Here is a 115,572-nt window from a genome sequence, read left to right on the forward strand (position 1 = left end):
CACATATAACCACACACACTCACACCATAAAAAAGGACACACGGTAACAGATGGAAGGGATGAAGCACAGCACTTCTAAATGGAGGAAACACACCAGTCATTTAAAAGCATGTTTCTGACTCCAGCACTCTTTTCACATGTATGAGAGTAACACACTTCAATATAGGGGGTCACATAGACACTAGTTCATACAATGTATGGACAAAAGTTTGTGGACACCTGACCATAAGATTCATATGTGCTTTTGAACATTCCATTCTACATTTAGTCCCCATTTGCTGTTAGAATAACCTACACTCTTCTGGGGAGATGTTCCACTAGATTTTGGAGTGTGTTCGTGGAGATTTGTGCTCATTCAGCCACAAGGGCATTAGGAAGGTCAGATACTGATGTAGGGTGAGGAGGCCTGAGGTGCAGTCAACATTCGAATTCATCCCAAAGGTGTTCGGTAGGTTTGATTTCAGAGCTCTAATTCAGGCCATTCAAGATCTTCCACTCCAGCTTATTAAACCATATCTTTATAGATATCATTGTTATTTTATTTAGTGTATTTATATTCTAAGCAGTGTTGTAAAAGCTCAATGATACCAGTTCCTTGGTATGAACTAATAGTATTCGAAATGTGCATGCTAAAATGACTTATTTTATTTCATCTCTTTACATTTAATTATCAAACTAATTATCTTTAAACAGATGTGAGAGTAATACAATTTGGTTTGCATCAGCGTTTTACTAACAATTACAATGTACAGAATTCATAAGCATTTTTTATGAAGTATTACAGAAATTAACAAAACATACAATAATATGGATAATTTGAGAGCACTAAATAAGCACTAATACACTGCTAACATTTTTAAATTATAGATCAAGTTTGCAATATTTGGTATAACAAATTAAAGAATATTTTTTACAAAATGTGTTTTATATGATTATTTATTTACCAAGAGTAACAGAAATCTATTAGTTTAATTCTAGTTCTTATATTATATATATATATATATATATATATATATATATATATATATATATATATATATATATATATATATATATATAAATATATATTTTTTTCATTACACAATTGTAGGAAACATGGTATCATTATTTTTTAATAATGATACCATTATTAAAAAATTAAAATAAAATAAATAAATATGTTTAAAAAATGAATTTGTATGCTTCCTTTCTGTTCTGCTATATAAAAATATCTATTTTTTAAGTTATCACAATACAGATATAGTAGAAAAAAAATGAAGGGAACATATAACAATTTCAATAATATATTGCTGTGACATTAGGTGACATGATAAGGGTTCTTTTTTCTTTTTCTTCATTTTCCCCATGCAACATTTAAGCTCCTCCCAGTTATACATGCATTGAATATATTTTAAACCGACTAACATTTCTACCTAAATTTACATTTATGAAATAAGTTAATCAATAACAGTTTAAAGTTTTGGAATCACATTCCTATCAATGCTCAGTTTGGATTGTATGTAACAAACTGTGCTGTGACCCAGAGTAAAAACTACATGGATAATCATAATTTATGTGAACTTAACTGTGCGTCTAGGTTTTTTTTTTTTTTTATTAGACATGGGTAAGAGCAGAGTGAGGACTTGGCAAGCGCAATGCATGATTTCTCAACTTTCACGTGTGGTTTCTTCAGACGATGAGAACACTGGACAGGAATCTGCAGTTCTCATCTCGACAGAGTTCTGTCTGTTGTCCAGCTGTTGTCTTAAGAATTTTTTTTCTGCAATCAAATTGCTTTATAGCAATGCAGGGGGTACTTGTTTCCCAGCAGAAAACAATGGACAAACACTATTAATATTGACGTTCTCCTTGGTGATCACCGGGATGGCAGGGTGACGTCAGCCTCTCTGGTATGAGAACTGGCACAGGGTTACTCAAGACATCTGTGGTGAAGTACGACAACAGGAAGACGCTGTTCTCATCAATACTTGCGGATGAACTGTTTGGGCCAGTTTGTAGAAGAATACTGATGGAACTGATTTTATAGATCAATAAAGCAGAGTTGCCAACATTGCTAACAAGAGAACAAACAAAATGTTACCACAAAACCCTAGTATATGTCAGTATTACGCTAGCTATTTTTCTTTTTTTTTTACTCCAGATGTGTGAAACAGCAGCCAGTAGTCAAATGTGACCGTAATTAAAAATTAGCAGGTAATTATAACTACAATCCCGTCTACATGGTTTCTATTAGCTTACAAGGCTGAGACTCATTTATTAGTGCAAACTAAGCAAATCACTTTTATTCATAATAATGACATTTGGCTGATGCCCTAATCCAAAGCCACTTACATTTATCTTTTCCCCTTCAGCGTTTTTACAAATGTGATCAAATCAATGATTATCTTAAAAAATGTTAAGTACCGTAATTTCCGGACTATTAAGCGCACCCATATATAAGCCTCACCCACTGAATTTTACAAATATTTTTATTTTGAACATAAATAAGCCGCACCTGTCTATAAGCCTACAATGTCTATAATGTCTACACTGAAACTAATGAACTTTACACAGGCTTTAACGAAAGACACGTTACACACGGTGTAACGGGTGAAATATGTTGCGCTTCCTTTAGAAGCATAGCAGTATTTTGGGTAAAGCCTGCCACAGCATTTTTCCAGTATTACTGCGTGTGTGCAAGACGAGGATGATGTCCTTATTATTTTCTGATGCTGATTTCTAAGTTTGGGAAAAAAGTAGCGGCTTATAGTCCGAAAAATACGGTATCTCGCCTATGCATTTAAATAATTATTCCTCGAAACCAACAAACTTGTAAGAAATATATAGTAAATACAAAATATTTTGAGACATTAATATGCAGAGGACTTTAATGAAAATTGCATTAACAAACCTTCACATTGTGGAAGTATTGATACAGTAACATAATAAAGCCATCATTTTTGTTGTTCTCAAAAAAATGAAATAAAATAAAATAAAAAATACAATTAGACATGAATTGTGACCGTTCTTTCAAAGGACCCTAAACCCCCGATGAAGGCGACGTGTGCTGTTTCATGTTAATTTCACCTCTGCAGGGAAGAACAGTAGAGCAGACATGAGGCTGACAATACACAAGGCATTTGGGATGCATTGTGAGTTCAGGCATGTCTAGAGACACTACAGAAAGTACTGTGCCTAGGAAGCAGAGGGCCAAGTTCAAGTGATATCACTGTAAATAAACCAAGCAATGCAACAGAAACAACTAACACAACAGTTCTCACGCCTTTCGTGATGTGCCTTTAGAGGCCAAACCATTCGGTCACCCCCCCTCTCCTAGGGTCTGGTTTCTGCCTCTGTCGCTCATCTTCCATGAATTTCTCCTGCATCGCCTCAACAGAGCCCTCCTCGTGCTGTTTTTCCTTCTCAGGGAAGATGTCTGGAAACTGAAACGTCTGCTGCTGACTCTGTGTGGAAAGCAAAAAATTATTTTAGGTTTAAGTAGAGATAACATGCAATGGGTCTTCAGTTTGGCATCTAAGCGTAAGCTTCTCTGGCCAAACCTACCGACTTTTACTGTAACAGTCCAGTTTTATTTCCAAATCAAATCCAGCAGGCAATCGAGACTGTGAGTCTGTTGAGAAGTATCCCTAGGAAAATGTAGTCAGTCTCTACTGCATAATAAAAGATGGTGACTAGAATGTGATGATGGAGCAATAGGCTCATCAGGGAAACTCTTCTTAATATAGCCAAAGTCAGACTGCTTGTCTACATGGAAATACAAAGCAAGTGAGTGAGCTTTCACTAAAACATGTTAAAATATCGACAGTCTTCTGTTTCTCTCAGATTTTACAACTAGCTGAAGACATGCTTGGTCTTTATTTATTTTGAGAATAAAGAACATCCATAATTTAGTCCATAGCACACCAATGGTTCAGTATAATACAATGGAGTTAGGAAACCGCTGTAGCTATTCCATATAGGTTGTTGTCCATTTTCTTTATCTCGCTCTCTTTTTTGGCTAAATAAATATTCGCCTTTTCACTGTTCATACTTCACACTACAACACCTAATGACCTGTAAGCCATTATCACCTCTTTTTTGGAGAAAAGCTTCATAAAAGCACAAGTATTATGTCACAGAAAATCAAAAGTTATTTTTCCTTCAAAAAAAGATTCACTAATAAACGATTGGACACGAAGTATAATACGTTTAAAAACAGGAAGCCAAAATGATAATGAAAACGAGCAAACACACTCATGGGCTTACTCAGTGCAATGGAATGACTTGAGGAGGAAGCAGAGTGGGTGAGTCTATGAATCTATTAATTAACAAGGGACAAGTAACAATAAATATCGCATACGTTCAGGTTTTCTAAGAAACTTTTGGTGGGGGGGAAAAAAAAAAAAGAAAAAAAAAAAAGGAACATTATGACCGCCATCGGGAATGTTGGTTTTTGTCTAAGCCCCCAAAAATGCATAGACCACTACATTTCAATGGCCTGTCCCACCAGGAGGACAATGAGAAGTTCTTTACTTTGAAATGGGGGGAAAAAATTGCTGGCTTGGTCCATCCAAACACAGTGGCTGCATGCTGGTGGTGCTGCTTTCCCTCTGTGGATTAGGGTTCACCAATGTTGTTCCAGAGATAAAACAAAGTTGGGCAGCAACAAGAGGAAACAGGGGGATTGCTGCAAGCCATGTTTAATGAGAAGCAGTGCTGTTCTGGACAAATACATTTTGAGTTCCAGCATTTCTAACGGGCCGAGCTCTTATTTGGGCCGCAGTGAAGGAGCGTGGGACTGGTGGGGGTACCTAATATCAACACACTGGCCTCCAAAGCTCGGTAGTGGTGTTCGAACTTAACCATGTAGGAATGCGAAACCCCACACTATAAACACAGAGGACGAGCCAAGTCAAAGTACGAGAAACAAACCTATTAAAGAGGTCCTTGGTAACGAAGTATCAAATCGGATGCCAAATATGCTCAGTCCTTTCACCTGTAGTAAACTCTGCTGAAGAAAAACACATTTAAGCCAAGACCGGCAGAGGGACCCTGTTTGCATGACAATCCAGCATGGGGCTCAAAAGTTTGGACACCTTGTATAAACACTAGAAGAACTCTCATGCGGACAAATTGCTGTCTGATTAAAGAACACAGAATTCAGATCAGCAAAACATTCACATATATTAAACAAGTCTCTTGTTGCTGACAGCAGCTGATGCTCTGAATGTATAGGATGTGTACAAACGTTCTGTCTTGGAACTTGGGTGCATTTATATTCAGAATAAAACATTACTATTAAACATACACTGCACTCCCCTCTGAGTCAACTAGTGGATTGCACAACTCAGAGTAAGCAGGTCCAGGACAGCGCTTAAACCCAACCAGGTGTTAGACACATACGTACTTGTCACATTCCATGAAGAAACAAGGTTTTCTTTTTGTTTCAATAAGAAACTGCGAAGAAAACAGCAAACAACTATATCATGGAACCTAAATAATGTTGGGCTCAGCCTAGATAACCTACATTTTATTGTTGTTTTAAATAAACTGCACCCAAATAGAGGCAGTTTAAAAAATAAAAAAAAAAGGGTATTACAAATACTGAAAAAAGAGCCAATACAACATCAGGAGAAGAAATATTTGAGTGTCCTACAGTCTGGGTAAAGTACATGAAATAAAACAAAATCCTGTGGCACGGATTCCTTTCAATTACTTCTTAGTGTGGGTTAGAAGAGACTTACGACTAATGTGTATAAAAAAATAAATAAAGTAATTAACAATCAAATGTGCTGATTAAAACCTTAAACTAGGACTGAAACAGTTTAGTCAAAGTGCATGTAAGTGTCATTTTCCCGTGTTGAGTTGTAGTGGAGGTTTCACAATCATACACACATCAGTTAAACAGAAACAGCTGGCAGGGCCTGGGCTGGTCTTGAAAAGATCAACGGTAATAGGCAGAGCAACACCCTGCCAACCTCACTCACCTTTTTGTCTCTGATGTGTGCTCTATAGTGCAGATAGCAAACTCTCTCCTATCAAAAGTCAAGTACAGTAATAGCAAAGAGCTTCACTTCACTGATATCCTTCAAAACTTTTAATCGTCATCACTCAAACATTATTTCCATAAACAACCTGCTTAAGCTTACATTAACATACACTTAGTTTAGATAAGTGTAAATGTGACAAGGATTATTGGAGTAAAGTATCAGAAAATGCAGGAAGATGCTTGTAAATAGCTTCTTCAACCAGGCTTACTGGGTGGGCCACACGGTTACTTCCTTTGGGTTCAAAGTCTGGGCTATCAACTGATATACACAAACCTCAGCTATTTATCGGCACTTAAGATGCCTCATATCTCAGGGTCTTGACACACATACCACACCAGAAACTGGCTGTAATCAAGGTAGGAGAGAAGTGCTGGGGACAGGAAGAACAGTCAGGTTGTAAAGTCAGTCGTAAATCATGTGTTGAGAGAAGGTTATAGCTAACAATATGCAGAATTTCTGTTGCACCACAAATACTTCAAAATAAGACATTACAGGTCAAAAAGCCTATTTTTTTTTTTTAAATAAATCATTATGATTACTTCAACTTCCTTCATAAATTCCACTATTTAACCACTGTGCATTTAGGTTTTTGTTAGCCTTTATTAATAAATAAATAAATAAATAAATAAATAAATAAATAAATAAATGATTTGTATCAGCACACAGTATCTTCTTCAATATAAAAAAAATGCAAAAATGCGCTTTTTTTTTGTTTGTTTACTTTATTCTTTATTCAAATATTGATTAACTGCAGTGTTAACCGAGTGTTTTAAGTTAATAATGTTCCCATACAAAAGATCTGTAAATGAACATTACCAATTAAATTGTGAGATCATATGTTTGAAAAAAATAAATGAGCCGAGCACGCGTAGTGTCTTGTCTTAATGTGCATTATAATTGGCAGTGTATAAACTGAGTCATGTAACATCAGCACTCAATCAGTAACAAAAAAAGGAAGATGCTCAAATTTCTCGTGTTTTAGCGAACACTTTGCCAATAGCGCTCCTTCTGGGTTATGTATCATTTTATCAATATTGGAACCCATTTGCGGTTTAAGGAGAATTTTGGCATTGTTTATGTAAACACAGTTCACAAAGATGTGTTGTCAAAGAAGAAAATTATGTCCATCACAAGCAGCGAGTGCCCAGGTTAAAAACAAAGCATAAAATGAAAAACTTGATCACAAGTAAAGAGCAAACTGTTCTTACCCAGCACATGACCTCTCTCGAAACTAAACTTGGACCGCTATTTATCCACAGTTACACTCCTGTGGGCTGAAATAATTGATTTATGAGCATATTTGTGTTTAGAATGGGGCATAAAACATAAAGGAACATTCTGGCAGAGCCTCCACTGAAAATCTCAAGCCTATAGGAATGGGCATAATCTATAATCAGACCTAATGAAAGTCATATGAAAAAATATTCAGGAGGCTCTATTTCACTTGAAGAGAGGTGTGTTTGTTTAATTTTTACTGCAATCTCAAGCTCTTGGCTACAGCACAGAGCACTTTGATTGGCCAAAAACCAAAACAATTGGCAAAAAAAACAACTATTATGACTTGCAAATATGACCAATTGTGGTGTCAAGTCTGCTCATCTCCTAGTGAAAACAGCTTGGACCCAAAAGCATATTACTGTGCTCTGAAAAGATCAGGGATCTGGCCTGATTTGGGTCCATCTGGGCCTGGGCCAAGCTGCCTGTCCGCCTGCCGACCCCACCGCCTTCCTCGTCCAGCAGCAGAGGGCCATCGTTTGAGCAAAACACACTTCCTCTAAACATGAGTAGAGTGACCCAGCTGTCAAAACCAACTGCCCACAGCAGTTGAGAACATGATTCATGCTTGGCATTCCCTATGCCAAGACAAAGCTGCCTCACGAGAACCAAGCAGGAGAGAAAAGCTTTAGTGTCTTTGTTCCCGTAACCACTCTAATGAAACTTCAATGCCAAGGAAAAATAGCGCTAGGGAAAAATGAAACAAAATGTATTATGTTTCCGAACTGAGACAAGCCATAAGCCAGACATTTCACCCATTACTGCAAAACAGAAGCGTGTTTTCAATGCGATTGCGAGCCTGTTTTTCCTGCTGAGTTGTTCTAGACAAGCATCTGGCACAGAGTCCAGCTTGTTAAATAAATACAGTCAAGCCAAGGAGCCAGCATAAGGGAGGGGTGGGAGTGGTGGTACTTTCAGCCCTGTATCAGAAATCAGTCATGTCATTTATTAAGCCACTGAGTCACTCATTCCACAGTGTCCTGCCTGACAACTGCGAGACCTGCCTACTTGTTCAGGCTTGTCGGAGTCCTGGCTATTTTTTGGGCCACCAGGATATTGGACCCTGTCAACAGCACCTAAAGATTAACCCAATGCTGTTGAAATTCCACCAATAAACATGACGTCTAGACCCCTTCCTTTATTTCCAACATTAGAAATACAATTAAGTATGGTTAAAAAAAATGGGGAGTTGGCAGCATAACAGGAAGACCAGTGCCAGTATCTGAGAAACGTATTCTGAAAATGGGGCCAAAATAAAGCTGGGTGGTGCTTCTATGTTGAGAGACTGATTAGATTTGCGATAGAGCATGAAAAGGTCAAGCGCAATCAAAGGTTTTTTTTTTTATTACTGAAAGTGTTTACAGTAAAATCTAAATTAATGCGACCTGCAGGAAATGATAGAACAGGGAAGCACAAAGCATTTAAATAAGGGTGGGGGGGTGGGGTATGGGGGGCAGTGGTTTAAGTATGATCTTCCTTTTGTATGTGCATGCTGACTCTTACAGAAGCTGCCGTGCAGTGGCTCCCTGTATGCGAGTTGACTTCAAACGGGATGCCAGAGACATCTACTTTCCCTTTTCATTATTTATGCTGCACTCTTTCTTCCCATCTTTCACCTCTTATAAAACTCCGTTGTCATCAAATTGCAAAACCCTGTTGGAAATTGTGCACCTTTGCATATTTTAAAATCGACATCCAAAATTCATTTTTCTGATGTTCGCTGAACTTTTCAAAATAAATGGGACTATTTGGGGGTAGAAAATAAATAAATACATTTTAAAAAGTCACCATCCAGTAACAACTCCCCCCCCCCTCAAACAAAGAAATAGCAAGTCGAGCAATTCAGTCTTCTTGTTAATAAGGAAACAAAAAACAGAAACTATGAATTGTGTGATAAGAAGAAAGGCACAGATTAATTATTTCTGAATGGTTTAGTTAAATGCAATTTCTCTAAGTTGAGATGAGCTTCAGAATTCAACAGGAAGCCAGCTGTGAAATGGTGGGGGATTTTTCTTCCTGCCATTTGTCTTGAACATGGGAGAAAAGCCCCTCACCCTTCCCTTTTTGCTGCTGAAAGCTCAAGCTTACTGTACCCTTAACCAAAGAATCCAAATTATTGAGGTCTAGGGGTCCACTGATATGTCAAAATTAGCAAAGCCAAATGTTGCCACCTAGTGTTGTAGGATCAAGATATAGTTTTTAACACCAAACATTCTTTTTTATTCAGTGAACACTCAAAGGGTGCTAATTTGCTTTGGGCCAAGGGGGACACGCTAAGAAGGAGGAAACTAATCGAATAGGAAAATAACAGTGTGCCTGATCCAGATTGAGTTTCACACTGTTTTGTTCCCTGACAATTGAGCAGAGTTTACTCCAAACCCAGGTAGAACATCGTGATCTGATCCGAAAGGTAGCCTGGTTACCAGCTGGGCCAGACTGAAACACTTCCCCAGTAAAAACTCTGGGTTCTGGAGAGGAGGCAATGAGATCTCTCACAAACAACCGACAATTAGCAGCAACAACAGCTGATAGGTACTGCCAAATACTAGGAGGCACAATAAGACCCCTGCAGAACAAAAATATGGAGGACAGGACTGTTTGTGTATAGCTACACCATGGCTCCTAAATCATTTTACTCATATGATGAACAAGATCATTTCTGACTGTTTTTATGTTTAATAAAAAAAAATAAAACTTGTGTGGATATTTTAGCCTTTAGCACTTGGGGATAATTAGACCAAAGGAAAGGTTCCCCAATATAATTTGCCCTACATTCACAAGTTTACTCTAGACTAAGTTTTTATGTACAAACAATACTACTAGCATACTTTGTCGTTATACAATAAATGACGGCAGGAGAGGAACCATTTCCAATGGTTACCGAAACTTCCACATGAATACGCTTAATTTCAGAATGCCTTTAACCCTCTTCTCTACGCTTAATTTCAGAATGCCTTTAACCCTCTTCTCAGCACGTTGTTTTGGGCAGGTTAGCTAATCGATAGCTAACTCAGTGTGATAAAACCAAGCGGGTGGGATAGTTTGATGTAGCTGTTCACGTGTTCTCTTTCAGTGCGCGGTTAGCATGCGCTTGCGCTAATTAACATCTGGGACAACAATGAAATTCAAGCACAATTAAATGAAGGAAATTAATGGAAAATAAATGTTAGGCTAGACACGGCATTCTTAAGCTTGGTTTTTACTGTAAATGATGAACATTTGACTCCCGGTATTCCGCCATTCACATGTAAACTGCTTTGAAAGAACCTTTTTACTGCTGGACATTTTATGGTGAAGTTTATTCACCTCCTTAATTCATAATCATTAAAAAAATTTAATTATTGCTTAATTAAATGTTATTAAACCGGCAGATCAATGTGATTTGTTTTATTTTACAGTTTTCCACTAAACAAGTATGTTTAACAACCAGAAAAAATCTGCTCCACTACAAATATCAGAAAAGGAGCAATCTGTTTTTTTTACTAGGTGGATTATTTACAAAATTAGAAACATGTAGGTACGTGGAACACTGACTAAATAGAGTAACATAAAATGACCAAAAAAAACCTGCCTATTAATTGATAAAATTGTTATTTATATAGCAACTTTAAAAATAGACATTCTCACAATGCAGATACAGATACCCATTCTGCATTTAGATATATTTTCCTAATGTCCAAGCCACAGCTTACGGTGGCAAGTAAAAACTCCCCGAGCAAACAGGAGGAAGAAACCTTGATGGAAACCGGACTCTTCTAAGTGACACCTGATTCGATTATAAATAATTTTCTCATCCAGTAGAATATAAAGAGACTGCTGTTATATAATCTTTCTTTCTATAAGTATCAATCACCATGGAGTTTTACATAATCAGGAGAAAATAAAACACAAACACAGAAATTGCACCGCATAGCCAAATTACGCAAACAGAAAATAACCTACTACATTATAAACTTTGTTTAAAAAAAATATTATATTTGTTTATAAATTAAAAAAACACAGCAAATCTGAACTTTTCGTATCTAGCTAATGAATCCATCATTTGTCCAACCGCACATCAATTTTTCGAACACTGTTCTAGCAGAAATGAAGAACGAATTGAGAACAACTGATTAATAATGCATGGGTGAAAAGCTCGTAATACCCACTAATCATATGTACTTAAGCAATCTGTAACTCAGACCTTTTAACTTCGATTTCTACAAAATCTTTTTCAAGCAAAAATTGGGCATTCTGTTTAGGATCTTTTGCGAAAACACTGAATCGTATGAGGACTTTTCTCACTACTCAACTTTCTTTGAACAGCTTTTCGACTTTTCTCTGAACAGTTACTGCAGATCCTAGATATTCTCTCTCTTTTTCACTAAAGACCTCCCTGCCCCGTCTCTGGACCTCCCTGTTCTGGCACAGCAACACTATGCGCTTAGTTGTCTCCCCGGTTTCACCAGTCAACCCTGTTCACCACCCTCTTTCTCCTTTGCCTCCAACAGCTCTACACCCACAGCCCCGTCTCATGTCTGTTAGCTCGAACCCTGTGCCTCACTCCAACCCTGGAGTTTGTAAAACAGAGGGATAGAAAGGGAAATAGAGCTGGAATATTAGCTCATGGAGCGTGTATGAGGAGGAGTTGGACGGGGGGAACCACTGTGGGTATCAGACCACAAAACACTCCCCCACATGTGGTGTCAATTAGGAACAATCTTGTTGTTTTTTTTTTAACCACCACTGAAAGGAAAGGAGGGGTTTTTTTTTCTTTTTCGTGTGCAGTGTTTTTTTTCTCTGCAAACCTACCAGACAAAAAATGTATATATATATATATATATATATATATATATATATATATATATATATATATATATATATCTGAAATATAATTCATATCTATTTCATATCTAAGTGGAACTCTAGCTTTTTAGGTTTTAGATTCAACCTATATAAGGATGCCAAACAATAATGTGTGTGTCAATGTGGATATCTACATGTATTACAGTTAAAAACTACGGGTAGTAATGCAGGCAGTTAGAAGCTGGATTTGAAAAAAGATTAAATTGACTGCACAAAGGCAGCAAAGGAAGTGATTCAGCTTTTCATTAAAAGAAATTCGGCTTTAAAATATCGATATATGCTAATCCCATTACAGAAGGCTGCGTTTTAACAACTTAAATTATTTATTCATCTTCAGATTGAGGCTTAAAAGGGAGGATAAACTATCCGATACCTCTCGAACACACTTTAAGACTTCCGAAAACAAAGAACCTTTTCTAGAGAGATCAGAGGAGATCTTTTCCTCCCTTTCAAAGCGGCACACTTAAAACGGCAGGCTCCAACAATGGCCCTGGATTCACCCCAAGCGCAGGTGTGAACCCTGCAGCTGGCGCTGCCTCTGGACCAAAACCAACGTTAACATTCTGGTGCCCACAGAAACAAAACTCTGAGCTGCCTGCGATAATAACCATACTTTGCCTGGAACTTTATACTATACTTCCTGCAACAGGCCTTGCACGTAACCAAAGATGACCTCTTGCCCCTTTTAGCTCAAGTGAGAATCTGGCTTCTCTCTCAGGAGAGCACGGCCAAATGTGTGAGAAAGACACACAGCAAACAAGCGGCACAGCGATGCTCAGAGTAGACCACAATAAGAGGAGGATTTTACATTAAAGGCCACCTTTGCCTCAGGGTTCTGTAAAGAAACATTAGCTACAACAAGCCCTAAAAAAGGAGACAAAAGCTCATAATGCCAACTAAATAAAACACTCTCATGAACAGATGATTAGGACTCGGTTGGAGGTTGTTTTACAATAGACTCCCTCTGGTTTAAACCGTGTAACATTCATGTTTCTGAACATCGAGGTGGTCAGCAAGGTCAAGAACTCCCGATACAAGCTGTTTTCCAGTCTCCTATGGGCTTTTTATTCTCCCCCACGAGATCACACTCACCAGCTGAACATATGCCACTTTGTAATCTGGTCTTTTCACTCGCTGGTTTAAGTGGTTCCTTTTCTTGTTTGAACCTGAAATGGAGAAAGAGATCATTAATGTGTTAGTCACCAGGTTTTAACAATGGTATGGCTAATAAGTATCCACTTCCTCATCATCGCCATCCTACGGGCCTCTTTAAAAACTGTATGATGAAAATATTGTGTTTCCAAATGCATCCAAACAACTAGGAAATGTTACTTCGCAATAAAGAAAAACGTTTAACCTAAACAACTTACCTCTTAACGTTTATAACTAGCATGTGATCTTTTTTGGTGTATAACAATCGTTTTACTATGAAATTCTGAGCTGACTTTCAGCATGTTGTTAGTTTTCTGCATTACACACAATGCCATTTGACTATTTGGCAATAGTGGCTCCAATTGGAATTAAACTTTGCTTCATCTCCACCTAAAGAAAAGCATTGCAGCAGCACTTTAATGCTTTGGCCTCTTCATCGGGCTCACATATCTTCTTCGGCTCAATCAGCTTCCCAACTCTCTGGAACATTCTTAAATTTTTGTCGCTATTTTTCTGTTTGTCTCTTTGGATTTCTCATCAATATGACACTGAATGTTATTTAATTTATTTATTTTTTCAGCTAAGAGTGAAAGCTGATTGTTATCATTTATGTTTAAGAACTAAATTATTTTCTCCTACTGAACTCCACTGTAACTGTGCTGGCAATGTCTTCCTGTGACATCAGAGCACCAAACAACCACAAAGTTCTCATGGGAATATCAGAAATACAGAAGCAATCAAACTAACCATGTTTTGGTATCTGATTTGGCAGTCAATTTTGTGCATTTGCGCACACACACACACACACACACACACACACACACACACACACACACACACACACACACACACACAAAACTGCTATTATTCTGCTTTCTTCAAACCAATACATGTCTTTAGAGACAGAAATAGGTTGGGATTATGGCTGAGAAATAGGTGGGTTTTGCCTTTAAGAAAGCGTAGGTCCATGATTGCGAACAACATGTTAACCTTTTACCAGATGAGTATGATGTCATTTTAAAAAGCCTGGACAATTTACCTAAAAAAAGAACGCAAAAAAAAAAAAAAGGTTTCCAATTTCTTAACCACTGGCACATTTTTTAAAAAAGACTGATGACATCATTTGGAACCAAAAACCAAGAAAATAAAAAGAACTTGGTTGTGCAGCGAGTGTATTATGACGTGATCAGAATAGGGTTTTTTAAACAGCCTCAGTGAGATAAAGAGTGATATTTAAATAGATGTCAAAAAAATAAAGATAGCATGAAGGTCCAGAGCTCAATTTAAGGTCAGGTGGTTCAGTCTTGTAAACTACATAACAATCTTTTGTTAATGTGAACCAACATGCTGTGCTCTACTCAATCAGAAGCCCACCCTGCACTCTATACCCCTTTAAAAAAAAAAAAAAAAAAAAAAAAAAAAAAAAACATTCTCCTTGTTTTAGGATTGTGGTTTGGCTACTACAACATTACAAATCTCACGACAGAAGGGTAGCCATGGCAACTGCTTCCAAAATACCCCACCACACTCAGGGAGGGAAGAATGGATCCCTTGAGCACTGGGGCACAGACTGAACCCTTCGGCCCACTCACACATCTTTTACGCCGCCAATGGAGTGGAACCCATGACGCAGAACGGGATACCTGCTCTGACGCACAAATGGATCACTTCTTTGTTGTTGTGGGTAATTTTTGTTTCTCTTCTTTTCCAATTTAATTAGTGTTCCACAATTTTTTTTGTGTTTTATGTGGCACTCATAAAAAAAAAAAAATAATAATAATAATAAAAAAAAAAAAAAAAAAAAAAAGGCAGCAGCCTGCTTGTCGGCTCCCCACAACATTAGCGCGAAAAGAATTTCTCGCAGGAAAATGGGACTCCCGGTGGCTAAAACCCAACAGGGCACTCATTAAAGTGATTCCCTCTTGTATTCAGCAAATTGGTCTTGTTGCAATTTTCTGGGATGATAAACCTTGTAATAAGCATCATTTGCTCGTCCATAAAATCTTTTACTTACAGAAAAGCCTTTCGCTTTCACCTCTTCCATCCAAACACTGCCATAAAATTTTTTTTTTTAAAAAGCTGTGTAACTCCTTGGCCACTGTGTTTAACAGGGCATCCCAGGACAGCTGATGGCCAGAATGCTGGAGTAGCAGATTTAAAGATAAGTGGCTGTGAGGGGGGGGGGAAACATCACATTTTGCAACCTAGGGCTTGATGTTATGCTCTCTTATTGTTGTCCCTCACACCTAAGCTGCTGTTAAGAGAGAACATGATTTCTTTGTAATATGAGGACTCAAGGACTATTTAATATGTTCTGCTTGGTGGCTTAGGCAAATCTTTGGTGTAAAAAAGATCAAAAGACACCAGGATTGAGACAATGCATTATAGTGGAGTAAACTGCCAATGGAATTTTGGGAATAAATTTCTTTCTATAAATCAATTCATACCACTAACTTAGTGAGAGGAAAAACGCTAATCTGGTCTTGAATGCCTCAACTCATGATGAAAAGGTGCTCAGTTCATAAGTGCAGAGGCTCCACCAGTGAAAACAATGCAGTTTGACTTCTGAATATATGAGTGTCCTGACTGGTGCAACAGTAAAGCTGGTGTCTGCTGTGAAAAACCAACAGATGTCACTGCAACTGAATTCTGGTACAAATCAGGGGGGAAAAAGAAAATTACCGTATTTTTCGGACTATAAGCCGCTACTTTTTTCCCACGTTTTGAACCCCGCGGCTTAAACAACTAAGCGGCTAATTTATGGATTTTTCCTGGGTTTTTCCCGGTTTCACAAACTTCAAGCCGAAAAACTGAACCCCATAACATTAGACCACTGAAATTTCCAAACGGAAACGAAAAAAAACACCTCACCTGTGTTCTGAGCTGCACAGCATCGGGAGAAAAAACTTCCACCGGTGGTGATTTTTAAACGCAGGACGATGCCAAAAGAAAAACTCTCGAGAGAAATAGTTGTGAAAGGAAGAAGGAAGACAGTGAACAATGACTTTCTTGGTAGGCTACTGTTTAGATACAAGCCGTTGTAACGCGTTGAGTCTGGGTGAAGGGAGAGCTCACTAACTCCAGTTGCAACAGAAATCATATAAGCACAGACAGGTTTCCAAAACTCGTGCTTTTTTATTTTTCTTGGCAACAGCGTTACGGGTTAGTCAAAGAAACTTAGAAATGAGCATCAGAAAATAATAGGGACATATTCCTCGGTCTTGCACACATGCAGTAATACCGGAAAAAAATGCGGCGACAGGCTATTCCCAAAATGCCGCTCTGCTCTTAAAGGAGCCACAACATATTTCATCCGTTACACCGTGTAACAGACACTGTCTTTCGTTACAGCCTGTGTAAAGTTCATTAATTTTAGTGTAAAAAAAAAATATTTGTCAAATTAAGTGTATATACAGGCTTATATATATATGGGTGCGCTTAATAGGAAATGACGGTATTTGCTTTGCACACAACTACAAATCAATATAAACTATTCAGTTTTAATTTCTTGATGCATTTTACTAAATACTAATACGTCCAATTTTTGCTCTGTTGAAATGATTGTTTAAATAATTACTAGCTCTTATGGTTTGAGTTAAAGGTGCCATGTTCCAGGTAGTTTAACATACATAAATATCAGAGAATTCATTCTGAGATTCTGATCTACTGTCTCATGTTTGCCTATTAATCTCAAACCCGAATACCAGCACAGTAAAATCAGCATCGGTTCACACACTTTCAGAGGGAGCTTGGTCAAACTTAGTTTTCAGAATTTAAGCACTTCTCCCAGTTTGCCACACAAACATCATTCAAGGCAGTACAGGGAACTCACTTTTACGTGTTATACAGTCCTCTTTTAATAATCACTACTAAAAAGTGGGAATGGAACTAAAATAGCCTGGTAGCTGTGCTGACAAAAATATTTACCCTGTTAAACAGTATGTTTTATACAGAAACCCATAAAATGAACAAAACAGTTCTGGCAATAAGAGTTTCCCATTTTGTTATGGGAAATTCATGTGGGGTTCACCAACACAGTATCATTCAGGTTAATGAATTTCAGCCAACGTTAAGAAAGCAAGTAATCTACTCACAATACTGAATCCTTGTGCGAACTGCTGCAACAGGAACATTGTAAATCTTCTCCAGGTAGTTCTTCACGTCACATTTAGTCATTCTATGAAATAGCGAACAAATAGTACAAAGAAAATGATGTTCAGAACAAAGGAAAAAAATAATTCATTACAAAAAAAAAAAAAGTTTACTTGTGCCAAGAACACAGATTGGTCTGGTCTTGGTATCAAGATAAATGATTGTGTTTTTGGGAGATGTCAAACATTAGTGGTGAACTGATTTGAAAAAATCTACTCCTTTATCAAACGACACTTTAAGCATCTAAGCTTGTAATAAAATCATTTTAATTAATTTATTACTGAAAATCAAAACTTCAGAGAAAAAGATTCCTCTCCTTTAAAAAAAAGACAAATAGGCAGGCACAGTTCCCTGGGCATGAATCATCAAAGCCCAACATTTCTAAGATTACCCGGCTTAGTCAGTCTGACTCAGCTTTTCAGACTCCGAGTTACTTTAGAGCATAGCACAAAAACAGACCTAACTATTGTCCTATAGAGCAAAAGAACAAAGATTAACACAAATTCAACGTAAAACAAGCCGTCTCGAGTCGCATGTGGAACCTGCATGAATGTAACATTAAACCGCACAGAAGTTTCGATACGCACATATTTGTTTGCTAGAGCCATGTGATGTGTCATGTTGAGGAATAAAAGAAGACAGAACGATAATCTGAAGAAAAAAAAAATAATAATTAACTTATCTAACTTCACATCCTGGTATGTTAACCAGTACTCAAAGTTTCACGGTATCATGTTTAGGGTATAAGGAGCAGAGCACAATGCAATAAGTTGGATCCTGCAATTTATGCGAGACAGAAAAGGATTGTGTGTGTGTGTGTGTGTGTGTGTGTGTGTGTGCGTGCGTGCGTGCGAGAGAGAGAGAGAGAGAGAGAGAGAGAGAGAGAGAGATTGTGATTGAGTGAGCGAGCGAGAGATGATTCCTAGAAAGCAAAATACTCAGCAGGCAGAGAGTGGAATGGTAATCAGGACAAAATGCTTTCCGAGTCATTTGAGTGGAAAAACTGTGCCTGATTACAGAGCAGGAATACACTTTAGATCCTGATCCATAACTATCTCTAAAACTCCACCACAAAGTCTGACCCACAGCCTGCCCACCCATTAGATGTCGTGCGTGTGTGTGTGTGTGTGTGTGTGTGTGTGTGTGTGTTTTCTTAACAGTAGTTCCCATCAGCCTTTAAACAAATTTCCAAAGATTATATGGAGAAACAGATAATGTAAATGTTATATAAAAAAAAATCAATTCTACATATAAAAGCTGCAAAAAACATCTAAATTGCACCTGGTATTACTATAAAAGTCATTGGCAACATATGACACAACAAATAGCAATCTTCCTAAAGTTCCCTGGAACAGTAGTAAACACTGAAATTAAGAAATCGTAAAGTTCACAATTTATTCAATAACGTCTGAAAAGTTCATCAATTTACAACTAAACAGCTTTTGACTGGTGCACAATGCAGGGTTTCATAGATGACTAACAAAGAAAGTAAAAAAATTAATTTCAGTAGCCACTTAAAAAGAGTTACCTGAAAGCAGTTATAAAGAAACTAAGCAACAAATCACCCAAAACTTCTCTGTTCCAACACCCCATGCAAAACATCTCTCCTTAAACAAACAAACAAACAAGCAAAAAAAACATATAGCAATGCACATTTCAAAGCATTTGAACAATTCAGAACACTTTTAAAACATTGTATTCTAGTCTAAAGGCAAAAAAAAGTTTCAAAAAAATGTAGTTCATAATGTTTGGATTATGTTTGTATGTAAGGAGCCAAGAGTACTATACACAGCAGGATCTATTTCTCAGCAAACTGTACTGGGGTGTTATATGTCATCAAAGGAATCATGGATGGAGTGATGTATCGGGAAAGATTAGAAGAGAATTTAAATTCGTCAGCCAAGAAAATGAACTTCGGAGGTACATGTTTTTTCCAAGACAAAAATCCCAAACAGACTAACTAAGAAAAAAGGAGCATGCTTGGCTTAGACATGCAAGACTTGACCTTAGAGAAGATTTTGAATCCATCTGATAGATTTTGAGTGTCTATCAGAGGGATCCTTGTAACATTGGGGTGTTGAAGATGATTTGTCAAGAGGAATGGCCTAAAACTGACTGTCAGCAACAGTCAGTTGTTGTGACTGGGCATTGGTGGCCTGATGGTTAAGGGTCTGGGTTACTGATTAGAAGGTCAGGGGTTCAAGACCCAACACCACTGTTAGCCCTCTCTGCTCCAGGGGTGCCATATCATGGCTGACCCTGCTCTCTGACCCCAACTTCCTAACAAGTGATGAAGAAAATTTCACAGTGCTGTGTGTGGGACAAATAATTGTTTCTTTAAAAAAATAAATAAATAAAAATGCTTCACCAACCAATACTAATATGAGTAATCTTAAGTTTTCTGACTGGTTGAATCTACTTTTGAACTCGAGGGATGTAGCTGAGGCTGAGGAATGGTCACAGTTCACAGACCATGCTGACGCTGCTGGAATTTCTACCTCTGTTTTTTCCGGTGGTTCAGATGGACATAGTAGTAAGGATTATATTCAAGCAGTTTCCAGTTCAAGCCAAATTGTACAGACAGTCATTACACTGGTTACACCCATACAACATACAACAGCATCTCGGTAGGCAACAAAATTGTAGCCATTACACGGGACAGAACTGTCCAACTCTCTCATTGTTTCATGTACACAGTAGCCCTGATCCCTGTTGTTCCATCTTCGCTCATGTTCTGAGTTTCAAAAAGACCCCACCCTTCACACATAAAAGGTATTCAAAACAACACAGCTCGTCCCTCGCTCTTTCACATGCACCCACGCGCACACATCCTGCTTCTCTTAAGTCTTTCAAGCAGGCAATTCAACAAAGAGGTGAAAAAACAGGGCACAGAATAATGGACCTTTCCAGAATCTAATGAAAAGCATGAAATTACTACAGATGTTCAATGCATTTGAACAAACTAGACAAAAAAAAAAAAAACATTGAGTGCCGCTAGAGAACAAAACATTGAAAAAGTCATTGACATCGGGACTGTTGCAACAGCCTATAGTTTCAGAGACAGATAAAGCCTGAATGATAAAATGGCAAGGAAGTCTGTGGTTAAACAGAGATAAGAGAGGGGGTTACACTACTTTCAAAACCTTGTTTTTACTTAACTCGAACATTAGTGATTCAAGTCCACCTTTGAGAACTCGAAAAGAGTTAGAGAACAGTTGAGCACTTCTGCATGGCATTCACTCTCAACCCAGAGTCGACAGAGAGCACTGGCACTGTGCTACAGGTGAAGAGGATGCTCGGTGTACAGTAATATACCCAAACACAACAAAAGACTGGAAGCAAAAGTCTGAAATCCTTGCAGCTGAAGAAAAATTTAATCTCCCAACCACTTGAGCGAGCGCTAACACATACGATGATTATGAACTTGTGCACTTTGGAACGCTTACCAACAGGATTAGTAAGATGTACGCCCTCAGGTTTAACTGAAAACAAAGCAGACTTTGTCCTCTTTGCATGTGAGCTCCACTATTAGAGCCCTCATTTACTGTTTGACTGCCTGTTTCATATTACAACGCTGCAACGAAATAACAAATGCTTGGACACGACTGACGATGAACACACGTCATCGGCGGACTCTGCTTTGTTGTATTAGAGGGTTGGCAAGATGTAAACAAGCCTGAATGAAGTAATGTCATTGATCAGGAACCTTTTCAAGCTACATCTCACCAAGGGCTCTGGATAAAATGAAAGGCTAGCCTGAGACACAAAACACACACACACACACACACACACATCTGTACAACATGTTTATCTTTAACTCGTTTCTGCTGTGTTTCGTCTCTTTAGTTTTCTGATCAAGACTTGAAACCTTCAAGACTTCAGAATAAAATATACGATATTGTAATCCCCGTGATCACGCAGCATGGGCATGTAGTCTAATTCAAACCAGGGATTTTTTTTCTTAACATCAAATCAAACAAGTGAAGACTGAGCTTTTTGTTCAATAATCATTCAGGTGCACATGTGCAACATTTATTTTGTTCTATATCCCACTGAAACATGAATAAACAAAAACTGGGACTAATCCAGCTCGAGCACGCAAAGCCATGCCTTTACTGAGGCTTGACTGCCACCTGGCGGTCACAATACATTTGCCCTCACATGAACTTAACCTACGTACATGGATGCACTTTGTGGATCTATAATGACTTACTGTAGCCTGTCTGTTGCTGTGAACAATTTGTTACCATTCTCTACCCTGTCTGTATCAGCAGATAAAGATCTCCACTGAGCATTTCAGTGTCATTGCTGTGCTGTAATCAATCCACCAACCGAAATAATAATCAAGACTGACATCAAGAATAATATGAGGCTTCTGAGAATTAGGTCTTAGACATGAACTGATGACCAAAACACTACTTAAAAGAGACGAAAAAAAGTTTGGACCTCTGGGCGACTCTCAGTGATAAGTACCCGTTAATGCTGAAATGAAATCGCAACTTACGCGAAGCAGAACAGTTGAACACAAATAATACAAATAAAGTCACATTTAATAATAATTATATAAAATTAAAAAAAAAGAACAAAAATTAAAGAGCCTTGATGTAAGAATCTAAAGTCGTATTGTATATCACTGCACACAAATACTTAAGTCAGTGAATGGACTTTTTTTGTTGTTTGTTTAATCAATTCAGTATATTTATAAATATATATTTTTAAATGTAACTTTCTTTCCACGATTTACAGATGAAAATGTTTCAGCATTCTTAGCTCTTTCTTATTGTTCTTTTTAAATAATAAATGTGAACTGAGATATGAAGATGTGGACATCAAACGAGCATTTGACATATTCTGACAAAACCTGAAAAAAATGTGGCCACATTAAAAAAATTAAGTAAATTAAAATTTATTTGTTTTGGATTCAATAGAAAATATGAGCTTATAGAACAGTGATTATTTGGGTCTAACCTGACTATGAAGATAAGAGAACGGTCCACTATGAAATTGTAGACGTGATTACAGTCATGTCCTTTGATCTTCTGAGCACATGACTATGATTAGATGCCATCAATTAAAATACTGGGTAGATAATAAAAAAATATCACCTGTGAAATAATCAATAATTTGTATATTGCTAAAGATTATGCCACATGGCATACACACGAGTTAACATCGTGTGGAAAACACTTCATAAACAAAATTCGTTCGTTCACATTAACACAAAGTACTGTGGCAGCTTAACAAACACAGTGTTTGGTTTCAATCAGCTATTATTAGTGTTTTTGACAGTTACAACCATAAAAGCTCAGACGTGCTTTACACATACTGTACTGCTGCTGGTCCATTTGCACTGATAGACGTTCCAGTGAGAGCTTTCAAAAACTCCTAATGGTGTGTGTTTACATGGAAAAAGGGCCAGTGAGAGAGTTTTCAGCATTGCTGCACTGAATAAACAATAAAGAAACAAAGAGTGAGAACAATACTTACTCCATGGATACACGAAACTGCACAGTGTCTTGGGGCTGAGGTTTCCCTGGTCTGACCAGTGTCATGCTGAAGGTGGGCCGAAATATCCTCAGCTGAGGATTACCCAACTGATAAAGAGGATAACTACGCAAGAAAAAGTGATAATCATTAATACTTACATCATTCATACTGCATATGAAATACTCTGAGAAACATTTACTTCTTAATGAAACAAAACAGAAAAACAGAAAAATCCACCCTGAAAAATATTTATTTATTATGTGTGTGTATATATATATATAAATTAAATATAAATATTTTTTTAATTTCCTGTATCAACTTGTTTGTCTATAATATTTAGGTAGTAAAGGGTTTCTGGATTATTTCACCTGTACCTAAACACAGTGATAAAGCAGCGTTTATATCCTTAAGTCTGTTTCACCTCCTCGTCTGCGAACTCGGGGACAAAGAGCTCGGCTTCCAAAACTTCCTGCTCTAAAAACCTACGAGCAGCTGCAAGACCAACGTTTGCAGTTACTTCTACTTTTCATCTTTCATCAACCTGAAACCACTAGAAAGTAACGAGTGAATTTGTTTTTAGGTGCTAACATCAAAATCTTTCAATTTAGGAAAACCACATACTCGTCCCAGAAATAATTAAAATAATTATGTATATTTAGATCAGAGATGCCCAAACCTTTTGCCTATGAAGGGCCGAAAATAAATGTTGCATTAAGCCAGAATATTATATAAAAATGTGAAGTTACCCTTGTTCATGATTTCATAATATTTAAAAATAAATAAATAAAAAACATGACTCTGTATTCTGCTGGACTACTGCAATTATATTTTAACGTTAGTAACGCCAGTTCAGTGAAGCTTATAGTACAAGGAGAAACAGTCTAATGTATTGTACAATAGAGTTCAAAGTCAAATGCAGCTATTTAGTGACCTTAAATGAGAGACATGAAGCTGCTCCTTTTGCAAATGTTTTTCCAAATGAAATGTTGTTCTTTTTTTTTTCTCTCATATATAGCAGACCCTAGTTTGGCATCTGTGGTTTAGATCCATAAAGAGCAAGCCAGTGGAGAGAATGGCAGGGAAAAATGCCATGAGGAAGAGCTCTTATAAGGGATCACATTACAAAAAAGAAATCCATCCTGTTCTCTTGTCTGCAGACCATGTGATCATTAAAGTATACAGGTGTACAGAGAAAAGGAAAACTTCCTGAACGAAAATGATGTTCAGGCTGAGGATATAGTGAACATTTCCTATATTTATATGTATATGTTAGACTTACACTGATCAGTCATAACATTATGACCACCTGCCTAATAATGTGTTGGTCCCCCTTTTTGCTGCCAAAACAGTCCGGACCTATTGAGCATAAACACCATTAACTGCAGATCAGGAACCACAAGAGCTGCAGTTTAGTAGACGCTCTGACCCCGTCGTCTAGACATCACAATTTTGTCAGACTCACTCAAATCCTTACGCTTGCCCGTTTTTCCTGCTTCTGACACATCAACTTTGAGGGACAAAATGTATGTAATATATCCCACCCACCAACAGGTGCAACCTCAGTTAAAATATATACTAAATTACTCTTTATAATTAAAGATGTAATTCACATTTTGTGCCTATTTTAAATTTCCAAATTGATTTAAGGATCACGCAGCCACACCGATTCAGCAAATGCACTCATATGCATCTCAGGTCGCTATGCTAGCAAGCTAAACCCAAACAGCATGCAACATAGAGTTTCTGTAATAATATTTCAAAACAATCACATCAGATCTCCATCAGTCCTTACATTAATCGTCTCGCCATGGCTGCAATTTCTCCCTGAGGCTACATGCGTTCTCTTGAGCTTTTATTATTCAGATTGTGACAACAAATGTGCTCAAGGTCTTCTTTCGCGTCCACTCTGACGCCCGGAAGTGACGCCGAAATCAAATTCAAAATACAAGTCCGCGTTTGCTGACTAAGGAACAGGCTTAGAGGCAAACTTTTTGACACTGGGTTTTACAATTTGCCAGACCAGCAGGCAATATATATGTACTGTATATATATATATATATATATATATATATATATATATATATATATATATATATATATATATATATATATATATATATATATATATATATATATATTTATTTATTTATTTATTTATTTATACAGTACAGACCAAAAGTTTGGACACACCTTCTCATTCAAAGAGTTTTCTTTATTTTCATGACTATGAAAATTGTAGAGTCACACTAAAGACCATTAAGGAGCGTGATGGGGTGCTGCGCCAGATGACCACATTCACTGGACCTGAACCCAATCGAGATGGTTTGGGGTGAGCTGGACCGCAGAGTGAAGGCAAAAGGGCCAACAAGTGCCAAGCATCTCTCGGGGAACTCCTTCAAGACTGTTGGAAGACCATTAAAGGTGACTACCTCTTGAAGCTCATCAAGAGAATGCCAAGAGTGTGCAAAGCAGTAATCAAAGCAAAAGGTGGCTACTTTGAAGAACCTACAATATGAAATTTTTCAGTTGTTTCATACTTTTTTGTTATGTATATAATTCCATATATAATTCCACATGTGTTAATTCATAGTTTTGATGCCTTCAGTGTGAATCTACAATTTTCATAGTCATGAAAATAAAGAAAACTCTTCGAATGAGAAGGTGTGTCCAAACTTTTGGAATGTACTCTATATATATATATATAATCAGAGATTAGCTGCATTTAAGACTCTGCAAAATATTTGGTGACCAGCAACACTGTTCTCACTAAAACTGAGTAAAAGATTTCTTTCCTTTTTTTTTAAGTGTATATATATATATATGTTCTTCTTTTAAGCAAAAAATAATAATAATAATACTGTGAAGGGTTGGGGTAGGTGTAGACTTTAATAAAATAAAAAATAGGTCGATTTATTAATTATTTTTTTTACCGGAATAACTTTTACCCAGCGTGCACCAATCATGATTTAAAAAACCTGGAAATGCGAAATTGGCCTATCAGAGCAAAGTTGGGCAAAAGGCGCAGTTATAATTTCCAATGCTTCATGGGATTGTAGTTTTATTTACCCAGCTTGCCGTGACACACACATAGACTCGCATTGCCTTTATGACAAATTTTCAAATATTTGTATTTCAGATCGAATATTTTACATGTTGTAATTCAAGTTTTAGCTGGTTGTTATGATTCAAGGCTTATAACGCTTTAAGCAACAAATCTCCAACGAGGAAAAGTGAATGAAAATACTCCAGGAAGTGTATGTTGAAAAAGGTGGGCGGACGCGGTGTTGCTCGGAAACAGCCGCTCGCGCTGAACCCGGGAAAATCAGCAGAGTTGGTAAGTGAGAACATACATATATATCAATAAACAAATATTATATTCTTTTTAAATTTAGCCACAGTCACATGTGGACTTAATGATCAATCGATGCATTCACGTGCTCTCGGTGTCCTTTGATGCAAACGGGGGGTGAAATAAAAAAAAATACACCTGTACGTGTCTGAATAAACGGACGACGGCAAAAAAAAAAAAAATGAAACCAGCATGCACTTAAACGAGTGCTTCTCTTTACTTCTCTTTTTCTGGTATTTCATTTTCATTATAGTCTATTAAAACTTTTTAATAATCTGTATTTTTTTTTTTTTTAGGAGGAAGAACAAAAGGCTTCAGTAAAGACACGATATGGAAAAGGTTTCAAGTACAATAATAGGAGCAATTCCAGAAGGAGCAGAAACATGGACGTTTTAGCGTCATATTCCAAAAAAATCTTGTTCCTGACCAGAAACATGGACGTTCAAGTGTTATACATAGTGTGAAACTTGTTAATGACCAGAAACATGGACGTTCAAGTGTTAAAGGTACAGTAAATCTTGTTCCTGACCAGAAACAGGGATGATCAAGTGTTACATTTAACTTCATGAACAAAAACATAGTGGAGAACTTCTACTTGTTTTATTTTTGCTTTTATTTTAATTGCAGAACTGACGGGGTGGTATTTTATAGAGTTGTTTGTACAAGTGTATATGTCAGGTTTCAATGTTTTGATGTTAAATATATTAAAATATTTGCTCAGAATACTGTCGTTTTTGTGACTATTCATTTGGGAGGGGTGTGGATCAAGTGGCCTGGTTATGGTTTTGTTAAGGCTGACATGTGGAACCTATCTGGTCCAGTGTATAGGACCACAATAGTGCCAGCTATGGTCATACAGGTGGGGGAGCAATGGCTCTGTCATGGCCCATTTATGGCCCATATTTTGGCTGCCAGGTTTAGTTAACCTATGGATTATGCTCAGGTGTGGCTAAGTTTCGGACTTTCTGCTGTTGATATGGTTTACTTATGGTTGTATTTTGGTTCCAATGTCATATTTTGACCTGGCCCAATTCAGGACCAGTTATGGGTATTTAACTTGTGGCCCTTGTCTGGAATCCAGACCTGGTCCACACTAGTACCTTAATTCATTGTGTTATGTGGGCCACGCAAAAGCTGGTTTTGTGGGCCGGAGCTGGGCCAGAGAAAAATTGCTATGTGGGTAGTTCCTAGAATAGTAAAGTCCACTAAAGGTGGTACAGCATTCTCATATTTAGCTGCTAAACTTTGGAATAGTTTTCCTGACAGTGTTCGTGGCTCAGACAACCTCTCAGAGTTTAAGTGCAGATGAAAAACGTATCTTTTTAGCAAAGCCTACACATAACACACATCACATATCATAACCTTGTGCTCCAGAACATCTGATCACATGCACATTATCAACTTGTGCTTGTTAATATAATGAACAGCTGCTACGCTAATTCCTCTTCACTGCTGCTCTTTCTCTACCCATCCCGAGGCATCCTGAGGTTGCCCCAGCTCCAGTCGTGTCCCACCTCATAAAGATTATGGACCTTTAAAGAAGCAGATGCTGACCCCTCAAACATCCCGAACCATCTAGAGACGAACCAGCACCATTTGGATTTTACTTCATGTAAGACTGATTTGAGTGTTTAAAGGCTCTGGCATGGAAAAGCTGGTGTTAGATCTCAAATGTTGAGCTATTTTATGAATTGCTCAGTAGCTCCTGGTTCCATAACCTTAAATGACTGTATAAGACTGTAGAAAGGACATTACTCATAATCTTACACTCCAGTGCTCTCCGGTGTTTTGTATTGTTTTAAAGACTATAATCACACTCTTGATGTCACCCAAATGAGGATGGTTCGTTTTTGAGTCTGGTTCCTCTAAAGGTTTCTTCCTCATAACATCTAAGGGAGTTTTTCCTTGCCACAGTCGCCATGGCAATGCTCATCAGGGATAAATACACATTGTTCACCTTAACTATTACATTCTGTAAAGAATGTTCGTTGTAAAAAGCACTATAGAAATAAACTTGACTTGACTTGACTTTTCCTATTCATTGTTCTGAATCCTATTTCCTGCTTTTTCTACAGCTTATAAAAAGCATAGAATTGTGCTAAAAATGTATAACTAGGTACTTTAACATGTTTGAACATTTTTCCATTAGAAACTTTTTTTACATATCAACTCTGATGAGCGATTATGGTAAATGTGTGGGTATCACCCACAACTAGTTGCTTGGTTGAATATACACTGAATTTCAAAGTTTTTACACTTACAATAAAAAATGTTTTTTGTGATTAATAAATAAATTTAGTCAGAGTCACTAATGGCAACAGTGAATGAGTTACAGGAATACTATCTGTGCAATATCTGAATGTCTGTGCAAGTACTGATCACATGTCTGGGCTCCAAAGTTGTTTTTTTTGCTCCATAAAAAACAAGAACACCCATGGTGACACATGGGTAGTGACAACATCCTGCCACTGACAATGGACTGTTGACTGGGGCTCCAATCAACGTGGACATAATTATTGATAGCTTCAAAATACTAAACTATTTCGTCAAACCCTGTGGGCCTTTGTTATAAAAGAATATGAAAAAATATTTTACTCCAGCTCAATCTAAAAGAAGAAACTGCTTCAAAACGAGACAGAGTCAGTCTGAGCCCTGATCTAAATCTTATCAAAAACATTTGGAGTAACATAAAGCAGTTGGTAAAAAGGACATCATACAATAGCTAATGTCCTATATGATTAAATTACATAACAGCACATGGAACTTAGTTCCTCTTTAACTATTTAAAGCAACTGTCTTTCACTAAGTCTTCTTATAAAACCCTTTTTAACAGTAGAGGGAAACCTTGATCCTTCCGCTTCCACATACCACATACTGGGAGCTGATCCACATATCTGACCGAACATTTAATCCGATGTTGCAGTGGGTGTAAAAATGACTAACTGTCTCATGAAAGGAACACTTGTCAGGGCTTCAAACCAATCCAGGCCTCAGTAGGCAGGACTGCTTTTTCAGCCTGTGATAAGTCATGTGCACAAACTGCACAGGGAAAAATATCTGCCCCTATCCTGACGTTTATAAATGATTCTCATCTATCTAACTAACATGCCTAGTCTTATTTGATCAGTAATTAACCTGTAGCTAAGACAAGTGAGGTCAGACAAGAATATTGGGCAATTCAGAAGAGGTAAATATTATTAAACTTGAAGAAATGCAAATTAATCATATATATCGAAAAGGATCTTCTGATATCATTTTGTATTTTAAACCATGATAAGACTGTGATCACAAGAGATTGAATTGGGAATGAGAATGTGACACAGTAAGAAATCACACACATTGGCAGCCATAGATTCATTACAGTGCTGCATCAAATCTTATTTCAGACACTGTGTATTTTACATTTCTGAGATGTGAAAAATTATTTACATTTACAGATTAATGTCTCCTGCACTTTAAAGGTTGCTTCAAATTTATGATTATAAGCCTATGAAAGAACCAAAAAGTATGAATCTTAATACTGTTCCAATACAAAGAGAAACTTATTAACACATATCCCAAGACTGTGAATTTTCCTTTCAGTCACTGTTCACACTGAAATCTTTATTCAGGATACTACATGTAGCTAACATGTTATCTGGTGTTAGCCATAACATGCACATTCGGTTCATCTGAAAATGTTCTGAATTACAGTAGACCTGTACAACTGTACCTGTACAACTAGGATAAATGGAGTTTATAATTGCAGATAAACAAATTCTGTAACTTGTATTTGAAATATTACAGCATTTTTGCAGAAAAACAACACAAGAGAATAAAGGATTTACTAGTGATGTAGTTAATGTGGGTAATAAGTGTGTCTTTCACAGGCAATTAAATGGGGAAATCAAAATTGTACCTATAATTTATATATTAGACAAATTCATTAACTGAACATGGCATTTTTGAGAGGTTTTGGAGATTTAAATTTTTTACATGAAAAATACAAAGTTTTTTCTAGAGGTTTTGAAGTGTAGTGCTCATTCACAGCTGCACACTGACACCTAAGTAAAGAAGTTCTTTAAGATACACCACAGCGTGTGGTGAAAGTCTCCACACAAAGGGCAAATAAATACTTTTGAGCTAGATATCTTCCAACTTTTTTCATCATATATTAGTTTATATAAAAGTTTTAGGCACTTGTGAAAAAATGCTGTAAAGTAAGAATGCTTTAAAAAAAAGATAACAATTATGTCCCATACTCTGGTGAGACCTGCGATGTTGTATGGTTAAGAGACAGTGGCATTTAGATTAAAATATATTAGATTAGATTAGATTAGATTAGATTCAACTTTATTGTCATTACACATGTACAAGTACAAGGCAACGAAATGCAGTTTGGGTCTATCCAGAGTGCGATAGCAACACGTGCAGGATATACAGTGTTTACGAGTTAAATAAATAAAATAAAATGGTATTATAGAACTATAAACAGTAATTTACAGATGAATATATATGTACTATGAACATAATATACAGATGAATATATATGTACTATGAACATTTCTAACATTTAGTAAAAGACAGGAGGTGGAGCTGGAGGTAGCAGAGCTGAAGATGTTGAGGTTTTCGTTGTATGTGACGAGGATGGACAGGATTAGAATTTAGTTTATCAGAGGGACAGCACATGTAGGACATTATGGAGACAAGATGAGGGAGGCGAGATTGAGATGGTTTGGACATGTGCAGAGGAGGGACATGGGGTATATCAGTAGGAGAATGCTGAGGATGGAGCCACCAGAAAGGAGGAAAAAAGGAAGACCAAGGACAAGGTTTATGGATGTGGTGAGGGAAGACATGCAGATAGTTGGTTTGAAAGGGGCAGATGTAGAGGACAGGGGGGTATGGAGACGGATGATCCGCTGTGGCGAACCCTAATGGGAGAAGCCAAAAGAAGAAGATGACTCTGTTCTGTTCTACTCTGAAGATAGTTCTTAATGACAGTGGTCCTTTGGGGTCAATCAGACACCCACCTAATGGATAATCATCTGCCTGCATTTCTCAGCATTGAGGACCCCATTTATCCTGACCAAATCTCCAACTACATTTGCAGAAATGTAGACAAAAATGTAGCCAGGAAATTTCCACTATGGTTCACTGTTACAGTACCTGCAGACACTTGTTACTGTACCACTCTCCAGCCCTTTGGCAAACAACTTATTTTTTGCTACAGCTTAATATGTCAATATTTTGACTCATCATTTCAGATCACCTGCTGCCTTTTTCCACACTCCAGTTTCTATTTTTTAAGTGAATAGTTAAGCTTTTAAGCCTTGTTTCCTTGTCTGAGGTTTAGCTTTTTAACTGTATTTCTTCTATGGAGACCACTACTGTCCAGACTTCTCCAGGTACCTGGGTCCCACTGGTTTCCAACAGTTCTTTGCTGACAGCACTGCTGGACATCTGCCAGTGTTAAAGGAAAGTAAGTATGATGAGCCTTTATACACTGCAATAAGTTTCCTTGCAGTGTTAAAGGAAAGTAAGTATGATGAGCCTTTATACACTGCAATAAGTTTATTTGGTCAATCACTGTGTCTACAGTCCTCAAAATTGCATGCTTACTTGTGCTTCTTCAATATAGCTTGAAAAGCACATCTTAAAACCCCAGTCTGCTTTGAAATCTTTGTCTGGAAGAGACCATCCTGATGCAGTATACACAGTATTTTCCGGACTATAAGCTGCTACTTTTTCCCCACTCTTTGAACCCCGCGGCTTAGACGACGAAGCAGCTAATTTATGGATTTTTCCTGGTTTTTTCCCGCTTTCACAAATTTCAAGCCAAAAAAACTGAGCCCCATAACATTAGACCAATGAAATTGCCGAACGGGTTCAGGTGAACCAATGAAACTCTTTATATTAAATCAGATGCGCTCCCACTGAATCGGGCCGCACCACATCATAAATATGGATGATGACCGGGCATAAAAAAACGCACTTCACCTGTGTTCTGAGCTGCACAGCATCGGGAGAAAAGCTTCACCGATGGTAATTTTTAAACGCACGACGATGCCAAAAGATAAACTCCAGAGAGAAATAGTTGTGAAAGGAAGGAGGAAGACAGTGAACAATGACTTTCTTGGTAGGCTACTGTTTAGATACAAGCCATGTAACAGACACTGTCTTTCGTTAAACCTGTCTAAAGTTCATTAGTTGCAATGTAGAAACCTGCGGCTTATAGACAGGTGCGGCGTATTTATGTTCAAAATAAAAATCTTTGTAAAATTCAGTGGGTGCGGCTTATATTTGGACATGCTTAATAGTCTGGAAAATACGGTGTGTGTGTGTGTGTGTGTGTGTGTGTGTGTGTGTATGTATGTATGTGTATATATATATATATATATATATATATATATATATATATATATATATATATATATATATATATATATATATATATATATATATACATACCTTCAACAGTGCCTTTGGCAAAATAAATAAATTATATATATATATACAATATATACAATATATACAATTCAAATTCTTTTTACTTGAAGTGGTTAATTGTTGCAAAGCACATTCCACACCACACTGTTGTCAAACCTATTAATAAATTCTATAAGGGCAAAACTGGTAAAGGGTAAAACTGAGCATGTTGAGAATCTCCACTTATGAAGGCACAATTAATAGAATGCTTGCATATTTAAATCCCCACATGTATAGAGACTTTGTAGACAACCTGTATTTTCACATTCCACTGTAAAGGATGATTGCTAAAGATGTAACCTTGGATAAATGTACTATAAATGTACTATTCATATTTATTCATCATTTTCCCAAACCTTCAGCAAAGGGTTTTTCCTATTCTGCATTGACAGTCTGTGCCCTTTTCTGTATACAATGGAATTGCATATTGCATTTGGTAACATGACCTGATTTCTGAAACAATGTTTGGCTGCTGGATTTTAATTTGGAAATAGAATTAGTGATGATAGTTGGTACTGAGGATACTAAAAACATTTCAGTCAACAGAAAGTCCTACCAATGATTTATAGCCATGCAGATAGTTTGTCACTCAAATGAATATGCCTTTGTAAACAAAATTAACTCTAAAGGGTGTTATTCTTATTAAACTGACACTTTACTGATATTCATGCCAGGTATATGAATGTGTATTCATTGAAAATAATTAAACAAAACATGGTGGCTTACTGTTGTGTCTCTTTCTACTGTATTGAAGGACAATGTCTGTTGTTTCTTTTGTCTCACACTCAGCTCTTGTTTCCTAAACAATGGCTTGGCTAAATGTTTGACAGTCAGAGAGCACCAGTGATCTCAAATGCCATGCGGTTGTTGGATCGTGTCAGTGCAGTAGATTCATTGCCTGAGTCTCCTGACAATGTGCCAATGTTTTGCAAAGGGTGTGCAAAGAGAAGATGTCCGCATGCAACTCGACCCCACTCAACCTTCATCCAAAGGTCTGGTCTCACACTGTTCTCCCACTCTTCCATTTATAGATTTGACCAAGCCCATTTATTTGTTTGTGACCGAAGCTGTCCCCTAATGCAATAACACGATTCTTCAAACTTTCAGCACACCACTTGTTAAGGCTTCAACAATAATTATGAATTTTTTTGTCCTTGTTCTTAAATGCTCTATTTGTTCATGTTTTGTTTTTAATATTTGCCACTAATTCACACTAAATACTGAAATTTGATATTAAGCTGCTGTTATTATATTATTTCAGCTTGTTGGTTTATGTAAAATATATAGACCTACAATGCTTATTTTATCAAGTACAGTTCCTTTATTCACACTGAATATCATTCTGGGTGTGCTTTCTCCAGACTTGCTGTGTAAACAGTGTCTCGGTTATAACTTATAAAAAATGACTCAGATTGTATAATTATTCTGACATTTAAATAATGCTATTGTCTGTAAAGCACATAATAATTTAAAAGGATAAAAATAGATTGTAAAAAGACAAAAAAAAAAAAACTGCTCTTACTTTGGTTTGACCTGTGACTAAGACTCCAGTTTCAAAAGCAAAGAAAAGGCTATGGAAACTTTTCTGACTAGGCGCATATTAAATGTCGAAAAGGAAGGGGAAATTGTAAATTGAAGATCCAGACGGGAAGATGGAAAACCTCTTTAGCTGAAACGAATATTTTTGCTTGTAAAAGGTCTGCAGTTTTATTACTTTTGTCAAACACCGTTTTACAATCCCTCATGGTAAGTCTAAGCAATTTCCATTTTCCCACAATGCACTGATTGGGAGATCAGTTTACGTGAATTCACATGAAAAAAGATCTGTAGCCATGGTCGGTGGTCCACAACATTCCGTGTGGATTTTGCATACATGATATGATGGTACCAAAAGTAGCTATTAAACAGATGACTAGTTCTCATTATATACTAATGAAGCAATTATCCTTCTGTTTCATTTAAAACAAAGCATGGATTATGCTTATAATTACACAATATGAATTAAACAAGCATTTTGACTCAAGATAATCCCTTTTTCTAACACTCTCCTTAGGTTATGGAAAGTGGGACATTGCAGCAATCACTTAAGCTTTTATATATAGTAGTCTTCTGCTCAATGGAGTCATATAGTTGACACCTGTAAATTGATTCCTTGTCAGTGGACATGACCCCAGAGCAACTTTAAAACCGGACCATCACTGTGTTTGTGAAGTGGACTTTGACGTGAACTTGACTTTAGCCACACATGCTGACCTCTGTGCATGCATTTACACAACCGCTTACCCACACAAGCATACATATATAAGTCTAATCTGTGAAAATGTACTTTAATAAAGTGATTAGGAAATCTGCAATGCATATTGACTCTGAGTTCTTCCAACTTTTAAGCTTTCATGTGTTTTACAACCTTATGATGTCAAACAGCTGATGATGTCTGAGTTCTGCTATGGCATACTAATAATTTTCCCTTTCGATTTTGCACTGTCACTAGTGTGCCAGTTTTTTGTTCAAAATGTTTGTCATCTAATGATTCTAATGTTTGTGCAAAATGGTCAACAATTTCTGAAATAACCAAACCAGTCTGTCCTGCTGCACTCAAAATGACTAAGATACCTTTTTTCACATTCTGATGTGTGTGAACATGAACTGTAGCTCTTGTTCGAAGCTTTGCTTGACAGTAAGCGTTGAGTTGCTGTTGTATGATTGCTGCGTGAACGTGCTTGTGTATTCCAAATAAAGTGGACGGTGCATGTGTGCGTTTGATATCAATCCAATAGTCCTGAATTAGAATTGTTATAAATAGCAGTAGTATCCTCAGTAGCAGAGAAGCTTTTCTCTGGGTGTGTTTAATAGAAATGTATGGTCTTACAACTTCAGGGCATTACCATAAATAAAAATAGGCCCACTCGGAAACTATTGCATGACTTTTGTAAACTTTAAGCCATAGCTGAATCTGTTGTGAACTGGTTTTAGCACGCTTTATTGAGACAATTTGCCTCTAAACTTATCCAAAATATCCACCGGCTTTAATAAATATCAAACTAAGACGTGAAAGTAGCTGGAAAATGCTACTGTGTGTAGGGTTACAAACAAGTCCACGTTCAAAGTGGCAAGGTTAAAACAGTCGACGGCAGAAAACGCATCTGGAGGATCCATCAGTGAACTCACTAGCATGCCTGCAGTCACTTTGAGTCCAGAGTGACAAGCTTTCTAATATTAGAAAGTAGTTTCAATTAATACACGTGTAAAAAAGACGAGTGGGAATGCAGCCACGCGCGCATTCGCCAATTGCGTTTTTGGAGACGAGGCGCATCGCAGGATTAATGCTTGGGAAGACTCATTTCTGTTCCCCAAAAGCGGTCAAATGGAATTACGAGGCTTCCAATTCTCTTGACACCCTCATCCTCCCCTCTCTTCTCCACCTTTCTGAATCTGAAGAAGCCTCTAGCCGTTACGTCAGACCCCGGAGCGAAAAGTGCAGGGCAAGCAAATAACGCGGCGAAGGAGTCGCTCAGAGACTCTGCGCCCCGAAGCCCAGCCTGCTCACTCCTTTGTGATCAGTCATATCACTAAAGCTAGTGCTGAGAGTAGCTCTGAAAGTCAGGGAGGGTTTCTGTCCCATTCTCTCCTGCTTTTCTCATGCGCGCTTTGGAAACCGATTTTCTGTGCCGTGACAAATACGCAACCAAGGACACTGTTAGCCAGAACGCAGTGAGCCAGAACGCACGCTTGCGTCTTTTTTCCCCTGCGCAATGACGCGTGTGAGGATTTCTCCACGACTCCACGACTGATAAGATTCGTTGATCCGCCTGAGAGCGACCGACATGCCACACGCCCGAACCAGGAACCCGAGCCCCATCCCGGAGGTAACGTGGGACACAGGGCACAAAGAGATGAACGAGACGTGGAAGGGGGCTGTGGCGTGTCTCGGTGTGGCCGTGTTCTTCGTAATGACCATCGGCATTATCTACTGGCAAGTGGTGGACCAGCCCAACAAGAACTGGATTCTGAAAGGCAGCTTCAGCGGGCTGGTATGGGAGCGCAGGGCGCACTCCATTGTGGTGCAGACGCTCACCGAGGACAAGACATTCGTGCAGATCGACCTGGGACACGCGAGCGGCGCTGACGCCGATGTAACGTTCGTACGCAACCTTTGCTGGCTTAACAAGACCGAGTTCTGCTACACGTGGGACTCGGTGGCCGACCTGAGGATTTCTCTTGACGCCGGCGACGGGACCGGGACAGAGTGTTACACAGTGACCTGGACCCCGGTGCACTGCAATGTCGAGCTCAAGGTAGAAACAGCACTCGTGTTGCACATTATTATAACATTATTCTAACGCCACACGACGTTTATCCAAAGTCACAGAACTGATTATCTGTTAAAGATTTTATTTCAAACCCGAGTCTGTACAAATCCACATTCCAATTTAATTAATAAAAAAAAAAGTGAACAAGTGAACATTGTGAAATGGAAATTCATCACAATGTAAGTGTCATGTCATAAATAATTATACATAATACTTAAAAAAAAAAAACATGCTTGATTAAACAGGTCAAGAACACAAGCTTTAGTTCACAATAAATCTCTTGTGTCTGAGGATATGGATCTCTTTGTCTTGCAATAATCAAATCCTAAAGCAGTTCAAAAGTATCCAGAGCTTAATCTTGTCAGTTTGTACATTCCCTACCAGTAGAAGATCCTATCACATGCCCAGGCTTGCAATCCACCAAAGAACAGTTAACAGATAAGAACAGTTCTGGAGAATTCTCCCTCTAATTATTAATGTCACCTATTATTGTGAACCAATTAAACAAATTAATGCTGTTTATATTTTACTTTGTTTTTCACTCTGTATTTGTGTTTCCCTCTCCCAGGACTGTTTCTCCATGGATAATATATCATGGTATGGTGGGGCCAGTGTCCAAGCACTGCGGTGGCCAATAAATGATGTGGATATTTCAATGCAGCCCTTCACTGTCAGTGACCTGAGGGACAACCCCTCTGGCTTTGGCTCAGTCCTAGAGCGCTACTTCCTGGGATCATCAGGTGAGAAAGAATAAAGAGAGGAGGGGTGTTCCACATTCACGTAAAGGCTGTTCATATTACAAATACATGTCACACTCCATTTCTATTCCTCAAGCGAGTCCTGTAGTGAAAGAACAAACCATGCTCCACACAATGGCTTACAACTCAAGCTCCAATTCGGATTATTAGGTAGAAAATATCACCAAGGATCAGTTCTGTCTAAATTCCTTCACAGTTGTTTGATGGCCAGAATCACAGTGATTATAATACCTTGTGTGTTTATTTTCGGGTGTGAACTCGATCGGGTGGACAGATGCCATGCAGATAGATGCAATTGGTTAATTCATTGAATGGCTATTGCAGATACCCATGGGACTCTGGACTACTAGGCAGACTATGAAAGGCATGTATGTCAGAGCAGCTGAAGTCCAAATGTAATGCACACAAACACTTTATTTCTGCTTATGGCAGACACCACATATCGTTTTCTGCGTTTGGTTTGTTTCTATCTGTTTTTTTGTGCCTGTGTGTGTCCAAGAGAGTGAAACATCAGCAGCTAAAAGGTTGAACGTGTTAATTTGTGTTCCGAACAGCTGAAGAGAATTGGATTACAACAAAGGACACAACACTAACTAAAGGACATAATTAATATCATGTGATACTACCAACTACTTATAATGACTAGGGGCTACGACTTTATGTAACCGTGTTCCAAACTGAAAAGGGTTGTCTGATTTTAATCCCAACATGCTACCAGATTAGTGTGCTGCCTAAAAGCCTCTTTAAATCTTTAAATCAGAAAAATGTTAAACTGTTGGCCAGGGCAATCGCCTTAAAAACCCAAACAAAGCCTGCAGACTGACAATGGGTATGTGTGTGTAATTCAGTCTATTATGTTATTATGGCTTTGTACTCCAGCATGTTGGATTTGAAATGAAGATAACTATCAGGTTAAAGTGGAAATTGTCAGCTTTAATTTGATGTAATGTCTGTCTATCTCTGACTTAAATTACTGTCAGAAATTACTGTCATTGCAGAGGACCAGACGAAAGTGAACAATTGTTTAGTATTATGTCAGCCGCAGTCAGTAAATGTGTGACTGCCCGTGTGTGACTGGACCCAGAGTGCCCTACCTGGTGTTGTTTCCAGAAGCCGTATTCACGTTATTATCATGGGCTTTTATTTTACTATTTTGTCCTGTCTTGCCTGATGTGTGCCTGATTTACACAGTCAAGAATAAAATATATTTATTTAATATTTCTGGCTCTAGAGAAAACTCTGCAGAAGTGCCTCTGTGTCTCATGTTGGTGTTCAGTCAGTGGTTTTAACGTGGTGGATTTATAGTGAGTTCCCCTGGCAAGCATGCATGCCTACGCAGCCACGCAGCAAGTGATTATACTGGAGTAGGTTGAGAGGCTTTATCACATTTTCATATGAGAAAATGTTTTAAATAAGATCATCAACTAATTCTTGATTTATATTAATGCACAAAGTGGTTGATTTTGGCACACTAAGTGTTTATCGTTGTCTTATCTTTGATGAATTGATTCTCACTTTTCATCCTCATGGCAGGACAGTTCACTTGCACTGACATCTCTTTTACCTCTAACGGATTTATACTTTTGTCTGCATTCCTGTGGTTAATTATTAAACTCTGTTTATTTAAATTATTTATACAGAGATCTACAGTTATTATCTGCTTCATCCAATATGGACCTATAGATTTATGTTTACTTATGAATTAAATGCTGACCCTTTAAATTCATATCCAATGTTTAATTTCATGTTGAGTAACAAAAATTAAACTAATGTTAGCTGAATTGGGTGTGGATGTGACTTTGTAAACCAGCTTCTGCTTAAAACAACTTTTATATTAGTGATGATTGTATTTTCCTTTGGAGTAGATGATAAACATGTTCACACTTTCTTTACCGATACAGTAATAGTAAATTTGGTAAACTATACACAAATTTAACCTAATGCAAAATATGAATATCTAGTTTAGTTTATTTAAGTTGGTATTTATCTTTTCATGAGCTTGTTCAGAGTGTTTCAGTGATGTTAGGGAAAGTCTGAAGAAGAATTTGGCAGTTTTTATTAAAATATGACCCTCTTATACCACCTTAAACTGCCATAATCTTAGCATAAGTGTGTCCAAATGTTTAGTGTTTTAACCCAGGTTGCACTCTCATTTAATCTCATCTTTCATAACAGTGATTTATTTATTTTTTTATCTGTTTTTATCTGTTTATATTGAAGTTTGGTAACCACAGTAACTTTTCTCCATCAAACATTAGTACCCCATTATTTTCCATTTTCCGTTAATAAAAGATATGCGTGGCTCTCAAAGAAGCCTTTCTTAAATAGGATGAATTCTTTGGCATACTTTGAACTTTCCTCAATTTATCACAGCAGATTAGACTTGGATGAGATAGCTGAAGTTTGTTATTATTGCTAGTGTGTATGAATAAGGGTGTGCAGAGTCCACTAAGTAGTGCACCTGCCACTAAACCAGCCAGGCTGCTTAAAAAAAAACTGTTTTGCTGTCTGTGCCTAAAATGTGCTTTCTTGAGCCTAAGAATGGGATTTTAGATAAAGTAATCCACACAATAGTCAAAAGTACATAAAGGATCGGTTCTGTAACAATGACCTCTTCTTGCTAATACTGTAAACTTAGTAGAAGCTTTTTATAAAACTTTAAAGAAGACTTATGAAAAATAAAACCTATATAAATTGAAGGCAATTGATGTCCATGTTAAGACTTTCAATGGGATTGATAAAAGGATTGATGGATGACATATTACAAATAAAATCAACTTCTAGCTACCATTAACCAACAGAACAACATTAGATTCTGCTCTGGAAGTCTCTCAAACTACACTGGGGAAATAATTAAGATCATTAAAAATAGCGATGGAGTGTGCAATCCAACGAATCACTCCAAAATCATCATAGGTGTTCTGCTTGGTTGAGATCTGGTGACTATGAAGGTCCCACCATATAATTATTCTCACAATTCTGTTTAGTGAGCACTCATGCCCTGTGGATGGGGGTGGAATCAACCTAGAGGGGAGATCAATGCCATCAGGATAGAAATGTTTCATTTAATCAGAAAACAAGTAAATATTCATAGGAACTTTGTATTGATTTGGAGTAACAATGGCCCAATGGGCAAGTGGACCTGAATTATGCCGGTAAAATGCCTCAGACAGCTTGCCAAAGCTGATGTTTTTTCGATTTTTGCTAAATGCCAATATAATGGCTAAATATTTTATTATACGCAAAGAAAAAACATGATTTATTTTCACACTCCTCCGTTGTTGTCCTTTAACCGATATGATTTCATTTAATGCCCAGGACTCAATTGCCAAAAAATAATCATTATCTGAAAATGATGTAAAGTACAGAACAAACATTTTTGCCATTTTAAATGCCTGTCAGTATCCATCCTCACTAATGCTGCAACAGCTGCCTTACTTTTAGCAATAATTTGAAGTCAAGCTACCCTCAGAAAATATCAGAATGTTAATATACTTATTGCTTTCCATTTATTTCACTTTTACTCTTTTTCCTAGAACATTTACACTTTTTGAATCACAGACAGTTAATATGATGAATTTTACAAGTGAATATCATTTTTACAGTTCATTGAACACTCACAAAGCTTCCCAGCATATTTAGCCTCCACAAATCACATCTTTAGCACTCCCGTGCCTGCACATGAGTCGTAAATAAGTGCGTAAATATGGCAGGTGTGGAGGCTCAACCCATGTGGCAGACAGCAGGATGTCTGCCCACATCGTTTCCTTTAATTTACCGTCTCATCTTCACAGCTTTTACTGGATCTACAGGGATGTAATTCTGACCTCACACAGAGCGCGGCTGGAAGACAAATTGTTTCAAAATTCTTTAAGTCTTTGTGGTCTCAGTTTGTTTGAAGTGCTTAACTAATCACATAAAGCATTTTGTTAATGAATCACTTCAATAATTGTAACATATTACTTTTGGACTTTTTGAAAGTCTTTGGAAGTCTTTTAGAGAAAAGAGGAAGGACAACACCATTAAGCATTCATCTTTCCCATAAAGCCCTAGTGGAAAATATTTCAGGAAAGCTGGTAGTATTTACTGTAGAGAATTGTTCTAAAAATAAGAAGCTGCTCACTTAAGAACCAACTTTGGTCATAACTCAGACTAAAAGTCTCTTAAATTTCCCCAAATGACAGTTATTGATTCCCTCCTGTGAGAATTCCTGTATGATACATGCACCTCAAGAAAGCGCCTCAGTGCTTTTCAAGGCGAATAGAGACTAAGGGTGAAATTGATACCAAAAATAGAACCACACACAGATCGACACTACTTCACACATGTACATTCTGCAGCTCTAAGTTTTCCACTTGATCTCTGTCCCATTTTTTTCTTTTCTTTTCTGAACTACAGTGGGTACGGAAAGTATTCAGACCCCCTTAAATTTTTCACTTTTTGTTATATTGCAGCCATTTGCTAAAATCATTTAAGTTCATTCTTCTTCCTCATGAATGTACACACAGCTCCCCATATTGACAGAAAAACACAGAATTGTTGACATTGTTGCAGATTTATTAAAAAAGAAAAACTAAAATATCACATGGTCCTAAGTATTCAGATCCTTTGCTGTGACACTCATATATTTAACTCAGGTCCTCTCCATTTCTTCTGATCATCCTTGAGATGGTTCTACACCTTCATTTGAGTCCAGAAATGTTTGATTATACTGATTGGACTTGATTAGGAAAGCCACACACCTGTTTATATAAGACCTTACAGATCACAATGCATGTCAGAGCAAATGAGAATCATTAAGGTCAAAGGAACTGCCTGAAGAGCTCAGAGACAGAATTGTGGCAAGGCACAGATCTGGCCAAGGTTCCAAAAAATTTTTTGCTGCACTTAAGGTTTCTAAGAGCACAGTGGCCTCCATAATCCTCAAATGGAAGACGTTTGGGACGACCAGAACCATTCCTAGAGCTGGCCGACCGGCCAAACTGAGCTATCGGGGGAGAAGAGCCTTGGTGAGAGAGGTAAAGAAGAACCCAAAGATCACTGTGGCTGAGCTCCAGAGATGCAGTCGGGAGATGGGAGAAAGTTGTAGAAAGTCAACCATCACTGCAGCCCTTCACCAGTGGGGCTTTATAGCAGAGTGGCCCGACGGAAGCCTCTCCTCAGTGCAGGACACATGAAAACCCGCATGGAGTTCTCCAAGATGGTGAGAAATAAGATTCTCTGGTCTGATGAGACCAAGATAGAACTTTTTGGCCTTAATTCTAAGCGGTATGTGTGGAGAAAACCAGGCACTGCTCATCACCTGTCCAGTACAGTCTCAACAATGAAGCATGGTGGTGGCAGCATCATGCTGTGGGGGTGTTTTTCAGCTGCAGGGACAGGACGACTGATTGCACTCAAGGGAAAGATGAATGTGGCCAAGCACAGGGATATCCTGGACGAAAACCTTCTCCAGAGTGCTTTGGACCTCAGACTGGGCTGAAGGTTTACCTTCCAACAAGACAATGACCCTAAGCACACAGTTAAAATAACGATGTAGTGGCTTCACAACAACTCTGTGACTGTTCTGGAATGGCCCAGCCAGAGCAATGACTTAAACCCAATTGAGCATCTCTGGAGAGACCTAAAAATAGCTGTCCACCAACGTTTACCGTCCAACCTGACAGAACTGGAGAGGATCTGCAAGGAGGAATGGCAGAGGATCCCTGAATCCAGGTGTGAAAAACTTGTTGCATCTTTCCCAAAAAGACTCCTGTCTGTATTAGATCAAAAGGGGGCTTCTACTAAATACTGAGCAAAGGGTCTGAATACTTAGGACCATGTGATATTTCAGTTTTTCTTTTTTAATAAATCTGCAACAGTGTCAAATATTCTGTGTTTTTCTGTCAATATAGGGTGCTATGTGTACATTCATGAGGAAAAGAAATGAACTTAAATGATTTTAGCAAATGGCTGCAAAATAAAAAAGAGTGAAAAATTTAAGGGGGTCTGAATACTTTCCGTACCCACTGTATATGAAGTAAAGATTTTTTTTAAAGGATCTGGCAAACTCAACGGGTATTTAAAGGATTTCAGACTTTCTCTAATAGCATGTATTTATAGTTTCCAACCTATAAATGTAATTTGTTTTCACTTTTAAGTAAAAAAAAAATTCTAATCAAGCCAGAAAGCCAGAGACTAGAGTAAAAGTAAGCCGTCTGTTAGTCTACTTAATCATATTATATTAAGTGCTTGATCTTGCTGTTGGCCACAGCATTGACTTTCTACCTGAGGAAAATTATCCAGCCAAGCATAGTCACTCAAGAACAAAGCATTCATCATTTTAGGGACCATTTGTCAATTTTGCTTGGCAGATTTAATTATGTACAGCAGGGGTTCTTCAACTTTTTCTAGCCCAGGAACCTTTTAAGTTTAAAAAAAAATTCCAGATCCCCCTCAATATAGATATACTATAAAATAATTATTTAAAATCTGTAGAATAATATTATGCCATTATAATAATTACTGTATATATTTATTAAAGCATATGTTAAAATGACAGAACCCAGGCCAGTGTGTTTTTTGAGTTACTGGGATTGTTAAAGTAAAACCCATTTAAATCATAAGAACTCACTAATACATTTTAAAAATGTTGATTATTATTTTATTGCAACTCAATTAAAAGGTTAAGCTTTATGGACTTTAACATGTTTCTCGGGATCCTGAAGAGATCACTAAAAGCATCTGATTATGCAGAATTAAACAGAAGATTTTTGGCTTATATTTGTGTTTATGATTGTGTTTATGATTGTGTGTGTGTGTGTGTGTGTGTGTGTGTGTGTGTGTGTGTGTGTGTGTGTGTGTGTGTGTGTGTGTGTGTGTGTGTGGTGTGTTTGCATGAGGGGGTACTCTGACATGGTCAAGAAATCTGAGAGGCAGCGGGAATTTATGGGAGGGCATCCACATCTGCGGACACAATTATCTGGTTCACATCATCTCATCATTTCAAATGGGTGCAGAGCTGCACCACTCAAAACGTCCAAGCTAGACTTCAGTTTGTTTTTCTGCTCTCTTTTTCAAAAAAAAAATTAGTTTGTTTATTATATGTGTAAAGTGTGTAAAAATGAACATTTATGCCTAGTGTAAGAATTCTTTTATTCTTATTTTCAAATAGAAATTAGTTGTTTTGAATTCATGCTAAACGTGGCCTAATATTAGATGAGTAATTGGTCCTAAACAGCATGTCTGCTATGAAACTTAATATGTTTGAATTAATGTTCATATTATTTATATTCAAAACAGATATTTGCGATTAGGTTCAGCTAATTTTGTTTTGAGAGACACAAGATAAAATCTAAGTTAAAACGAGTGGACTAAGCAGTAAAAAAGATAGCACTAAAGGAAATCTTTGAATATCTGATGGTTCCAAGATGTGTTTATTTGTATTTATATTGGGTTACTCATTCCTAATAGCGATAGGACAAAATGTGATTTAAATGTTTATTGCTGATATGTCAATATAAATGACATGAGCTAAAATAATCGACCACTGGTCAAATTCAGAACTCCTTAAAGGTTTTTCTATGTTGTTTCTGGAACATAAGAAAACTCTAAATATGGACCCTTGAATATATAATAAACAGAAAATCAGGTTAAGCAAAACAGTTTTATGTTCTAACTAATTTCAAATCTAGATGATTTTTATGTTTAACATGTGTATTGGATATATTTTCGGCTCAATTCCTTGTCCTGTGCCTTTTTCATGCTTGTGTGAGTTTGCAGTGTGTCAGTTCTCGTCCAAATGAATGCAATACATGTGGCTTTTCTGATTTTTGAAAATTAAGGTTTGCTAATAATGTACACTGATTATCCCATCCAGGCAATATCCTCAATCACCTCTAATTTCACTTGCAAAAACTGAGTTCTAATGTTTTCTGTTAAGTTCCCATTTTAACATCTAGGGCAAAGGGTTACAACGTGTTGTATTTCTAATAGTATCTGAAGGGAAAGTACATAAATGAGGGTTTTCACGAAACTCACATTATAAAACAAATTACTAGAATCGTGAACAGGACTATAAAAGTAAAAATGAAAAAAGAAAATAACACAATCAGCAACTAGGATTGATAAAATACAAACAGTACAGCAGTGTATAGTGAAGGGGGACTCTATGACAGTGTCAAATTAAAGAAAGGTTTATAATAACTTGCCCACCTATATGCTGGCCTGTCCAAAATACAGTGGGTAGCACTCGCCTCTAAACTGGAGTGTTTATACAGAGTAACTCAACGTGAAGTAATGTAGAAGTGCGCCTAAACTACCTGTCCACACAGCACGTTTGGGAACAGTATGAACAGCAGGCTAATGTTAGTGGTATACAGTGGCAAAGGGACTAAACAAAACACACACCCCTGCTACATTGTTCTTCTAGTGACAACATAGCCTGTTTAATTCTGGTCATTAAAATAGACACTGGGAAATGACAATTAAAAAACAAATGACATAGAGCAACATAGAGAGACGGCTGGTGCCATCTATAACCTGCAGTAATGTGCTGATCTGGTTTCAGAGAGCCTGTCCTAACATCATTGACCTGGAACTGCTCTTTTTCATCATGTTTCCCAGACACAAAAATCTCAGATGAGCAGAACAGTCAAACTTTGTATTTATAAAGATTAACAGGGAGTACAGTTACAGTACAATACTATTATAGGAGTACAGTTTGTATTGAATGTAAGGATCTCAAATGCTTTAACATAATGTCAATAAATGAGTCAACAAATAGTTAAATAATAATGATAGTCTTTTAAATAATTTATGCCTATTTAAAAAAGACAACTTGTGACTCTTCAATGTGTTGTGTCAAAAAACACAACACATTGAAGAGTCACAAGTTGTCTTTTTTAAATAGTCATAAATTATAAAAGAAACTTGTGATTTGAGGCAAACCTTGGACTGACTTTTCCTGCTGCTATATTTAAACTTTATTTAAATTATGTTATTATTGGCTACTTACCAAGTATGGCGTTTCATAGCAATTATTTCAATTGTTAAAGAAAAGTGCAGTACAGTACAGAAATTGAAGATAATATATTTTATGTATAATTATTTATTAATAATTCTTGGCATAAAATATTTATTACTCTTAATTGCTATCAGCTATTTTTTAATAGCAAAACATTTTGTTGTTTTTTGGTATTTTTGTGATCACCAGGCTGCCAACTGGTAAAGAATAAAACATTTTGTTTTTAGTGCCCTTTATGGTGTTATGGTTTTCATGGTTGTTTTAATACATTTCTGATTAATGTAGCATTTGTCTTGTAAAAAACAAACAAAACAAAATAAACCCACCATGAATCAAGGGTTAGTTGGCTTAAAAATAGTGAACATCCTTGAAACCTGGTTGTAATCAACTGAACAGGATTATTTAAAACCAGTCAGGATTTAACATTATTTTAGACTGAATTGGGTTTTATAGGATTTGAGTGTCATACCAAATGTTGCACTACTCCTTCCATATCAGTATATCAGTATAGTACATTCATTTCTGTCCATGACAACTGACAGCTATAGAGAGGTACCACAGGTGTTTGTGCCACCTTTAACTTGCAGGAGATGTGCTGATGCAGATTCAGGATATTTAGCCCAACATCACTGACCTGGAATTTCATACCGAGTGAGCTGACAGGATTATTTACGGTGGTAGTATTTTAAATTCAAAAGATATGTGGTGGCTTGCATATTTAATATATGCATCATAAGGATGCAACCAAATACGAATATGTGATTCTGAATCAGCAGATTATGTGTTCTAAATGAATATAAATACAGATTGAAATACGAGGGACTTTATTTGTTGGTGTTTTTTTAAGAATGATTGCCAGAAAGCCCCTCAGTGGTTAAGACCATAGGTGGGCACTACAGCTATGATCCTGTGGGACACAAGTGATTTGGGGATTGGAAGCTTTTTACTTTCATGTAGGTGCAGTAAGAAATAAATAAATAAATCAAAAACTTTGTGGTTTGAACCACACCCACTTTATTTAAATACAGACGCTGATACATTATTTACACATATTATAATCGCTTTACTCCTGAATGCATTATTTGGGACAAAATCATTAAAAATTAATGCTACTTTAAGACTTCCCCTGTAGGACACAAGCAATACTACAACATTGCACATTTACAAAGAATTTGATGATTTTGGTTTTCTACAGGTGTGGCAGTATTGGTGGCTCCACACGTCCCGCTGCATGTAGGGGTAAAAAGCAGGCAGCAGTTTTGTCTTCAGACAACACCCAGTATTGCACGACTGCCCCTGCAGTACACTGTCTGTGTGGGAGAGAATATCAAAACTGTTTACCAAGAGTCAATACAGCAGCTCTCCCAGCTTTATCGAGAATTGCCCAGCATGAATGTCTTAAGGTACGGAATTATCAATCAAGTTATTTGAACAATTATAGTATCAGTAGAATTGAGTTTGAATAGTGGTTTCTCCTTTCCATCAAATAACAGCAGCCCCTTAACACTCTCCTTTTTCCTTATAAAGGTTGCCTTTCTGGAAACTTACAGCAAGTGTGGAATCAAGGTCAAAGATTGAGAAGGAGCTGAGAACCTTCTCTAACAGGCTGAAGAGGCATCAACTAGGAGAAGGGGTCATCAGCCTGGATGAACATTCCACATCTCTCCTCTCTACGGAAGAACTATTCAATGTAAATATGTAAATTTGTTTAAACTTCTGAAGATTTTATACTTTAATTAGAAATTGTGTTTCTAATTGTACCGCTGTGGAATGGATGTTGCACGCTTGTTTTATAGGATTTTTACATTTTAAGAGGAGTTTTCAGAACATAAATCTTTGTTTGGTCTGTGAGAAATGTTAAGCTTGCACTTGGTCAGTCTGGCAGATTTATATGAGAAAACAGGAATGTGTGAAAGCAGTCTTAACATTCCGTGTGGTCAGTTATAAAGTTTATGAAGTTTTGATCTTAATAAATGCCACAGGCTAAAGCCTGATGAGAGCCATTGTGCTTTCACAGCAGGAGGAAAAGGCCAGGACTTGAGAGCTTGATGTGTTAGAGTATAAGTCTCTGACATGAAAAAATTACCAGCTTTTTTGTTAAATTCAGCCAGACAGAAAAAAATGTTGGTCCTAGTTAGTGTGCACAAACTTAAAAGGTGTTATTTTTCTAAGCGGACCTGTAGCAACCGAGCAAAGGTCAGTGAGGGGCAGGACTTGGATCTCTTGAGATGAAGAGACAGTTCTCAGGTTCACCGAAATGTCAGCAGGGGGGGAAATGGTTTCCACCGAGATTGCTATGCTGAGGAGGGCTGTGAATATGTGTGCCATTTTAAATGTGCAAGAAATGTATCTTTTTCAACACCAATATTGATCATATTCTATTTATATATAAAGTTATAAATGGTAAATACACTTATGCTTTATGGATTTAATGTCAGAGGGCAGAGTGTAGGGGGTAAAAATAATTTTTGCTTCTGCAAATATCGACTAATCAACTAGCCCTGTTTGCATCTTTTTGACCATTGTAATTAAATAAATAAATATATCTAGTGATGGGGGGGAGTGGTGGCTCCAGCGGTTAAGGCGTTGGGTTACCGATCGGAAGGTCGGGGGTTCAAGCCCCGGTATCGCCAAGCTGCCACTTTTGGGCCCTTGAGCAGGCCCTTAACCCTCTATGCTCCAGGGGAAACTTACGAGAAAAATAAACCAAGGACCGTGACGTCAGAGCGACGTGGGGCCGCCTTCCCGTGGGCTCACCACCTGCAGGAGGGACCGTAAGGGACCGGTGCTGAGAGGATTGGGCAGCAGTCGAAGGCGGGGGCCTTGACAGCCCGATCCCTGGACACGGAGAAGTGTCTGGGGAATCTGCTTAGACTGCTGCCCCGCGACCCGCGACCCGAATGAAATGAAATATCTAGTGATGAATAATGAATCAGATGTATTCAAATTAACTGACTGAATGGCATTGATACAATACCACCTTCAGTGGATCAATGTGTTATTAAAGTATTCAAACAGTTAGTTGTTCATGTACAAGTAGACAAATCTGAAGGTTGCTGGCTGTAGTTCCATAAACGCATGCCTCTCACATCACTTGGGTTGGATTTCATTTCAAGCTTCTGAATAAAAAAGAAATGTTAAAGTGGTAAATGGAAAGTAAAAAAAAGGGAAAAGAGCTGAGAACTTTTTATTCCTCAGGAAGAGAATGTTCTCTATGTCAGATATGTCAGATATGTCAGATATACTCCATGTAAAAAAAAAACAAAAAAAACTTCAGAGGCTTGTCAGGTAATTTATAGGCCTTCTAGGTAAGAAAATTCTCTTAGCTAATCCCAAATTTTTTTTTTTTTTTTTTTTTTCACATTGCAGAATTTGATTGTATAAAGAGCCTTCATTAGACTGATTAGACTGAATTACTGGTTTATGCTTAGTAAAACATAGAGCTCCAAAAGTTCAAACTGGCAGTTATATATAGAATTGAAATACTTGGGAATTACTTTATTTTCAGCAACCCATGTGTGAATGCACACCTTCCAGTAAGGAGAAGCAAATAGCAAGCTTTTCATTGTGTGATAGCTTTATGAGTTTTCAAGCTAAGATATAATACTATATTTGATTTGTCTTTTGTAGGCTCCAATAAGCTTAAAATAACATTAAACACAACTAACAGCTTGGAATGAATGCGCTTATAAACTTTCTTGCCAGTATTCCTTTTCTTATTGTTTTATAGCACACCATTGATAATAGCATAGAAAAATGATTTCTAAGCTTACTTTTATTCTAGTGTCTATATTTACAAACACTATTCTGCAGATATACTGTAGAATGGTTATGCTACTATGCTACCGATGTAGAATCATGGTGAATCCATTAATTTGCCCTATTATGTAGATATTACCGTCAAAGTAATAAAAAATTATATTGTCTAAGAAGTTTGGTCCTTTGTGGAAGAAATAGAGACATAAGTTTAACCAATGTAAGACGGAAGTCTATTTTACCAAAGAGGTATCAGAACAGAGGAACATACATTGATCTTTGAGAAGGACATATCAGTCAGTCCTAAGGTTAAATACCTGAGCCAGAATACATGTATATTTTTTTCACCAGAGTTTGAAAATAGTATGGTACAGAGGACAGCAATTCTTGGTATACAGTACCAGGCCAAGAGTTTTGATTATTTCTGTGACAGGAAGCAGTGTGTTTAGCCTCATTAGAGGAGTCACCTGAGAGAGATAAGTGTACCTGGTTAAATGCTGTAAGGAGAAAATATATTAAATAGATTCACACAAGTCAGTTTGAGAAGTCTATTCTGCAGTTTTGAGTATGAGGGCCAACAAATACTTCCAGCAAGCATATCAGTTCTGTTGTAGTAGTGTTGAGTTTCAGATTATGGGTGTTCATCCAGAAAGAGATGTCAGAAGGGCAGTCTTATACAGTATCTTCTAGAGACATGGTGGGTGGATGAAAGAAATGAAGTAGAAAAGATCTAGTCACTAAGTCCAGATATTTAGTATAAAAAAAGAACAAGACTGAACTCTGGGGAACTTCAAAATTACTTGCGGAGATAAATCTAAATCTATACAAGTAGTTATATGTGTAATAAAAACCAGTCGAGAGTGTAGTGTGCCCATTGCCCATTTATGCAAGAGTGAAGATCTCTTTATAAGATCGGGTCTACAAGGTTGGGGGTTCAAGCCCCAGCACTGCCAAGATGCCACTGTTGGGCATTTAAGCAAGACCTTGTCTGCCACAGAGTTGCTGTTTCATGACTGACCCTGCTCCCTGACCCCAGCTACCTAACAAGGTGGGATATACAAAAACAGAATTACACTGTGCTGTAATATATATGTGACAAAAAAAGATTGCTTCTATTATCTTCTTCTAGTCTGAAGATAGCAGGGTCAGAACGGTATGTTCCAGATTCTTCCAGGAGAGAAACAAGTCTGTAGTTGGTGACATTAGTTGGGTAAAATTAGGGCTTCTTAAACAGAGTACAACTCTAGAAGACTTAAAGATAGAAAGAACCAGACAGTTTGGTAGTGATTCATTAATCATAGCAGTCAGTGATGGGATATAGTATCAGTTCAGGTGGCAAAGCTATTAGTTTAACCAAGACTCACTAACAGATAAATTGTAGCAATTATACTTTTATAAGTAGCTGGCAAATACATTAGAATTAGCAAGTCAACTTGATTACTGATACATATTTCCACTTTCATAACAACCATTATATATATTATTAACTACTTACATTTTGTATTTCTTGTAGGTCGTATTTACATTTATGGCATTTGGCAGACACACAGAGTTATCCAGATTTACTTTTAATTATCTTATTTATGCACCTGAGCAGATGATATTTAGGGGCCTTGCTCAAGGGCCCAGCAGTGGCAGCTTGGTGTTGCTGGAATCAGATCACGATCAGACTTCCAACAAAGTTCACTTTCAGGTTTATTCTAACAGACAATTTTTGAAAGGGCAGTAGATGGAACTAAGAGTCTCAGAGTAAGTCATGTAACCGTTTATATATATTTTTAAATTGTGAAGGTTATAACATGTCTCAATGCCTTTATTGCATACAAAACGGTGACATCACTAGAACCTAGACCAGCAGTATAACAATATTGTTATACAGAAACTTTTAACAATGTAAAAAAGAATAACACTGGTCATGGTATTAGGTCGAACGTTTATAACAAACCTGTATTCTATAGATGATCAAATGATAAGACATTGTTTGTTTATGTTATGACATTGAAGTTAACATCTGTTGAGGAGCTACAATACATAGGTAGGAAATGTGGAGATCATTCTGCTAGTTATAAATAATTCCAAAGAATAGTTAAAGATAGTTAAGGCTAAAGCTAGTTAATAGCTAAAGATAGTTTAGCATTACATCACGCTAGCCCAGGTATTCTAAATCACTGACTTTTGACCGTAGGTATAATTCAGATTTAAACTGAAATCCATATATGGAAGCAAGGCTGTAGTTCTAAGCATAGTATCACATGCCACTATAAAACTAACATAGCAACCCGTGATCCTTTATAGGCTTACACAGAAACCTATACCTTTACCTATAGATTTAAGTTTGGATGGAAACCAGAGCATCGCACAAGATACTTGAATGAAACAAAATAGTGATTTTAGCAGTTATTTGCAAACACTTGTGCCGTTTTATATTGCTTACATGGATAGTTCTATACCATAATCAAAGTACACTATAATTCATTAAGGTTTTTACTTTGGTAATTAATATTTGTATTATTATTGGTGTTCATGCTTTTTATGGTAACTTGGTAAATTTAAAAAAAAAATGACATTACTACAGTTTTATTCTGGTATTATATGGTAACAATGTGTGTTATATTCTTAGCTATAACATCATCCTTATTTTACTTTCGTGATAATGTTGACTATAAATAAAACTTCATCAAACCATGAGGCTAAGTAACATGATTCATCTCTTTGAAGACAGATAATTATTATTGTATTAGTTAATTCTGTGATTGTTAACCAGTAGAATAAAGTCAAATAATGAGAATAGTGTGTTTCAAAGAGTAGAGTGGTCCAGGAAGACTTAGCGTATGTCAGTGTGACTGAATTCTGGCAGATATATTTGGGCAAAATAGATTTTTTTGGCAACAAGAGTTTTTGCTGTGAATTTTTTTAGAGACATAAAATATATCTTACGAAAATGATATGAAAATGTTTTTATTTATTTATTTACTTTTTTTTTTTTTTATTTAATCTATTGTTTGGTTCTGATAATTGCTGTCAAATGTTCTCCCTTATGAATTAATTAAACTTTTAAAAATTCTTAACTTACTTTAAATACTACAAGAGAACAATTCAAGCAAAGGATGTATCTATTATCAATCAAAACTATTAGTTTTATACTTAACATTCATACAATTTTTACAAATTGTCTTTTTTTTTTAATCCTTGTTCTTTTTTGTTACCAGCCTTTTGAATTCCACATTGGTAGGAGAAGGACATCTAAGAGACAGAGCAGGGACCTCCCTTTTGTGAAGCTTCTGAATATTTCTGTAACACTGTCCCCATACATAAACGTGGATTCACTGCAGTTTCAGACCTTCATACAAGACAGAATGCAAGATTATTTCCTCAGCCTGCCCACTGGCCCACAGGCTCAACTGGTAAATGTTTATATATTCTGCATATTCTAACAAACTCATTCAGCCATCTGGAAGTAATTTATTCATTGTCTGTCTGTCATTGTTTGTCTCTTAATAGGTCCCATTTTTAACTCAGTGGAGAGGACAATATTGTGTCAAGTTGAACATCACAAATTCAGCAGTCAGCAACTGGTTCATGGAGAGAGTAAACAGCCTTCACAGCCGCATAGGCATGGAGTATGTGATGCTAGAGGGTGGAGAAGGAAACCTGCTTGAAGAGAAGATTATGCGACATTTTTCTGTTCTCAAAGGAGATGAATACATCGGGCTCCTGGCAAACCTTGCTGAAAGTATAGGGAACAACACGATTTTAAGTGCAGGGACAAGGTTAGTTAAGTGTAATTCTTTAACTACAATGCTAAATGTAGTTAAATTCTGATTCTCTTCATTTGAAACAGATCATTACTCATTACACATTGTTGTTGCTAATGTTATGTATTTTTGCTTGGTTTTCTTGGTTTAGGTCCAGCCATAAGCCTTTGTTCATCCGTATGAGTGCACTGCAGTCTGACTGGAGCTATGCTGGCCTCAAGGGTATCATTCCAGCCCTGCTGCATTACAGCTTGCTGGGCTATAATTTCTTCATTCCCGATGCAGTAGGTAATAGACTTCTTCACATCTTTAATATCGCTTTCAACTTCTTTACTCTCATTTATTTTTATATATTTTTTTATCCTGCTATTGAGTTAATACAGAGTGTTTTAAAAAAAAGAAAACACATTCATTGATTACCCAATAAAATATACTTTTTGTCTCTCTGAGCTACAGGAGGCTCTTTATCCACTGAGCCAGTCACAGATGATGAACTCTACATTCGCTGGCTGGAGATTGTTGCGTTTTTTCCTGTGCTCAGTTTTCAGACACCTCCATGGGCAACTGAGATAGACAAGGTGACTGACTGTCCCTCATTTGCATGATATAAAACTTGTTTACCAACAAGACATGAAAGCTACTTGTCCCAAATGCTGCTGATTTATCAAACTATGTCCTATATACATCCTCACTAAAGAACATAAGGCAATGTAAGTTGTACTCCATGAAGGTAGTGCTCATATTCAAGCCTGGTTTAACAGCTTGCTTCTTCCTCCATACATTGAGCTGGAATATAATATCCACTCTCTCTGTGTGGGACTATGAGAATCACATCTCAAGCATGGTTAGAAAAATATCTGCACCTCCCTTTTCAACATTTTGACTTGCAGGTATTGGTATGTTTGAGCCTGTGGAGAACAGTTCAAATTTCAGACAAGTGTAGAGGATCCGGCAGGCGACTATTTTTCTTGCATTTGGCGGAATAATTGCTTGGCCTTTTCCCATCGTTACCTGTGGTTAAGGGTCCATCTGGTTCACATTAAATTTCTTTTCAAATTTGTGGCCCTCACCCTTGACCATAATGACCATCACTGCAACACTCAGGAATGACAATGATTCGAAAGATGCCAAGAGTATGCAGAGACTACTAACAGTTTTTATTTTGATTGTTAAAAGAGAAACAAGTCTGTTTTTTTCTGTGGAAATATAAAACATAGGTGGACTATACTTTTATGGCCTGTGTTGTTTAGTTACATATTCAACTGAGCTCTCTTCATAGTTGTTAAAGTTATATTGAACATTTTGTTTCCTGTGCACATGCATATGAATCTAAACATCTAGCACCAATTAGAGACTGTTAAAGCAATGGCCATATTGAGCCTGAATAGAAATAATCTCAAAAAGCTAACCACAAGTCTGTTTTCTCAATTTAAAATTCGGTTAAACCCAGGCAGCGATTCAAAATTCATTGCACGAAACCTTTTCACTTCCTCACAATGCGTCTTTAATAAATGTGGTTTTACTTTGTTTCTGTCACGGGTGGGATGTTAGTTTAAGGATGTGACCCTTCTAGGAATGTACATCATAAAGACATGTGGATAGTGTCAAACCACTATAGGAAAAGATTCCCATCTATTTTCCATTTTGAATGGAAAAGTGCATAAATCCTGATAATGTAGGGTGTATTATAGCGTGTATTAGTATGGGAGTTGCATCAATAAGAATAATTTATGTGACAGTTTACCAATTTAATGCATGAATTCTGATGAATACCCCATGAATACGAGCAATGTTCCTTAGAATTTAGCAAAAAAAATAAATCTTTTTCATTTGTAGATAATGGATACTATATACCACTTTTAACAGAATAATAATACCCTTGCATTCAAGTAACAAATCGGATCAAACATGCATGCATAATTAATCCTTGGCTTTTCTGTAAAATCTTTTTTCTGTTTTTCCCAGAAAGCATGTAAAAACTATTTAGAATGATATATAAGTGTATCTATTTCTCAAATCTATTAACTTCAATACAATATATTATTTAAATATAATATATTATATTATAATTTCGATATATATTTTACAACTCCTCCATAAATTAGTGTGTTGTTTAGTTAAAGCAGAGTAAATATGACAAGCAAATAAATAAAAAGTATGTATAAATAAGAAGGTAGTGGACATTTGTCTCCACATAGCTAAAGCTTTTCATTTAATGCACTTGTTTGGATGTCATACAATATTTTATTGAAGATTTAATAGTCAAATTGTTTGTATATTATAAGTGGAATATGTGCACTTTTTTCATATGCATAAAGTAAATCAATCATCAGAATCATAATACTTTATTGATCCCATAGGGAAATTGTTGAGTGAAATGAAGCTTGTTGAGTGGGCTTGTTATATAAATTAAATGTATATGAAGGTAAATGTTTTATGCTATATTCATCTGCTCAGTTAAGTTCAGCATCCACACAGCTAAAGGTAAATACAATTTATTCTACAACTTATTGCCCTTTTTTTTTTGGATGCTTATTGTTTGGTTTCCTCCAATTTCTACAGGCTGTTAACCTAACCAGAAGCTACATCAACATGCATCATGAGTTTGTAGTACCTATAATAGAGAAATATGCGCAGGAGTGGCAAACTACTGGAAATCCCATCTACCGCCCGTTGTGGTGGATCAGTCCTAATGATCCAGTCACATTCACTATTGATGATGAATTTCTCATTGGTGATGAGGTGAGTTTCCAACACAAAATTAATGCACTGACTAGGTGGATCATTCTTCAAAGGTCTTTTAGGTTTTATTGAGGTTCTAAATCCATAAAGTTTTGTTAAAACCTGTGGCTGGAAAAGCTAGAAAAATGGAACATGCTAATATATTAATTATTTAAGAAATATTTTAATTATTTATTAATGAAGCAACAATAGACCTAATGCAGAGAAAACAAAGTTTAAAATGCCATCTGCCTTTCAGGTACTTGTTGCACCAGTGACAGAAAAAGGAGCCTTGCAAAGAGACATTTATCTGCCAGAGAGCAACTTTCAATGGCAAGACACCAACAATGCTAAAGTGTTTGATGGCGGGACGCTCCTACAAAGTTACAACGTTGGGCTTGAGGAGGTGCCTGTATTCATCCTGAGGCCAACTGTCTGACTATCACAAGGCTGATTTTCTATTTTTGACTTTTTATTTTTTAGTTGTGCTGATCTCAAGTTGCACTTTCCACAAAGACAATTTTCTTTCTAAGGCACAGTCTTGAGATGAGATCATTTTCTATTTGCACTTTACAAATGAAAGTTATTTATATCATCTATAATATTTTGAAATCATCTGGTTTCAGCTAGAATTTTTTGTGGTAATTCAATTTTTTTCTACTTACAAGAAGAAGAACTGTGGTTTACATTTGATAAACACTCACAGCCTTAAAAGTTGATCTGCTTCCACCTGCCATAACATGGAGTAGAGCATCGAGCGCTTAATTCACTTAAAACAATCTTTTTTTCTAAAGAAGACCAAACATTCAATGAAAAGAAACTTCTTGCCGAGAAATAAACTGTAAGGAAGGAACCTCGTGCTGACACCCGAGCGGACATGTCACTGTATGTCTCTTAATTTCACTGAGCAGGCTTTTCACTCAGATGTTGCAGATTGTTTTGCTATTCTACCTGTACCTCAAGTTCATTGTTATCTCTGTTAAATGTGAAAGAAAAATTAACCAGCAAAACACAGGGGTTGATTCACAGAGCAATGTTCTGAAGCGCAATTGCAATGACTTGACCCACTGTGTTCAAAGTGCTAAAAAATAGTGATCACCTTCTATGCAACAAAATGGTCCACCATCATTATATGTTTAAGCTCCAAGTCTTATCATACATTACTGATGAAATAGTTTTTTATTTTATTGTTTTAGCATACTTTTACTTTTACTTTTTAGTGTCCAATCAATGCCTTTTTTTTTTTACTGATTTATATATACATATATGTTAGTATAAAATGACTGGAGAATATCATGCTGATAAAAACAGCATTCATAGAATTTCTCAAATTATGGAGATATCAAATAAGCTTTTGTCCTTAGACACACACACACACACACACACACACACACACACACACACACACACACACACACACACACACACACACACACACACACACACACACACACACACACGCCAGTAATACAAGCAAATCGAGTACAAGAATCCGTATAGTCTGAAACAACAGTGCATTAGGGTGCTGTGTCTCCTCGGTACAATTTAATTACTATTCAGCGCAAGTGAGTCAACAGCACGTGAATTTATGAGTTTATGAAACCTGAATCACTGTCAAATGATGTCCCAGTACAGAGAGAACTTGATCAGCATGGCATATAGCCTTCTGCTATCTTAATTAAACCTGATAGAGTAGTCAATGTTTACTGTAACTGCAGGGCCCTCAGGTCAGAGATATCAAATTCGATAAAAAAACTATTTCTTATTGAGGCCCTGTGTTGAAATGTCTTAATCTTTTTCTTTCTTATATAAACACATAGTTTTCAAAGAAGACAAATTGTGATTTTTATTTTTTATTTTTAATTCAAACCTGTATTCAAGGAACCTATATTCAGTTTTTTAGCATATACAGTAGATTTTCAGTAGGTTTTGCTAATGTCAGTCTAAATGCTTTAGATTATGTCTGCTAAATATGTTTTGACTCATTTTGAGCCCATCTGAGGGCCAGAAGTGCCTCAAACAAAACAAATCAGCAGTGTAGTGGATATCTGACTGTGCCATTCAATGCTTTTTTTGATCTGTGAATTAGAAAATTGGAAATGAAAATATACAATAAAGTATACACTTTCATGTGGTAGAAATAGACATCGTTTATGTGTCCTACTTAATGTGTAAGAAACGGTCATTTATACTGAGTTGTTACAGATACAATTAATGCTGTACACCAGATTGGTACACCAGTGCTAAATTAAGTTTGAAGAATATGCATTAATCGTATTGATATGTATATATGTACGTATGAATGTGCATGTACCTGTGTGAGAGACCATTACCATGCATGTCATCACAGTATATCAGTACAACAAATATCTCCATTAATTCCACTTAAACCCAATAAAAGGTATTTATAGCTAGTGTGCATGCAGAATGAATCGTATGGAAAACCCATTGATGGTGACTCTCTCACCTTAAGCTGGCCCTATTCTGTTACAAACTGTGCTTACCATGCCACTTCTCACCTCTGTAACCAAAGATTATCCACTCCTGTATTGTAAATACTGTATCTCTTGGCCACATTTAACCTAAGACTAGATAATGTAGTATTTGTTCTTTTAAAAGCAACTTTTTGTTTTATATTAATAAAGACTACTACACTTCATAATGTGGTGCAAATATAGTAGAACACGAGTAAAGCTATCACAAATGAAGTAGAAAGTGTTTTTTTTTTCTGTCTGCTTGGCTGGTGGAGCAGGGGCTACTTCTCTGAAAGATGAATTTAACTGGTGACATGTTTTGGGACGAGCCACTGCTCGCTAGGCTACTTTTAGAAAGTGCAAGTCAAGGTGTAATATTTCACTGCATGGCAGAGTGAATAGATTTCCCAGCTTGCCAGTCAGAAAAACAACTAAAAGACCCTTATAGTTGTTATGTAGAAGGTGGCAAAAGTAGTACTCGTAAACAGAGCAAATGATATTAAGTGTAGCATTTCACAAAGCACTTACACTGTGCATGTAGTGAATGAAACTGATGGGTAAAATCAAGTAGAGTAAAAGTGATTAATTTATTTTTTTTGGCAGTGATAATACTGAGAGAGTTATTAAGCATAACCACCCATTTAAAGGATTTGTGGTTCTGAGTGCCATTAGAAGGCTTGGGCTGGCTAGGAATGCTGCTTTGAAATCAAAGCTGGCCAGCGGAAACACTGCTGGGTAATTTGGGTGTACCATTGTGGTCAGAGTCATATAGCAACTTCCTGTTGCTCCCTCCTGAGAAATCTGTCACCCTGTCATAGCTTTAAGCATCTCCTTATCATCTCTAGGGCTCTCAGCAGTATTTCTTTAACTCACAAGTAGAGTATATTTAGGTTACCGTAAAACCTTTTTAGAAAGATTTGGTAGGTAACGGATAACGTTTTTGTTGACTAAAAATGACTATAAAAGACATACCAAATGCAATCTGTGTGTAGTCACTGTGTAAGAGGCACTTACTGTAAAACTGGCAAATATTAGTGTACTGTATATTTTACTGGTGCTGTCAGTAAAAACCGCCTGTTAACCAAATCCCAACAATACAATTATTTAGTCATCAGTTAGACAGAAATTTTACATTTATAAGGTATGCATCAAAGTGTTGGCATGTAAAATTACTTTGCATTTTTTAATAAAATCATCACATCTGGTATATAAATAGAAATATAAACATTGGATCATAATATTTGTTAACAGATAATGCACTTGTGTCCCTACAGATCAACATCTTTCTTCCACACCTCTCAGAGACCGCTGAATGTGTTCTTTTCAAAAAGCTATTTTCATGTCTTCTTAATGCCAACAAGTCTAGATATTCAAATTAACAGTTCCCTTGCATTCGCTGAAGATCTACAGAAAGCCAAAGAATAAAGCCAGCATCTGATTTCAATCACCAGATGTTTGGAAGTTAAGCCCTGACGGGGATCTTAATAATGCCTTTAATAAGCCACCCTGTTGAATAGAGAAATTCCGTTTCCAGTCTCAGTCCTGAAGTTCCCCAAAGGTCAGGATTTGTTCTGTAGTTTTCTTTACATCCTAAAAGTCTGAGCTCAGCAATCAGATCTCATTGACTTCTCCTATCAATGATACAAGGACTGAACACACAAATTGTCCATGCCACCTTTTATTACTCCATTTCCTCCTTTCTGGCACCTGGTCTTCAATAAAGACCTGATAAAGATCATCTAAAAATAAACCTCTCCTGATATACTTCTATTAGCTAACAATTCTCTGTAAAGAACAATTTAATATCTCTTTATGCAACAAACGCCTACAATGTCCATGATTTTACATGCTTTGGGTTAGGTTTTTTGTTTTAGTTTTTGTTTTACAAGCTGTAAGAGACACACAAGTGAAGCTTCAAGGTTGTTGAGAGAGGGCTATCCAGTTTCTTAGTAACATTACAAGGTACATTCTACTTCTTATTACCTTAAGAAGTGAAGAAAAGAAAGAAAGAAAGATTATAGCTGTTATAATGTAAAAGGGTATACAGAGATTAACTTACTAACATATTATTCTACAACATAAATATAAGTAGTTTAAATAAACAATATTTAAAAAAAAAACAATACTTAACCCCATAATGTCACTTTGTGACATGCTGACTTTAAGTCAAGTTACTTTTAGGTTGGCAATATTGTTAATTGATAATTTTCTTACAACAGTATACTACACAAAGTATTCTACATGGCACCATAAATGAAACATTAATTTTATAATACATTTATAAGAAAATTTGAATTTAATGTAATTGACATTGACTTTTATTGATTATATCCATGTCGTTCTTCCAGTTCGCCATTACATTAGTAACCAATATCTTGCATATGTCAGTAAGCATAAATGTGTTTTTCTGAAACGTTAATTAATTAATTAATGTACAGCAGAGTATTTTTGTAACATTTAAATATTTTATTGTTTGATGGTGTGACAGCTGCTTTACCATGGATAATGTCATATAAATACATTGGTTGCCATACAGGTGCATCTCAATTAATTAGAATATTGTAAAATATAGTATTAAAAATATAGTATTGTAAAATATTAGAATATGGTAAAATATTTTGTTAAATGTGAGCAACAATCATCACAATTAAAAGAACCAAAGACTTAAACTGCTTCAGTCTGTGTGCATTGAATTTATTTAATATACGAGTTTTACAATTTGAGTTGAATTACTGAAATAAATAACCTCTTCCACGATATTGTAATTTATTGAGATGCACCTGTATATACCCCAATTTAGTTACACATACCATTACTATTGACCAAGAAAATTTATATATATATATATATATATATATATATATATATATATATATATATATATATATATATATATATATATATATATACGTTTGCAGAATTAACAAAGTTATTTTATTTCTTTTTGTAGATTTGGTACAAAAGAGCTACAGTAACCTGTAGCCCACACTCCCAATGCAGCAATGTCTTTCCCTGTATGCATGATGCTCTTCAATGTAAATTTAAGCCACTTTTTAAAATAATTACAAACAGTTTATGAAGAATAATGTACAGTTTAATTTATATTTACTTGTAATGTAGTTTGCCATTTAAAGTTAATGCAAAAAATGTGTCAAGTACGTGTATAAGAAATCTCATGCCAGTGATATGTATAATGTTTCTTAAAGTAAAAGCTCACAGCATAAGTTCTCCAAGTACTCCACCTAGTGGCTGTCTGGCACCACAGCCACTATCATGTGTCCTTCATGTTCAGCAGAGTAAGTAATACTTCCTAAAAACATTGCATTGAAATTGCTTTGCATTGATAAAGCACAAAAAAACAGTGGGGGGCTTTTCGGCCAAACTGTTATCTAGGTTTTTCTTCAGCACATTAACTAAAAAAACAAAAACAAAAGAAGGCCTGGGCCAATCCATTATTAAAAAAGTTCCAAATGTATAGTTACTTCAAATAAACACATTTAAAACCTAAACATAACATGAATATAATCTTCTATTCCATACAATATTTGTCGTATTCATCAATCCCAACTATTGTTTTATCAATCATAAATTACAAAATCAACAATAAATTTAGAGTTGATCACACAGAGGATTTCACTGAAATGAAACCCCTTTTATGTATGGAGAGAGAAGAGCAGTTCAGTCCAACTTCTTGTCCAAATTGAAGAGCTCAAGTATATCGAGCATGGCCTTTTTAATATGGCTGCCAAAGCGGTGGGAGTCCTATGAAGACAGTCAGTCAGTGAACACTGCAAATTTAACATATAGTAAAAGTAAATTAAAAAAATGTAAACAAGTGAGATACTTACAGTCTCTGGACTGGAACGCTTGCTGGATATGTGGAAGTTAATTAGGTCTTCTCCAAGAATGATATAGGACACGCCATAACCATCATCTGCAACCTACCATGAGAAAATTATTTAAATCTATAATGTAGTCAACATATTTTTCTACAGGAGCCTCTTCTCTCAGTTTTAATACTGAACAACTTATGAAAACCATAGCATGAAAATTCAACATTTATTGTCACCAATTATTACCTAATTAAACCTATTATCATAACATAAATATGAATTGGCATCACTGTCATGTAAACTGTATTCAGATTTGTTTAATACAAAATAAAAAACTCTAAAAAATTAAAAAATAAATCTTTATTAGAAGTAGAATATTAATCATCTAAATATGACCCTCCATATATCAATTGTGTGTAAGTATTTCTTCATGAACTTTTTTCAACTCTCATTTACATATTTAATTGATTTCATAATAACATCAGTTACTTATGGCCATGATGTCCATGTTGTACCAGTTGGAAATCATATTTCCAAGTTGCCGAATATTACAAATTATGTATTCAGTTGTACTCTACTACTTTTTGCACTTACTGGTCCAAAGCCACCACCACTGGTGACATGCTCTGGGTGCTTCTTCAAATCAAAGAGCTCCACCTGCTGTAGAGGAGTCTGACTAGTGGACAGTCTCCATGGCTCAGACAACACCTACACACACACACACACACACACACACACACACACACACACACACACACACACACACACACACACACACAAAATTTCAGTCCATGTACGTATGTAGAGACTGTTTGCAATCTTTCATCATTATGTCTTGCAAACTATAAAATCAGCCGTCTAAACTTCCTGTTTATGGAAAGTTCATGTCCATGGGATCTTACCTCTTTGAGGAAGGCTGAGTCATCTCCCAGGTACTTAGACACCACATAAAGGCAGAAAAGATGGCGATCGATGCCTTTGCCAGTCATGGCCATTCTATAAAGGTTCTGGTGCTTTTCTGCTGCTATTTTCAGAAGTTGCATCCTCTCATCTCTCTAAATAAAGAGTTAGAAAAGAATGTCTTTGTTTTTATATTGACAGAATATCAACCACTGTATAATTTACATTAACTGTCATTGGCCATGAATGGTCAGACTCTAAGATTTTTAAAGCTGATAGGAACATTACAACTCAATAAAACACTCTTTACAATCATGATAGGCAGAAAAACACCCAGGAATCCACAAAGCATATAACCTTCAGGTGAATAGCAAGCTGTAGACTGGCAACAATTTAAAACATGTAAAATCTTTTGCTGTGGGCAGGAGAAGACTCTTAATAGATTATTTTAGATCAATTTAAAATAAGAATTCTACAGTTTTTCTAAAGAAACAAATGCCTCTTTAGATTATTTACAGAGTAATACGTTTGTTAATGTGGCTGGTGAGTGTACATTTCCAAAAGAGTGAAATAAATTCATCCTAGCATGATTAACCAAGAAACAGTGAAGAAAAGAGCAGCTGATCTTACCGTCTGTTTTTCATCCATCATGGCACGAACAAACTTGCAGTTCTCCACTGTGCAGGAGCGAACAGTTTCTGTGCGACCTTCACGGAATAGACGCGTCATGGAGGCCTCGTATGTCAAGCAGAACTTGCCCTTATCCTGAGGTAAGAATGAGGTGTTGTCACATAAACACTGATCCAAAGTGGCTGAAGAATAGAATATGAACAGAGATGGTCATGAATAGTGGTTAGTTACTTACTCTGAAGTGAGCGAGCTGGAGTGCGATCTGAATAAAGGCGTCTGGGCTGGTCTTGCATTTCTTGATTAAACCTTTGCCAAAGTTGTTAAAGGGAAAGATGTGCATGTCTACATCATCTGCCAAGGCATTAGCCACCGTCAACGAGCTGTTGATCACAGACTGACACTGGAGAGAGAAAAAACTCAACAATTACCCATTTACTACACAAATCTGTGACTGAAAGAATGCAAATAAGCACATTATTAGTGTCTGTGCTTGATAAGTAAATGAACTTAAACAGGAGAATGCTTAGCATAAAACTGATTATGGTTAAGTGTGTAAATAAAAACAAATCCAAGTGCTGAGAAATAAGGGGCAGTATACCTCCTCTGAAATATCCCACTGTAGACGCTGGGGTCCAGGCAGACTGGGATGTGGTTTGCCCTTGCAGTGGCCATCATCAGAGTAACCGAGCTTTATAGGATCCATAGACAACACATGCTGCAGCATACACACACAAACACAGAGCAGATTGATTCAAACAATTAATCATGAATTCTTTTCATTTGTAAACATTTAGATGATAGTAAAGACTATTCATTTAATTTTAGTGCTGCTAAGGGCATGAAAGGATTATAGCGTATTATTTTTAATCCTACTGCACAACACACATCCAGTTAAGTGATGATTTTTACTAAACAAACTAATAAATCTTCATGGATAAAATGAATAAGCAATAGTCAGGTATGCAGAAGCACTAATCAAACAGGGCAGATACAAGCTTTTCAGCATATTCAGATTGCCCTGCAGGCTACCTAATGACTATGATTATTAACGCTTAGTAATGCATAAAGTCCCTATTTGGGTGCTTTTGAGAGCGTTACCTCCCACAGGTGGCCCACAATGGGGGCATCAGCCCAGGAATGCTCAGCATTCAGGCCCATTGTTCCATTTTTAAACACAATCAGGTTAAAGGACTTGTCAAACCATCTGGAAGAAAAAAAAAAGACATTTCACCTTTAAATGTGACACAGTCTTCAAACGTGGAGCCTCGTAATAAAGAACAAAAACATCGCTGTAATTCCTTTAACTTTTGAAATGAATTGAATTAAGTGATCCTTTATCCCTACCGGTCATAACATTTTCCATGAAGCAAAGATTTCGCATAGCTGTCCAGGGACTGCACAGGGTTATCAGGTTCATAACGTTGCTCTGTGTCATCCAGCGTGACGAAGAAAGCAGCCTTCTCCACTGAATCCAGAGACTTCTTGTTCTTTCCCCTACTGAAAAACTCGGCACGGGCCTTTGCCCAAGGCAGTCTGCAGAGAGAATGAGGGAGATAAAAACAATTAGGAATCTATGCAGTTTAATAAGAAAACAATGCAACTTTAACAGTACTGGCTATTTTTTTTTTTTTTTTTGCCTAATTCACCTACAAGCATGGGGGAAAAACAGGACTGAGAGAAAACCCACATAGACATGGAATTAACATGTGACACCACTTAGGCAGTAATCTGACTCTTACAAACTCCCTATTTACATGGTACTGCCTATTAGGTTACATATGGTGCTGGTTTATTTATGTACTGTCTAAGAATAATTAGATTCAGCATGTCCAATAAAAAGCTTATTTGCTGCTTATTTAAACTGCTTATTTTTTAATAAGACTGGCTGAGTAATAACATATAATTGATTTATATACAAAGCAAAACAATACTGATAACCATTTTAGCTTTCATTTTTCAAGCCCTGTCTCACCTGTCTCCTGCAGTAAGTGCAGCCAATGTTTCCTCCCCAGGCTGAGGCTTGGATGTATCTGCCAGAACCCTCTCCATTTGTTGCTCAATCTCTCTGGGTAACAGCAAGCGGCCGTCGTAAAACATCCATACCTTGAAAAAGCGGCCTTTGTGATAAACCACGATGTGCTTGCTCTCGTTTATGTGCTGCAAGATATCTGCATGTAAAGATAAGAGGAAGTATGAATCCAGATTCAGCCCTGTACTACCTTTAATTACTGAAAATGACCATTTTGAAATACTCAAGAGTTTAAATGTGGTACCCTTTGTACACATGGATGAGGCCTTCGATTTTAAACCGAATAAATTAATGTTAACATCTAATTTATAGCAACATCATACTACAATTCTACAGCACCCAGTGTGTTAATATATGCAACACATGCAAGCATTAGTTTAAGTCTATTTATAATGTTTCAAAGCGTTCATAGAAGTAGTAAAAACCATAAAAGCATTATGTCTGTGTCCTTAAAAAATGTAGGAGTAAACTCGTTTTTACTCTTCCATTAATATTATTGATTACTGATTTCCCTTAAATCATGACATATTTTAATAAGAGAAAATCACCCAGCATGACAACCTGTTTAAACCATGCCCACACACACCACAAGTTCACACCTGTGTATGTACATGCATTATAATCCAGACCCACTGTTTGGTGAAACACCCATTAGTTCAGATTGGAGGTATAGATGCTCAAGCAAAGAGAAGAGAGCTCTACCTTCTTCTACACCTGGGACTCGAGTGGTGTTGAACATACGCTCATACTGGGATGAGCACATAGGAATAGTGTTTTGAACCATAAGCTGTAAAGCAAAAGGGAGAGTCAGACACTAACATATAGCAAAGGAAAACCCAAAGACCAGCTCAAAGACACAGCCACCGAAAGAGAACGAAATAGATGTGTGATAAAGAAGAGGGAGGAAAAGTGAAAGGAGAAAATGGATGGATGCTCATGTGAGAAGCGCTTTCACAAGTATGGAGATGCAGCCTCAAGTCACCAGCATGACACTTACAGAATGTGAGGAAAACATTATATTTGTAAAACTATTTTCATTTTATGAGGTGATTCTTATTCTATTATGCAGCCAAATAAAAATGATCCAGACAATTTAGGACTACGTAAACAATTGGCATTTGCAAAAAATGCACTGACTGGTAACTCGAGGTGGCATGTTATTAGACAGTCTGTTTAAATGACAGAGGAGTCATTTAAGCACCGGTTGAAGGCCCGATCTCTCACCTGTCTCCAGGCCTGGGATGCGGGATGTGTTAAACATCCGCTCCCATTGTGCCGAACACAACGGCACTCTGTTCTCCAGCAAGTAAACCTGCGCACGTTTAACAGAGCACTGTTTAGGGGGGGCTTCATAATAATCAAGCATAGGTTAGTTGAGAAACTGAGGGATGGAGTGAGAGAAAGAGCGAGAGAGCAGCAGTGAGGAATAAAGGCGGAGAAAAAGACAAGAAAAGAAAGAGGTCATAAAATGAGCAAAAAAGAAGAGTAAGAGAGTATGTGAGAGAAGAAGAACGAGAGAAATTAAATAGAAAGCAGTGGTGAAGGAATATAAAAATATGAATGGTTGAGAAAATTGAGACAACAGAGAGGGGGGGGGGGGTAGGAGAGGAATGACAGATCAATGCACATGCTGCATATCTAGAACGTATTCCAGTCAAATTCAGCATTAGCATCGAAACTGTTCCACACCTACTTTCCTCACACTATAACTATTAATATTTCCTGTTAGGCAATGTAGATACTAAATGTCTCATAATGACTTAATAGTATACTTAAATATAAATAAATTGATAAAAATCTATAAAAGGATATGATTCTGTTATCTAACTATATCAGTTCCTGGGTAAAATGTGGACTTTACCCCAATGCATTTAATTAACATGAAATGCAGTTAGTTCTGCAAAGCCTGCAACTAATCGATAACTTAAAGAGTGTAGAAATAGACACAGTTCTCTATTCACTCTTTAGCAACAGTATATGTGTAAAGCAGGTATGTGTTTTGCTAGAAAATCTCTGTTTGATGCATATTAGAGTGTTTTAAAATAGGTTTGTGGAGAGAAAAATGACTCACAGGTTTGATCTGAGCTCGGTCAAGTTTCCTTCTGTAAAGCATGATGGAGTGGATGGTATTCCCTGCTCTGGCGGCTTGCAAATTAGTAGGGAAGACGTACAGGAAGTCCTGCAGGTGACATGCCAAACATAATAATGCTTTAAAATAACAACCATGTAAGTGGTCTATTTGTGTAGAACTAGTCTGACCAGTGACTAGACGGCGACCATGTGTCTACATTAGCAAGTACCCAGTCACTGATTTTTTAACATCTCTCTCTCGCCATTCCCTAACTGCTTCTATCTTACTTTTTTCCATTCTGATAAAACACAATATATTTTTTTAACCTTTTATATGAACCAAACAAAATGAATAAGCACCTATGGCTTTATTGTCTGCTAGTGTTAAATCTTAAATTTAAGAGTATTTACCTATACGGCCTTTATACAAAATATAATTGTTTATGAATTATGACTTTTGCAGACCTTCAGACACTGTAAAAAAATGTGCAACATCAGGATTATCTGATCATCCACTTGCTGTAAAGCCAGTAGGAGGCTCCTGTTCTGCTCTAATGCATACTGTACCATTACTTTAGAGAAGCAATGTCCACATTCAGATGGACATTTTTTAATTAAAGAAAAAAAGATACTTAAAGTCTTCTTGTAATAAGAGGTACTTACTCAGCATATAATTAAATCATTAAATTATCCATAAATATCAAATATATTATGGGGTCCAAAGAGCTGAGAAAACATAAAAAATTCTATTTAATTCTGAAACTATGCAGTTTTAAAAACCAATAAAAAAAAAGGGAATAAAAATGGTCCACTATTAATGGCTTACACTATTTCATTGTCGATGTTTTTAATTTGACTCTTTAAAACTCCTTGAAACTTCTATTTTATTTAAAACATATGTTCTGACAATATTTTTAAATTTAAGATTTTAAGATTATACTTTAAACTTGTTATTGATAATAACACAATTTTTGCTAATAAAATTTCTCCTTAAATTAGGAAGGGATGCCTAGTAGAAACATGTTGTTCAGACTTCTGTGCCATATAAAAACACCTCTACTGAAATCTACTGTAAACAAAGTGTAATGGATACAGTAATGAGTCCCTAAGGATCAATGATGAAACCTCACTCTAACTCTCTTTCTGTCACCAAGACTGTTATACAAAATCAGTTGCCACAGACTAAGGGGCATTCAATTGTATTCTAAAAAAAAAATAATTCAATCTGTACCATTGCATAGTAGTTGCTGTTGACCATGATGGGTCCACGACCTCGCAAGTAAATGTACTCCTCCCACCAGTCGCTGACCTGCCATTGTAAAGCAATAACAGAGTTTAAACAGGAATTCATATTACTCTGACCTTAATGCCAGTCAATGAAAGATAGTGACAACGTACATAATTAGAGGCCCAAAAGGCCTTGAGCTTCAGGTACCACTGGAGTTTGGGGCCCAAGTTCTTCTCAAAGTCCTGTGCCAGTCCTTCCATACGTTTGTACTGCTTATCGTCCATTAGAGGACGCACTGATTCGAGGTACTAGACAGAAGAGACATGTCTTAAGGACTCTAATTATTTGTCATTTTGTATACATAAATCGTACATTATTTTGAAGAGTGAAAGATAAATATTATCTTATATATTATCTTAAATATTGTCTTCCCCCGTTATCACACAATTAAAGTAAATCAAACTAAATAATTCTTGAGTGTTGAATTTTTTTGATAACATGTTAAGACATTGTAAAAACATTTTTGTCTTCTGTAAAACAGTATGAGACTCACTCTTTTCATTGTGTCCTTCACAGCGGGCACGGGTAGGCGTGGCAGTGAGCTCTGGAAGCTGAACAGCATTGGCTTCGGTCCAGAGAACAACTTTACCAGTAACTGAATTGATAACAGACATCAAACAAGTGGAATGGGAACACAAAAACAACCCATAAAACCTACTAATGAGCTCTGAAGGACAAATGCACAACATAGCTTTTCTAGATATACACTACACACAGCAATGAACAATAAATTTTCAATGGGACTCACCAGCCAAATTTTGGTTCTTAAGGACATGGACCCATGCCGATTGTACATCCAGCCATGCCAGGACAGGAGAGATTTCAGAATATTCCTCATGACAAAGATTATAGTGACCCAAGCCCCCGTACCAATCAGCATTCCACCAACGATACGCTGGGTGTCCTCTGTTATATAGTTACTGCAGGAAAACAGATCTGTTTACAAATGTGGCCTCTACAATTTCAGACCTGCAGGTGGTGATCAACCTTATCAGACCACTACCACAGTAAAAAGTTTGACCCTTTGTAATTTTAGTTAATAGCACAATTCAACTCAAGATTTCTATCTTCATAAAAAAACATTTAACCAATTTATAAACAGGATGAGCTTTTAAGTTTTTGTTATTGAAGGAAATGGATGTAGGTTAACAAAGCAGAACAGGCCCTTCTCTTGCTGAACATTCTCCAGCTTTTATTCTCATCTTCAGTCCTAGCAGTACAAATAGCTGTCAGTATCCATGGAGTTACATCATAATTTCCCCCTAAAGTTTAAATTTTTTAATTGTGCAACAAAAAGCTTTTTTCTCCACTAGAACCTAACCATTTACACTCAATGCAGAAAATTATTTCAACAATAGTGCATTAAGTACCGATAGTTTCTAACAAGTAACCTTTGAATCTGGCTAGAATAGAAGATTTGGGTTTTTTTTTTTTTGTGTCAAAGTCTGAAGCACCCACAGGTCTTACGTCTTACATCTTACATCATAAGCAGCCAGGCATTTTTATCGATTTGGAAATGGATGCAATGTCAAGTTCCAAACCATTTTTATAGTAAGCAAGCAAAACTACACAGTTAAATACAAAGAAGCATCTGTTCTACTAGGGCGTTATTAGGAATTTTAAGCATCATCTCCAAACATCTGGATATTAACTCATCAACTGGATGTCTTTTCCAATTCTCTTTAGGAGAGTTTTCAAAGAAACCACAGTCTGATGGGCAACTAATAGAAAGTGTATCTGCACTGTGTAATAAATATAAAACTTTTTTTTTCAACATGTTAATGCTCTGTTATTAAAAAAAAACACTTTCTTCTTATACACACAGTATGCTAAGTGAATTTATGTCAGTTACTTACCTGACTGGTAAATGAGTGGCCAGCTTAGTTACGAGTCCTAAACTTGGGTCTATCTTCGCATACTTTGCATAGGTCATATAACCTCCAACCACAACAAGGAGTCCAGAAGGACTTCCAGGATAAACTCCGGTCATAATACCATTCTGTGAAAAGATATTATCATATACTAACATCTTTAAGTGTGTCACAATTATGCACCATTAACAAACCCTTTTATATTAAACATACAACAATAAAAACATCAACCCAACCAATAACCTACGTCAAAATAAACTGCTAGTTATGCAAGAATTATATCAGTGAAGATCATTCCTACTGTGGGTCATATAATGCAATAAACATTGGCATACCAACATTCAATATCTCAGAGGAGATTCAATAAATATACCTTGAACCGAATGAACCTCTTTTTCCAGGAGTGTAAGGCAGAAAGATAAATCTGCCGTAAGGCCTCGTGACAAAGGTGTAGGTCAATGCCATCTGGAGTGACGGTGAACTGAAAGGCAACCGCCTGGTGAGCTTCTGCCATGCTGCCACTGAATACTTACTGTAAGGGAGGAGAAAGCATCTATAATTCACTTACTTGTATTGATCAGAACTTTTACCTAGTCATTCTGTGATCTGCACACCATGCACCGCAATATTAGCGTCAACATAAATAAATGCCTTTAAATGACATTTATATTTAAAATTACATTCTCCTTCTTTTTGTTATATAATCAACTATAGATTGGAACGTCCACTGCAACATCCAATAACTCATGTAATACGAGAGTATGAAATACATCTAATAGAGAGAAGCCACCACTAAGTCACCACTAAGCCACCACTGGCTACTTTACATAAACAAAGTGACAAACACCAAGGACATTCTAAATGTGGTGACTTATTTGCTCTTGAACAATTCAATAGAATGTAAAATGCAAAAATACACAGAAATAATCACTCTATCCAAGTAGACATTAAAACTCTAACACTCCAGTCTAACATAATAAGCCAAAACAGACCATTTAAAGCCTGAAAGAATGTAAGTTAGAGACAGAAGATAACATTTTGTGGGATAATATATGATTTAATTTAAACTACTTGATTTTAAACCTAATCATGGGGTAAAGGAAATTACATTTTGATGGAGAAATAATAAGTAATAAATTGGTAATATGGCTGTAAGGAAGTTTTACTATCCGGCTCGAAGGACTAAATGTAAGGAAAATTATCCGGTGTATGCTGATCAGTGGATTGTACTCACTCCAGTGTGTCAGTAAAAACACGAACACTCAAACTTTACGGGTTTATGGATTTGACCTTGTGTGGTTGTGATTTATGCTGTTTACCAATTGCAGTTCAATTGGTTGCATGTTGTCGTAAGTCAGCTGCTGCTTACTGTTCTGGCCTTTTAAGCACATGGTCATAGTGTGCACTGTGATGTCATGATTATGTCTTGATTAGTGATAAAGCGTGAAAACACAACCAAAGGAGAACGCTAGTTAAAAGCAAAGTTAATTTTACCATCACAAGTACATTTTTCCAATTACAACGTTTCTTTTACAACACAAAGGTTTTATACTCCAAACATTTTGTCCACTGTTCCATTTTTTAGTCTTATCATGTGTTTAATGTTAAAGAATATACACAAGATAGGTGATTTCCAGGTTTTACTTTATTTATGACACCATAAACAGTGATTTGCTCACCAGCTTCTCCTTTTTCCCCTCCGGCTTCGAACAAACAAGCCAAAAAGTACTGCTTGTCATGTTTCAGAGAATGTGAAAAGTGCATGTCCAGTCCTGCAGTCCCATTGCAGAAAGAATATGCAGAAAATTTATTGATTCATACTGATGAATCAATAGATTTTCATAAATATCTCCTTGCTAAACTTTTCATCATAACACCAAATATATATTTAAAATTACAGCATTTTTAATTCTGCTATATTATAGGCTTAAGTCTCTGCATTTGAGTTGCACATAATGTATAATGTAAATACATAATGTAAATGAACGATAACATTTGTATAAACCTATGATTTATCCTGCAGCCAGATCTGGGGTTGAAAGATCTATGTTGTTCTGCAAAATTCATCAACTCTGTCAGACCTGTCAGATATGAAAATTTAACAGGGCTGTGCTATAAATGATATCAATCTTAATGTCAAATGGCATGCCTAACAACAGACAAATTAATTAAGCTTCAGTGGGAATTTTAAGAAAATCCAGTGATAATTAACGGTCAGTGAAAAGATCACAAAATTAATTAAAGAACTTTATATGTCCTGATTTCTCAAGCTATTGAAAGGGAAATTTATTTAAGAAAGCCAAAGAACAGCCAGATGAGAAGATTTTTGTTTTGATTAAAACCACATTTTGTAAATCATTATAAAAAATGTGAGTATATATATATATATATATATATATATATATATATATATATATATATATATATATATATATATATATATATATATATATATAGGCAAGAAGCTAAAGAAGATGGATGTAGCTGAAGGAGTGAGTATGATGTATGTAAACTATTAAAAAGAAAACAAGTGACAGATGTATTTTATTGAAATTATTACTCTATTTGATTACACTGGTGTATTACACACACAAGGCATAAACTAAATGATTTTATGACTGCAGAATCCTGGCATCTTGCAAGAGATGGAGTGGACTTTGGTTTATTCTGTATTTGTATAGGTTTTATCACCTAAATATATCCTTATTTCTCAGGATCAGTTTTGAAAAATAATGAACAAAAGTTAATATTTGTGCAGTCAACTGTCACAGTGAACTTAAAATTCACTTTAGTTATTGAATAATCACAGTGAACACAGCTTAAAAAAAAAAAAAAAAAGACTGTAACTATCCATATTCTATACATTGAGAAACATATTCAGGACCTACAACTGATCCAAGAAGGACGGGTTTGTATTTTTTTACTTTAATACTTTCTTTAGGTGTGCTTGCTGTAAATGCACAGATAAATTTCCAATACAAACTTATATAAGAAAAAAAAAGCTACTATGTGCCAACTTAACCTATACCTATTGCTGCTTTACAAAATCATGATAAACAGACCCACAGACACTCTGCTTTATTGGCTGATCTTCGTCTCTTCTGCTGACAAAAATTCAGCTTGATCTTGAACTTATCTACTATGTTACATTACTAGCAGCAATTCATGTTTTCTTCCTCCAGTTTCACCAGCTATGTCTTTGTTTTGCCAGCAGTCAGGCCAAGCAGCTTTCTGAGCAGGAATTGATCATAATTTGGGTCACGGCAACTTTGTTCAGTTTAATGTTGTAATAATTTAGAGCCGACTACATGACTACATGTTTGCATACTACATATTATATTGCAGAGGTGTTGTGCGTACAGACAGATACAGATTGCAATGGCCTTAATGTAATTTAATGCAGCACTTCATTTTTTAACACACCAGTCATTCAGGATGATCTTAGCGTCATGTAATAAACACGTGAAAAACACAAGCTGCCTGTAGCAGGGTTAACATGTGCTTGAATGTGTAGAAATTAAATGGGAAAAGAAGCTGTGTGCAGTGTGTAACCTGCTAATTTATTTATTTTGCTTTGGGAAGTGCTGTAAAAATATATATATTTAAAAATAAACAGATGTTCAGGAACTCATGTGCTTTATTTAAGTTTTGGATTAAAGGTATGTCAATGACATGAGACAGAAAGGCCTCAGAAGTCGTATGAAGGACGCAGGTGAAAGCCGGTACCAGCAAACACACGTGTCTTCTAACCCCCCCCCCACACCACTTCCTCCCCTCCCCTCCCCCAGCAGAGCGCGCGCGTTCCTAGGCCACGTGATCCTCCGGTGTCACTGGAAACTAGGTGAAAGTTCGCCGCGCTGCAGCATGTGGAAAACCTCTGCGCGCGCTGCGGTTGGCTCGCGCGCTCCAAAATAGAAAAGCGGTTGATTATCATAATAACACTATAACGCATTTATTCGCAGATAAACTTTTGTTTTTTAACTTTCTAGGCTTTGCATCTTTGTTTAGAGATAAGGGAAGTAAATCACACCTGCAAATAGGTTCACCTTGGTGTGTTTATTATCACAAAAATTGCACGCTTAATATGAATACAGAGAATGCTGTGAAGACGGATGTGGCTTTGATTTGAGATACTAATACTGAGACTATTTTTGGTCTGAACACCGGAATGCACTTGTCCTGGGTTAAGTTTTTCCGCCCGGGATCATTTGTTGTGATTTATAAAAATGACCTCTGCTTTTGGAAGAAAGCCGGACACCTCCTGCACAACACAACTCCAGGTTGTTTTCACAACATTGACAATGTCACCGCCTGCAGGAACCAACAGTGGAATCCCACAACAACTCGGTGCAAATACATTTACATAATGACATTATAATTATACATAATAAAAGGTTATAATTGCACATTGTAAAATTGCATTTCCTTGGCTCCAATAACCCACAGCAAGATTATAACACTAATTCAGGCCATCGATCCTAAAATCATCTAAAGCTGTGTGCATGTCAGTGTGTAGAGCAGGCTGCAAGAGACCTTCTCCCTGAGCCGTGCACTTTAACCCACTTTCCATCCCGGCACATGAACCTCCAGTACACTGACTACACCAGCAACTCTGTATTACAGTGTGTCCATGTTTAAAAATTCAGTAGTAATCTCACCTCGGTCGTGCTTTTCTGGAGTGTGGGTCCCGGGAGAAGGACTCGGTGTAGTCCCGCACTTCACTTCTGTAACCCTGATGAATGAAAGTGGAGTACAACACAGGAGACCGCCCACTCTGTGACGTCACACCACTGACCCATAATAACGCTTTCTGCCGCGTGTGATTTTACTTTAGCCTTAAACTTTCCTGAACACACATTTCTGAAATGATTCATATGATGGGTTTCTGTATGTATCTGTTACTTTTCAGGGTTTGATTTGATTTCAGTTTTGTATAGTGGATTATACAGTATAAGTGTATTGATTGATATAACCTTATCGATAGATAGATAGATAGATAGATAGATAGATAGATAGATAGATAGATAGATAGATAGATAGATAGATAGATAGATAGATAGATAGATCGATCATGTCTAGTTTGCATATACTTGATCATCACATTCATTTATGCTTTTTTGGAGATCCCATTCCACCTGTTGTTGTCACAACCTTCACACTTCTGGAAAGACTTTCAGCTATGAGAGCATTATAGAGGTCAGACAGTGGTGTCAGGTGAGGAGGAAGGGTTATTGTAATGCTACAGCATTCACTGCTGTAAAAAAGTATTTTCCTCTTTCAGATTTTTTTATATATATATTTTGCATATGTATCATGCTTAAATGATACAGATCATCAAGCAAATTTTATTATTACAAAGAGATAATTGTGAAAATGTACAATTATGATTTATTTTATTAAGGGCAAAAATCTGTCCAAACTGTATAAAGACATACTAGATACTCCAAGTTTGCATTTGTCCTGAAGACACATTAAAAACACACAAGACAAAGGGGATATTACATTATGGGTTATAGTATGTGCATATTAATAAATCTATGTAAAACGGCTATAGAGACCCTTCTGAAAGGTCCATGTTAGTTTGCTCCATCTAACAGCAGTCAAAACATAGAATACACTGTTGAAACTAGTAGAGCTTCTTTGACAGCATATGATATTATTATTTCCTTATTACGCAAAATTATCAATAAATCTATAAGATCTTTCCCAATGCCTTTCTGCTATATTATCATATGCACATTGGAAAGAGAGACTTCCTATCTATAGTCTGTACTTTGGGGGATTTAAGACCTGCAACTGATCTAAGAGGGAAGGGGATTGTATTGTTAAACCTCAATACTATCTTCAGCTTGCACTGGACAAACATTTGTTAAGAATCAGAGCTACTCTGTGCCAACCTGACCTTTTATTTATGCTAATTGCTGCTTTACAGTATGAACAAGCCATCAGACTCTGTTTTATCGTCTGATCTTTAAATCTTATTTAACTGGCTTGAAGAACTTTTTTCACTCAAGTGTTTCCCCTTTCATATTAGGATTATATTTCTTTAAATTGTTTTATGTGCTATAGAATGTTTAGTTATATCCCTGTCTAGGTTTTAATAAACAACATTTTATTTTGTACTGAAGCAACAGGCATAGGTTTTACCTGTCCAAAGTTACTCCTAAAGGTGTACGTGTCTCAATTCCGAATAGTCCTGTGTTGACTAAGTGGTGCACTATATAGGGTTTGAGAACAATCATTTCATGCCTAACGAAGTGCACTTTTAGTGGGCGTAGGGAGCTGTTTGTGATTCCGACACACCCACAGCCAATAAGGTTCAGCAGCACAGAAGCTGAACATTGATTGGCTGGATCCGGGAGAGCGTGACAAATGCTTGTCCAATGAGAGACGCGGATGTTGGGAGGTTAGTTTTTGTACCTTCTCGTACCGTGTGTTAGGAGCGTGAGGACGGCCTGAAGCCTGAGGTAAGTCAAAGGCCATCATATTTGTAACGCATGGACGAGTCTCTGTATATGGTGTGTATTTAGTGTATTTAGTTATTTTCAAAGTAAAGAGAGAATCCGGTCGGTCCGCCTTCCACACGCTGTCACACGGTCGATGTGCTCCATGTGGGACTCTCTCTCTCTCTCTCTCTCTCTCTCTCTCTCTCTCTCTCTTTCTAAACTCCAGCAGAAATGGACTGGGGGGGGGGACACTGGTGTATTTGTGCTGCAATAAGTTTCCTCTAGAAAACTTTTCCCTCGTGTTCGAGATGAAAATCCCCCAAAACCAGTCCACGTGTGTACCTCCACGCTGTCACGTGTTTCGCCATATTATGTTAACTCTAATAATATGTGAGATGTGAGGTTGTACAGGCAGTGAGGTTTGTACAGTATGGCGATCTCAGTTATGCCTCACTTCACGTTATTGAATCCCACGTGGAGGGAGCTCGCGTGGGCTTTTGATTGACAGCTCCTTTTGGCGCCGGTCCCTTTGATCTTGTTGGCCCGCCTGTTGTGGTATGATGCCTTATTTTAATAAGCAGTGTCATTTCTGAGACAGATTTAAGAATAAAAAGTTTGGGATTAATACTTAGTTGTGCATGATCACTTTAATCTGTGCCCAATTCTCACACATTTGAGAAGTATGCAGGAGGGATTTTGATATAAAGACTGATACAAAGGCTTCAGACTGCAATTTGCATGAACAGTTCTGCATTTCAGAGCCCATCTCTAAACAGTACATCTGAACAATGATAGGATTATCATTAATGGACATTTGGATGATTCAGATGAGGTTCCTGTTTGAGTCTGTTTTCTCTCTCTCCATCTCATGGAGTTTTTCCTTGAAACTGTTGCCACTGGTTTGGCCATTAAAGATAAACTTATCAGGGTTAAGCTTATAGGCACTAATATATATATATATGATATTGTAACCTTTATCTCTCTCAAAAAAAAGACAGTGTTCATTGTTAAAAGTGCTATACAAATAAAACTGAATTGAAATTATGTAGATTCCACTTTTGTCCACAGCAAAAAGATCATATGAGTATTGTAGTAGATGTTTAAAGGAAGATTATACACACTGATTATACATAATGTAATATTGTCATGGATTATCACATTTTTTAACGAATCAGGAAGTATAAATGGTGGCTCACAGGTAAGTATTTTGTTCTGTTTTTTTGTTGAATGAGCCTGTAATACAGGAAATTAAAAAACCTTTAACTTTCTAGATCTACCACTCAGCCATAGTAAGGACTAATTGTTCAATTTAAAGGCTAATCCCACTAAATATCACTGCATAATAGCAGTTCAATCACAAATCTTTAGGATACTCACAGGCATCCTGACCCTTTCATGAACTGGCTATAAAATTTAATTCCTGTGATTTAAAATGGATTTCCTACTAATTTATTTTATTCCATGTTTTAACATGTAGGCCAGGTCAGAAAGTGAAGTGCGTTTCCCAGATAAACCTGCTGAACTACTAGATTAGTATATGTTCATATTGTGGTGTCAGGATTCACACTTGGGTGTGTGAACACAGGCCTTTACATCTCCTCTTTTATGCACTTGCAAGTATAATAGAGAGAGAACTGTTGGGTTTAAAGCATTTAAAAGATATCATTATGGGAATCGTTACAGAATTTATTTAAGCAGAACTGAATAAAAAAAGATACTAAACATATTAAATATCTACCAATTATTTTCTTGACAGCTAAAGGGCATCTGTGATGGAGGCACGAAAAAATGAAAAGAATGAAGCCAGAGGTATGCTGATGAGTTTAATAATGTCATGGCTGTTTATATATAATATGTCTTTATTGCATAATCACTTAAGTTTAATCTGCTTGTGTTCAGTTCACATATTGTATAGTTATAACCACATACAATAATATTGGTATATTAAGGTTTATTGTAATGGAAGGGCCAAAATTGTGCTGTTTTTGGTTCATGCTAGAGATTTTCATATTTTGGGATTATCAATATTATTGATTATAGCAGTGCGTGCTAAAAATCAATCTTTGATTTTTGTTACCACAGGAAAGGCAGGATGCAAGGGCTCTCAGGGTGACAAAGCAGAGATCATCTCTCATGTAGAAAGGTATGAGTCCTTGTAAGAAATTCAGCTGAGTGTGATCAATTGAGTGTCTGTATTCAAATACATTTGAAAAGTAGACTGAATAATTGAATTTAAGATGGATGTGGATAGATGATGCTGCCTTGTTGTAGGAGGCATTTTTATTAGATGATTATCTTGCATTGCTTTGCATGTAACATTGTTTGCTGTAACATTACCACCAAAGTTTGGCAGGTTCTCCACTTTTCATCCAGACCTCACATTACAGTAAATGCCAAACCATATTCTCTGCAGGATACCAAATGTCAGTGCCCTGCCCAAAGCAGTAAAGAGGAGAGTGTATGCTCTGAAGAGACTGCAGGTCCAGAGTGCTCATATAGAGGCCAAGTTCTATGAGGAAGTCCATGAGCTGGAGAGGAAATATGCTAGCCTCTACCATCCCATCTTTGACAAGGTTAATATTTCATCATTATTTATGGAAAAATCAAATAACATTTTGCAGCTTAATCTTTGATTCAGCACCATGAGTAATGCCATATGAGAGCTACACAGTTTAGGGTTTGTGCTGTGACTTTTGTATTTTTGTTTATTTATTTTTTTGCCTATTGTATACTCTGCAAAGAATACCAGTGGGGCATCTTATCTCATGTGCACACTTAATGGCTGTAGCTCAGGCTTGTGTTTGTGGCCTGTAAGCTCCCTGTCTGTGCTAAAGTCATCCCCCACCTTAACGAGTAGCCCACTGATCTTACCCATGTCTGGCTGTTTCCAAGGCTGGGGACAGCTGAACAACATTTTAAAATATTAATTTTTTTTTTTTTTATCTTACTTCTCCTGGAACTAAAATGTCTTCTGCATCCTACATGAATGTGGTGCTAAGGTTCTGCTAAGATAGCACTGAAGGATGATATATTTTGCACAGTCTTACTATATTCATATAGTTATTTAAAACTAGTAATTTATTTTTTCCCCAGTGTACAATCTGGCTTAGAGGGCACTGTAGCTCAGTGAACAATTGTGCTGTTCCAGTGTATAAGGAAACCTGCTTTATACAAGTGTATGAACTAATGTTTGTCCAGAGGCAGGCAGTGGTGTCTGGAGCTGTGGAACCAACGGATGAAGAGTGTGAGTGGCACAGTGAAGGCGAGGATGAAGAGCTGTCTGTGAGTATCTGTTTACTAAATATCTTCTGCGATTCAGATGAAAATGACATTTTTGGAATGATTTATGTATCTAGAGGTCACGACACACCAAACTAAAAACAGAAAAAACAGCTGATTATCACCAAGATGCACAGACAGGACGACATGCAACCTTTTATTGCGGATGGAGGGGGGGGGGAGTCTGTATCTGTTTATAAAAAAAAAAAAAAAAACCTATTGCAGAGAAAAAAACATACAATTCTAGATGATGTACTACTTATTCCAGTGGTGTGTACTACTTGCATTAGCAATTTAAGATTTTTGATTAAAGAAAAGTATCAATACAGCCATCTGCATTTGCACATGGAAAACAAATTCCTCAAATGTGACATTCCTCTCTTACTGCCATTAATGTCACATGACCTTAAGTGCATTTATAAGTTTATAGAAGGAAAAATGGAGAAACAAACATTGAAGAAAAAAAAATAGAAAATTTAATTCTTCTTTATGGGGTTAATTTTGCACTGGATTATTGGTACAGACATTCGCCTGTAATATGGAGTTATGTGGTCATTCATAAAAACCCACTAGTTCTTTAATTTGGCTCCAGAAATCTTACATTTTGACCCACATTAGAAATTCCGGTTTGCACTAAAAAATATATATAATTCCAAGTTCTCGTTCTTTTCAATTTGTTTTGTTTAATCTGTACTTGTGCCTGTTGTAGAAAGGTGATGTGATGTGATGTGTGCTCTGACAGGAGGAGATGAAGAAGAAGGCTGCGCTGGAAGTGAAGAAAGAAGATTCAGCCACTGCTGAAGATCCTAAAGGCATCCCAGAGTTCTGGCTTACCATCTTCAAACATGTGGACATGCTGGGGGAAATGCTACAGGTGAAACTTCTATAAAAAAAAAATATATATATATATATATATATATATAAAATTATAATCTCACTGTGTTTGACAGGATGAGGTTTTTACAAAGAAAAGTTTTGGCACATATGCAAATATTCATGTTTGAGGCAGAGCTGAAGAAAAGATTTTCATTGTAAGTAACGAGGATGGACAGGATTAGCCAAACGAGTTTATTAGAGGGACAGTGCATGTAGGACATTTTGGAGACAAAGTGAGGGAGGTGCGATTGAGATGGTTTGGACATGTGCAGAGGAGGAACATTGGGTATATCGGTAGAAGAATGCTGAGGATGGAGCCACCAGGAAGGAGGAAAAGAGGAAGGCCAAGGAGGAGGTTAATGGATGTGGTGAGGAAAGACATGCAGGTTTGAAAGAGTCAGATGTAGAGGACAGGGGGGGTATGGAGACAGATGATCTGCTGTGGAGACCCCTAATGGGATCTGGCTAGTAAACAGTGTATAGCTGGTTACATAGGACAGGGTATTTTAGATTAATTTTGTTAATAAATCCTGATGTGCTAATCGGGTTCTGTATTTATCAGGAATTTTATGCTGTACCTAAGTGCTAGGGATCGAATACTGAATATTGCATTTATTTGTGAATGGACAGGCGAGTGCCAGACCAATGCAAATAAGCGAACCAGACAGCTGGAGCTATAGTTAGTCTGAAAGAGTATGCAAAAATCTAGGAAAAGAAAGTTTAAACATTTACCCCTAGTGAGTGGTGGAAGAAACTGAATGACACATTTATTTACGTTCTGCAAAAGCAACGGTGTAGGTCCTGAATTTTTATTTATATATATATATATATATATATATATATATATATATATATATATATATATATATATATATATATATATATATATATATATATTTTTTTTTTTTTTTTTCCCCTTTTGTAACACACTTCCTTATTCATTATCATTATTCAATTTATTCTCATAGCTGATTCCCAAGGCATCCATGGGATAAATCTGGTGTGTATGTGGAGAATGACCTGAATTTGACATACTGGCTCTAGAGCTTGGCTCTAACATCTCTGTCTCTGGAACACAGTTAATTTGAATGCTTTTCAGTACTTGATCTGGTGTGTTGGCTGAAAAGCACATCTTGATTTTGATACAGAATGGTCAGGTGTAGTTAGGATTTTTAGATGTAAAGCACCTTCTAGCCCCTTCCACCTTACTCCATGCTTATTCATGTTTAGCTGTCAGTCTCCACTAGGGGGAGCAGTTTCTGGAGTCATTTCTATTTGTCATTGATGTGTCCGAGAACTGCCAGCACCCGTCCCTGACCACACATGGTGGTGCAAAGAGTAATGTTACACCTATATAGCTCCTGGTTTAATCCTAAGCTCAGGTTTTATCTGTGGACTTTTGCACTTTCTTCATATTTTCATGCGGGTTAAATGTGTGTGAATGTTTAATGTCATTTGGTAACATGGCATCCAGTGCAGGGTATTCCCACCTCACCCCACGTGTTTCTGGGATCCATTGTGACCTTGAGCAAGTGTCACCAGACCATGACGTGACCAGTGTTCTTGTTATTTCTATTCTCTTTCAGGAGCATGACGAGCCGATCCTGAAACACTTGCAGGACATCACAGTGAAATTCTCTGCACCAGGAGAGCCAATGGTGTGCAAATCAAGCTCCTATAATTTTTCTTCATAATATTATTTATTTTTATGTTGAAATTTACATAGTTTGACGCTTGCATTTTATTTAATTTTTTTCTAAACCAGAGCTTTACTTTGGAGTTCCATTTCGAGCCCAACAGCTTCTTTAGCAATACTATACTCACTAAAACATACAAGATGAAAGCTGAGCCAGATTCAGCAGACCCTTTCTCATTCGAAGGCCCAGAGATAGTGGACTGTGAGGGGTGAGAAACAGCCACATTACACACAGATTGAAACATGCATTAAGGATGACCTACTGGTTTTGATGGTCTCCAGGATATATGCATGCAACTTGAAAACTGACATTTATCTATTTGTTTGTTTGTTTTATTTTATATCTAGCTGCAAGATAGACTGGCAGAAAGGCAAGGATGTGACTTTGAAAACTATCAAGAAAAAACAGAAGCACAAAGGTAGAGGAACAGTGAGGACCATCACCAAGGAAGTGCCGCAGGATTCCTTCTTTAATTTCTTTAACCCTGCCAAAGGTAAGGTTATCCTGAAAGGACATTCAGAGGGACATTAAGTGTCAAATTTGTATAGAGCAGGGGTCCCCAAACTGTAGCACATAGGCAGAATTTGTCACAAAATTTAGAACGGCCCTCTAAACAATGCCAGAGACATGTTTTGAAAATTTAATTTTTATTAAATTTTTACTTTTATCTGTATTTGACGATAAAGGTTGGGTTTCAACATTAAATTCTAGTTATTACACTACAAAGCTTGCAAGGCCAAGAATACTGGTAGTTACTCCAGCCCATGTAATTTTCTTTAACAGACCCGAATTTCCCCCATTAACGATAGGAGAATGTGTCCCTCACAGACAAAAAAAAGTTTGGGGCTCTGATTTAGAGCTTCACTGACTACATTACACCTCATTTTGTTAGTATCTCTGATGTCCACTAGGTGGCAACAAACATCCGCGTGAGATTTAGTTTTATTCGCTCCAGTGATTTAGCTAAAGGTCTTTTGTTTGCCAGTATTTCAGATAAAACACTTTTTGGCCCTGGCATTTTCACTAAATGGGATGCATCAAATCCAAGTTTGACATTAAATATAGACCTAATTGTTTTTAGATCAAACTTGTGACCAGTCAAACAGATTTATTGAAATAATTATTCATTATAAATGCTGGCTTATTTTCCACAGCTGTAACAAAAGAATCCTTGGCTATGCTTCTCAGACCCCATGGGTGTCGTGACAACACACTGAGAACTGAAAAATAAAAACTGAGAATGCAATATGCTTCTAATATGCTTTTTATTTTATTTTAATAGTTTTTCTTATACCTTATAGTTATTTATCTGCCTCCTTTTCTTTCCCCCATCCTATTCCCTCATGCCGGACCATCGTACAAAACATTTCACTACATGTCGTACCCTGTATGTATGTGTATGTGATGAATAAAATTTGATTTGATTTGATAATATTGTCAATACAGAATCTCAGGTTTTGCCTTTTCCCCCTTTAAACTAAAAATTTCTGTGTGATTTTTAAAAGACTTTAAATGCAAATAGCTGTTTGTAGGAGTCTGTAAACAGAGAGGCAAGAATGCATATTGGTTACCATGAATTTGAACACAACCTTTTTATTTAATTTTTTTTTAAAGTCTTGCAAATAAGTCCCAATTAGTTCTAAATGGCTGCTTGGTAAAAAATAGGAAATCTGTTGCTTGCTTGTGGCATCAATATTCTTGTATCTTTTATGTATTTATTTTACCAGTGTGACTGTGCTGCATGTGAAATTTCTTAGTGAATACACTACATTTACCATTATGTATTATTTATAGCAATTGAGGCAATGTCTGTTGTGAAAAGCACTATAGAAATAAACTTGACTTATTTAAAAAAATATATAAAATTTGATTCAAATGGCACAGATACATAGATTATGTAGTTAAGAAATGTGAATGGGGGGGAAAAAATCCTAAGATTGGAGAGGACAAAAAATGGACTTCATTTGTTCTGAGAGGGGACATGATTAATAATTCATTTGCTGACTGCTAGTCAGGTGTGGAGTCATGTGGTAAGTTTTTCCTTTTGAACTATCACTGGATTATTGGTCATTCATTACCCATGGATAGTGTTCCTACCTGGTGTAATTAGTGGATAGGAACACATGACACGTTTCTTTCTGTGCCTTTTCCTTTTCACCTCAGCTATCTGGTGTCACTTCAACTACTCCTCTCAACATTTTTCAACTGCCATTAGATATGAAAGAATGCAGTCTTACCTGTAGAAAATATTTTTTTTTTTTTTTTTTCTTTTCCCATTTCTGGCTAAAGCCACCGGAAGTGTGTGTGGGCGGGGAGTGTGTGTTTGAGTTCCTTAGAATTCTTAATGGGTGTGGCAATTTGCCGCTAAGTAATAGAGCATGACTGGTTTCCATTGCAGAAGCTAACAAGCTGAATGATGTCATTATCTGTGCATAAAGACATGAGAAATGACTTCTTTGTGCATTGGGATATCTTTTTAATATTATTTCTCTAATGTTTTTAATCTCCTTTAATCACATTTAATGGTTAAAATGTCTATATTGTGTTATAGTAGATGACTAATACATTTTCCCTCCTTGTTCCTTTCAGCGTCTCCAGATGGAATGGTGAGTCGACCTTGGAGTTGTTCATCCTCCACTGTTTGTAAACATTTTGGAGATTAGTTCAGCAGACTAACCAACCATTGTGAAATCACTACATTTTGGACACTTTAATTGCGTCATTTCGTCCCACGTTCTAAGCCAAACTGTTGCAGGATTTGCATCCCTTACGTTCCTGCTATTTTAACAAAGTTTAGTGCGTCACTGAAGTTTTCCTGTTGGCACTTCCTATAGTGAAATAAATAAGCAAAGTTCAATTTGTGTTAAACTGAGCAGATTGCACAATCAAGACTTCTAATATGAAATCATTATGACTATGATTGACAACTGATTGAATTAGTGTTGTCATTAAAAAATTATTTAGAATGAAATGATGATCTAATTCGGTGCAGTCTTTATTTATGTGCCGTCTTGAGCTTTGTGTGTGTGTGTGTTTTAGGATGAGGACTTGGACTTCACTCTTGCCACTGATTTTGAGATTGGTCATTTTTTCAGAGAGCGGATCATCCCCAGAGCAGTGCTGTATTTCACAGGCGAGGCATTGGAAGATGATGAAAGTGTACGTCAGGACTCTTAGTCATTACACCGTCTTTCATTCTTTGTTTGTCTTTCTCAGGTTTATACTTGCTAAAATTAATTTGACTTTGATGTGCGTTCAGGTTAAAAATATGAATATCACATTAAAATGCTGTAATGCATGCTCTGTGCAACTGATTTGGGTGTACACTTAAACCTTGTGGGTGTCCTCATAATTATGGACCTGACTCTTTGCATTGTTTTCTTTTCCCTGCTAAATTGGACCGTGCACTTTCTCTGTGTGGGTGCAGTTTGAAGAGGAGGATGTTGAAGAAGGTGATGAGGAGGTTGGTTACATAAATCTGCATTAAACATTTCTGTGGATTACATTAGAGATGATGATGAGTGACTATGGTTTGAACATATTTTGTGTATTTCAGGACCTTGATGAGGAGGGTGAAGAGGAAGATGAAGGCGATGTTGACCCCACAGTCAGTATTCTCCACCTTTACAAAATTTTAATTCATCATTTCAATATTTAAACGTAAAAAAAACACTACATTTTGCACCAAGACCTTGTTATTGCAGAACTGCTCAAAAAAGGCGTTGACTAACTTCCTAAAACAGCGACTCTGCACTTATTTATGCACTGATTTATATTTTATCATTTCTATAGTTAAACAATAAACTAGATGGTTTTGTCAAAATATGACAAAATTGCATTTTATTTCCTCCACAGAGAAAATAGAGAGGCTGCAGAGCGCATGAATGTACCATGTAACTATGGTAACTTTAGAGATGGCAGGAAATGACAATGTTTCACAATTAAATCTTTTGTGAGTTCTTGTGGTACAAGAGGAATTTAACCATTTTTTTATGCTCAAAGGGTTTATTTCTTACATTCAAGCTCAATGGTTTATGGCCCCTGATTACACAGTGTGACGGACAGAACGATGGTTCGAAATTCCTGATATTGTATCTTAGTCAATCACACATGTACATGCGCACAAATGGACTCGTTCGTAACCATTATTATTCAAATTACATGGTCCTTACTGAATGAAATCGGAAGTGTAAAGTTTAACAGCCCAGCACACATCTCAGCTAATGTGCTTTTTATTGGTTGTTAATTGAATTGATTGACACTAAATTCTGCATGTATGGTGCATAATCTGATTCGTTGTTCCCGTCCCCTTTGTCCTCATTGCAGGCATGAATCATTTACACTTCCATGCATTCCTAGGTAAGGGGTGCTAGTTTCAGCATGTCGTCTACTCCATGTTTATATCCCCACTATTTCCACTGACCTTCAGTTTGCTTCTTCCAAATAAGCATCACATCAGTAAATCTCACTTCCACTCTGTGTTTCACAGCCACTACTAATTTCTGTTGCAGTTCTTGGTGTTTTCAGTATCCCAAGCCTGTATTTCCACCTGCTACATGCCTCTCACATCTTCCACCATGCTTTTCCATTCATGGGGTTATTGGGGTGAGTTGAATGTTCATAAGGACTACTTTCATTCTGTCTTTGTGTGTGTGTGTGTGTGTGTGTGTGTGTGTGTGTGTGTGTGTGTGTGTGTGTGTGTGTGTGTGTGTGTGTGTGTGTGTGTGTGTGTAGTCTAAAGGAACTCAGCCAGCAGAGTGTCATCAGCAGTAAGAACAGAGATGGGATCCGAACTAATCTTCGTCCCCTGCTGGATCTGCCATAACCTCCATACAATGCAATAGAAATCCAAACACCATGTAGGAAATGCATGATCATTTATGTTTACGTCACACAGAGGATACCTCTGTATTCAAAATACTGCATTAAAAAAAAGAAAGTGACTACATACATATACCGGTTCTGCACTTCACCCTTTATTGATCTGAGGTCTTTTTTTGTAAGCTCTTATTTGTTTGACTAGACATTTTGTGCAAAGAGACTCTTGTTATTTTTTTCCAGTATATTTATCTTTCCTCAGTTTTTTTGTTTGTTTTTTTTTCTTTTTCACTTCCATGGTTGGTGACATTGTACTCCTGGTGGTTTTCACACTGTAAGTCACTCAGGGTTTTGCTTCTCTCTTTCCTTTCTCTTTTTTTTCTTCTTTTAAATTCTTTAAAAAAGCACACCATTACCGGAGTCCTGACTAGCATTAAACTGCTGTTAGGTCATTGAAAATGAAACCTTTCTCTCTGTTACAGTGAGGTTATATCAGTGTTAATTTTGGGAAGTCTTCATATCTAGCCTCATGTAGCTGGATGAAATGGAGTACTGTAACTAAAAGCAGCTAGGATTTGCATTCCAGGCTGAGATCAGCAGCAACAGAACAGAGCATTTAATTGCATTGGAGAGCCATGTTGATACCAGTGGATACTATTATAGACTCAGTATAAGCTTTGTAACATGCTGGTTTCAATTGATCTTAGTCCTGTTAATTAGAATAAGCATCATTCATGCTTTGACTCTTTACACAATTTGTGATTTTCACTGTGTGGCCAATACGTTTCCCCCTTCAATAAGTTCTGATTTAGCACTATTTATTCTATTGTTTTTTTTTCTTAAAGCATAAGACTTGCCAATGCATAGTATTTTCTACAGTACTCGGAGCGATGGGATTTGTACCATTTTTTCCATTTTGTTGGAGCAGGATCTTGGGTGAAAAGGAGCAGGTGAATGTTAGTCTCCTAGTTTTTTTTTGCACATTTTACCATGTTAGACCTCAAAAAAAAAGGATGTGGATCACATCCAAGTGCTGATTTGTGTTAGGCCAACATCAACATTTAAACAAAAAGCACTTTGGTCTGGATTTTCAACCAGGTTCTTTAGTTCTGTGATCATAACATTCATGCATCATACCCCCCTTTTTTTTTTTTTTTTTTTAAAGTAGCTCTTGTTAGAGAAAGGGCAGCTCTTAAAGCCACTGGCCATGTATTATCCGTATGCTAGCAATGGCCTTAATGGGATTGTCTTGGGTTTTAATGCAATATTGAATTCGATTTGTATAAAATAGTCAAGAGTATTCTATTAAACATTGTGTAATGTGATACAAACAACTGTTTTTGTCTGTTTAATGTTCCAACTTTGTATTATCTGCCATGTCTCTTGCTCTGTGAAGAAGCAAGGCATTAGGAATGTCTGCACCCATCATGAAGGGAAAATTGTACTTGAGGTTTCCATGAAGCAGGATTCCTCTTCCAATGTCGCTAGCATGTTAGGAATCTCAGCTCTACTACAGTGGCTGTGAGTGCTGCTTTCACTTCTTACCACTGGTGTGAATGGAATGTGCTCTGACATTCTTTAAGATGTGTCTCAATTGCTTAATCTGGCGGCCAAGATTCTCTCACACTTAACACTGCTGCTGTTTTGGTCAACACTCTGAAACCAACACCTTTTTGGTCATGGGCTGTCAGTGGGACTGATACTTTAGCTCACCACACCACTATCCTACACCCTTACAGGCAGGTGAATGTTCATGGATACTGCTCTGTGTTTTGTCAGTGTTTCATCAGAAAAGTGTTCTCATGCATTCCAGACATAAGTCCTATGATTGTTTTTAGCTATGGGGGTGACCATTTGTCTCTTTTAATGAGCTCTAAGTAAAACGCTTAGTAAAATAAAAATTAAAGGTTTTTCTTTTGATTTATAAAAAGGTTACATTAAAGTCTTAGGGAATCTTTGGTTTATTTTGGATCCTTTAAAACTACTATTAAAAACTTAGAATTATTTTGTGATGGTAAAAGCTCTTAGAACTTTTTTATTTTGAAAAAAAATTTTTGTAGAAATGTATTCAGTTTAGAATGCTTGTTTGAGCCTTTTAAAGCTCAATGTAGTGCTTTACATCTGTTGTTTTTGTGTTCAAGTGAAAGTTTTTTAAAGCAGTTAACCATATGTTAAACAGTTAAACTCTGTATCTGCAGTCGGGTGGCATAAACTCGAAGTAAATGGAAAAAAAAAAAAAATTGTTGCCTACACAACCATAGTGTATGTAAATAAAGCTGTCCTGTTCCATCTTCAAATATGTATATAGAAAAAAACCTAGTAAATCAATTTTCTGTGCATTTTCTCCCCAATGTATTTTAAAATGTATTACTTTTGCATTAATTAGATAATCTTTCTAACATCTCATTAACATTTCCTTGAGTCATCTATTTCAGATTATTTTTTACCCAAGAGACTGTTACAAACCCTTTTTCTTGTCATCCATTGCAGTATTGGAAGACAAGCCTACAAATCCAGGTTTAACTCTGCATCTGGCCACCTTCTTTACCACCCTCATATTAATAGTTTCCTGTTTGTAAGTTGTGGCTCATGATCCACAGCAATCATCCATAATGTTCTGCAGCGTCAAGAGCGCCAGAGACGAGAGTTAATATAAGCTTAAAACTGCAACAGCAGTCAGCTGTGTTCAGCTAGCAGGCTAATGTTACCCTTCTGTGTTACTGTTTATAATGGATGTGTTCATTTTTTCCACAAGTCACTTGGTTAGATAATATAATTGTTTAAGTAGAAAAAAAAGTAAACTTTTACCAGAACACTTGTTTACTTCTAGTTGTCATTTTCTTAATTAATAATAATTCACCTGAGTAAAATTAAGTAAAGAACTACGTACTGCTCAGGTCAGTATGCTTAGAATCAGTTCCACCACTAGCTGTAGGTTATAAGACCGATATTCTGTTTGTGTTCTAGGATCTTGACTCTGAAGGTAACTGGTTTATGCTTTTCATCATATGCTTGTTTGTGTGTGTGGCTGAAAAACTATTAACATTTCAAATGACCTTGAAACAATCTGCCATTAGATTTGGTTGTTCTTGTTCCTCCTTGTAAAGACGTTATGTCTCTCCTTCACAACCACTCACAGTCTCAGACCTTGGCAACTTCCTTAGCAGTGGGAGATAGAATTAGTTTATCTCAACATTGTGGTGATTCAGTGTGACAAACAGCAAGCTGACTTACAATAGGAAATAATAATGAAAAAAAAAAACACGACCAGCAGTGTTCTCACATCAAATTTCCACCTATTATCAATTGTGTTAACTGTAAAAGTAATAATTTGTATACAGTGCATTCTGAAAGTATTCACAGTGCTTCACTTTTCCACATTTTGTTGTTACAGCCTTACTTCAAAATGTATTAAATTCATTATTTACTCAAAATTCTACAAACAATACCCCATAATGACAATGTGAAAGAAGTTTGTTTTAAATCTTTGCAAATGTATAAAAAATAAATTCATTAATCACATGAACATAAATATTCACAGCCTTTGCCATGACACATAAAATTGAGCTCAGGTGCATCCTGTTTCCACTGATCATTCTTGATTTGTTTCTACAATTTGATTGGAACCCACCTGTGGTAAATTCAGTTGATCGGACATGATTTGGAAAGGCACACCTGTCTATATAAGTGTAGAAGAGCGGACGGTTCAGGGGAAGGATCTGAGGCGGTGACCGGTTTTGGCAGAACCAGGTTTATTTTATTAGATACTGCCACTTTTACACACACACACACACACACACACACACACGCACGCACGTCTCTTTGTGTCTCTCGCTTTCTCTCACTCCTCTTTTCCTTTTCCCCGCTCACTGCAAAAAAGAACAGATTAGATTAGATAAATTCCCCACAGGTGTGTGATTTGTCCCACTTGTCTCCCGTGGCCTCACCCTCCATTCACAAACCGGCGCTTGGCCATGCCCCCGCTGGCATATACCCCCACTGCCTGTATCAGGTGGAGGAGCTGTCCAGCCCATAACCAACACACACACACGTGTCTATCTGTGTATCTCTCCCCAAGTGTCCTTATCTCACTCCTTTTATCTTTTACCCCACTCAGGTATGGGGAATTTACACCAGGCCAATACCATCCCTACAGTGAAGCATGGTGGTGGTAGCATCATGCTGTGGGGATGTTTTCTAGCAGCAGGAATTGGGAGACTAGTCAAGGGAAAGATGAATGCAGCAATGTACAGAGACATCCTCGATGAAACCTGCTTCAGAGTGCTCTGGACTCTGAATGGACTCTGTAAATGTCCCTGAGTGGCCCAGCCTGAGCCCAGACTTGAACTTGCGATTGAACATATCTGGAAATATCTGAAAATGGTCGTGCCCCGACTCTCCCCATCCAAACCGGATTTACCTTGACAGGTCTTAAAATGAAGAATGTTAGAAACTACTCAAAAATCGGTGTGCCAAGCTTGTAGCATCATACTCAAAAAGACTGTACATGGTGCCAAAGATGCTTCAACAAAGTATTGACCAAAGGCTGTGAATACTTGTACGTGTTATTTCGCTTTATATTTTAAATTTGCAAAGATTTCTGGATGCACTGTACAACTGAGCAGTTGGGGGTTAAAGGCCTTGCAGTGGTATTTTTACTCATAACCTAATCATAAGTCTAACATCTTAACCACTGGACTACATCTTCCCCATAACAGTGAGTCAAACCATTTGTTTAGCCTTTATTTAAAGATGCTGATAGATTACCTTAAACAGGTAGTTCAGGTAAGAATCAAAACTCAACTTGCATGAATGCCAGAGTCTGCAGCACAGCACCGATCTTATCTGGAGTTTTATTAGCCTACATATAGCTCACACCATGTGTATTGTTTATGAGCTTGAGCTAATGTTAGACATTTCTTATTAACTTTATTACTGAAGTCTGTGTAATTTATTGAAAAACAGTTTAAATGATAATCCAATATACTGTACATTCTTAGTTCCTTCTGAAACCAGAATTGGACATGGAGTTCACTCCCCCCCAAAAAAACAGGTTAACATTTGGTCTGTGGTGCAATGGATATACTATATAAACAACTTATATATAACAATATGACATCATGTGCATCTCCCTATCTATAGCAGAGACAAGTCTTGAATCACTGACAGTTAGAAGGGCAGAAAGTCTTTTCTATGATTTTTGAATATGATAAAGTATGTTAGGTGTAGTACATTCCATCATAGTTTTTTCCCCTTAACCTGGCATATCAGGAAACATTATTTGGTTTAATTAAGCCAACAATTAATACACATTATACAAAACTAATGTAGAAACACATACTGCCAAAAATAATAAATACCATTATAAATATCTGTGTAGTTTTTATAGAATCTGTTTAACCTTGTCATGAACAGGAAGCAGGTGTATTACACAGCTATGCGGAAAGACAATTCATTATGACATTCTTTGTCATGGGAAAGCTGTAGTCAGCCTCGCTGGAATTTGTTGGTTTGTGTGTAACATGAATGAACAGCCGACAGTTTTATAACATCAAATGGGTTATACCTGCCAGACTCCTACAACTGTCAACTTGCTTTTTGTTTGGGTCCTGGGTCATCCTTCAGTCATCAAACGCCTTACAGTTGAACATTTTTCTTTGAACAAAACTACATACACATTTAGATTATGCTGATGAATCAGTCCCAGACACTGGGATCTTGCAGATTTTTGTACGACTTTAGAATAAAACACAACAGTTGTCACTTTTCAGTAATTATCAGTCTTTCACTTAAGAATGTTAAACTGTATTTCTACACAAAACAGTAGACATTGTTCCACAGCAGACAAACTACCAGATGTTGGTTTGTACAAAGACTTGCATATAAGCCTTGAATTAACTTCATTACACTGTAGTGTGCCCCAGTAAGAAGTCATTTAAACTGCTGAACTGTTGTTGAGTACACACCTGCAATGTTTTGTAACAAATTTAGTTTTCCCAAAAATATTAAGAAACCTAATATAAACCACATACTTTATTATGTGATGTGATGATTAATTTAATGTTTTCTTGTTTCACTCTTGCAACCAGAACTTCCAGTCAGAGGTTATGAGTGAACTATGTGAGATTCTTGAACCCCAATGTGCCCTGTTTTACATTCAGACATCTTCACTTTAGTGACAGTATCATAAAAAAAAAAAAAAAAACAGTAGACAACTGTCAAACTCAGCAGTGGTAGAAATGTGGAAATATTCTAAATATCCAATGCTAAGAAGCAAAATAAAATTTTATCAATATCTTGATGGCTAATTTGTAAACATGATCGTAAGACATGGTGAATACATCTGAAGCACAACAGAACTTTATTCTCATCATGAACTGCAATGTCTCTATTTGAACTGTTTGACAATTTGTTGATATTGCTGCCTGTCCATGTGTCATGTCTTCCATTTTTTCTTTCACTGAACCAAAAAAAAAAGGATGGAATAAACATTTTTAATAATAAACAAAAAAAACCTATTATGATTTCATCTGTTACAAGCTGCTGAACTAAATAAGCTAATGACTGACTGCTTGATGTCAGATATAAAACATCTTTTCTAATCCATATTTGTGTTACATCCTTTTTGAATATGTATCACTTTTAGCATCTGACCCTGGCTCCATGGTCTCTCATTGACTCTAATTTTTTCTCATTGACAGGATTTAGACCTTGATGAAGAGACTGGACCTTTTGACCTTTCAGGAGTTGCTCATTCCCTCTGCATTGTTTCGCAACCGTTTTGAAAGCTTGTCCAGGACATTAGTGCCATTTGTTCTTTTTCCCACGGTGCATCAGCATTTGCCTAGGCCTCTGTAGAACAGGCTTATCTGAACAATGCTTCAAATAGCTACAGAGTCTCATCAGTCTTGCATTCCTGGCCCAGAGCATGACATGAGACTTTACGAGTGTAAGGTCTTTGTAGGGCAGAGTGGGACTTAAGGACCTATATATAGGTGGCCAAAACAATTGGAAAGGAGAAGAGGTGCCAGAGATTGACTGTTGACATGTATGGAGGCCGGGTGGAGAGTAATCACATAGCAGTTGTGAGGTTTGACGTGGCATCGTCACACAGCTGTACTTGCATAGTTACCATAGTAACCTCACATCTGTGTGATCATCCTTACTGTCATGCATATTCTAATTACCATTCATCCTATTATAAACTGTTTTTTTCAGATTGCTAAGAAAGTCTTAACAGGATTTCATAAATGAATGTTAGCTACATTTAAAACTTGAGGATTTTAGTACAGTGTGTATTTCACAAGGTGCATTAACTAGTGTCATGATGCACCTATGTGCATCCCTAATGATGCCAGTAGGTTTTTCCTTTTTATTTCTGTTAAAATATATTTGAGTTAATATTTGAATATATTGTGGTTGTCTGCATGTTCTAAGCACTTTTAGTTGCTCCATTCCTTCATTCATCAGTATTTATAGTATGTATTTAAGTTATGATTGTGGTGGATACAAAACTTAATACAAAGGGGAGATACAGGAATACACTGTGGATAGGATGCCAGTCCATTTCAGGGCACCATGCACACAAACATTTACACCTAGAGGCAATTTAGCACAGCCAGTGCTTAACCTCTTGGCATGTTTGCAGAGAATGGAAAAACTTGAGATATTCAGATTCCTGAGCTAATTAGACCAAGGGCACTGGAGCTCTGAGCTGAGCTGCATAATTACCTGTCTACACTGTGCCACCTATTTAATCAATTCATCTTCTACATTATGATATTAGGCAAGGGATGTGTAGCCCAATGCATTACTTAAATCTTGGACAGACACAAAACTTAAAACAGAAAACATGTTATATAGAATCTTTCACTGACCTGTAATTTAACCACAGTAAGACATGCTTTAACCAGTAGGTGATCACTGGCCACCAATTTCCTAGGGTCAGAAGCAGAAATGTTCACAACAAAGCTAAAAAACAATGTTAAATGCTTTAAAGAAATTTCTTAAAACAGGAAACAACTGAAACATCACAATTTCAATAGTGTTTTTATTTTCATTAGTTTTTTTCTGTTTGTTATTTGTCTTGTATTCTGTTCTTTACTTACAAAATGTGATAAAATAATGGGCAGTATATTTATACAAAATCATCAACATTCCAATAAAGGGAAAAAATGGACAAGAATACAGTCTATGAAAGAGCTACTGTGTGGTTGTATGAACTGAGGCTCAGTGCACTGACTCTACATTTCCTTGAACAGCCACATGGTAAAGTCAAGCTCTCAGACATGTCCAGACTTGACCTGCAAGACATAGGCAATGAAAATCTTATTTAATCCAGTTCATATAAAATGTGTCAGAACAGTTTCTTTCGTTTTTTTGGGAAGTAGTCCTGTAGAAAGTTTTACACCACCAAAAAACATATAAAACTTCTAATAGTGATCAGTTGAACTGTATCTATATGAATTGGCCAAGAAACCATACACACAATTTTTTCATCTTAACTCTTAGCAATGCTGAAACTCTATCCTTGTTATGACTTTAGTCCGGTTTGTTGGGAATATACTGTCCTCAAAATACACCCACTTGATAAGACTCAGAAATGAGTATCAAAAAACACAACTCTGGTGTAGGTTTATACAGATTACCTGATATTTAAAATCAGCATTGTTGAATCACAACGTCATCTACAGTGCAAACATTAGTTAGATTATCAGTAAAGAAAGACAATGTCTGTTAGATCTAAATTGTGTAGGCACTTTGGATCCCTCCCATCATGGCTCACATGCTGTGGGTTAGACTGACTCACAGCATAGACATGCCTGTGTGTCTGTGTGCCCAAGACAACACCCCCACACACCCTGGTAACCATAATACAGCCCACAATACAACAGGCAAAGAAACTCTGAAGGCATCTAAATTACACTGTATAAAATTAGGAAATGGCCTTTGAAAGTGGATATTGGTTTAATAATTAAGGAAAGGAGATACACATGCTGTTCACCGTTGCTGCACATTGTATCATGTCTAACTGTATAATAGACAGTAAAATACTGTAACTGTGGTAAAACCACTGGTGCTTTTACATGAAGCCTTTTCTTAAATTACAGTACTGTATAATTGACATGAGAACTACATTTTGGTTTAAAATGTAAGAGAGTATGGTTTATTATAAATATTTTTTATTTGTATGACACAAAAAACACTATAATAATGTCATACCAACATACTGCACATAATAGCAAAATAATATAATGATAATCTTACGTATTTAGTTTATTTTACTGTATATATATATATATATATATATATATATATATATATATATATATATATATATATATATATATATATATATATATAGTATAGCTACTATAGGCTTCATTTGAAACATTTAGTTAGAATTAGATATCTAATTTAGACCAGCAAAATAAATGAGCAATGCAAAGGAAAGTACAGCTCTAATTACATTCTGTACAAATATAATTACAACTTGGATGTAGTGAATACGCTGTACAGGAGTATACATGAGTGGCTATTTACAGTTAATGTAATCTGTAAAAAAAAAAAAAAGCTAAATGTAATGAACTTGTTAGAGTAATAAGCTAGAGACAATGTTGTCAGCAAAATACTGTGGCAGCAGTGATAGCGGTAAAAAGTCTAATAGTACACTTTCACATTACTGCACTTATGATACAGGTTCATTCTTGAATAAGCAGATACTGGCCATGTAAATATTCAGAAAGAAAATAATATCTTCAGCATCAGTAAAAAGAAAGAAAGAGAAAACTATTTTCTACTGGCACCCATTTCCTTAATGCACAGCCGTATTTAAATATTTTCTCTATCCAGCTTGTTTAAACAACATGCTTCTCATATCAGGCTCTGTTCCACTGCAAGTGCCATGTTTGCCAAAATGGGCTAGCCGATTAAAGATATATGACAATAATTACTTTCATTACCTACACACCCTCTTCATAAGCATGTGCCAAAAAGGAATTATTAAAGAAACTGAGCATTCGTAACAGAGACGATTTGGAAATAACTAATCCAGTCGTGACTGATGTGTCGAAGCTGCAATACAGTATAATCATATTGTATTAAACATTGCAGTGTAGTTGTATTAAAGTTGCATAACATAATCAGGCATGATAAAAGTGCTTAAGATATTTAGTGTTTCTCACATAAAAGATTAGAACATTAAAGCATACCTGTTTTCACTCTCTCATAGCTGCACACATTATTCTTCATAGTTGATATTTATGTGATGAAAATAAACCAGGCTGATATTATACCAATCTATTTCATATGTGCTGAAGTGTTATAGCACATATAAAATATAGTTATATAAACTATATAATGCAGATCTTATAAATCATTACCAATAAACTAGACCTTAGAACTACTATTAACTTTTAATTATTAACTTATATACAGATTAACATTCAGAAGGATTTCCGGTTCACTATAAATGGCAAATAGCATAAATAGCAATTGGATATCAGTAAATATAAACTCAACCTTCAACTAAAAGTTTCCTAAAGTCTATTATCAGAGAAACACTGCACGTTGGAGTTAAAGCTATTAGTGTTACAAACACCTGTGGAAATGTTTATATATTTAAAATCTTACTCGATTACATAGAGCCTAAGCAATCTATAATAATCTTTATATGTATATAAAAGAATATACTGTACACTCGCCTTTCATTTCAGCAGAAACACCAGGTACACTCATGAAATTGTGTAATCAGGCAATCAAATATTGATTCATAATCAGATGTAGACATATCAAACATTAGAATGAAAACCCTACTAATCTCCTGGGATTTTCCCACAACAGAATGGTGCAGGAAAAAAAATCCTGTCAGGGACAGTTTTGTAGGTGGACACATCTTGTTGAAAAGAGAAGTTAGGAAAATGGCCAGATTAGTTTGGACTGTCAGGAAATATATAAGAACTCATGTAAGTACTCTTTACAACCGTGTTGAGCAGAAAAGCATCTCAGCATACACAAAACATTCATTGAAGTGGACTGGCTACAACAGAAAGCAAACAAGGGATATAAAATAATGTAAGATCAATACAATAATAGGATTACGAATAGATAAATAAATGATAAAAAGATTGGGATGCTACAGTTAGGGTCTAAGAGAACCAGATTGTATTGCTGTAATGAGGTATTTTAGGGATTAGCTGAAGGCTGAAGGTCATTTGAGGCACATTTCCGCCCACGTTCCGCCAATGAATTACTCAAATACCGTGAGCGCATGTGACGCGCAGGAGGTTGGGCACAGCGACGACGCTATTAAATACTCCCAGTCTCATTCATTCACAGGCACAGCCACACCAAAGAGAACAAGAAGCTCGGAGACACGCCAGACACAGGAGCCTCTGAGCCATTTAACCCCTGTCTGAAGGTCTTTAAGGATACAAACTCTCCCTTATTTTCGCCATTCCTCCACAAAAACCATGAGAATGACTCCGGTAGAGAGCTGCAAGGTGCTAAAAGAGGGCGAGCTGGAGAAGAGGAGCGACAGCCTGCTGCAGTTCTGGAAGAGAAAGACCTGCGTCCTCACCACGGACAGCCTGAACATCTACGCCGACACGCAGAAGAAAACCAAAAGCAAAGAGCTCAAGCTGCAGTACATTAAGAAGGTGGACTGCGTGGAGCGCACCGGCAAGTTCGTCTACTTCACCATCGTCACCACGGACAATAAGGAGATCGACTTCCGGTGCTCAGGCGAGGATAACTGCTGGAACGCGGTGATCACTATGGCGCTGATTGATTTCCAGAACAGGAAAGCCATTCAGGACTTTAAAACGAGACAGGATGCTGAAACCTCCACTTCGGGACATCAGGAGTCTTTGCGCATGGCCAGGGCGCCTTGACACACTCATTCAGCGTTCACACACTCCGGTGAGTCTGGCTTTTTACATTTTGAGACACCCTGAGAAACCTGGAACGTATATAATACAGCTGTTACAGCATTGTATCTCATTCAAAATACTACAGTTCTCCTATAAATCTAATTAATATAGTAGGTTCTTTGAGTTTTTTGGCAACAATGGTTACAACAATGTACATTAATTATAATACCTTCATATTTTAAGACCTGTCTGCCATTTACTCAATAGTCTATTTTCCAAAACAATCAATAGTCAAATATCTAAAAATTCAAATGTGGTTCACAATTAATTAATTTTTCATGTTTTCTCTCTTTTTAGGAGATGTAGAAAGAGAGATGGAGAAGCAAGCTTGGACCAAAGCGGAGATATTTGCACCACGTCTGAAAAGCAGAGACACCAGAGAGGTGCTGTATCTAAGCTGGAGCTCTTCGGGAACCTCTGATATAATTTCAACAGGCCAAACAGACATTCAAGACTGAACACTCGAACTTTCAAAGTCACATTCTTCAATGTGAGGGATTCTACTGCTCCCTGGATTTCAGTTGTAAATTTTTGCCTATTTATTTGCTACAATGAATGTAGTATGGATAAAAAAAGTTGTTTGTATGCTGATCGTTTAAGTTATTTCCATGTCCTGTTTTTAATGTTAATTTAAATAAATTTGCATAAAATACAGCAGTTTGTTTGGCTGTGTCTCATTCTATTAAACAAAAAATACGTTTTTAATCCATAAGAGGTTTGTTTAAGAGTAAAATGAAAAAAAGAAACATAAAAGAAATATTTTTAAGATTTTAAATGAAAAATTCCAGTCCAGAATGTAAATAACCTCAGCTATTTCGTAAAGGCCATGGAAAGTCCCTTACTCATTCATGAACAATGTGGCGTCATACAATACGAGATAAGGGACTGAATAGACCTGTTTTATTGCATTGCTACATTGCTCTGCGTTGACAGGATGCTGAAATCCGAAAGAGTGTGACGTTGGGTGTGAGTGGAACTATGTAGCTTAATTATCTTTACATTATCAGGGTTTATGAGGGCTTTAACACACTTGCACCAATAGACATGACTAAGTCTATAGGCAATCATATGTGACTCAGCCTCAGTTCAATACAAGCCGCTTCAATAGCTGGAATCTATATTGCATGCTGTCAAATATCACCCTCAGACACACCTTCACATTCTCATTCTGTGAAATCAGGTAAAAACAAGCCTTAAGAAGGCTTGTATACTGGACAAATCTTAATAATATCATAGTGAAATAATAATAGGCTATATGGTATATATTGCCATAAGCTTTTCTCCACATGCCATAATGTGAATACATTTTGCTATATTTTAAACTATTAAAAAAATTTTTTTTGAGCTAAATCAGAACAAATCATCACGTGTGAGCCGGCTGGAGAGTGTATGTAACTCAGTGCTCTGTGTGTGGTGTTACGTTGCTGCCAGACTTTTGATGTTGGATCAGGCTGCATTGCAGATCAAAGGCTATCCTGATCTAAGAAGTAATACTGTCCTCTGATCGTGTCCCGAAATATGTCTAGATAATTTCCCCTTCACATCCAGTTCGTCCTCTAAACACTTGACCATTAGGTTAGGAGGTTTAGCTTCAAAGTGTATAATAGGACTGACACTTAAGTCTTTATAGCAGCATCACATAGTTCTGCTTTGATAAATGTAATACTTTGATAATGTAAATATGGGAAGTACTATACAAAATTCATTTATAGTCAATTCATAAAGAGGTGTATTTGTATTTATAGTGCAGTTAAGTTAATATTGGAGGAGACACTTGTGTTGTATCACATAAACAGAAATGAGTTTCACTGTATGACTTTCATGTTTACTTTCTGGGCTCGCAGCAAAGGTATTTGGAGAAGTGGCTTGAGGATATATGACTCCAAGGTCACATATCTGCGAGAAACAGGAAAGTGTCAGTGTTTGTGTGTGCTAAAGGTTGGGTTATGAGCGGAAATGCCTCCCTAAGTCCATATCTAATAGATAAGCCTATCGTACAAGGCCACTCTCAGATCCTGGGAGTCATAACTTGCCCTTCTGAATCAAATAACAGATTATTCAACACTATATTTTTTTGAGTGACTTTGTACAACAAAGCAAATTGTACAACAGTTTATAAACTGTGTTTATAAATAATTTTAATTCATGAAGTTTAGTCTTTAACTGAGGCATTAGAGGAGTATAAGAAAGGCAGATATTACAAATTATCGATCTATCTATCTATCTATCTATCTATCTATCTATCTATCTATCTATCTATCTATCTATCTATCTATCTATCTATCTATCTATCTATCTATCTATCTATCTATCTATCTATCTATCAGTTGCTTTCGAATCTCATCCCACTTTATGGGGATGGTTCTGGTTATTTTTTCTTCTGGAGCACTTCATGAGTCATCAGAGAAATGTAGGCTCTAGTAGTCATTTAAAAGCATTTCTAGACATCGGCAATGACGTCAAAACAACCCTGGCTCTCTGTTTCCTAAACAAGCCACATCACTGCCACTGCGTTACCATCATTCCCATGTGACACTTGGCCACACACAGTAATTAAAACATCTGATTTAGTCTGTTCAATAAGTAAAACGTGTTATAGCTATTCAAACTAGTAAACATCCTGTGTGACTGTTCCATTAGTTGGCTCGTATACTTATTTTGCTGCTGAGGCAGACCACAGCTGCTCTGTCTAGTGGAGAGGAAAGGTCTGCTGGGAGCCAAACTAATGTGCATTCATGTGGTGGTGTTTTTTTTTTTTCAGACAAATGCGAATTCTGAGGTTTCCCATGCTTGAATAGACTTCTGTTCATTTCTTCAGGAAGTTGGGGATTATAATGTAAATTACAGGAGAAGATCAGGTGATTAAATTCCAGTCACATCTAAACACAATCTCTCCCTATTAAAATATGAAGGTGTCATGGAAAAATGTGATGTATGCATGTTTCTTTAATGCAACAACAAAGAGAAAATTGCGTAAAGGCTTTACTTCATGTCATGTAACCACATACAGTATGATTACATGGTGCATGCAGGCCACGTGTTTGTAATGCATAACTTCTTTCATTGACTGCCAAATGAAGTTATTTTAAGCTACATTTATCAGACTTAGTCCACATGCTCCTATGCACATACTGAACGCACAAATTTGGTGACTCCAGTATAGTAAAATTACTCCCTGGTATCCACTGAATGTGGCATCTTAGGCACTGTTCACTAAGCATGAGGGCTGCTAAGACGCGTGCTGCACCAGATTAAGAAGTAAATCATGTGGTCTGTAAAATGGAGCCATCTGCAGCTGTCTGTACAAGTCTGGGAGAGAAGGAGGGAGAGGGACAAGAAATAGGAAGCAAAGAGAAAAGAAGAGCATATGAATAGTAAGACATATGTTTAGCAATCTGGTGGTCAGTGTTAGCTGAGAGAATGATCACTGTCTGCTTTGTCTATGTTCCTGTCTGATACAGAGACAGATGAGGAGGTATGGACAGAGATGTGGTAGGCATGATGTCATTTAAAAAAGATTTTGAAATGATATACGAGAGCCATTTTGAAACTATACACCAGAAACCTGAAAGGAGAAGAAAAAAAACCCACCCACATCTGAAATGAAAGCTTTTATCTGCCATGGAAATATATGGCTTAATCTGAGAACAGCCCACTGGTGGAAGAAAAATGAAAATCACTGAGGTTTCAAACACAAATGTTTACTTATGTCTGTTAGCCTGTGTCTGTGCAGTATGTAATAGTGCATCACCAAACATTGAGGTACAGAAAACCTAATATGGCCATGAGATAAATGCCTGCAATAACCACCATCTGGACTAATTTCCAGAGCATGGCAGTTTTTAATGAGGAAGAGGTGGGGTTAGAAAGCCCCCAAATGCAATTTACTTCCAGTCCTGGGCTCAGATATGACTGTTTCAGATTATAAAGCACTTAAGAAAAAAGGTGGAAAAGACTTTCTACTTTCTAAAATTGTCTACTGGATCATAGCTGTTCTTTTGGAAAAAGAAAAAAAGAAAAAAAAAATGAATTTTTGCTAATTTTGCATGATTCAACGAGGGTGACAGGGAATGGGCAGGTGACCATGTTGGTGAGAAAATTTAAGGTGTGTCAGATCTAACAGATCTATTAACCATACACCAAACTACTGCTTCTTACTTACAAAGCCCTAAATGGTTTGGGTCACAATTATCTTTCCTATCTTCTAACACGCTACAATCTGTCACGCTCCCTGAGATCTTAAAACTCTGGACTTCTAGTAGTTCTTATAATAGCAAAGTCCACTAAAGGTGGTAAAGCATTTTCACATTTATCTCCTAAACTTTGAAATAGTTTTCCTGACAGTGTTTGTGGCTCAGACACACTCTCCCAGTTTAAGTGCAGATTAAAAACTTATCTTTTTAGCAAATCCTACACATAACACACATCATAACCTTGTGCTCCAGTACATCTGATCACATGCACATTATCAACTTGTGCTTGTTAATAGCATGAACAGTAGCTATGCTAATTTCTCTCCACTGCTTCTCTTTCTCTACCCATCCCGAGGCATCCTGAGGTTGCTCCAGCCCCAGTCACGTCCCACCTTATGAAGATTGTGGACCTTTAAAGAAGTAGATGCCGACCCTGCAAACACTGGACCTCCTTGGGTGTTTAAAGGCTCTGGCATGGAGAAGCTGGTGTTTGATCTGTGATGATCACAAATGATGAGCTATTTTATGGCTCAGTGGCTCCTAGTTTTATAACCACAAATGACTGTAAAGGACTGTAGAAAGAAAATTACTCATAATCTTACACTTTCAGTGCTCATGTTAGTTCTCACTGTCCAGTGTTCTGTATTGTTTGAAGATTTATGATCACAGTCTTGATGTCGCCCAAATGAGGATGGGTTCCCCTTTTGAGCCTGGTTCCTCTCAAGGTTTTTTCCTCATAACATCTAAGGGAGTTTTTACTTGCCACATGGCAATGCTCATCAGGGATAAATACACCATTCACCTTAACTCTTGATTTCTGTAAAGCTGCTTTGAGACAATGTCTGTTATGAAAAGCGCTATAGAAATAAACTTGACTTGACTTGACTTGACTTGTAAAATCAGTTATGAATTTTAAGCATTATACAGTACGATAGTGCAGTATTGTTGGTGTTAAATGTTAAATAAATATAGTATATGTTCTTTGGTAGACTTGTAAAGGGACTAGGATGAGTGTAAGAAATAAACAGGTGGTTTGATAGAGCTGGTGGAACACTTAAACACCTCCTCTCCCCAAAGCTACTACATAATACTGAACAGCACTAAGTATGTAGCAGAAATTTGCATAGCTTGTACACTGTGCACTGTACATGTACATTATTAGTCATTAGTTTTGAGTTTTGCTAACTAGCTTGGCAAATTAAGCCATTAATTTCCTGTGGCAAAATATGCTTTATTTCTGCCATTGAAAAGCTTTTCATGTTGTATATGTGCAGCTGAACAGTCACATGCTGATAGGGTCACATGCTGATATCTTTCACAGGCTGTCTGTGTCTGCAAGAAAAGCCTTCATGTGGAAAGTCCCTAACGGGAGTTTCTTTCTAAACTACTTAACCTCTTGTCCCTTAGGCACAAATCATTCTAACAGTGTGCATCTCACAGGCCGTTGATTTAGCAAACACTCAACAGTGTTCTCCACGTGTGGCTCACAGTGAAATGGTGGTGGAAGGAAGTAATTGCTAAATTAGTTAACTATTAAATGCAAGCTGGTCCGTTAAAAAAAGCTGATCCAGGTGGTGGGACATGGTACAGCGATAATAGGATTGCCACTATTTCCTCAGAGGAGGAAATTAGATAGACAAAAGCTATATAAGCTCATTAAGTTCTATACAACCTTTTTGGTGGTGCAAGCATTAATGTATACATTATGTGTAAAGAATAATACCATTCCTGTGAATAGGAAATACAAAAACTATTGATTACATTTTCCTACAGTTTAGGGTGTGATTTGTGTATCTTTTCTTGTAACATGCTAAGTCCAAACTTCATCACTGCATTTGTATGAATGAACTTTTTATGTTCATATAATTTATGTTTTCACACACCTACACACTCAGGCATGAAGAAAAGACCCCTTATTTTTCATTCTTCTTATTCTTTTGGTAATGAAAATCTTGCACCTGTGCTTTGCTGCAGTATCTTTCCCAGGAAGCTTCGGTTTACAAGGTCACTGTTTAACAGCCTCTGGCCTTAATGATTTTGAAAGCGTAGGTGTAGTTTTAAGGATACAACCCCTGAGGATGCAGCCTATTGTATTCTAGACACAATGGTCTTTTTTTTCTTTCCGTTACATTCAAATGATAAAAAGGCAGGGCACAGAAGTCAGATCTATAACACCGCTATGGTGGATATCCTAGTTCTAAAAACTTCAGACATGTTCTATGAAAACCATCTGTGTGGGGGCTGTAAGGATGTGACTGCAATTAGGTCAGCAGCAGTATTAAGCCCAGCAGATAAGATCACAGGTTATTGTAGACACTGCTACTCCTCTGGTGGCCAGCTTTTCCATAATAGCGTAATACTATACAGGTGTTTGCACAGGAACCGTATACACCAGCTCACAGAAACCATAAAAAATGTGTTGCTTTCTGCATTTTTTTTTTTGGAAAGCCTGTTTATGCCTAAACTGAAGCTGATAGAGACAAATGCAACAATTTACACGATCTCATACAGAGCGCCCTTTCACAGAGAAAGGCTCTGGCCTATTTTGGTTCTCTTAGGCTACCTGTGCCTCTAAATCTTTTTTAGCAGGCCTGGATACTTTTGTGCGTGTCTTTTGAGTATATGTGTAAGAATGGGTGTGTCACACTATCCTTGAGTCATTCGAACCCTCATCAAATGTTAACCGCTACAGTCTAAACCCATGTGGAATCCAGAGGGACTGTTAGAGGGCATGATAGACAGCTACTTTATGCTCCAAATACCCTCCTGAAAGCAGGACTGATAGGTGCGAATTGAGTGAAGTTAGAAAAGATTTCACCCTGTTTATCTTAATCTGAACCAATTATATTTAACTAGCATATTAATTGTACAATATAAAGTTAAGGTTTAACCAAATAGCATTACATTATTTTGATTGTATACATAATGTGCTCTGTGCAAATACAGATATTAATTAATAGTGCAACATTGTTTTTGTTTTAGAAAACATTCCCATTGAGACTTGGTGTGTGTATCGGTACTGGAATCCAATAAAACAAAAACAACTGTACAACTGAACAACTTGAACAACTGTAGGTTTCAGCAAAATTTTCAATAAAAAAATCTGCCATTCATATATCACACAAAAGAATTGTCTATGAATTTTAGGTGTTAGACACGGCAGATGCATCTGTTTCATTCTTTTTATGGGGAAACAATTCAACAATGGTGTACACACATTTCTGATTTATTTATAGTAGCACAGGACATATATCTCTCAAAAAAACCTTCAAAAATGTATTTATTTAAGATATATGTACACTCATTGCACATGTTTTTCTGCATTCTTTTTGATTGTTCACCATTGTTACTAGAAGGCAATCTTGCCCGAAACCACATTATTAAGTGTAATTTTGACTCAGCACTGTAAGTACATCTCAGTAACATAGACTGTAGAATGTAACAAATCCAAAAACTAAAGTGATCAAATATAATTAGATGTGTCAGTCATATCAGGAAGAAGATTAGAAAGCGTGCCAAATGTACCCAGGAAATGTGGTTGTGAAGTTACTTTTTATAAATTGCAACTTATTTTAATTTGTGAATGATAATGACTTCTATCTTTCTTTTTTAAAAGGTCACTTATGGTTCAAATACAGATATGAACATTAAACGATACAGTTTTTTACATTTAGTATATACAATGCAATAAATTACAGTATAGTATGAGTTAATGTTATATATGATGTGTACCGATAAGCATGCATGACTGTGAATGGCAGGAAATGTTTTCAGACACATCGTGTATAAGCTGGATAATTCAGGCACATTGTGACTTGCTTGAGTCCATTTCTAGCTAAACAGAGACACAATGAATACTGTGTAACCACAGTCATGTCCTTAGACAACTTAGACTTAAAACAGTTAAAAGTAAGTGTTAAAATATAAACCATACTTTATTCAGTATGACGCACCCTGAATTGACGTGAAATTTTGGAATTTTTAAATATAAGAATGTGTAATCTATACCCTACCAAAAATGGCGGGAGGAAATCTGAGCTCAGATGCCTGAAACATTTTGCTATTGTGGAATACAAAAAGAATACAAAAATGACAGATAGATTTTCTATAGATAGACAGATAGGTTGTATATATTTATAGAATATATATATTGTTAAGTCTATGATCAAACATCATCAAAAGCACAGTAAAAAATAATGTAAAAAGTAAAAAGTACAGAATGTACACATTTATAAAATACTCATAATATGCTCAATATTTGTCCTTATTCTTTTTTCATAATGTGAGCACTGATTGTACAGTTACTTTTATTGTTCATATAAAGCAGTGACAGTTGCTGTTTTAATAAGTATAGTGTTGGATGTTTTTACTTTGAAAAGCAGTGACCTAGTAATTAGTCACATAATTCAGTTTTAGAAGAAATAAAAAGCAGAACTGTGCTAGGCTGAGATTGAGTGAGATTGAATGAGTACAGAGAACCACTCTAAAGTCTCTAGGGTGGTCATTCATTTCCTAGAATGTTTTCTCGAGGCACACATTTTAAATCCTGCTCATGTGCCAGGATCTGGTGTCAAAGCTACTGTCTGTCAGAGATCAGGATCAGTCTATTCTTCCTCACTGCCCCCCTTCTCTGTCCACTCAGATGTCTAATTAAACACACAGTGAATACTTTCTCTCTTTCTCTGTTTGTCTGGTCATACAAACAGACATACATGTGCACACAGACACACACATGTATATTTATATACATCCATGTCCACAGAAAACCTCTCAGCTGTGCTGCCATTCCAAAGAAAGGTCTCATTTATCAGGCCCTCGACAGCTGCTTATGACAGCAACTGCTGGCAGACACAACATGGAGAGTGGAAAGAAAAAGACAAGAAGGAAAATCTAGCATGCAGGAATTTATGTTTAATAAAGTGAAAATGTCAGACTGATTTTCATGGTCAAATCAGATTTTTTCTTTTTTTTTTTTAAGAATTCAAGCAGCTTTTAAATGAAAGTCACTTCTATCATAATTGTTCTTTGCAGTTTCTTAGTTTTTTTAGCTATTTGTTTAAACAGACCCACCTTTAATAAAGCACTTATCCAAAGCTTCACTAGTATTTAACTTGTCAGGGCATATACATTTAATTACAAGATTTAAGTTTTCAGTTGAACATTTGTATTATATTTTCATTAGGTATTAACATTCTGAGAATATTTAATTTGTCGCACTAAATAAGATTTCGCAAATAAGAAATGTGAAAATTAGAGTTGCTATAGAAAAGCAGTTTAATAACTTGACACCAATTTCTTTCTCCAAACATTTTTATTAATTTAAAGATGTCATACAAAAAAAAATATTATTGTAACATTTAATGATGCAGAACATCAGCAAAACAGGTTACAGTTGTAATCTGACCAGCCTTATGTTTTTGTCATTTTGAAAATAATAATTATAAAAAAAAAAAATTTTGTGTTGAAAAATTAACTAAAAGTTGAAATTTTGCTGAAAAGTAATTGCCCATATCAACAATTTCATGCTTCATCTTCGTTGAAGAATTTCTTTTAGTTTTCCCTCAGTTTTAATGTAGAATATAAAATCCCATATCAGACTGGAGAATTCAGCAGCACTGTGGTATAACAACATGCAGTGTTGAGTATTGAGGTGTTGAGCTGGATGTTAAAAACAGCCTGATGTTTTTCAATTCTTTCTTGACATACATTATTATCAAAGATTATATTACATAAAAATGCCTACAATCTACAAAATTAATATCTAATGGGACAATTCCATTTGCTTACAAAACCTACATAATGACAAGAAAATTGTGCATTTTCAGAATGTTCATTATAATAAGTATAGTGAAATACAGTTTCCTGGTTGAAATCAGGACAAATGTGTTCTGTTTAAGCCCTGGGTGTGGGTTGTGGCTGTGTATATGTGTGTATATGTGTGTATCTGGGCAATGTTTGTGCCTCTCTGTGTATAAAGAAGTGCACTCTAAAACAAGACCTGACAAGCACACCAGAGCTCTAGTCACGCTCTGCCATCAAGACGGGTAAGAGCAATGTGCAGAGTGTAGGCGGGCACACAGACGAGTGCAAAGTGTGGATGTGTGAGTCGCTGCTGTGTTTTGGCCGCTGTCTCACCCCAAAGGGTTCTTTAAAGTAAACGGAGCTGACACACTCTCTTCCAAATCAGGCACCGGAGCCAAATTACAGTCATTACAGGAGACGTGTGTAAGTTTTGAGTTGAGGAAGTGACACAATGCAGATGCAGGTGTTATAGCAGACCAAACGGACACACTTCAGTATGACTTTATCATGCGGAAGAGGACATATAAACCAGGCAACACATGCAACCTCAAGCAGTAAAGCGCAGCTGTAATTAGAGCACTTCGTCATACAAGAAGCTCCTTTCACACTGCACATGTGGCTGTTAAGGAGCCAGTTAGACTCCTTGATAAACACTTGATCCACTAAGATGATGTAAATTGCAGAGAACAACTGCAATTCTTTAATACTTCTCCTTAATAACTGGTATAGATTTCATTTCACCTGCTATATAAGATACCTGATATATGTGGAACTATAAATTGAATAATTATTTTTTAAGTTTTTCAATATTAATAAGCTTACATTTACTTTGAATGTATTACATAAAGAATGTGCTGGTAACTGAATATACTCACGCCAACAAACTGCGACTGCTGGACTTTTCATCTGTTCTGCGTTGTAAACCATTCTGGATAAAAACATTACCAAATAACAAAAAAATTAGGTTTGATAGCTCCATTCTATTATAACTATGTATAAGTTATAATATATCAATATATCATGGTAATGTCACATCTTCTCAAGAGGCATGTTTATCAATGTTTATAGAAACAATACACCGAATTGGACTGTGATGTTTGCGGATGATATTGTGATTTGTGGTGAGTAGGGGACAGGTTAAGAAGAGCCTGGAGAGGTGGATTTATGCACTGGGGAGAAGGGGAATAAAAGTCGTTTCATTCCCCTCGTAAGACGTTTTGAAGACAAAGAGAGAGAAAGGCCAGATTTTCCGGACTATAAGCCGCTACTTTTTTCCCACTCTTTGAACCCCGTGGATTAAAAAATGAAGCCGCTAATTTATGGATTTTTCCTGGGTTTTTCCCGGTTTCACAAGCTTCAAGCCAAAAAACTGAGCCCCATAACATTAGACCAATGAAATTGCCGAACGGGTTCAGGTGAACCAATGAAACTCTTTATATTAAATCGGGTGCGCTCCCACTGAAATTTGTCACGCTGAAAACAACCGGGCATGAAAAAACGCACTTCACCTGTGTTCTGAGCTGCACAGCATCGTGCACCGATGGTGATTTTTAAACGCACGACGATGCCAAAAGAAAAACTTTTGAGAGAAATTGTTGTGAAAGGAAGGAGGAAGACAGTGAACAATAACTTTCTTGGTAGGCTACTGTTTAGATACAAGCTGTCTTTCATTAAAGCCTGTGTAAAGTTCATTATTTTCAATGTAGAAACCTGCAGCTTATAGACAGGTGCGGCGTATTTATGTTCAAAATAAAAAATTTTGTCAAATTCAGTGGGTGCGGTTTATATTTGGGTGCGCTTAATAGTCCGGAAATTACGGTAGTCTGAATTGCATCAAGTTTATGTAACAATTAATTTTGTAAACCTCAGAGCAGACTAGATTAAGTTAATGCTTTAAGTGGATAAGATGTTGGACTTCTGATTAGAATGTGATTTTAAATCTTACTGCTGGGACTTCGAACAAGACTCTTAACCCTTAACTGCTCAGTTGTATAAAAATGATAATTGTAAGATAAAAGTATATTTTACATCTAACATGTAAATGAGACAAAATCCATGTCTCATGATCTTAAATCCAATTTACAAGTGTTCAAAGTGAGGATTTAGTTCCGAATTTAAATCTTGTACATCATTAGGACAAATGATATACAATGTGATGAATATAAACATAATTTATTATCACATTTATAAATAAAACTCTACAGTAACAATGTTTGTTGCTTGCATTAGTCTGGGGTTAGATTATTTGTTGTCAAGCCAGCATTTATTTAATGTGTCTGCTTTTACACAACACATTTAATCTAATTCCTCTGTAGACATATTTGAAGTGTATTTCACATTGGACTGAATCAGTGACTCTTATTTACTGTGTGTGTGTGTGTGTGTGTGTGTGTGTGTGTGTGAGAACTCTGGTCTAGTCCTGCATGACTAGGCATGTCTCTCTCACGTCTGTCAGAGCGCCACTAAAAGAGACTTCAAAATAGCAATAATTACTGGGCAAACATCCGCACAAGGAACCCAGCCCTGTTGATTCTGACACACCTCAGTCTGCCCTTAGTGGCTTACAGATAATAAGATGTAAAGGTGACTGAACGTAAATTGCTTCTAAAAGAAGAAAGCCTAACATTGCAAGGGTTCCAGTAACAACTCTTATTACTGGTGACCTTTTAAATGTAGCTTCTGAATTTGGGAAAACAAAAAGACAAAGCTAAAGGAAAGTTGAAAAAAGCTCACACACCTTACTTACTTTACCTTAACTAACATAACTGCCACGTGTGAATAATCACCTGATTTATGTGACATTTACGTGTAGGGAATTTCTCATGATATTTATGTAGATTGTTGTATGTGATTTGTTTTATATTCCTTTTTATTTTTAACATGTGATCACATTGTTCACACTGTGTTTTGGTATTTACTTTTTATTTATTCAGGGTTTGTGTTTACATGGTTGATAATAAGCTCTGAAAATATAAAAATTCTCAAAAAATCTCTCTCAGAACCAGTATTTTCTGGTTTATGTCTTGTTTTTACTCTTGCCACTGAGTTTATAGCTTGAAGTTAAGAATCTTGGCTAATGCTTTAAATAATTAACAAAGCAAACATGTGTTTATGGATTTAAATAACAAAGATGTTAGACATCAAACAAGTTAACTGGGGCATATCAACCAGGATGTAAACTTTTGAACTTACTAATAACTATAGGTGCTGACTTAGACTTAATTACTTTAATAATATTTAGACATGCAGTATATTTTTGCATTTATTTACAAAGGCTTAAAAGGGGTATACAAACATATGCACTCAGCTTTAGTATTGCTTTTAAAATATGCTGGTATGCCATACTACAATTGTATGGACTATATTCATAACATAATAGTGCTGTCAAATGCAAAACATGTTCGATCTTTCAGAAAATACACTTTTGATTTTAATATTTAACTGAACTCCTCTCTCCAAGAGTGAGTCAACATATCCTGCTAATTTCTATTTAATGACAGGTTACATAGAAACACAAAAAAAATTCCCAACATCTGGAAATGTACTAGAGTCCTGTTCAGGCATGAAGGCTGGAGTTGTGTTAGAGAAGTATGGATGAAGCATGTCAGCATATGCGCATTAGTATTGCAGCATAGCGCATCATAGAACAGGATTAACCCCTGACCCCAGGCATGGATCCCAGCCTAAAGGCATGACATCATCCGAACGCCCACAGACAAACTTCTGGTCTATAGGACACTCAGCAGTTCCCCACACACAAAGGCAGCACCTCACATCTGTTCATAAGTGAATAATGTCCTCAGGTTCTCTACAAGCTTTAACGACATAGAAAAAGCTATGCATTGTTGATTACAAGTTCAGCAAAAGTGGAAAAAATCGAATCAATCACGAATTTCTCACTGTATATGAAAGTACATACATTTTACAAACAGTAGTGCATATGATTCACTGAATTAAAAAGCACACACAGAGCAGTGGGAGGGAGGAATTCTTTTGTGTAAAGTCCAAGCACACATGTGGCCTAATTTGGCTCTGCGGTTCTACAGCGCTTCCGTCAGCCCCCGCAAGCGTCCGAACACAAAGCACCAGTGTGTTTGTGCCCACAGTCAGACATGGACTCTGTAGGCCTGGGCTTATTGCCACTGCAGCTCTGAAAAGAGGGAGGATCAAAAACACACTGAAACACAGAGCACTGTGTGAGGCCCCATGAAAAGGCCAGTGTGGGGGATTTAGTACAATATGAACAAATATACAGGTAGCCAAGTAGGAAATCCAAACAAATAAAGCCTAAGGGACAGTGGTAGCTCCACTACTGGAACAAAAACTAAACTTAACTAAAAACACAGTAAGGATTAAGTGAAAATGGGAATAGATT

The 115,572-nt window shown here is 36.7% G+C and overlaps 5 protein-coding genes across 15 annotated transcripts; 3 read left to right on the forward strand and 2 right to left on the reverse strand.

Annotated features, from left to right (window-relative positions):
- Nucleotides 1-2,849: 2,849 nt before the first annotated feature.
- mrpl23 (mitochondrial ribosomal protein L23) lies at nt 2,850-24,885 on the reverse strand. Its single transcript, XM_083545849.1, has 5 exons — nt 24,733-24,885; nt 22,941-23,063; nt 17,396-17,478; nt 13,242-13,315; nt 2,850-3,443 (listed from the first exon to the last, which is right to left on the reverse strand). Exons 1-5 carry the CDS (start codon nt 24,747-24,749, stop codon nt 3,279-3,281), a joined length of 462 nt encoding a protein of 153 aa, XP_083401975.1. The 5' UTR covers nt 24,750-24,885; the 3' UTR covers nt 2,850-3,278.
- Nucleotides 24,886-34,984: 10,099 nt separating this feature from the next.
- LOC310728439 (SITS-binding protein) lies at nt 34,985-59,204 on the forward strand. Its single transcript, XM_083545834.1, has 10 exons — nt 34,985-37,052; nt 37,636-37,807; nt 48,025-48,232; nt 48,357-48,519; nt 53,795-53,989; nt 54,087-54,355; nt 54,492-54,628; nt 54,797-54,918; nt 56,903-57,082; nt 57,321-59,204. Exons 1-10 carry the CDS (start codon nt 36,582-36,584, stop codon nt 57,498-57,500), a joined length of 2,097 nt encoding a protein of 698 aa, XP_083401960.1. The 5' UTR covers nt 34,985-36,581; the 3' UTR covers nt 57,501-59,204.
- Nucleotides 59,205-61,980: 2,776 nt separating this feature from the next.
- On the reverse strand, nt 61,981-76,959 carry cpt1ab (carnitine palmitoyltransferase 1Ab (liver)). 2 transcript variants are annotated; one of them, XM_083545832.1, is made up of 19 exons: nt 76,815-76,959; nt 72,530-72,688; nt 72,142-72,284; nt 71,034-71,205; nt 70,779-70,880; nt 70,396-70,533; nt 70,229-70,306; nt 68,999-69,106; nt 67,630-67,714; nt 66,871-67,066; nt 66,243-66,431; nt 65,997-66,102; nt 65,497-65,613; nt 65,134-65,298; nt 64,899-65,033; nt 64,271-64,423; nt 63,963-64,076; nt 63,384-63,476; nt 61,981-63,297 (listed from the first exon to the last, which is right to left on the reverse strand). In XM_083545832.1, exons 2-19 carry the CDS (start codon nt 72,668-72,670, stop codon nt 63,214-63,216), a joined length of 2,319 nt encoding a protein of 772 aa, XP_083401958.1. In that variant the 5' UTR covers nt 72,671-72,688; nt 76,815-76,959; the 3' UTR covers nt 61,981-63,213. The 2 variants fall into 2 exon arrangements, with proteins under 2 accessions (XP_083401958.1, XP_083401957.1); XM_083545831.1 differs by lacking the exon at nt 67,630-67,714 and adding an exon at nt 68,152-68,239.
- Nucleotides 76,960-78,491: 1,532 nt separating this feature from the next.
- nap1l4a (nucleosome assembly protein 1-like 4a) lies at nt 78,492-90,096 on the forward strand. 10 transcript variants are annotated; one of them, XM_083545847.1, is made up of 15 exons: nt 78,492-78,623; nt 80,359-80,411; nt 80,685-80,745; nt 81,016-81,175; nt 81,801-81,884; nt 82,624-82,755; nt 84,344-84,415; nt 84,523-84,662; nt 84,802-84,947; nt 87,044-87,060; nt 87,494-87,613; nt 87,882-87,917; nt 88,011-88,061; nt 88,781-89,130; nt 89,196-90,096. In XM_083545847.1, exons 2-14 carry the CDS (start codon nt 80,375-80,377, stop codon nt 88,784-88,786), a joined length of 1,062 nt encoding a protein of 353 aa, XP_083401973.1. In that variant the 5' UTR covers nt 78,492-78,623; nt 80,359-80,374; the 3' UTR covers nt 88,787-89,130; nt 89,196-90,096. The 10 variants fall into 10 exon arrangements, with proteins under 10 accessions (XP_083401973.1, XP_083401972.1, XP_083401974.1 ...); XM_083545846.1 differs by having other exon boundaries at nt 88,781-89,122; XM_083545848.1 differs by lacking the exon at nt 87,044-87,060 and having other exon boundaries at nt 84,802-84,952; nt 88,781-88,813; nt 89,189-90,096.
- A 10,493-nt stretch (nt 90,097-100,589) lies between these two features.
- phlda2 (pleckstrin homology-like domain, family A, member 2) lies at nt 100,590-101,856 on the forward strand. Its single transcript, XM_083545850.1, has 2 exons — nt 100,590-101,191; nt 101,500-101,856. The coding sequence occupies exon 1, from the start codon at nt 100,744-100,746 to the stop codon at nt 101,161-101,163; it is 420 nt and encodes a 139-aa protein (XP_083401976.1). The 5' UTR covers nt 100,590-100,743; the 3' UTR covers nt 101,164-101,191; nt 101,500-101,856.
- The last annotated feature ends 13,716 nt before the right edge of the window (nt 101,857-115,572 follow it).

Source organism: Silurus aristotelis (assembly GCF_946808225.1).
Source record: "Silurus aristotelis genome assembly, chromosome: 7".
Taxonomy (NCBI): Eukaryota; Metazoa; Chordata; class Actinopteri; order Siluriformes; family Siluridae; genus Silurus; species Silurus aristotelis.

Excerpts from the sequence above, each read along its gene's own strand:
- LOC310728439 (XM_083545834.1), top strand. The coding sequence starts at position 36,582 with ATGCCACACGCCCGAACCAGGAACCCGAGCCCCATCCCGGAGGTAACG. Across the intron at positions 54,629-54,796 it reads CTTCATTCCCGATGCAGTAG|GAGGCTCTTTATCCACTGAG; the intron begins GTAATAGACTTC and ends TCTGAGCTACAG. Across the intron at positions 54,919-56,902 it reads GGGCAACTGAGATAGACAAG|GCTGTTAACCTAACCAGAAG; the intron begins GTGACTGACTGT and ends CAATTTCTACAG.
- mrpl23 (XM_083545849.1), bottom strand. Across the intron at positions 13,316-17,395 it reads TCGCACAAGGATTCAGTATT|GTTCAAACAAGAAAAGGAAC; the intron begins GTGAGTAGATTA and ends TCTCCATTTCAG. Across the intron at positions 3,444-13,241 it reads AAGTGGCATATGTTCAGCTG|AGTCAGCAGCAGACGTTTCA; the intron begins GTGAGTGTGATC and ends CTTTCCACACAG.
- cpt1ab (XM_083545831.1), bottom strand. The coding sequence starts at position 72,670 with ATGGCAGAAGCTCACCAGGCGGTTGCCTTTCAGTTCACCGTCACTCCA. Across the intron at positions 68,240-68,998 it reads ACCGAGCTCAGATCAAACCT|GTTTACTTGCTGGAGAACAG; the intron begins GTGAGTCATTTT and ends AAACGTGCGCAG. Across the intron at positions 63,298-63,383 it reads AGCGTTCCAGTCCAGAGACT|GACTCCCACCGCTTTGGCAG; the intron begins GTAAGTATCTCA and ends CTGTCTTCATAG.
- nap1l4a (XM_083545839.1), top strand. The coding sequence starts at position 80,375 with ATGGAGGCACGAAAAAATGAAAAGAATGAAGCCAGAG. Across the intron at positions 81,176-81,800 it reads ACCATCCCATCTTTGACAAG|AGGCAGGCAGTGGTGTCTGG; the intron begins GTTAATATTTCA and ends ATGTTTGTCCAG. Across the intron at positions 87,614-87,881 it reads CATTGGAAGATGATGAAAGT|TTTGAAGAGGAGGATGTTGA; the intron begins GTACGTCAGGAC and ends GTGTGGGTGCAG.
- phlda2 (XM_083545850.1), top strand. The coding sequence starts at position 100,744 with ATGAGAATGACTCCGGTAGAGAGCTGCAAGGTGCTAAAAGAGGGCGAG.